Source organism: Anomaloglossus baeobatrachus, chromosome 7, assembly GCF_048569485.1.
Source record: "Anomaloglossus baeobatrachus isolate aAnoBae1 chromosome 7, aAnoBae1.hap1, whole genome shotgun sequence".
Classification (NCBI taxonomy): Eukaryota; Metazoa; Chordata; class Amphibia; order Anura; family Aromobatidae; genus Anomaloglossus; species Anomaloglossus baeobatrachus.
In genome coordinates this window covers 49,183,787-49,327,965 of record NC_134359.1, presented here as the reverse complement: position 1 = coordinate 49,327,965, position 144,179 = coordinate 49,183,787, and the positions used below count along the sequence as shown (strand labels likewise).

The window sequence follows — 144,179 nt, the reverse complement described above, 5'->3', positions numbered from 1 at the left end:
AGCGATAATTTTCGCTACACCAGCTATCACAAGATATCGTACCTGCGACGGGGGCGGGGACTATCGCGTGCGACCGCAGCATCGGCTTGCGATGTCGCAACGTGCAAAGCCCGCCTAAGGCAGGATGTTCCAGGGCCCACAGCCGGAGCTGCTTGCGGTCCTCCACTGACTCTAAGCCTTGCAGGAACTGCTTCATCAGCATCTTGTTGCTCTCTTGTTCTCCAATATCATTGGTCAGTTCCAGGGTCCGCAGCGCCGCTTGTAGCTTTAAGGCGTAATCCTTAATGCTGTCTTGGGGCCGTTGTTTGCAGCTATAGAACCTCATCCTCAGCTCTGCTTCAGTCCGGGTCTCAAAGGCAGCTCCCAGTCTCCGGAAGATTGCGGGTACTGAGACCCAATTCGCCTTAGTCCATGTCTCCACTTCCAATTCGGCAGCGCCGGTTAGCTGCCCGAGCATTACAGACACCCGCTGCCGTCCGTTTATTGGTTGGTGTCCACGTACCCCGTTGTGCCCTGGCCCCTGCCCGGTGATGGCACAAGGCCACCGGCTGTCCTCCTCAACAGTCTGTGCCCCTTGTCACGATCCAATGCGACCGGGGTCCATCTCCTTCCAGGCCCAGACCAACGTCTGCCTCCTAGTAAACGAGGAGCCCAGCTCCTGACCTCTCCACTTGAGAGTCACCACTCAACTACTGTCTCCTAACACTCCTGACCTCCCCTTAACCAACCCCCCAAGTGGCGAGCCCTATTCCCTTCAGGCTGTCCACTGGTGTGTCTGGTGGGTGTGGTGCAGAGTGTTCCTAAGGTTTTGATTAGCTTGTTCTTAGCAACACCAAGGGTCAGGAACCCGTAACCAAGGAGGAGATGGATATCATGCAGAAGGACAGATTGCACAATACCCTGTGACGACCTGATAGGCCACGGCGTCACACATGCGTCCTGCGTCCCCAGCACAATCTATGTAGATTGTGCATGACACGTGCGCACGTTGCTTTATTGAATGCAGCAATTTGTGTACTAAAATTTTGACCCAAATCCATGCATTCATAAAAGCAGCATGTCAATTATTCCATGCGCTTTGGATGCAGCTCCCGCTCTGTCTATGGTGGGGGCAGCATCCCGAGCGCATGAAATCTGCTTTTTTTGTGCAGAAAAACTGCATCCATTATGCAGTCTTTCTGCAGCGATTTGAAGCGCACATGTGATGTCAAATCGCTGCAGAATATTCAGCAGCTATGTGCGCATGAGCCCTAAGGCTGTATGCGCACCGTGCATTTTTTGATGCAGATTTGGTGTAGATTGTGGCATGCCTATCTTTATGCCAGCAAAGTCAATGAGTATTCTGAAGTGCTGTGCGCATGTTGCTTACTTTTTCCTTGCAGATTTGGCGCAGAAAATAATCTGCAGCATGTCAATTGTAAGGCTATGTGCGCACTAGAGATGTGAAGTTTCTCGAGAAAATCTTCTCGAGAAACTTCTGGGAGTGAAGATTTGCTGAACTCTGGAAAAAATCCGCGGCAAAACCGCATGCGGATTTGCCGCGGAATTGCCGCGAAATTGCCGCGAAATTGCCGCGATTTTCCCGCGGGTGGTTCCCTGCGGATTTTTGCAGGCTGTACTGCAGAAATCCGCGGGATACCTGCGGATTTAATGGACATGTTCATTTTCTCAAGAAAGTTTCTCGAGAAATTTCCGCACCGAAACTTTCTTGAGAAAAATCCGCACCAGTGCGCACAGCTTTTTTTTTTTCTCATAGAATTTCATGGGAAATGTCTGCACAAAGATTGCAGACATTTCTCAAGAAATTTCCGCGGCAAATCCGCGGGTAAATCCGCGGGTATTTTGCTCTGGTGCGCACATACCCTAAGTGCACTTTTTCCTGCATTTTTCAGCCCTTCCACCCATTGACTTCATTAAAAAAAAATGCAAGGCACAAAAAAAGCACCAAAATGCATGCGTTTTTGGTGTTTTTTTGCCAGAAGGTGAAGATTTGATGCAGAAACTTTCTGCACCAAATCTGCAATGTGCGCACATAGCCTTAAAAAGTCTGCCACAGTCAGCAGTGGATTGGGCATTAGCTCTCCTTCACACGTTAGTGATTCCTATACGTATGACAACAGTTTTCATATGTACCGGAGACCCGGACATACTCAGACCCATTAAAATCAATGGGTCTGTTTTTTCACAAGGATCGTGTGTCTGTATGGAGCACATGCGTATCCATGTGTTCCGCACGGAGACAAGTCCGTTTTTCTCCGGCAGCAGTGATGTCACACGGACCACACAATGATGTGATCTGTGTGAGATATACAGAAGAAAACACGTGTCTTTGAAATAAAATGAATTTCTATACTCACCTGTCTCCAGCGCTGCTGTCTCCGGCCGCTGCTGTCTCCGGCCGCTGCTGTCTCCGGCCGCTGCTGTCACTTGCTTCCTCTCATTATGCTCATGAATATTCACTGCACCACGGACACTGAAGCAGTAGCACGGAGACAGCAGCGCCGGGAACAGGTGAGTAAAAAGTTCTGATCTCCGTGTGCTATCACAGATAGCACACGGAGAACACACGTGTGCCAAAATCACAACACATGGAGGACCATACGCACCTTCAACACAGCTGTGCAAAACACAAATGTTTTTAACAGACGTGTGAAGGGAGGCCTTAAACTGTATAGGGACACGTCCTCAACTGGTTACACCCAGTTGCCAATTTATTTATTATTTTTCCACGAGGAACTACAGAGGAACGACACAATGTAGAGTTATAGATAAAGTTGCTCCAGAAATGTATCTTTCTGAATAATATTTAATATTTATTGGCATAAACAAGTCAGGAGAGGTGACCAATCCTCCTGAAATGATAATGTGTAATAATGGGGAAAAAGCAAGCGCTGAATTACAGAACATACCAAAGTTTATTATTTTATCTTTCTTCTCTTATGACTGAATATATTTACAGATAATGGAGAGTATTGATTAACAACACATCGCCTGTAATTATAAGTGACTCCATGAATAATGGATAGAATGAAATATTCAGTAACATCTCTATAGCATTAATAGTAATAACAATGACCTAAATTCCCCCAGAACAGGAAGTTCTTAAAGGGGGTGTCTATTTAAAAAACAAACAAACATTTTTTAAAACATCCCGATTTGCTGAATCAATAGAGGACAATCCCTTGTTTTACAAGGTCAATTCCGTTGGCCGCAGGGCAGATACACAGAGCACTTTCTGCATCAAATCTGCATTTCATGGCAGAAAAAACCCACTTGTGTTTGCTGCAATGTTGCTGCGTTTTTTTATACATTTTTTGCATGCATTTTTTTCATGTGTTTTCTATGCATTCTGGGGTGGAAAAATGGTGCAAAAACGATGAAGGAATTGGCATGCTGCAGTATAATTTCTGCACCAAATCTGCAAGGAAACAAAAAGCAATGTGCGCAAAACTTCAGGATTCTCATTGACATTGCTGGCATGGGGATTTGCATGTAGTTTTGTGACAAAACTGAACTAAAAACACGTCTAAAACGTCATAAAAATGCACTGTGTGTGACGCGCCCACGGGGTCCCAAGGGTTACTCGTCACTGGGCCGGTGTCGATTCGGGTTGTCACAGCGGCCTTGCCCGGTTCCGTGACCCCGGTGATGTCAATAAAGATGGGGATGATGGGAGTAATTATTCATGACGCCACCTGTGGTGTGCAGCCAATTATTAGCCGAGGCTGCGGAGGGTCTCTCTTCTGGGGCAGATGGTGACACAGCTCGGGTGCTACAGCTCTCCACAGGTACAGCTAGGCCCCTGGGAGGATGTTGGGAGTAGTAGTCACTTATGGCGCAGGGGCACGATGATGGACGACACAAAGGGTGCAGTTAAAGTCTTTACTCGCTGATGTCACACCGCCTTTAGAGTGCCATGTCCCTTTGTGATGGGCCTCAGCCGATCCCGGATAGTTCAGAGGTCATGGCCGGTGTTTCCTTCTATGTGTCCTTTCCAGTGGTCTTCCCTCCACCCCAGCTCCTGGGCTGTGGAACGGGTCACAGGTGCCGGCTGCACTCCCCGCGAACCCTGGGATCCCCCTTCTTCCTAAGAACCCGGGTCAAGCCTCCGACTCCGGACCACAGGCCCCTTTCTGTGCATTGTCTTGCGATGTCTCTTCCTAAGTGCAACCTGGCACTTGCTGCGCCCGGAGCTAACTGAATGCTGTGTGAGATGGCTCTGTAACGCTCTGGCCTATCAGGTCGTCACAGGGTATTGTGCAATCTGCCCTTCTGCACAGAATCCGCATCCTCCTTGGTTACGGGTGCCTGGCCTTTGGTGTTGCTAACAACAAGCTAATCAAAATCCTAGGAACACGCTGCACCACACCCACCAGACACACCAATGGGTAGCCTGAAGGGAATAGGGCCGCCCACTTGGGGGTTGGTTGGGGAGGGTCAGGAGTGTCAGGAGACAGAGAGTGTCATGTTGGAGGTGGAAGTGAGAGGAGGTCAGGAGCTTGGCTCCTTGTTACTAGGTGACATACGTTGGTCTGGGCCTGGTAGGAGCTGGAACCCCGGTCACAGGGGATCGTGACAAGGGGCACGGAACTGCCAAGGAGGGCAACTGGCGGCATTGTGCCATCTCTGGGCAGGGGCCAGGGCACGATGGGGTACGTGAACTCTAGGCCAGGAAGTAGCTTCAAGCGTCCTGGTAATTCACCCAAGGAGGACGGAGCCTTCAAGATTCGTTCTCCACCTGCTCCAAAATCGGGGTACTAGCGCAACGAGGGGGATAGGAGTTTCCCACTACATAGTCCAGAAAACCCCAAGTGTGAACCCTGAGAGCAAGCTCACCCAGTTAGCCACACTGGTGAGCGGGACCCGACTAGTTTTACACTACAGGGACCAATCAGTAGAAAGGTGCCAAGGAAAAGGTCACAGGCTAACAAGCAATACCAAAGGGCACGGGATCCAGGCGTGCTCCCTCCTTGCTGCAGCGGTGCTCAGAACTTCGGTTTACAAGTTATCGGTGTTAGCGTTATTGGACTGAGTGAGTACGCAGTGACCCTTACCTCCCCAAGGGTATCCCTCCGCCAACATCACCGAGCCCCGGGGCATCCCCCCTACCCACGGAGGGATTAAACACCTGGCTGCCATCCCATCGCCACCGGGTGCTCCCAACAGCAGCGGTGGTATTCCACCTTACCATACACCGTGGGTGGCGTCACGAACTTTAAACATACAGTCCCCTGTAAATACCCCCCTTTTTGTTTTGAGTGGCCGCATGACCCCTGGGTCTAGAGACCTCTCGAGCCACCGTGGATCCGAATCCGAGCAGTTCCGGCTGCTGACACGGGGGTGGTACAGCTCCTCACTTCCCCTGTAGGTGCCCTGCCTCCCGGGATGCTGAACTAGTGGGCAAGAGGTCCCATACCTCATGATGGCCACCTCCGGCACCTACCCTGGCCCAGTCCCAAAGTTAGAGCTCCTGAGTTTTAGTAGTTAGAATCAGATGCCCATCGATCTCCTTGTACACCTGTCTTAAGGATTGGACTCTGATTTTGTAGTTCTGGAGAATGCCAAAGAATCTGGTAAAACTCCTGGGCAAGGAGCTTTTTCAACTGTACTTGTGTCCTCTATACATACAGTACAGACAAAAAGTTTGCTCACAACTTCTGATTCAAAGAGTTTTCTTTATTTCCATGACTGAAAATTGTAGATTCACATTGAAGGCATCAAACTATGAATTATCACATATGGAATGAAATGCTTAACAAAAAACTGTGAAACAAATGAAGATGTGTCTTGTATTATTATTATTATTATTATTATTATGTATTCTAGGCTCTTCAAAGTAGCCACCTTTTGCTTTGATTACTGCTTTGCACACTCTTGGCATTCTCTTGATGAGCTTCAAGAGGTAGTCACCGGAAATGGTTTTCACTTCACAGGTGTGCCCTGTCAGGTTTAATAAGTGGGGTTTCTTTCCTTATAAATGGGGTTGGGACCATCAGTTGTGTTGTGCAGAAGTCTGGTGGATACACAGCTGATAGCCCTACTGAATAGACTGTTAGCATTTGTATTATAGCAAGAAAAAAGCATCTAAGTAAAGAAAAAAGAGTGGCCATCATTACTTTAAGAAATGAAGGTCAGTCAGTCCGAAAAATTGATACAATTTTGAAAGTGTCCCCAAGTGCAGTGGCAAAAACCATCAAACGCTACAAAGAAACTGACTCACATGAGGACCGCTCCAGGAAAGGAAGATCAAGAGTCACCTCTGCTACGGAGGATAAGTTTATCTGAGTCACCAGCCTCAGAAATCTCAGGTTAACAGCAGCTCAGATTGGAGACCATGTCAATGCCACACAGAGTTCTAGCAGCAGACGCATCTCTAGAACAACTGTTAAGAGGAGGCTATGTACAGCAGGCCTTCATGGTAAAATAGCTGATAGGAAACCACTGCTAAGGACAGGCAACAAGCAGAAGAGACTTGTTTGGGCTAAAGAACACAAGGAATGGACAGTAGACCAGTAGAAATCTGTGCTTTGGTCTGATGAGTCCAAATTTGAGATCTTTGGATCCAATCACCGTGTCTTTGTGCGACGCAGGAAAGGTGAACGGATGGACTCTACATGGCTGGTTCCCACTGTGAAGCATGGAGGAGGAGGTGTGATGGTGTGGGGGTGCTTTGCTGGTGACACAGCTGGGGATTTATTCAAAATTGAAGGCATACTGAACCAGCATGCCTACCACAGCATCTTGCAGCGGCGTGCTATTCCATCCGGTTTGCGTTTAGTTGGACCATCATTTATTTTTCAACAGGACAATGACCCCAATCACACCTCCAGGCTGTGTAAGGGCTATTTGACTAAAAAGGAGAGTGATGGGGTGCTACGCCAGATGACCTGGCTTCCACAGTCACCAGACCTGAACCCAATCGAGATGGTTTGGGGTGAGCTGGACCGTAGAGTGAAGGCAAAAGGGCCAACAAGTGCTAAGCATCTCTGGGAACTCCTTCAAGACTGTTGGAAGACCATTTCTGGTGACTACCTCTTGAAGCTCATCAAGAGAATGCCAAGAGTGTGCAAAGCAGTAATCAAAGCAAAAGGTGGCTACTTTGAAGAACCTAGAATATAAGACATATTTTCAGTTGTTTCATACTTTTTTGTTACGTACTTCATTCCACATGTGTTAATTCATAGTTTTGATGCCTTCAATGTGAATCTACAATTTTCAGAGTCATGAAAATAAAGAAAACTCTTTGAATGAGAAGGTGTGTCCAAACTTTTGGTCTGTATTGTAGATAAAGCTGAAAACTATGGAAGAGATGAGAGCCATTGTCTCCCAGCTCCACTACTTAGCCTAAGTTCACATATCCAGTAATCATTCATTAGAGTGGATCCTGCAGAGATCCACTGGCAAAAAAGGTGTGCAATGACAACTTTTTTGTCCGTTATTAAATAACTGCTTTCTACCGGATCTGTTATTTTTTTTTTAACATTGCAGTCTATGGACAACACATCCATTAATGGATCGCTATCTAGTCATCTATTTTTCTTACATTTGTAAAGGATCCATTTATTTTTTCTTACAGCATCTGTTTTAAATGGTAGATAAATAGAAATCCATTAATAGATCCGTTTTCCATAGACTCCAATGTTAAAAAAAAAAACGGATTCTGCAGCAATCAGTTATTTAACAATGGACAAAAAAATTGGGTTTGCAGAACTTTTTTGCCAATGGATTTCTGCATAATTTGTCCTAATGGAAGATTAATGGACATGTGAACTCAGCTTTACGCCGGGTGCTTCGGGCTGAAAACTGAAGGAAGTTGAAAATCCAAGAAGGTGTCCGCAAGTCATAGAAGAGGAGTGAGAGGAGTTTACTTTTGTTTTATTTATTGGCCTAAACAATGCATTAAGAAAAAATTATAGGGGCGAAAATAACGGCACTTTTAGCATGTGGAATCAGAAGGGGGCTCACTATTACCACTTACAGTACAAAGGGGGCATTATACAGCATCACAGCAGAGGAGAACCACAGAGGAGGTATTATCACTATGTGTGGTGCAAAGGGGCTACTATTACTATGAGGAGATATATTCTGGCCACTATTACTTTTTGGGATGTCTAATTTTTTGTAGTCTCAGAAGAGTTGATTCACAGCTTCAGGCCCCCTCCACACATCCATGAAAAACGTTTGTGTTATGCATGGCCGTGTTGAAGGTGCGTATGGCCCATCTGTGTGTTGTGATTTTGGCACACTAGTGTTTACCGTGTGCTATTCATGATAGCTCACGGAGAGCAGGAACTTTTTACTCACCTGTCCCCGGCGCTGCTGTCCCCGTTGCTGATGTGTCCGGCGCTGCTGCTTCCGGGTCTGCAGTGCAGTGAATATTCATGAGCATAATGAGCGGGCCTGGAAGCAAGTGAAAGCAGCGGCTGGAGACAGCAGCGCTGGATCCAGGTGAGTATTGAAAATCATTATATTTCAAAGACACGTGTTTTCTCCGGTACGTGTCACATGGATCACATCAGTGTGCGGTCTGTGTGACATCCATGCTGCCGGACAAAAACAAGCTTGTCTCCGTGTGGAACACAGACACACTTGTGCTCCATATGGACACACGGTCCTTGTGAAAACACTAATGTGTGCGCAGACCCATTGATTTTAATGGGTCTGCTTATGTCCGTGTCTCCACTACGTATGAAAACTGACATCATATGTACCTGTAGCACCCCTGAAGCCATCAGGGAGCTACAAGGTACTGCATCCCCACCAGGATTCAGGGCCTAGCCCCAGTGACCCAAAAAAACAGTTCCGGTAAAAAGAAAAATATTCCAGTTAATCCCTGTTTTTCCCCAAATTCCCCATAGACTGGTGCCAGACTAGGGTTGGACCTAATGTATGGCCACTTGGAGGTGGAGCTGATCCAGTCCACTAGACGACCAGGTGGGAGGGGCAGAGAGTGGCCAGTCAGACAGTTGAGAGAGAGAGTCGTTGCTGACGGATGGACGGAGAGAGTGAGTGGAAGCACTAACAGGAGTGTGACGGTGACCTGAGGGCCAAGGCGTTTGGTTACCGGAGGAGTACAGTGGAGTACTCCCGAACCATAGCACCAACGGGTACAGAATTCTAGGTCAGGCAAACACTCCAGGCAGACCTGATAAAATCTGCACAGTGAGGGGACCATCAAGGACCTCACTGACCTTGAAGTTCGGAACTCAGTAGCAACAAGAGAGCCGGGGAACAGGACCAGAGACTCCGACCCCATAGGGTTCACGCTACCGTCTTACGGACCACCATTGAGAGACTACCAGGAAGGGACCCCCAGCTGCTCCAAGCCACGGGGACCCATCAACCAAAGAAAGGTGCAGGGGCAAGAAGCCACCAGGTCACTAAACCGGCACTGGAACTAAGGGGACTAGCGGTCAAGACCAGCCAGCCTCGGTTGACCAGTTATCAGCTTACCGTGAGTAAAGGAACCAGTTACACCGCAACCCCTTGTGTGGCCTATGGGCCGCTTTACACACTGCGATATCGTTACCGATATCGCTAGCGTGCGTACCCGTCCCCATCTGTTATGCGACACTTGCAAATCGCTGCCCGTGGCGCACAACATCGCTAGTAACAGTCACACTACTTACCTGCCTAGCGACGTCGCTGTGACCGGTGAACCGCCTCCTTTCTATGGGGGCGGTTCGTTCGGCGTCACAGCAACGTCACTAAGCGGGCGCCCAATCAAAGCGGAGGGGCAGAGATGAGCGGGACGAACATCCCGCCCACCTCCTTCCTTCCTCATTGCTGGCGGGACACAGGTAAGGTGAGGTTCCTCGTTCCTGCGGTGTCACACGTAGCGATGTGTGATGCCGCAGGAACAACGAACAACATCATTACTGCAGCAGCAACGATAATTGAGATTAGGGGGGGGATGTCCCCGATTAGCGATTTTGAACGTTTTTGCAACGATTCAAAATCACTAATAGGTGTCACACGCAATGACATCACTAACGAGGCCGGATGTGCGTCAGAAAATCCGTGACCCCAACGAGATCGCTTTAGCAATGTCGTAGCGTGTAAAGCCACTTTACTTCTTTCTGCACCCATCAACATCACCTATCCTCTGGGGCCCGGCCCTGCTTGCGGAGGGCCTAACATCCAGGCTGCCATCAACACCAGCCCCAGTAGTGAGAACTGTGCAGCGGTGGCTCCATCCCCATAGCCACAACCTGCAAGTGGCGTCACGTTCTAAACTTTAATTTAAACTCCCCTGTAAATATACCCCTTTTAAAAAGCGTCCCCAGGGTCACAGAACCGGGCAACGGCCACCAAGTGACATCTCCACAGCAGTACACCGCCCAGGACCGAGTACCCCATATCCCTAGGCGACACATACAGGAATCACTGATAGGTGAAGGGGGCCTCACCCAGAAAACCAGACTGGAAAGGCACAGACCAGCAGAATATGGGCAGCACAGTGGCTCAGTGGTTAGCACTGTTACTTTGCAGTATTGGGCTTCTAAGTTTGAGTTCCAGCCAAAACAGCATCTGCACGGCGTTTTTGTATGTTTTTCTCATATTTGCCTGGTGGGTTTTCTCTGGATTCCTAAAAACACTCCAAAAACATACTGATAGGATATTTAGATTGTGAGTCCCAGTGGGGACTGTTATAATCTCTGTGAAGCGCTGTGGAATTAAATGCACTAGTGATGAGTGAGCACTAAAATGCTCGAGTGCTCGGTACTCAAATTGAGCAGGTTGGACCCTCGGACAGGCTCAACTCGAGTATCAAGCATAATGGAAGTCAATGGGAGCTTGAACATTTTTCCAGAAAATCTCTCACTTGGGCGGGGAATCGAGCACCCACAAGATACTTGATCGAGTACCGAGCGTCTCGAACACCCTGATGCTCCATCGAGTATTGAGCAGTGCTGAGTACGCTCGCTCACCAAGCACTAAAATAATAGATTCAAATTTGGCTTTATTCATTTCTAAACAAAGGTTTCTTCTGCATTTCAAGCTACAACAAGAGTTCTTAATCATAGACATTGGATCAGTACAAATCCTATATTTATATATCATTTCTAGCTCCAATATTTTGCTTTTTGCGTAAATCTAATTGGCACAAACTCACCCAATGTCATCCTCCTAACTATAAGGCTACGTTCCCCTGCTGGTGAGGTTTTGATGTTGTGGAATTTCTGCCCCTACTATGTAAATTAAGTTACTTGTATTTCTTTGTTGCATTTTGCGTGCGTTTTTGACGTTGCTGTTTTTTGTCTCTGTTTGGTCTGTCATGCTTTAAAGGGAACTTGTCACTAGATTTGGCGACTATAAGCTGTGGCCATCACCAGTGAGATCTTATATACAGCATTCCAGAATACTGTATACAAGAGCCCAGGCTGCTGTATAGAACATGAAAAACACTTTATAATACTTACCCAGGAGGTTGCTCCGGAGCACACTGGTCAAATGGGTGTCTCCGTTTATTCCCTTTAAATAAAGCTGTAGAGAAAGAAGATCCAGATTCATGGGGTAAAATCTTTTCGTTATTAGTGAAAGAATATAAATCCAAGGGTGAGGGTAAAAATATAGCAAAGAATAGCTAAAAATCAGATATGAAGTATATAGTTTGGCAGTCAAATGGCCAACCGGGCATTGTAAACTGGCATGGGGCGGTAATCGTGGGCGAGGTGTTGCTTCCTGACATCCCGCCACACCACGTGGAAGACATGGTACTGGCTGAGGTGTGGACTTGTGTAGTGTGGCCTGTATATACAACTAAAAAAGCAACAAAAAGAGGGATAAAAATCTTCTCCAGAAATTCAGCAATTACTTATAGCAAATAGAGGGCAGCAGTTATAACCTGCCCAGGCCAAAGAACTAATACACTAGCAGGATGTAGCAAGACCCCCCAATAAGGTGGAGGCATCACAGGTGGAAGATAAGCAAATCACACACACACTTCCAATCCATGGAGGGGGCGATTGCTGGATGATAAAATTGTACACAAGTGGCTTATATAGGGAGCTGTTCACACATGTAGGTGCACAGTATCTGGTTAGCAGTCTATTAGTTATGCCCATACTATTCGACCAGGTGGGCTGCCCAGTACTATATAAGTGCACCATACAGTGACGGGGATTCTAGTATACAAGACCTACATTAAGGGGCCTGGCTGTATACCGCCCCGGGGCTCGGCCGGCTGCTGTGCCGATCGGATACGTGCTCGTCGGTGGGTGGCTCGAGCTCCTCACGGACCCGGGGGTCACGTCGCTCTGAAAGGGGGTTGTTGGCGCTACACGTAGGGACTTTGGTGGGGAGGTCCACGGCCGGGGGCGCGGTTGTTTGTAGGGTATTTGAGTTTGTGACGCCACCCACAGGTTGTGGTGAATGGATGGACATCACCGCTGCCATTGACTAGGCTCACAGGGACGGTGTTGCGCAGCTTGTTGTTGACCCCTCCGTGTGTAGGGGGGATGATGGTCCCGGGGGCCCGAGGGAGGTGCTGAGGCGGGGGAATGGATGTGTGCTGGGGTGTCGGTGCGGTGCGGCGCGGTGCGCAGCCCGAAGGCACGGTTGTACTCACTATTACAAACACGCTGGAGTCTCTGGTAAACCAAACGAGATGGTGAACGGTGCCCGCAGCCAGCCGCAGTTTTCCCCTTATCAGGTTGGTGGTTTCCGCGTTTCTCCTGCACCTTACTTATGTAGAAAACGTCGATTCCTATGCCTGAGCAACGGTAGTCCGCTCCCCGGCTTGGTATGTGCCAGGAGAGCTCTCTTTGCTCGCAGATGCTGGCCCCTCGGGTCTCTATGCCTGGGCGGTGGCGTTACCCTAATGGTTGGGGTGTTGTCTTCAGTCGGGTCTTAGGTGAGATAGGTCCTTAAGTCCAGTCCTCAATCAGTTGATTTGACTCAGCCCGGTTGTTTCTGGGCCTTGTACTGGGTCTGAGTACCCCTCCTGGTGCTCTGGTTTCCAATCGGTTCCCCGGTTCGGTACCGGCGGGCCACCACCCGTCCACGGTCCCTTCGGTTCCACCGGCTGTAATCCCAGCTCCTCCAGGCGGCCACCACCGTCTGCCTCCTTGCCAGAGGTGACTGGGCTCCAACCCAGACACCTGTGTAGACTATGGCAGGCCTGAGCACAGAACTTCCCTTGAACTTCACTCCACTCCACTATCAAGACTAGACTCTACAAGACTACTGTTTTCCCCGCCTCCGTGCCTGTGAACTCCTCGGTGGGTGGAGCCAACCGCCTGGCTCCACCCCCCTGGTGTGAACATCAAACCTGGAGGGTGGTGATAAGGTTTTGTAGTTTGGCTGCTGTCACCTTTCTAAGGTGGGGGGGGACGTGTGTGTGTATGGGACTACCCGTGACAACCTGGCTAGTCCAGGGCATCACAGCTGCATCCTGTATGAAATGTTATGTGCAAAAAATATATATAACATATATCTGAGGTATTGGTTGGTATTATGGCCAGAATACGATTGCCCACAACCCACGTCAAGGGTCCTCATGCTTCTGGGTCCCTACACTGATATATAAATAAAAAAGCAACAAAAAGAGGGATAAAAATCTCCTCCAAAAATTCAGCAAATACTTACAGCAAATGGAGGGCAACAGTTATAACCTGCCCAGGCCAAAGAACTAATGCACTAGCAGGATGCAGCAAAACCCCCAATAAGGTGGAGGCATCACAGGTGCAAAAGAAGCCCAGTACTATCTATGTGCACCATACACAGGGTCTTGCTGCATCTTGCTAGTGCATTATTTCCATGGCCTGGGCAGGTTATAACTGTATATACAACTGCAAAAAATACCTTATTCACGGAACTGAGCAAACACTCCAACAATAAGATAGCATGGTGCTGTACTTTATGGTTTTGCAGGAAATTGTAGAAAATCAAGTAACACTCACTATCGTAATATTCCTTATACTCGAACTGTTTAAAACATAGTGGAGAGAGTGGGCTGTGTATGGGGGAGGGGGTCCTATGTGACGCCCTGGACTAGCCAAGTAGTCACAGGTAGACCCCCGCACTACACCTGTCCCCTAATAAGGTGTCATCAGCCAACCATTAAAACCTAGTCACCTCTCTCAGTGCTTGATGGAGACACCAGGTGGTGGAGCCAGGCAGTTGGCCATGCCCACCGAGGAGTTCAGAGGGCCTGAGGCAGGAAAACACAGCTTTCTAGTAGGAATCAGTGAGTGGAGGGCAGGCCTGTGCCAGGTCTGTAGCAGTCAGACAGGTGCCGGGGTTGGAGCCCTGGTACCTTGGCTAGGAGGAAAACAGTGACCTTAGCCTGCAGGAGTCGGGAAGATGGCTCAGTGGAACCGTGGTGGACCGGGACAGGGTAGTGGCCCGCCGGTACCGACCCGGGGAACCAACTCGGAAACCGGAGCACAAAGGGGGGTACTCAGACCCTGAAACGAGGTCCAGAATCCACTGGACTGAGTTAATTAACTGATTGCGGTCTGGACTATAGGTTCTTTCCCACCCAAGTCCCGACTGAAGACAACAGCCCACCGAGGGGGATAGAAAGCCACCGCACAGGCAGAGAGATCCCACGGGCCAGCGTCTGCGGGCAAAAGGGCTCTGACGACATCTACCAAGCTGGGGAGCGGACTCCTGATGCTGAAGCGCAGGCAGCCCAAGTACACAACACGGTGCAGGAGTAAGGCCAAGACCACCGAACCGGGTGGGGGACCAGACGCAGCTGGCTGCGGGCACCGATCATCATCAACTTGGTTTACTAGAGACTTGTGTGTGTCAATAACCATGAGTATAACAGTGCCATCCGACCGCGCACCGCCCTGCACCGCCCAGCTATCCCCAACTGGTCCCGGATCCATCACCCCTACCCACGGGGGGGGTTAACATCTTGCTGCACTACCATCTCCCCCGGCTGCCCAGTAATCGCAGCGGTGGTGTCCAACTTCACCACAACCCGTGGGTGGCGTCACGAACTCAAGCACGGCTCCGGCCGTGCACCTACCTAACCCCCCTCCGAAAGCGCCAGCACCCCCTTTCAGAGCGAAGTGATCCCGGGTCCAGAGACGCTCGAGCCACCCACCAACGAGCCCAGATCCGAGCGGCTCGGCTGCAGCAGAGCGCGGGGCGGTACACCTACACGCATCCCGCTCTCTAGCACTATGTTTTAAAAAGTTTGAATTAAAAGGCATTTTATAATGGTGAGTGCTACTTCATTTTCTACAATTTCCTGCACATTGACGATGGCTTTGGCTCGCCAGGACCAGATATTGACTTGTTCAAACTACAAAAATGTACTTAATAGTACTTCATTAACAACTTTATACAGCAGATAGCGGACACATAATTTCCTGCATGTTTCAGTACTACAGAGCATCTTTAAACACACTTCCAGTTCAACCTGGGTCTTTCCTGTTTGTTCCAGCACAACCCAATCTAACGTCCAGTCCACGAACTCTATTCTTTCCTCCCATGCTTCCGTATCTGATTCTCCTCAAAGAAAAGGTGGTACGAGGGCTTTGCAACTGTGGGCAGAGTCAAGCTTTTGCGTACTAGAACTCCGAAAATTGCGCTGTATTACTCTTTTTTTTAGATTTTCATTTTAAGAACCTATTCACTCGTCTAGTTTTGATGACGTTTTATAATGCAGGATAACTCCAACACTGAGGAGTATTAATAAATATTTTTTTCTTTTTTTTTTTTTTTTTTTATGATCCATTCATAATTTTGTCTTTAAAAGTCATATCCATCCAGACATACAAAAGGGACATTTCTGATCTTTGGCAAGAAGTGCAGTGTGCTGCAGGAAATTTTGTGGGTTTTTTCATATTATTAACATCCAGGTTTAATTCAATGTTTATATATAAAGAACACAACTAATATATAAAATCTACAGCTATAATAGTTAAAGAGTAGGGACAAGTTGTAACGCTTCTAATTTTTGGTTTACAGCTTAAAAAGAGATGAAATGTTGCCCTCTTGTGTCCTTTTTGGGTATAATATGTAAAACTTGAAATTCAGCTACTGCACATTAAAGTGAACCTGTCAGGTCCCATTTGTCTTCTAACCTAGCAGCAGGGACATGTGTGGGCTATAGATCCCTACCCAACCATCCCTGTATAATAATATTGTGTAAAAGCAAAGTATAAAAAAAGGCTGTATAGCTTAAGTTTTCGCTATGCTTATAAGTGCTGAGACTATATATAGTGTGTATATATATATATATATATATATATACTATCCCCATTGGGGCTCACAATCTAGGTTCCCTATCAGTATGTTTTTGGAGTGTGGGAGGAAACTGGAGAACCCGGAGGAAACCCACACATAAACAGGGAGAACATACAAACTCATTGCAGATGGTGTCCTTGGTGGGATTTGAATCCAGGACCCCAGTGCTGCAAGACTTCAGTTCTAACCACTGAGCCACCATGCCGCCCAACTAGTCACAAGGTCATTGTTTCGCCCCGACTAGCCTGCCCTTTTTCCGTGATATCACACCTCTTTGGGCGTGATAGCATGATTTCCAAGAGTCAACGCCACCGCCGACTCATGGAAATCTTGCGCCTGCGCGCGTCTCATCCAAGTAGTGTCGCTTGGCCTACTTAGCTGGGTGTATGCTTGTTGGCTTCAGATGAGCTCTGCGCATGGTCGGAGGTGTACCACCTTCGTGCCAGCGGCTGAGCTGCTCGGATCCGGAACCGTGGTAGCTCGAGTGGTCTCCGGACCCGGGGGTCGTGCGGACACTTGAGTTTGAAAAGGGGAGTATGTACAGGGGAGTTAGAAGTTCGTGATGTCACCCATGGTGCGTGGTAAGGTGGAGTACCATCGCTGCTGTTGGGGAAGGGGGAGCCCGGTGGCGATGGAATGGCAGCAAGGTGTTTAACCCCTCCGTGGGTTGGAAGGTTGTGCCCCGGGGCCCGGTGTTGGTGCAGGAGTAGGGTCCGTTGGGAAAAGGAAGGGTTTCTGCGTACTCACTCAGTCCAAGAATACTGACACTGACAGCTTGTAAACCAGAATTCTGAGCACCGCTGCAGCAAGGAGGGAGCACGCCTGGATCCGTGCCCTTGGTGTTGCTTGTTAGCCTGTGGCCTTTTCCATGGCACCTTCTCACTGTTGGACCCTCTAGTATGGAAGTAATCGGATCCCGCTCACCCGTATGGCTAACGGAGTGAGCTTGCTCTCAGGGTTCACGCTTGGGATTTGGTGGACTGTGTTCTTGGAAAAGTCCTATCCCCTCGTTGCGCTAGTATCCCGATTTTGGAGCAGGTGAGGGATGAATCTTGAAGACTTCACCACCGTCCGGTAAATTTCCAGGACGCTTGAAGCTACTTCCCGGCCTAGGGTCTGCATACCCCGCCATGCCCTGGCCCCTGCCAGGAGATGGCTCAACGCTGCCAGCTGCCCTCCTCGGCAATCCGTGCCCCTTGACACGATCCCCTGAGACCGGAGATCCAGCTCCTACCAGACCAACGTCAGCCACCTAGTAGACTCGAGGAGCCCTGCTCCTGACCTCCTCTCTCTTTCACCTCCAACACTCCTCTTTTCACTTTTTCACTTTCCCCTACCAACCCCCCAAGTGGGCGGCCCTATTCCCTTTAGGCCCCCCAATGGTGTGTCTGGTGGGTGTGGTGAAAAGTGTTCCTAGGGTTTCGACTGCCTCTACTCTTAGCAACACCAAAGGACAAGGATCCATAACCAAGGAGGATGCGGATACTGTGCAGAAGGGCAGATTGCACAATACCCTGTGATGACCTGATAGGCCAGGGCGTCACAGAAGCACAGGAGACTTTAGATTGTGCGCAGTGCGCTTGTTGTTGTTGGTGATGTTCTCTGAGGTCTGTGATCAGCCCAGGGAGACCAACAGACCTGTAGTTCATAAGGCAGGCTAGAAGAGTTAATCTATGCTGAACTGCTTTTCTATCTCCTTGGTCACATGCTTTGGGAGAGCCATCCCTCCTATATATGTGTACCGCCCTGGGGCTCGGCCGGCTGCCGAGCCGCTCGGATCCAGGCTCGTCAGTGGGTGGCTTGAGCTCCTCCCGGACCCGGGGGTCACGTCGCTCTGAAGGGAATGCTGGCGCTACATGAGGGGTGGTGTTCGGTGGGGGAAGATCCACGGCCGAGGTCGCAGTTGTGTTGGGAATTAAGTTCGTGACGCCAGCCACGGGTTGTGGTGAATGGATGGACACCACCTCTGCCGTTGACTAGGCTCCTGGGGATGGTGTTGCGCAGTTTGGTGTTGACCCCTCCATGGGTAGGAGTATGATGGTCCCCGGGGCCCGAGGGTACTGAGGAGGGGGGATGGATGCGTGCTGGCGTGTCGGTGCGGTGCGCGGCCCGAGGGCACTGTTGTACTCACTATTACAGACACATGGGAGTCTCTGGTAAACCAAACAAGATGGTGGACGGTGCTCGCAGCCGGCTGCGCTTCTCCCCTTTTTAGGTTGGTGGTTTCCACCTTTCTCCTGCACCTCACTTTTGGTAGAATTGTGACTCCTATGCCTGAGCAACGGTAGTCCGCTCCTCAGCTTTGTTTGTGCCGGTAGAGCCCGTTTGCCCGCAGACGCTGGCCTGTGGGATCTCGATGCCTGGGCGGTGGCTTTCTATCCCTATGGTTGGGCTGTTGTCTTCAGTCGGATCTTGGGTGGGAAAGGACCTAAAGTCCAGACCCCAATTAGTGAATTTGACTCGGTACAGTGGTTTCTGGGCCTCATACTGGGTCTGAGTATCCCTCCTGGTGCTCCAGTTTCCAATAGTTTCCCCGGTTTGCTACCGGCGGGCCACTACCCGGTCCCGGTCCCTAACGGTTCCACCGGCTGTAATCCCAGCTCCTGCAGGTGGCCACCACCGTCTGCCTCCTGGCCACAGGGTATCCGGGCTCCGACCCAGATCCCTGACAGACGTCTTCTCCTAACTCTCTCCCTACTCTTCTCCTTCCTCTCCCTTTCACCTCCAAAACATATCTCTCTGTGTTTTCCCACCTCAGGCCATCCGAACTCCTCTGTGGGCGTGGCCAACCGCCTGTCTCCGCCCCCCGGGTGTGAACGTCAGAACCTGAGAGGGGTGACTCAGGGTTTTAAGGTTGGCTACTGGTACCTTTTTAGGGGCAGGTGTTTGTGCAAGGGACTACCTGTGACTACCTGGCTAGTCCAGGGCGTCACATTCCCCCTTGGTTTAATGCAGACCGTCCGCGGGCTGCCCGTCCACCACCGGTTTATTTTGTTGCTTTTAACTGAAAAAGAATAAAACATATTTACATTTATAACAACTTTTGTACAATTTAAGCGTATTTTTAAATCTTCCCTTATGTGAGATGTTGTGAATGTCAGTTATGCTTTGGCTGCTGGGAGGCTCCCTCCTATGGCCAGGAATGGTTTGGACATAGACCAGGTGTGTTGAGCAATGGGCTTTTCCATTGCTAACTCTCTGCTTATTTAAATCCTGGTCTGATAGCAGGCTATGCCGGATGTCAGTTGTTCTTTGTTCATGAGCCTGCTTCATTCTGCTCCACACCACATCTACCCCAGATAAGTGCTTTGCTCTTTATTTGTTGGGGGTTTTTTTTCCTCTTATCTTAGTTTGTCATTTGCTGTGGTTGTTTTCAGTTTATTTGCATGCAGGGATCTTCCCTATCAGTTGCTCAGCTCGGAAACTCCCTGCAGTTATGTTTGGAGTATTGCTCCTATAAGTCCATGTGTTGTGGCTTTTTGAATTTGTAATGATTCTTGTTTTCTGTTCATTGGTATGACAAGAGTGCCCGGTATAGGACGGAGTGCAGATCGTGCAATCTGAGGGCCTTTTTGTACTATCAGGAATTTGGAATTTTGCAGGGTTTTTCTCTGGCCACCATCAGCTCCTTTTCTGTCCTTTCCTATTTTAGTCAGTGGGGGCCTCACCTTTTGCTAATCCTATCATCTATCTGTGTATTGTGTTTTCCTACATCACCGCAGTCTTTGAATGTGGGGGGCTTGCTATTCGTTATCTATTTTCTGAGGCAGAGAGTTATTCATCTTTCCTTCCTTTAGGATAGCTAGTTCTCCGGCTGGGTTTGCGGTGCATAGGATGTTAGTTCACCCCTCGGCTACTTCTAGTGTTGATGGTTAGTAAGGGGATGGCAGCCAGATTAGTTGCCAATGCTCTTGTCACCTTTTACCAATGAGTTATGGTGGTCTTCCATGGTTCCGGATAATAACAGGGAGGCACATTCTTTAACCGTTGCAAACATCAAACATTTTTATTAATAACGGGACCGGGTCCTTCCGCTTGCCCGCCCAAGCAAACCTAGCCTTGATGCTGCCCCTAAGAAACGGGCAGAACCCCTCTTCCCCAGTCCAGGAATGGGCCCAGGTTTTGCTTTACGGGACGGGTACAGAGCTCCACACCCGGCTGTCTCTCAGGGGCCCCACGTCCAGGGGACCCCCGGACCCAGAGGATCGCCACCGGTTGCATTGGTGACGGGGCCTCGGCCATCAATTTCCCGCAGGCCCATCCTCCAATCCGCCTCTCCGGAGGTTGTGAGGCAGAACAGACCAGTCCAGAATTATTTAAAACAGGGTAAACTCCGCTGCCGACGCAGCCTCCTCCAGCCACTTTCCCCTGTCCACCACAGGGCAGCATGGGTCCCCAATGTCACATTCACTCACGGTGACACTGTTCAGAAAGCCCCCTTCCTCAACTGCCTGCGGTGCGGGTACGGTTGACCGGACTCTACTCACGGGAACTGTCCTCGCTCCTCACAACTCCCTGCCGTCCTCCACCAGGGGCTCCGACCTCTGACGGTGCCCTCCAAGGCTTCGACCCCGGCGGCATTCAACAAGTCGGGTAGGGTCCGGTCCCTCAAATGGCGTACCAGATGGCGTCTCCCGAGAACATGGGGACGTTCAACAAAGGAACACGGGATTTCGTAGCTGTGGGTCCTTAAAACATCCAAAACTTGTAAAACTTGCAACTTCAGGGCGGCTACCACCGCAGGGGACCGTACTGGCCGACGGTTGGACAACCAATCGGGCTTCCCTTCCACGTGCAATAGGTTCCGGGGCTGTAGGCCGCTACCGGGAACGGCGGCGTGGGCACAATAGCCGGTACCTCTTCTTCCAGGAGCTGCACCATATTGGGTTCGGTACAAAACAGCAGGCAAAAGGGTAGTCAACAACAAGCAAGTCAGCGCACAGGAATCACAAAACAAACAGCACATGAGCCAGAATCAGAACTATCTCTGGCAGAGGCCAGCAGACAGGAGGGGGAATAAGAAGGGTGTGGTGTCTTCCCATTAGCTGTAGCTGAATGATGGTACTTCAGCTGGGAGACACCCGCCACCTACAGTCAGCCAGCGATACTGCAGATCCCAAGATCCAGCCCAGTGGATGATCGGAGCCTGCGCCCACCGATGCTGCTGGCATCGACTCCTCTCCCATCACCAGCACCATCCATGGCAGGAACACTGCGTCGCCTGGCGATCGGAGCAGAAGTCGCTGGAGCAGACTCCGGCAGTGACGTAACACTACTCCACCTCTGCTCCTTTTGGGTCCCGCTGCTCCATAGGCGGGCGCCTCTCCGCTCCCGTCCGGGAACGCCGACATTTTTCCATGCGTCCCCCCTGTGGTCTTTTCGGGGCACTCTCCTTTCTTTCTGCACTGCTCTGTTCTCAGGGACTTCACTTTCGCGCTTTTTTCCTTGGAGAAGACGGCTTTGGCGGGAAACTTCAGGACAGTGACAAGATGGCGTATTCTGCAATTTTTCAACGGGACACCGCTGACGATAACTTCAAGGCGCACTTCCACATGTAAGTGGATGAGTTCAATCCTGTTCGTGACGCCAGAAGAGCGGATGTGTACCGCCTCGGGGCTCGGCCGGCTGCCTAAAGTCCAGACCCCAATCAGTGAATTCGACTCAGTCCAGTGGTTTCTGGGCCTCGTACTGGGTCTGAGTACCCCTCCTGGTGCTCCGGTTTCCAATCGGTTCCCCGGTTTGGTACCGGCAGGCCACTACCCGGTCCCGGTCCCTTACGGTTCCACCGGCTGTAATCCCAGCTCCAGCAGGTGGCCACCACCGTCTGCCTCCTGGCCACAGGGTATCCGGGCTCTGACCCAGATCCCTGACAGATGTCTTCTCCTAACTCTTTCCCTACTCCTCTCCTTCCTCTCCCCTTCACCTCCAAAACAGATCTCTCTGTGTTTTCCCACCCTTCAGGCCATCCAAACTACTCGGTGGGCGTGGCCAACCTCCTGGCCCCGCCCCCGGGTGTGAATGTCAGAACCTGAGAGGGGTGACTCAGGGTTTTAAGGTTGGCTGCTGGTACCTTTTTAGGGGCAGGTGTTTGTGCAAGTGTGACGCCCTGGGCAAGCCAGGGATCACAGGTCATAACACCACCACACCCTACACCCCAGTTAGGAACACCTAGGCTAACCAAAAATCCTTGTTGCCTTCCTCCAGGGGCTGGTGTCCACACCAGGGGGTGGGCCAGGCGGTTGGCTCTGCCCACCGAGGAGTTCACAGCCCTGGAGGCAGGAGGAACCAGGCAGTCAAGTGAGGGAAGTGAAAGAGAGAGGAAGCAAGATGAGTTAAGTGAGGGAAGTGGAAGTGGAAGGAAGTGAAGTGGTAGAGGAGCTGGAGAAGAGAGTAAAAGTGTCAGTAAGAAAGCCTGAAGCTGGTCCGGGTGTGTGCCCCGGACTGAGAGACAGCAAGGTCAGCAGTCGGCGGTGATAGTCTGCGGGGGGACTGCTCGGAGGTTGCTGGAAGGACCGCGGACGGGTGGTGACCCGGCGGTCTGGAGCAGTATACGAAGAACAGTCAGCACCAGGGCAGGAGCCTTTCGGATCCCGGCAAGGCTAGGAGTCGCCATAATTTGCCAAATCCGTCAGTGAAGGGGACGTCTGTCTCCTAACAACCAAGTCCTGATTGAAGGCAACAGTCCGACCGTAACGGAGAGACACCGCCACCGCCAGGGCACCAGTTTCTCAGGGCCAGCGCCTGCGGGCAAAGTAGGGCTCCTCCGGCCCATATCCAAGCCGGGGAGCGGGTTACCGGTGGGAACCCATCGCAACCATCATCATCTTAGGTGCAGGAAAAAGGGACCGTCACCTACTGGGGAAAGGAAGTGCAGCCGTCCGTGGGAACCGTCTTTCCAGCCGTGTGTTTTACCGAGAACTGTGTCATCGTCTCAAGCTGAGTGAGTACCACAGTGCCGCAAGGCACAGAGCTGCCCCCGCGTCCCTGCACCCCACCGAGCCCTGCATCACCCACCTTATCACTGGGCCCCGGGACAACAACCCCCCTACCCACGGAGGGGAGAACCAACAACTTTGCTGCTCCCTGTCATCAGTCCCCAGAATCCCCATCAGAGCAGCGGTGGTGGCAACAAATCACCACAACCGTGGGTGGCGTCACGGACAATAAACAATCCCCACACCCAAACCCCTTTCACTCACGGGCGAGGAGCGCCGCTCGAGTCCCCTGGATCCGGCCCATCGCTCGAGCCACCGAGCAGCGGCAGGCCGCAGCAGCCGCGGCAGCCGGACCCGAGCAGTGGGAGAGCGCGGCGTCCCCTCCTCCGCCCGCGACAACTTGGCATCACAAACAGGATCTTACCGCTCTGCCGTTGGGTAGAGGTGCGCCTTGTGACCGCCGTAGGTATCCGGCTGAAAAATTTCGTAAGTCGCCATCTTTGGCGCGAAAAGTTCCCGCTCGAGCGTCTTCTCGAGTAGCAGAGGCGTGAAGGCCAAAACCCCGCCCCAATAGAGGAGGGGCCGGAAAGAAGCTAAGGGGGACGAAAACAAGATGTCTGCGCCCGACGGAGCCGCTGGAGGAGCGGTGGTCGCAGCTGCATGTAACTAGCGCTGTAGCGTGCAGGGACGCCAGGACTCTGCTGAAACACGTTCCTGGATCCAGAAGCAAGATGTGCCAGAAGCTCCAGGCCCAAGTCCACTTCATGCTGGCGAAGTGGACGTCGGAGATGAAGGGCCTGGCCGCAACCGTTTGGGCATCCGAAGTGGAGGTGGTCTCAGAGGAGCGGGTAAGCAACCCACGCCCCTATGTCCCCGAGAGATCGGTCGATACGGCTGAGGGGCCCGGCCTGCTGCCGTCCACCACGCTACCTCCCTCACTGCCCATACCTGCGGCCAACGCCCCGACCGACCCGTTACCCCTGCCACCGGTAGCGGAGCCCGCAGCATCTGTGGGAGAGGGCCCAGACCTGCGGCCCCCGGGCCTTACCTTTACCACCACCCTGGCACCCGTCCCGGCTTCCATCCCAGCCGCGACGGAGATGATGACGGCCCCGGCAGTCCGCCCGGCCGCAGCGGAGGCAATCCTCGATCAAACGCCAACACCGCAAGTCACGTTAACCGCTCCCAGGCACTGGGCCTCGGCTGAGGCACGGCGGGGATGTAGCTGCCAGGAGGCAGAGAAGGCCATGTCACAGCGGGGTCCCTCATTGCTGAAGGTGCCGGTTGTAGCCGACACGGAGGGACTCCAGCTGGGCCCGTCCCCCACACAGGCTGACCCAGAGCAGGCCACTGATTGGTGGGGCCCACGGCAGTATGAGAGGCCGGTTGTAGCCGGCGCCGAGGGCACCCAGGTGGGCCTGGCTCCTGAGCGGGAGTTGCGGATGTGCATGCCCGCATTTATGTGAGAAAGAGTGGCAGCGGGATGCCGTTGCACCGTCCCCGTTGGGACCACCAGTGTGTGTGTTTTGAGTTTGAAAGTTGAAAATGAAAATGATAAGCAAAAATGGAACCGAAGCTTCATCTGATTAACCGTGATTGAGAAAATTGGCCGTTGCCGGCACCGTTGTCCCCGTGGGGACCGTTTAAAAAGTTTTGCATGGAGAACTTTCCATGGACAAGCCCGTGAACTTGCAGGGCAACCACAAAAATTAGTGGCTTGTAAATAAGTTGTTTTACCGTTACCGTTTCCGCAGTTGCCGCCTCCGGAGAGGCAGGTTGGAGGGAGGGCCCTCAGCAGAGCAGGCTGGGGCCCAGCCACCACAGGAACCGGTGGCTACCCTCTGGAGGGGAAGGACAGATCCAGCTCGGGTGACTTGGTGCAGGACTGGGGTCAAGGGGTGCTGCCTGGGCTTTAGGGGCAGCATCAGGGCCAGGTTGCTTGGGTGGGAGAGAGCGGAGACCGTAACCGTAAACCGTTTGCAACGTTTAAGTACCGAACCTCCCTATGTGGGATGATATAATTTGTATTATGTTTACCGTTTTACCTTTTATAATTCCAGAAAATAAAACCGGTGTTGGACGGGCAGCCCGCGGACGGTCTGCATTTTGCTAAGGGGGAATGTGACGCCCTGGGCAAGCCAGGGGTCACATGTCATAACATCACCACACCCTACACCCCAGTTAGGAACACCTAGGCTAACCAAAAATCCTTGTTGCCTTCCTCCAGGGGCTGGTGTCCACACCAGGGGGTGGGCCAGGCGGTTGGCTCCGCCCACCGAGGAGTTCACAGCCCTGGAGGCGGGAGGAACCAGGCAGTCAAGTGAGGGAAGTGAAAGAGAGAGGAAGCAAGATGAGTTAAGTGAGGGAAGTGGAAGGAAGTTAAGTGGTAGAGGAGCTGGAGAAGAGAGTAAAAGTGTCAGTAAGAAAGTCTGAAGCTGGTCCGGGTGTGTGCCCCGGACTGAGAGACAGCAAGGTCAGCAGACGGCGGTGATAGTCTGCAGGGGGACTGCTCGGAGGTTGCTGGAAGGACCGCGGACGGGTGGTGACCCGGCGGTCTGGAGCAGTATACGAAGAACAGTCAGCACCAGGGCAGGGGCCTTTCGGATCCCGGCAAGGCTAGGAGTCGCCATAATTTGCCAAATCCGTCAGTGAAGGGGACGTCTGTCTCCTAACAACCAAGTCCCGATTGAAGGCAACAGTCCGACCGTAACGGAGAGACACCGCCACCGCCAGGGCACCAGTTTCTCAGGGCCAGCGCCTGCGGGCAAAGTAGGGCTCCTCCGGCCCATATCCAAGCCGGGGAGCGGGTTACCGGTGGGAACCCATCGCAACCATCATCATCTTAGGTGCAGGAAAAAGGGACCGTCACCTACTGGGGAAAGCAAGTGCAGCCGTCCGTGGGATCCGTCTTTCCAGCCGTGTGTTTTACCGAGAACTGTGTCATCGTCTCAAGCTGAGTGAGTACCACAGTGCCGCAACGCACAGAGCTGCCCCCCGCGTCCCTGCACCCCACCGAGTCCTGCATCACCCACCTCATCACTGGGCCCCGGGACAACAACCCCCTACCCACGGAGGGGAGAACCAACAACTTTGCTGCTCCCTGTCATCAGTCCCCGGGATCCCCATACAGAGCAGCGGTGGTGGCAACAAATCACCACAACCGTGGGTGGCGTCACGGACAATAAACAATCCCCACACCCAAACCCCTTTCACTCACGGGCGAGGAGCGCCGCTTGAGTCCCCGGGATCCGGCTCATCGCTTGAGCCACCGAGTCACAAGTCCAGGGTGTCACATATGCTGGCTGGATTTTTCTTATAATGCCTGCTACAGCTTCTCTCTACTGGCATGGAGAGTTGGATTTATCCAGGTTTACTGGTGGTTGTGATATTGTTGTGCGGCTGTGGTGTTAACCATTGTTGTCCTTTTGCTGCTGCTTTACTTGTCTTGCTTTCCCATTTAGTTTCTTACTGTTCCTGAGATTGTGCAGTGTGACTGAGTTTCTGCTATCCCTGACTGTCTCATCTGTGCTTCTATTAGGCCTAGGACACACAGCGAGAAAAACGGTGCGAGTGGAATGCGATAAAAATATCGCATTCCACTCGGACCAGTATTACTCTATGGGGCAGTTCCCATGAATGATTATTTTCTCAGCCCTAATCGAACCGAGAAAACAGTTGCAGCATGCTGCGGGTGTAATGCGATCCTGTTCCACTTGCACCCATGCGAGTCTACAGGGCAAGAAAAACATCGCATTGCTCTCGTGTTACATCGATGTAACGGGAGAGCAGTGCGAGATTCGCAATAGCTGGCAATGGAGGCGAGAGGGAGATAAATCCCACTCTTTCCTCCGCAGCACGGCCCTCCCCTCCACAGTGCCAGCCCCCTCTCTGCAGCAGAGGTCTGATCGCATGATCGGACCACAGTCGCATGACCCTTGCATGACATTCGGCTCCTGCTGTTCTGCGAGCGTGAGCCGAGTGTCATGCGAGGACTTGCACGTAACCCCATGTGGCCTCAGCCTTACACTCCTGTGCCTTCCTTTGCTAGCGGGAAGGTGGAGCAGATCAGCTTTACCCAGGTATATAGTAAGGCACGGGACTCTGGCATCTCCACCATCAGGGGTAATCCAGAGGACAGGGATAGTCTAGGATCCCCTAGCATGAGGGGACGCATAGGAGCCCCTTGTCCCTCACTATCCCACAATCACATCGTGACAGTGACAGCTGCTAGCCATTAAGGGCAGTGATGAGAAGAACAGGCAGATAGTTAACAACTACTTGCACATAAGTTCTTAGACTCAAAGCCAAAAATAAAGTCGCAGGTATCCCCTTTGAAGTCATTATTTACTCACCGTGCTCAAGCAACATTTCACATCCACATGTTACCATTCGATCACAACATCATCGAACAATTAGTAAGTGAAAAGGGCATTTTACTACCTATCAGAAGCACATTACTGATGACACATATCAGACTTAACATAAGGTGGTATAGTGCATGGCACATCATGCAAAAGAAAAATAATGGTAATTACACAGTAATAATGTGACGCCCTTGGACTATTCAGGTCGTCACGGTACTGCACAAACTGCCCTTACTGTGCAGTATTCAACCCCCCATGGTTCTGGGTCTCTATTCTACAGTACTGCCTCCACCAGTGTGTCGCCCTGGAAAATCCTGGTAGCCACACAATAGGCCCCCGCATAACACCATCCCTCACCTAGTTTACACACAGCCGACCTGAAACCCTAGTCACCCCCCTCAGGGCAAGACAGGCACACCAGTGGGTGGGACCAGGCGGTTGCTGAACACCCACCTAGGGGTCTAGAAAGCCCAAGGCGGGAAAAACAGTAGTCTAAGTCTGAGTTCAAGTTGAGAGGAGTGTGGGCTGGATCTAGGTGTAGCTCCAGCAGAGGAGTTAGTTCAAGTTGAACGGTGCCAGAGTCAGAGCCCTGGTACCCTGGCTAGGTGGCAGACGGTGGTCTCCGTCTGCAGGAGACGGGAAGACGGCTTGGCAGAACCGAGGTGGACCGGGACAGGGTTGGAGCCCGCCGGTACCTACACCGGAGACCCAACCGGAAACCGTGCACAGAGGGGGTACTCGGACCCTGAAGCCAGGACCAGAACCAACGGCCTAGCTAATCAACCGATTGAAGGCAGGATTATAGGTCCTGTCCCAACCAAAGTCCCAAAAGCAGACAACCACTCACAGAGAGGGATAGGGCAACCGCCATGGCCCATATATCCCATGGGTCAGTGTCAGTGGGCACGGCTCCTCAGGAGCACACAAAAAGCCGGGAAGTCCATACCGGGAAGTCTAAACACAAACACAGTCAATGCAGAGGAGAAGACGGCGAGCATCAGCCCGGGTGGGGGACCAGAGTACAACCGGCCGCGGCGGCCGGCCACCAGCACCTTGGTTTACCAAAAAACTGGTGTGATTCATTTACTCGTGAGTAACCCAGCCTTCCCTGGTCCATCCGGGCGCGCAAGTCCCAGCCATCACCATACCCTGCACAGAGACACTGGGCCCCGGGGCAACCATCCCTACCCACGGAGGGGTTAACATCCGGCTGCCATTACATCTCCCCCGGGGTGTCCCCAACAGCAGCGGTGGTGTCCCACCTCACCACACACCGTGGGTGGCGTCACGGACAATCTCCCTTTTTAAACAACCCCCCTTTTCACTTGTGGGTGATAGACCGCTGCTCGGGCCCGGGTCCGGCTCCTGATCGAGCCACAGCCAAAAGCCCCGGATCCGAGCATCCCCGAGCAGCCCCCCTTAGCTGCGGTCTGGCCCCCACCCGCAACATCAGCATTCACAAATCCTACACCTTGCACCACACCTGTTAGACACCAAGTCAGTTCAGTGGTAGCCTGTGAGGAGCTCTGAGGAAGCTGGGAGTTAGAGCTCCCAGGGGAAAAGTATACTAGGTCGCAGACGGTGGTCTGGACTTAGAGGAGTCGGACCCCCAGTTGCAGGGGATTGAGGCTAGGTGCCTGGAACCTGTCAAGGAGGACGGTCAGCAGCCTGGTCCTATCACCGGTCTGGGACCGAAGGCACGTCGGGGTACACGGACCCTAGGTCGGGGAGAAGCTTCAGGCGACCCGACAATTAACCTGCAGAGGACAGGGCCTTTATGGACTGTTCCGACCAGCTCAGAGATCGGGGGCACTAGTGCAAAGAGAGGGGTAGGGCTTTCCTAGCAAGCAGCCCACTGAAATCCCAAGCGTGAGCTCCTGAGAGCAGGCTCCTTCACTTAGCCATAGTGGGGAGCAGGGACCAGACAGCTCCAAGCTACCGGGCCACAACGGACAATCTAAACCTTTGTGCCAGGAGGCAGGTTACGGACCACCGTCAGTACTGCAAGGGACGGGACCCGGACGAGCTCCCCTCAAGAGGCAACGGCAGTCAGAGACTTGGTTTACCCTGTTGTCAGTGTCTGCTTCATTGCTGAGTGAGTACCCGACTGACCCCTGCACTGCGCCCCCGCATCTCCATCCAGAGACCCGGGGCCTACCCCTACCCATGGAGGGCAACGTCATCTAGCTGCCCCACTCTATGACCCCGGGTACTCCCAACGGCAGCGGCGGTACTCTCAATTACCGTACACCACAGGTGGCGTCACGAACTATACCAAATCCCCTGTAAATACTCCCTTTTCCATTTGAGTGTGGCCCCTAAGCCCCCTGGTCTGGAGACCCTCGAGCCACGAGCAATCACCACCCCCGGATCCGAGTGGTTCGATCCGCTGCAGGGGCGGCACAATAATGTACAATAAATTAGGCATCCTGGTTGTATCTCCAACAGGCTCAGTGATAACCTGTAGCATCCAACAGTACATTTCTGGATAGTACAGAACATAAGAGCAGGATTCAGTTTTATATTTTTGTAACAGGGTGGTGGATTGGTTGTCAGTCCTCTTCCAAAATAAGTTGGCAAGTAAATCAGACCTGCCATCAGCTTCATCCAGTTTCTCAGAGAAGCAAGATGAGACATAATGGTGTGCACGACAACAGACAAATCCACTCATTTCATAATCTAGAAGAAAACCCTTTACAAAGAGCAGAATGTAACTGAATTATGATCTTTTCTGTGGTCATTTTGTTCATGCCTTACATCATCTGTCCATCAACATCCAAATGTTCCAGGAAATCTCTTCCCAGTGCTGGAAACTACGTGTCTGAGCATCCATCGCTCTTAAGGACCCGATCACCCAAGCTGACATGGCTGAGTGCTATCCAGTGTTTTATCGAATAGCAACATTATATTACGTGACAGTGCAGTTCTGCAATTATTTTCTGATGGAGGTTCATGATGAAAAAACAATCACAGCATGCCGCAATTGGCAGCATTTCTCGGACCATAGAAGTCTATGGGTGCTTGTGTAGCGTGGTTCTGGGTGATAATCATGGGCGAGGTGCTATTCTCTTGCACCCAAAAACGCTACATGAAAGATGAGGTCTTGCCTGGGTGGGTGCACTTGTGTCGTCAGGGCAGTTACACCCCTGTGGGCTGCATGGTGTCGATGGCTTTGGCTGGCCATGACCAGATGTCAACTCATTCAAGAAGAGAGACCACCAGTTCTTTACTTGACAGTCATTTGTTGACAACTATATATATGATATAGTGGTTGGGTACACAACTTCTCGTACAATTCAGTAGCACAGACCACCATTAGAAACAACATCTCCACTTTCATCTTGGTTCTTCCTGTTCTTACAGGCACAACCTAGCACCACAGTACAGTTCATGAAAGTCATTCTGTCTTCCTGCAGTTCTATGTTTAATTCTCCTCCTAGCGGAGTGGGTATGCCAGTATAACCGGACTCAACCTTAAAGCTTTATGACGCTTAGGGAACTCTATTCCAAGATGACCACTTCAGCTTCCATTCTATATCATTTTGGCCCGCTACCTTTAAGAAGCAGTAAGCTACTCAGGGCCTTGCTGTTAGGCGTACTCTCACCAGATCCTCCTTTCTGGGTCACTCCGTTTTCTGGTCAGTTGTTGAACCTGACACTGTCATTGACTATGTGTCGCAGTCCGTTCCTTAGGAGCACACTATGTCTGTCCTTTCTCTTGTTACAGGTCACCCACTGCATGTGGCCTTGAGGACCTTTCAAGCCATAGGTCTGTTTCTGTCACAAGCTGGGACCTAATTGACTTAACAGGAAACGATCTATTTCCCTGCATGCTAACCCCTCCCACTATGGACTAGCCTATCTCTTGCCCTACTGTCTGGCAATACACATACAACAAAGAGACACAATACATTGCAATTCACCTGGCACATTACTTCCACAATAACATAAGACATTATTCACAATACACCAACGCTATTGGTGTCTTCAAGGGGAAGAAAATATGACAACCAGTCACTTCCTTACACGTTTGACACATTGAACCGCACTTAGGTATACGATATACGCAGACAGGCAATGGAGAAGATAGAGAGAGAGCTTCGATTCTCGCGTGTGAGAGAATCGGATCATAGTATAATGACACTCAGCTCACGCTCGCAGAAGAGTTTGAGCCAAGTCTCGTTAGTATATCATATCCAATGCTCTCACTTCAGATGCTACAGTATATGCTAGTGTGATCCCGGCCTAATAGTAAGCATCTGTCAGATTGACACAGACCCAATGTAGCAGAGCTGACTTTGTCATTTGGTACGCCTCATTGAAATTGTAGTGTGTTATGTGTAATTTTCCATAGTTCTGCAAGTAATCTACAAAGCTTGTCTTAGGTTATAAGGCGTCTTTTTCAGCATGCCAGGGAAAACTCCAGACGTCTTGAAGCATAAAGGCCAAAACTGTGAATAATGAGGTGTCACAAAAATTTGATGTATTTGTCAATAAAAGTTTAAAAACCTATAAAATGTTGATAATTGCACTTCAGTAACCATAGAAAGATCAGATTTAAAAATCTAAAACCACAGAAACAGTAAATCTAAAAATGTTAACTTTGTGTCAATCTCAAAACTTTTAGTTACGATTGTAGTCAAAATGACTGTCCACTACTTTGACATTGATGGTCCAATGTTAGGATAGGTCATCGATGTCTGATCATAGACAATGGTCAATGGCACTTGCTTTTGGAGATTACTTTAAAGATTGGGGTGCACTTAGTAGGTTCCAAGGCCACAAGCTTCACGATAGAAACAAGGCACTCCCAGATTGACTGTGAAATGAAAGCGTATTATCAACCGCCGCATGGTGACCTCCATGCGGCGGTGGATACCGCGCTTTCATTTCACAGGCATCACCACCTCCTTAATGTGCAACTGAAGAAGGTCCAGTTGGACCAAAAACGATTTTTTAATGCACCTTGTTAGAGACCATTCAAATAAATACATGTTACAGTCAATCTGGGAGTGCCTTGATTCTATCTTGAATCAATGTCTGATCACCCATGGTCCGACACCCTGCAACACCCCCCGCCGCTTAGCTATCCTCAGCCCCGGCGGTGGCAGCAGGCAGGCAGAAATGCTCATTTCCGGCGCTCCTCCGTGTACTGATAGTGGCCGCTGCCGGGTACTGCACATCTGCCGCCTATTGATTAGAATGGGAGGCAGATGTGCAGTACCCAGCCACGGCCGCTATCAGAAGACAGAGCAACATCGGAACTGAGCATGTCTGGTGGCCTGTTGCCGCCGCTGGGTCCGAGAACAGCTAAGCGGCGGAGGTGCGGGGTGTTGGACAGGATAACTGCTCCGTCTTGAATTGAGGATGTATGTGATCATGGCCAACAATCTCCTCCCTTCAGTAAGAGCATTGAAGATGGGTTGTGAATGGGTCTTCCAGCATAACAATGACCCAAAAAACACAGCCATGGCAACTAAGAAGTGGCTCCGTACGAAGCATTTCAAGGTCCTAGAGTGGCCTAGCCATTCTCTAGACCTGAACCAACAGAAAATCTTTGGAGGGAGCTGAAACTTAATGCTGACCAGCAACAGCCCCAAAACCTGAAAAATCTGGAGAGGACCTATATGAAGGAGTCGCCAAAATCCCTGCTGCAGTGTATGAAAACTTGGTCAAGAACTACAGGAAACGTCTGACCTCTGTAAATGCAAACAAAGGTTTCTGTATGAAATATTAAATTCTGTTTTTCTATTGTATCAAATACTTATTTCACGCAATAAAATTCACATGAATTATTTACAAATCATACAATGTGATTTAATGGATTTTTTGGGCGGATTCTGTCACAGCTGAACTTACCTAAGCTAAAAATTACAGACCTCGCCATTCTTTGTAGGTGGGAAAACTTGGAAAATCAGCAGAGTATTAAATACTTATTTTCCTCACTGTAATAACTGCCACCACCCAAATATACAGTAGATGTAGCAGAGCTGAGTTTGCAATGAAATGAAAAATAATACCCTGTCTTTGAAATAATGAAACATCATCAAAAATCCCCAATGTATTGACATACTCCGCTTTGTTGTTCCTGTCCTGTTAATAGAACCTAAATGTTTGCAGGCAGCGGCAGGACATGTTTTATGACCCTAAGTAGCCACTAATGTCTTTAAGTTCCCATGACTGTTTTATTAAATTACGCGTTATCAATAATCTGAGCTCGGTAATATTTTCCTGCTGGATTGTGTGACGGTCAATCATTCTTCTTATTGGACATCATCCTTTTTAGTCATTGCCTTTAAGGCATAGTATATAGGACGGTTCAGTCCCCTGCCATCTCTCCTCTATGCTGAATCTCAAAATATGATCAACTCCAGTAAAATAGGACATGATGCTGAAAACAGAGAAGAATAGCGGAGAAACTGAAGTATCAAGAATGAAGAACAAGCCGATGACACCAAACAGCTGGCCGGAACAGGTATGGATGATGATGATGATGATGATGATGATGACGACTACTGTAGGGACGATGACCACTACAATGAAGTTAGTACTTATATTATTATACTTTTTCTATTATTTTCTGCCGTAGGTTGATGTAGACGATGGAAAGTTACTGATTGAGGAGGATCAGAAGGATAGAAAGTTTTCTAGTAATGTTTTTTGGGCAGGGTTCAACTTAATCAATGCCATCCTGGGTACCGGGATGATAGGTAAGCTCATCTATATATACTTATTATCATTTATTATTATAGCGCCATTAATTCCATGGTGCTTTACGTATGAAAAGGGGTATACCCAATAGAGACAAACTGCAATAATCATGAACAATACAAGGCACAGACAGGTACAGGAGGAGACAAGAAGCTGCCCGAAAGAGCTCAGCGTCTACAGGGGATGGATGCGGATACCGTAGCTGAGGGTGGAGATGGTCTTGCGGTGATGAAAAGGACTGAGGGTTACTTCTGGTTGTAGGCTTGTTGGAAGAGGTAGGTCTTTAAGTTCCTTTTGAAGCTTTCCAAGGTAGGTAAGAGTCTGATGTGTTGGGGCAGCAGGTTCCACAGTATGGGGGAGGCACGGGAGAAATCTTGTACGTGATTGTGGGAAGAGGAGAGGAGAGGGGAGTAGAGAAGGAGATCTTGTGAGGATCGAAGGTTGTGTGCAGGGATGTACCAGGAGACTAGGTCACAGATGTAGGAAGGAGACAGATTCTGGATGGCTTTGTATGTCATGGTTAGTGTTTTGAACTGGAGTTGGTGGGCAATGAGAAGCCAGTGAAGGGATTGGCAGAGAGGAGAGGTCAGGAATAGCGAGGGGAGAGGTGGATTAGTTGGGCAGCAAAGTTCACAATAGATTGTAGGGGTGAAAGAGTGTTCACAGGGAGGCTACAGAACAGTAGATGGCAGTATTCCAGGTGGGAGATACCCTGTTTCCCCGAAAATAAGACACTGTCTTATATTTTTTTTTGCCCTGAAAAAGCGCTAGGTCTTATATTCAGGGGGCGTCTTATTCTCGAGGAGACATGGTTGGGGGTAAGTTTACCCCCCACAAAAAGCAGACCCCCCCCCATCCCAGGATCGTCATACTTACCAGCCCAGGGCGACTGTACAGCTCCCAGATCCTCCTGTGATCTCCCATCAGGTACGCTGCATGCCTCCCCTGCGTCTGGTTGACATCAGATCACACACACACACACACACACACATATATATACACACACACACGGGTGGCATGGTGGCTCAGTGGTTAGCACTGCAGTCTTGCAGCGCTGGGGTCCTGGGTTCAATTCCCACCAAGGACACCATCTGCGAGGAGTTTGTATGTTCTCCCCGTGTTTGCGTGGGTTTCCTCCGGGTACTCCGGTTTCCTCCCACACTCCAAAGACATACAGATAGGGACTCTAGATTGTGAGCCCCAATAGGGACAGTGTTGCCAATGTATGTAAAGCGCTGTGGAATTAATAGCGCTATATAAATTAATAAATATTATTATTATTATATATATATATATATATATACATACATATATACATACACACACACACACCCTACTTCTCCCTGTGCGGTCCGGGCAGCTGTGCTGCACACCGTGCTCCTCTGCCTCCTGCCGACACTCACAGATCCGATCGCATAAATTCACACACAGTCACACATCTGACAGTATACACGCACACATCTGATCACATACACGCACACACACACACCTCACTTCTCCCTGTACCCTCCGCTGGGCACTCCCAGTAGCTGTGCTGCACGCCGTGCTCCTCTGCCTCCTGCCGATACTCACAGGTCCGATCGCATACATTCACACACACACACACACACACACACACACACACACAATATCGCACATACGCGTGCACACACTCACAACATCCGGACATACCACATGATTCCGGCCATGTGATCCTTGGCAGGTCCTGCATGCACAGTATCGCCGCCGAGAAGCAAGCGATATCGCCGGATGTTGTGAGTGTGTGGATGCGATCTGATGTGGTGTGTGTGTGTATGTGTGAGATCTAATGTGTGTGTGTGTGTGTGGATGCGATCTGATGTGTGTGTGTGTGTGTGTGTGTGTGTGTGTGTGTGTTCCACTGCAGGACCTTGATGCGCTCACCTGCTCCCGGTCGGCGTCTGGTGAGTATGATCGGGGGTCTTCTTTCTTCTGTCTTCTCTCTTCTGGGGATGTCCGCTGCCTATAATGAAGTGTACTGCAGTGTCTTTAACTCTTTCACCGCTGCATGACACTTCATTATTGACCACGGCTGGGTCTTATTTTCAGGGGATGTCTTATATTAAAGCTTCCCTGAAAACTCCCGGGAGGTCTTATTTTCGGGGGAGGTGTTATTTTCGGGGAAACACGGTAATGAGGGCATGCGCTAGTGTTTTTACTGCATCTTGGGGAAATATTGTTGAGTTGTAGTCAACAGGAGGCGAAGAGGGCTTGGATATATGGCTTGAAGGAGAGAGCAGAGTTGAGAATTACCCCCAGGCAATGAGCGTGCGGGACTAAGGAGAGTGAGCAGCCATCAACTTTGATGGATAGGTCTGTTGGGGGGGTTGAATGAGGAGGAGGAAAGACAATGAATTCTGTTTTGTCCACGTTAAGTTTTATAAATCGAGCAGAGAAAAAAAATGAAATAGCAGACAGACATTGTGGGATTCTGGTTATTAAGGAGGTGATGTCAGGTCCAGAGACGTAGATCTGCGTATCGTCAGCGTACAGGTGATACTGAAAGCCATGGGACTCTATGAGCTGTCCCAGGCCGAAGGTGTGGGACAGCTCATTGAAATATTATGTATGTATTACATTATGTAATAAATAATATGCCTAGAGATCCAGTAATTCTCATTCATTGGTTCAATATAAACCATTTTTTTAAATAAAAACCCTAATGTATAAAAGCTTAGTACCACAGAGGATGAATAAAGTCATTGTATCTGGAAAAACTCCTGAACTCCCATGCAAAATCAGTCCCAAGTCTTCCCAATACTATTTGTCATTTATCATTCTGAGACCGATCAGGTGATACCTTCACCAAGGTGCGGTGCCAGTTGAAAAATCCTGTTTTTTTGAGAAACCCTATACCTACACTCCTTATATAAGGTATACAGTGTACATTGGGTATATCCATTAACAAAGTCTTCTGCACATTATTTATTATAGATATAACTATATTTATTATAGATGCAAGTATAGATTTCCCCTTCCATTCGAGAAGGATAAAGGGGTCATTTATCATTGAGTTTTGCTACAAACGTTTTGCTCAAATTGCAGCATTTCACTGTCGTCAATGATTCCACCAAATGTATCATTTTTTATTGCATTTCTTGAACCATTCTTCAGCATCTACACCAAAACTAAAAAAAAAAAAGACAAGAAAAGGAGTGTGGTTAACCTTTTGGCACAATGTACAACATATTTCTGACTCAATTTGTCACAAAAGAAAAGTGTCCTATTGTAGAAAGGTTACAGAAGGTGTGGAATGCATACATTAATGAAAAAATGAGCATAAAAAGTCACAATTTGCGCAAAATTCTTCATGAAGATGCAATATTTGACACCTTACTCTCCTGCTCTTTTCTAAAGCCCGCTACACACGCTTCAATATATCTCACAATCCGTCGTTGGGGTCAAGTTGTAAGTGACGCACATCCGGCATCGTTTGTGAGGTATCTGCGTGTGACAGCTACGTGCGATCAGGATTGAACGCAAAACCGTTGATCGCAAACACATCGTATCATTCTCTAGAATTGAGCGTTTTGTTGCACGAACCTAGTCAATTGTAACGTGTGACATCCCTCATACGATTTTGTTGTCTGATGCTATGTGCGCAGGTGTGCGCTCTGCACCACAGCTTAAAAAAGGTCTGCTTCAGAGCGCAGCTAAAAAGCTGCGTTCTGAAGCGCCTCACAATGTCTGTCATGCACTAATCTCTGTCAGTCCGTCACTATCTCTGTCCCTCACTCTCAGTCCATGTCAGTCTATCCCCCTCTCTCATATACTCACCGATCCCCGATCCCTGGCGCTGCACGGCATTCACACTGCTCCGGCGGCTTTTACTGTTTTGAAAAAGCCGGCCGCCCATTAAACAATCTCGTATTCCCTGCTTTCCCCGCCCACCGGCGCCTATGATTGGTTACAGTGAGACACGCCCCCACTCTGAGTGACAGGTGTCACACTGCACCCAATCACAGCAGCCGGTGGGCGTGTCTATACTGTGTAGTGAAATAAATAATTAAATAATTAAAAAAAACGGCGTGCGGTTCCCCCCATTTTTAAAACCAGCCAGATAAAGCCATACGGCTGAAGGCTGGTATTCTCAGGATGGGGAGCTCCACGTTATGGGGAGCCCCCCACCCTAACAATATCAGCCAACAGCCGCCCAGAATTGCCGCATACATTAGATGCGACAGTTCTGGGACTGTACCCGGCTCTTCCCGATTTACCCTGGTGCGTTGGCAAATCGGGGTAATAAGGAGTTATTGGCAGCCCATAGCTGCCAATAAGTCCTAGATTAATCATGTCAGGCGTCTATGAGACACCCTCCATGATTAATCTGTAAGTTACAGTAAATAAACACACACCCGAAAAAATCCTTTATTAGAAATAAAAACACACACATATACCCTGGTTCACCACTTTAATCAGCCCCAAAAAGCCCTCCTTGTCCGGCGTAATCCAGGATGATCCAGCGTCGCATCCAGCGCAGCTGCATGGAGGTGACCGGAGCCGCAGCAGACACAGCCGCTCCGGTCACCTCCATGCAGCAAATGAAGACAGCCGTGCGATCAGCTGCTGTCACTGAGGTTACCCGCGGCCACCGGTGGATGCAGCGGTGGCCGCGGGTAACCTCAGTGACAGCAGCTGATCGCACGGCTGTGTTCATTTGCTGTGTGGAGGTGACCGGAGCGGCTGTGTCTGCTGCGGCTCCGGTCACCTCCATGCAGCTGCGCTGGATGCGACGCTGGATCATCCTGGATTACGCCGGACAAGGAGGGCTTTTTGGGGCTGATTAAAGTGGTGAACCAGGGTATATGTGTGTGTTTTTATTTCTAATAAAGGATTTTTTTCTGGTGTGTGTGTTTATTTACTGTAACTTACAGATTAATCATGGAGGGTGTCTCATAGACGCCTGACATGATTAATCTAGGATTTAGTGGCAGCTATGGGCTGCCAATAACTCCTTATTACCCCGATTTGCCAACGCACCAGGGTAAATCGGGAAGAGCCGGGTACAGTCCCAGAACTGTCGCATCTAATGTATGCGGCAATTCTGGGCGGCTGTTGGCTGATATTGTTAGGGTGGGGGGCTCCCCATAACGTGGAGCTCCCCATCCTTAGAATACCAGCCTTCAGCCGTATGGCTTTATCTGGCTGGTTTTAAAAATGGGGGGAACCGCACGCCGTTTTTTTTAATTATTTAATTATTTATTTCACTACACAGTATAGACACGCCCACCGGCTGCTGTGATTGGGTGCAGTGTGACACCTGTCACTCAGAGTGGGGGCGTGTCTCACTGTAACCAATCATAGGCGCTGGTGGGCGGGGAAAGCAGGGAATACGAAATTGTTTAATGGGCGGCCGGCTTTTTCAAAACAGTAAAAGCCGCCGGAGCAGTGTGAATGCCGTGCAACGCGGCGCCGGGGATCGGTGAGTATATGAGAGAGGGCTGCTAACTTCAGTTACTCAGGAGATTAGCGGTCACCGATGAGTCTTCACTGGTGACCGCTAATCAGGACGCGACACAGACAGAGCCGCAGCATCACAATGAAGTCGGGTGAAGTTCACCCGAGTTCATTCTGACAGTGCGGCTCTGTCTGTGTCTGCTGTCATCTGCCATTCAGCTCTGCTACATGGCTGTCTGTGTCTGCTGTTAGCGGCCATGTAGCAGAGCTGAATGGCAGATGACATAGTAAAAACGCATCCCACATTACACACGCTTGGCAAGTCAATAAATAAAAAAAAAAAAAGGTGCTCAATGCATACGTCACAGAACACATGATCTAAAGGATCGCACACAAAATTGACCAATTTAACATAGACTACTAACGCTCGTGTGACAGCAAATGAACGACCAACGTGAAATCTGATAGATCCCGTATGCAACCTGGGCGTGTCACATCGCAAATGCGATTGTACAACTAATTGCAACGTGTAAAGTGGGCTTAACATTACGGATTGTCCTAATTACAAGATATAAAAAGTTACAATTTTCGTAAAAACGTTTGAAAAGTTGCAATTAGCGCGAACTGTTATCATTCACGTGCTACATTTGATAATTTCATTGCCCACTCTTTTATTCTAAATTTGGGAGTGTAAAAATATGTTGCTTTGGTGTAATTTGTACCAAATTTATCATTAAAGGCCCTGTCACACACAGAGATAAATCTGTGGCAGATCTGTGGCAGATCTGTGGCAGATCTGCGGCAGATCTGTGGTTGCAGTGAAATTGTGGACAATCAGTGCCAGGTTTGTGGCTGTGTTCAAATGGAACAATATGTCCATGATTTCACTGCAACCACAGATCTGCCAAAGATGTATCTGTGTGTGTGACAGGGCCTTAAGGGGTACTTTGCCCGCTGCGACATCGCTAGCCACCCCCGTCGCACATGCGATATCTTGTGATAGCTGACATAGCGAACTTTATCGCTATGGCAGCTTCACACGCACTTACCTGCCCTGCGACGTCGCTCTGGCCGGCGACCCACCTCCTTCCTAAGGGGGCGGATCCTGCGGCGTCACAGTAACGTCACACGGCAGGCGGCCAATAGAAGTGGAGGGGCGGAGGGGTGGCTTCCTTCCGCATAGCCGGTGGAGACAGGTAAGGAGATGTTCCTCACTCCTGCGGCTTCATACACAGCGATGTGTGCTGCCGCAGGAACGAGGAACAACATCGTATCTCCTATTGGCGCGACATTATGAAAATGTCTGACGCTACACAGATCACCGATTTTGCGATCGTTTATCGGCGCATCTAGGCTTTACACGTTGCGACATCGTTACCGGCGCCGGATGTGCGTCACTTTCAATTTGACCCCAACAATATCGCAGTAGCGATGTCGCAACGTGCAAAGTACCCCTAAGACATGACCAAATTTGCCATTTTTTGTAAAAGTGGTACAAATGGGTCAATTTCTCCACAAAAAACTACAATATACAGTCATGCTTTGGATTTGAAATTTCAAGACTCATTCAGAAATCATCACGAGGACATTTTTCTCGGCATGTGATTTTGAAAATCGTATTAATATGTCTAATCTATTTTATGCATTCTATATTACTAGGTTTGCCTTATTCTATGAAACTGGCTGGATTGCCATTGGGAATTTTACTTTTGCTCGGAGTGGCCTATGTTACCGGTAGGTAAAAATGTCATTAGCTTCTTATCCAAAAGTTGTATAAGGGCTGGATTTTTAGTTTTTCAGTATTTCCTGACATGAGTGTTTTTGTAAATGTTGTATTTCTCAAATAAATAAGAACTTAGGACTATCTCTTATTGGGCTAGGTGAGGTGTGAGTGTATTTGGGATCACGTTCTGGAGGAGATGGTGAATACCTATGAGTTGAGATATCCATTGTTGCGGCTGCTGTTTCATATCTTTTCCACAGTCATAGCCAAAAGTTTTAAGACTGGCACAAATTTTGGTTGACGTCTTCATTGTTTTTAGATCTTTCCGTCAGTTGTTTCCAATGGTTATTAATGTAGAATTATAAACATTTCATAAGTTTTTAAACTTTTTTTTGACAAGTTTAGAAAAGACTCAATGTTGACAGTGTTGATCCTGATTTTTCTAGACTTCTGCCCTTCGTCCTGGCAGTTGGATATCAGCAGCCAGACCAAATCCTGACTGATGATGGCCCATTCAAATCTACCTAGTCAGTGCTTGGAGTTTATCACAATTTCTTTGTTTTTATTTGTCCATCCGCTTTTTAAAGGGGTGGTTCACTACTCAGCATTAGTGGCCACATCGATGTAAATTTCATAGGGAAGGCCTTCCTCAAATACCTTGTGTAGTAAATTCTGACTCTGACCAGTGCTATTGCGGTCCACACATTCCCATCAAGTAACCCCCAGGCTCCGTGACCTCTGAGATCCGGTGATGTCATGTCAACTTCCAGTTTAACCGACATCACCGAGATGGGCCCCAGTCTCCTTGAATGACTAGGTTGTGGGTGGAGTTTCACTAGTTGGTACAGCCCAGCATTGCTCCTGCTTGCGGCGCTCTGCAGTGAAGGAGAGAGCATGTGAGATTCTGGACTGTGATGAGCGGTGAAACTCCACCTACAGCCCAGTCACTCATGGAGACTGGTTCCCCACTAGGTGATGTGGGGTCAACTGGAAGTTGACTTGACATCACTGGATCTCAGAGGTCACGGAGCCCCCTGGTCACTTGATGGGGATGAGCAGACTGCAATAGAACCGCTTAGAGTCAGAATTTACTAGACAATGTATTTCAGAAAAGCCTTCCCTATGAGATTTACATTGATGTGGCCACTAATGCTGAGTAGTAAACCACGCCTTTAAGGAATGACCACAGGTTAAATATGGTATTGAGTTCAAGGGAGTTTCTTGGCTAAGGATCCAACATGTCAATGTGTTGTTCAACGAACCAGTTTACTTAGTTATCACTTTTGTCTTGTGACATGGTCTACATTATACTCAAGGAGGCTTCATCAGAGAAAATAACTTTACCTCACTCCTCTGTAGTCAAATCCTTGTTTTCCCTGCAAAGTTATTTTCTCTAATGAAGGTCACTCACAATTTTGCCAAAGAACATGGCCATAAATAAAGAATAGGATCTACACATCCTTCAGGAGTGATCTTCTCCCAACAATCCAGGAGCAATTTGGTGATGAACAATGCTTCTTCTAGCATGATGTAGACCATGTCACAAGGCAAAAGTGATAACTAAGTGACGGGTGAACAAAACATTGACATTTTGGGTCCATGGCCTGGAAACTCATCAGAGTTCAACCTCTCATCAATCCTCAGAAAGTGGGTGGAGAAACATTAACAGAATGAAGAATGGGATCTACACATCCTCCAAGGGCAACTTCTACCAACGATCCAGGAGCAATGTGGTGATAAACAATGCTTCTTCCAGGATGCTGGAGTCCATGTCACAAGGTAAAAGTGATAGCTAAGTGACTTGGTGAACAAAACATTGACATTTTGGGTCTAGGGCCAGGAAACTCTCCAGATCCCAACCAGTGGTCATTTGGTTGGTTGGTTGGTTGGTCACTTGGTTGGAGAAACATGAACATAGAAATAGTGATAAACTCAACCACTGACTATGAAAGAATGGCTCATCAGTCATGATTTGGCCCAGAAGCTGAAATCCAGCTGGGAGAAGAGCACAAGTCTTGAAAAATAAGGGTCAACACTGGAAATATTAAGTCTTTGCTTAAACTTGATGTACAGTATTTGCAAATAAACTCTTAGACACTTCTGAAGTTCTTAGAATTGTATTTCAGTAATCATGGAGACATCCGACTAAAAGATCGAAAAATACTGACTGTGCGAAACCAAAATTTGTGTCGGTCTCAAAACTCTTTGGCCACAACTGTAATGACGCTGCTGAAAAATTGAACCTTTGCAGCCAGGTTTCCCTGCAAATTACAGCTGATATTTGGGGTTCCAGCAGCTTATTTTGTCTTTAGCTCTTGGACAACTGCTCTGGACAAACAAAAAGTAATGAATACATAAAAATACATTGCGCATGCTCTGGTGGGATTCCTTCTGATTGCCGTGCTTGCCGTGCTGTCATTTCCCACATATTAGGATGTACAGATAGATATGGCCTGCTGCTTATCTCGGAGCTGAGTTTTCCTCTGGGGCGATCCCACTCTATAGTGAACTGTACAAACATCTCTCAGAGAAATTACCCTGCCATAAATGAGTTAGAGGACCAGATCCCCACCATCTTTCCATTTCTAGACCCTCAGGGTGCAGGCCAGGGAGACAAGGGGACTGGAACAAAAAATGTAACTCTGTTGAAAGGATTTTAATTAATGGCTGTTCAGTCTCAAAATAAAGAGAAAATAAATAATGTAAAAACGTGTAATCTGCCAAGAAGGAAACATGGCAAAACGCAACATACGGTTAAGTAAAGAATATCGATGTGCCAGGAAGAAAACATGTCAGTAAGAGTCAAATGTTAAAATTAGCAATGTGCCTAGAAGAAAATACAGCAAAATATACAAAATGTAAAAAAATAGTAATGTGCCTAAAAGAAAACATTACAAAATATAGCAGATGTAAAAAATAAATACTAATGTGTCTAGAAGAAAACATTACAAAATATACCAAATGTAAAAAAATACTAATATGCCTAGAAGAAAATACGGCAAAATATAGCAAATGTAAAAAAATACTAATGTGCCTAGAAGAAAATACGGCAAAATATAGCAAATGTAAAAAAATACTAATGTGCCTAGAAGAAAATACGGCAAAATATAGCAAATGTAAAAAAATACTAATGTGCCCAGAAGAAAATACGGCAAAATATACCAAATGTAAAAAAATACTAATATGCCTAGAAGAAAATACGGCAAAATATAGCAAATGTAAAAAAATACTAATGTGCCCAGAAGAAAATTCGGCAAAATATAGCAAATGTAAAAAAATACTAATGTGCCTAGAAGAAAATACGGCAAAATATAGCAAATGTAAAATAATGTGCCACCTAGAAGGAAGCATGGCAAAATATAACAAATGTAAAAAATACTAATGTGCCTAAAAGAAAACATTACAAAATATACCAAATGTAAAAAAATACTAATATGCCTAGAAGAAAATATGGCAAAATATACCAAATGTAAAAAATACTAATGTACCTAGAAGAAAACATTATCAAATATAGCAAATGTAAAAAATACTAATGTGCCTAGAAGAAAACAAGGCAAAGTATACCAAATCTTAAAAATACTAATGTGCCTAGAAGAAAAGACGGCAAAATATACCAAATGTAAAAAATACTAATGTGCCTAGAAGAAAACAAGGCAAAGTATACCAAATCTTAAAAATACTAATGTGCCTAGAAGAAAAGACGGCAAAATATACCAAATGTAAAAAATACTAATGTGCCTAGAAGAAAACAAGGTAAAAGGTATCAGAAGGGAGTGGTCTCTTTGTACCAGATCAGCCATGAACGACCCATCACTGTTTGTTTTCCCATGTGTGACTACCACATCGGACTCAGTATTTTAACCCCACACACAGTGATTGATAGCTTTTCCTATATGAGTTTTGTAGACATTTCCTATATAACTTTGAACAGTTTTTGACCCTGTCTGATTAAAAGCAGGTATCATAAGGTACAAGGAAACTGTCCACTCCTAACCATAGAGGTAACAAGTGCTTTATATTGACAGAATTGCACCATTATCACTACACACATACTGTATATTCTGCACACATAGTATATGCCTGTATATTTTATTGTGAAACTACTGTATAGTTTGCAAATAGATCACTACAATTTTCCTAAGTATTCTCCTGCTGGGAATACTTTTTTTGTTGACGTTTGAACTAAATGGCTTTACAAAAAAAAACACAATTATATACAGTGTGTCCACCCATATCCTGTCCACCGCCATTAACTTGAGAACGGCGGCAGCTATAGGCATAGACGTGGTGTCTAGGTATAGTAAAGTAGCCATGCGCTACGCAATGAAACCAGCTATAGCGCCACCTGGTGGAAAATAACGGAGTTAGCATTTTTTATCTCGAAAATGGAACGAGATAGAGAAAAAATGGGGATTAAAAAAATTATAGGGCATCATGAATTCAATACGAATCGATACCTTGCATACAGAAATGCTATGATATGACACCCATGACCCCCCCCAAAATATTGAATGCTGGTCATGCATATGGCGCTCATTTAACTTTGATGCTCAAAGTGGCCCCCGTCAGCTGCAATGCACATATGGACTCTGCACAGCATACTGTATCTTGCTGCACGTTGTGCAATATGGTAGGTGACATGTTTGCACAAGCATCTGTGATACGTCGTCGTAGGTCCTGCAATGTTGGTGGAGGGGTCGCATACACCTGCTGTTTGATGTGACCTCACAGAAAGAAGTCCAATAGGGTCAGGTGAGCGTGGAGGCCACTCCACACAGCCACCATACTCAATGCTTGTGAGTTTGACATATTCTAATCATAGCATTTCTGTATGCAAGGCGTCGATTCGTATTGAATTGATGATGCCCTACAACTTTGGAATTCATTTTTTTCTATATCACGTTCTGTTTTTGAGATAAAAATGCTAACTCTGTTGTTTTCCACCAGGTGGCGCTATATATGTCATCGCGTAGTGCATGGCTACTTTACTATACCTAGACACCACTTCTATGACTATAGCTGCCGCCTTACTCTAGTTAATGGCGGTGGACAGGATATGGGTGGACACACTGTATAAATATATATATATATATATATATATATACACACACATTATATATATATATATATATATATATATATATATATACTGTATATATATATGCAGTATTTAGTGTGTATATATATATATATATATATATATATATATATGTGTGTGTGTAAAAGTCACACACATATATATATATATATATATATATATATATATATATATACGGTATACTGTCTATAGTGTATATTATATATAATTTGCCAACAATCCACAGTCCTCCAAAGTCTCCAAAAGTGAGTATTACACTATTCTCTTTTCCTTACACACAGATATTTTTCACAGCCGTGCTGTCACACACTATCTGTACATTTGTTTCAGTGCATTATGGCTTTCTCTCCCTAACTCTATGGCTAAGCTTTGAACTCTGATGTCCTCTCACTATCCCTATTCACCCTGAAATGACTGCTGCATTCCCTGCCTAGGCTTTTATATTGGCTATGATGCTTTCCCTTGATTGTCTATGATGTAGAAACCCATCCGAAGTCATACGATAGTTTTCTGGCTGATGTAATCTTCTGCAATGTGTAAAATTGCAGCAGCGACTTTAAGAAATTTGTACAAACGAATTGCAACTTGTTCTAACTTGTATATCAAAGTCTTAACATTTTTATTCACTAAAGCAATGAACTAATCGATTCATGTTGAATTTTTAGGAATTCACTGTTCAAGATATATAGCCATTTATAGATGGATGATAGGGACAAGGTACATGCTGAGCGCAGCATGTCTCATGTCTATAGGTTGATGTCACATGTGAAGAGATAACTTTTTTTTTACAGAAATTTAATTCCAAAAGTCTCAGTTCTTGTAATGTTACGGCCATGACTATGACCCTTTTTTTTTTGTGAACCCCCACTGATCCGAAGAACAAAGGGAATTGAAATGAATGAGGTTGTGCGGCAGTTCCCACCGCAGCAGGAGGTGTCTCTGCGGGAAATACTGTGAAGGATCAGCGCCGCGTAACTACTGCTGTGGCTTCTTCATTCTGAGGTTTAGTGTCAGTGCAGTCAGACCCCCGACTATTTGTAAGTGACTTCTTCTGATCATGGGGATATTGCTTTAAGAAACAACATTTAATGAAAAAAAAATAAGCTAAATGATTTCTGTGGACCCAAAGATGTAGTAAATATTGCTGCGCTGCAATGTTTGTATTTCCTGCAGCTGAACCGCGCAGAATGTCCATGTAACAGATTCCGCTTCTCCGTCTGTTTTGCAGATTATTCTATGATTCTGCTGATTAGGGCAGGTGAGATGTCGGGCACTGGCACATATCAAGCTCTTGTCAGCAGGACATTTGGATTGCCTGGATATCTGCTGGTATCAGCGCTGCAGTTTTTATATCCCTTTGCTGGTACGGTATGATTATTTTATACTGCATTCATTTGAACTAGCGAAAAGAACGTTCGAAGACATAAAAGTAACATCAATCAATAATCATAGCAATAAAAGATATTTTACAACAAATATACCCTTACATTAATTTCCTTTGGGGTTCCTAAAAATAATATATTCATGACGTATCAAAGCTTTTTCATCTTTAAAGGGAACCTGTCACCAGGTTTTTCCCTTATGAGCTGCGGCCACCACTAGTGAGCCCTTATATAAAGCATTCCAGCATACTGCATATAAGAGCCCAGGCCGCGCTGTATAACTAAAAAAGATCTTTATTATACTCACCTGCGGGGCAGTCAGATTCAGTGGGCGTTGCTGATCTCGGTCCGGCGCCTCCTCTATCCTGTGCAGTCACCGTCCTCCTACCCAGCTCCATGTGGATGATGCATCCTACGTCATCCACACAGTGTCCTCCATTGTGTTCCTGCGCATGCGCACTTTGATCTACCATGTAGAGGGGAGATCAAAGTATTGTAGTGCGCATGCGCGGGCGGTCTGTGACTTTTCCCTGCGCCTGTGCATTACAGTACTTTTTGATGCCCTCAGCCGAGCAGATCAAAGTGTGTAGGCGCAGGACCACAATGGAAGACTCTATGTGGATGATATAGGACCCATCATCCACACAAAGCTGGGAAGAAGGTCCGTGTGGATGACGCGTCCTATGTCATCCACACAGAGGCCTCCATTGTGCTCTTGTGCATGCGCTTTTTGATCTTTCCTGCTGAGGGCAGAGCAAAGTACTGTAGTGCGCATGTGCTGGCAGTCTGTGACCTTTCACCGCAACCTGCGCATTACAGTACTTTGCGCTGCCCTCAGCCAGGCAAATCAAAGTGCACATGCTCAGGAGTGCAATGAAAGCCTCTATGTGCATGAAATAGGATGCATCATCCACACGGAGCTGGGAAGGAGGACAATGATGGAAGGAAGAGAGGAGGCACCAGACCGAGAGCAGTGACGCCCATCGGACCTGACCACCCTCACGAGAGTATAATAAAAGCTCTTTTTTAAGTTATACCGATCATCCTCGGCTCTTATATACAGTATTGTAGAATTCTATATATAAGGGCTCACTGGTGGTGGCCACAGCTTATAGGGGACAAATCTGGTGACAGGTTCCCTTTAAAGACTTAATACCAGGTCAAAAGTAGGCAATTATTGCTATTCTTTATTCCCGCATAGAATGCCATATTTATGGGTTTATTTAAGTTCATCATATGGCCTTTTTACTTTGTGCTAATCTTCTTGGTCTTTACCAAGGGGATGTTACTTCGTGGATCATCTGGGGCGTGTTTAGACTGCTCTCCACACATAATTTATGAGTAACACCCCCTTTTGTAAAAACCATAATAATTATCGCTACATAAAAAGGCCCATTTATCTGGAACCGTATGGTGGATAAACAAAAAAAAACAAAAAACTGCATTTTCAAGGAAGTAAAGTAATATTGTGCCAAACTGCTTACTAACTACACAAAATACCTTACCTCTAGACATGGCATATCCCTAGATGAGTTAATATTCAAATTGTCTCTTCAGGGAGGAGGAAGACAAAATCTTGTGCCACCTATTGGCACTAGACAGCCAGATTGGTTTGTCAGTCTCCGCAAAGAGAACATTTTTCCCCTAAGACCCCAGTAGAGCTTCTCATTCAACCAGATCAGATCTCATACTTTGCACTGACGAGGGACAATGATCCCAAAACACTGTGTCTGCAAATTGAGGTTCTGATCTGGCATAAATCCTATGTCTTATTAAAAGGCTCGTTGGAGAGTCACTTTTGACTTTTAGGATTGCTAATTCCAATAGGTAGTGCTAGAGTTTGTCTCCTACCTCCTTGAAGAGACAATTTGAATATTACCCAGAGGAGCATTGCAGCTATAAGTCTCCTCACCACTGACAGCCAGATTGGTTTGTCAGTCTCCGCAAGGAAAAAAGTTTTCCCCTTAGATTAGTTGAGCGAGAGATGGCCAGCATTGGAAAAAAAATATATGATTTTTCGACAATCCTTTTTGTGATGTCTGCGCAATACGTTTCAATGTTTGGCCACCCAGGGACTCGGATGTAAATTGCAGCCTATCAATGTTTTGTTAGAAACTACCTAAATCTTGTACATTTATATAATTCCCATGTAAATGACTGCCAATTTCAACCACCTCTCGACTGACAACGGCATGTATCAAGACCCCTTTAATGGTATATGATATAGTGTTGACCTACCCCTTTAACCAAATCCGAGCAAATGGACTTCTGAAACCTCAGGATTCGCTAAAAGTATCGATGACGTCTTCTCTGTTAATGGTGGGCTTCAATATTTTTCAGCAATGATCAGCTACAATATCATCACGGGAGACATTTTGCCAAAAATATTTCAAAGAATCCCAGGTGGTGAGTTTTCTTCTCCTGTTTGTTGTGAAACCCCATAATAACATCAGGGCTCCTGTATCCTCACTGTCTATTAATACAGTTTTTATGGGTAGATGTCTACCACATTCGGTCATGTGAAGAAACTGTGGAAAATTTGTTCATTTGCAGAATAGTCAAAAATTTGGAAATTTTTCACAAAACGTTTTAACTTTTTTATACCTTTCTATTTGTTTATAGAACATTACATTCGGTTATAATTTATAAAAAAAAATTGTAACAAAACCATCAGAAGATATATAAACTTGACCAAACACTTCCTATGAGACAGTGATTTGAGCTATACACAGCTCTGGCAAAAATTAAGAGACACTGCAACATTTTCAGTTTTTCTGATTTTTCTCTCTATAGGTATATTTTTGAGTAAATATTTTGTGGAATAACCATGATTTTTAATCACAGCTTTCATGCATCTTGGCTGCTTTCCACCAGTCTTTAACACTGCTTTTGGGTGACCTTATCCCACTCCTGGCACAAAAATTTAAGCAGTTTTTCTTTGTTATCCATATTCCTCTTGAGTACATTCCAGAGGTTTTCAATGGGGTTCAGGTCTGGAGATTGGGCTGGCTATGACAGGGATTTGATGTGGTGGTCCTTCATCCACACTTTGGTATTGCCCTGCTAGAAAAAACAGTCCTCAGAGTTGGGGAACATTGCCTGAGAAGAAGGAAGCAACTGTTTTTCCAGGATAACCTTGCATGCGGCTTGATTCATACGTCCTTCACAAAGTTTAATCTGCCCAATTCCAGCCTTGCTGAAGCATCCCTAGATAATCATCGATCCTCCAGCAAATTTCACAGTGGGTGCAAGACACTGGTTTGTACGCCTCTCCAGGTCTCTGTCTAACGATTAGACGACCAGGTATTGTACAAAGCTGAAAATTAGACTCATCAGAGAAGATTACCTTACTCTAGAAATTGGACGGGAATTGGGCAGATTAAACTTTGCGAAGGACGTATGAATCAAGCTGCATACAAGGTTATCCTGGAAAAACAATTGCTTCCTTCTGCTCAGGCAATGTTGCCCAACTCTGAGGACTGGTTTTTCCAGCAGGACAATCAATGTGTGGACAAAGGACCACCACATCAAAACCCTTTTTTTATTTTTCTTTATTCTTTAATATTTATTTTTGCCTTAATTGTTGTATCTTCTATAACTATAACCAGTGCTATACTGGCGCTATCATGCTGATTCTATACATACCTTTATTTGTGAGATTGGATGTATACTTTCTGTAATACAGGCAAGTAAAGTTTGTGAAATGCACTGTTATTTGATTGATAGGTGCAATAGAATATCTAATAGGTGTGTTGGGTTTTGCTAGTTATTCCCGCCCCTGTCTCTGTTATTACAGGGGGAGGAAGGAGGGAGGAAGGGCAGGAGGGAGGAAGGACAGGGGGGAGGAAGGACAGGCAGGCAGACAAGGGCGGGAATAACTAGCAAAACCCGACCCACCTATTAGATACTTTGTAGCTGCTATCAATCAAATAACCATGCATTTCACAAACTTTACTTGCCTGTATTTCAGAAAGTATACATCCGATCTCACAACTAAAGGTATGTATAGAATCAGCATGATAGCCCCAGTATAGCACTGACTTTAGGTTATATAGGAAAATCCTGGTGGTTGGTCCTCTTTAAGGCATACATAAAGTGAAAATTCCACTGTTTCCGGAGGGTCTGGGTTTCACATGCCGGGCAGCAAATGAATCAGCATGCAACAGAAAACAGAGCAGTCTCTCAAGAGCAGAACAGTAACCCTATATCTTGTAACAGAAAGGCAGACAGATTGAGCCAGTGTCTGTGAGAGGGGAAAGGAATTATTGGAAACTGTAATCCTTAAATTCAAGCATCTGGCAGCATCAAAACAAAGGTGTGGCGCAGAGCAGAAAACTGAAAAATAATGACTGTTCTTCTGGATTATTGTTGTATAATTTGCTATGTATTCTGCCACATATGAGCAGTTTTGTTTGCTTCTTCTGCTTCTTTTTTTTTAATATACAATTAATTAACCTACATGTTTCAAATTATGAAACCTGTTCTGAACTCTTTTGCATGCAGTTACTGCAGGAAGCATACTCGCTGACCGCCGCTTCGCTATCCTGACCACTACGGTCGTCATTACTCTTCCTATTGCATTATACCGAAACATGCAACGTCTGGGAAAGGTATTGATGCACTTTCTTTTATAGTAATTAAATAATAGGAGCACAAGCAGTGAAAATGCGAAAACTCATGGTATGCACCTCCAGTATATATACAATATGGTGTTCTTAGTATATCTAACTTTCTTTTATAGGCCTATGATTCTTGCTGAAATTCTTTATGAACAGTTCTTATTTGAGCCACTTGAGATATATCTATATTAATACAGTGGCATTTCGCTATACGAGCAAAGCTTGCTGTAAATTTGTAACTCAGTTTATGAGCAAGCTTTGCTGTACAAGCAAATACCGCACACACTTCCGGTTCCGTACTTTCACCACACTCTGACCCGCTTTTGCAGTCCACACAAACACACATATTATGCTCACCTTACCTTCCGTTCCATCGCCTGCCTCATGGTTCTTGTAGTTCACCGGTACAGGATGTGTATCAGGTAACCATCGCGACGATGGAGGAACTTCCGCTGTCAGCCGCTACTCAAAGGCAGCGCGCAAACCAATCAGAGGCAAGCGGCTCCTGTCTTTGACGTCAGCGCTCTGGCAGCGGAAGTTCCTCCATCGTCGCGATGGTTACCCGATACCCATCCAGTACCAGCAAACTACAAGAACCATGAGGCCGGCGATTGAATGGAAGGTAAGGTGAGCATAATATGTGTGTGTGAGGAATGGCACAATAGGGGACCAGGATGGGACATTGAACAAGTTGTGGAACCAATTGTCTGAGCTTCCATTATTTCCTATTGGAAATTTTGCTTTGCTAGACGAGTAACTTGGTTTACAAGCACACTCCCACAACGGATTATGCTCGTAAACCAAGGCTCCACTCTATAATAATATTCATTTATATAGCACTATTAATGCCATAGAGCTTTATACACATCAGCAACACTTTCCCCATTGGGGCTCACAATCTAAATGCTCTATCAGTATGTCTCTGGAGTACCCAGAGGAAACCAAGACAAACACTGGGAGAACATACAAACTCCTTGCAGATGTTGTCCTTGGTGGGATTTGAACCCAGGACCCCAACGTTGTAAGACTGCGTTGCTAACCTCTTGGCCACTGTGCCGCCCATTTCTCTGTAGTTCTCCCTGCTACCACAATTAGTTATATCTCTTACCCAGATTAGACTAAATATTAGAACAAACTAAAGCAGGCCATTCACATAAGATAAACCATGGCTGAGCGCTCAGCTGTCCATTCTGACTCCAATTAGAATCTATCTCAGGACCATGCACTTTAACCCCATAGATTATAGGTGGTTAATAACAACTGTGGCACCTATGTGGTTAGATAGAGGGTCTCCTTCCCCTGTCACCTCTTTACACCCTTTTACCTTTACTCCAGTGATCCAGAGATGTATCACTTACTAGGTTGCTTGCTGCAGTTTTGATACAATCCCTGTTTTATCCACTGCAGAACAACCAGTTCTTTGAATGCTGAGCTGTGTATAACCCCGCCCACACCACTAATTGGCAGCTTTCTGTGTGCACTGCGCATAGACAGAATGCTGCTAATCAATGGTGGCGGTGGGGTTATACAAAGCTCATGACTATGGATTACTACATTGGCAGCAGGTTTACTAGACATTTAGTGGTAATAAAACAGTGATTTTATCAAAACTACACAAAGCAGACCAGTAAGTGATACATTACAGGAATCGGGGTCTTGGTCTCTATGTTATGCTGTTATCATGTTAGTTTGCAAAAACCTGGTTCAGATTTCCTTTCGTAATAATATATTGAGGATTTTTTTCCATAAAATAAAACCAAAATACAATATATTGGTATCAATCCATAAAATCTGAGTATGAATTTACTAGATTTGTTGTCTTGCTCCCTTGTAGGTATCGCTCATGTCCCTGCTCTTTACAGTAATCGTCCTACTGATAGTTATCACTCGATTGTCATCACTGGCTGTGACAATGTAAGTCTTAACTTAATGTAAATTAATATTTGGAATATTGGCATGTAATCCTGAATAAACAAGACATTATAATTAGGGATGATCGAATATCACAAATATTTGGCAATATTCGGCTTCACGAATATCAGATGAATAGGTCGCCGCTATGCGAATGTTCGATGCGCAATGTAAGTCTATGGGAAGCCCGAATAGTTGCTATTCGGCAACTATTCGGGTTTCCCAAAGACTTATATTGCACATCGAATATTCGCAAATAGTTGAATAGCGGCAACCTATTCGGTGAATATGGGCGTTGCCGAATATTTGAGGTATTCGATCATCCCTAATTATAATCTTTTATATGACAACACAGGGTTCATATGTTCTATGGATTTATAGCCAGAAATGTAGAGATTTATTTGTCTAAATGTCAGGTATGTAGCTGCCAAGAGTCCTGAATCTGCCGTGACTGCCCCAATTTTTTCCGATACAATACTAGGAAATTAAAGAGACTCTGTCACCCTTTTGCATTTCTTTTTTAGTTAGTAATATGGGCATACAGGTGGCAGAAAGGTGAAATTAGCAATACTTGTCCTGGATGATTGGCCGTTTTTGAAAAATCGTCTTTTATATCTTCTGTCTTCCAGGCTATGGGGCGTTCACTGCCCAGAAGATAAGCCTGCTTCTGGTCTTCATTATACAGGATTCTACCTCCCCTTCTCTTTAGAGTTCCTTTGACATTGGGTTGCGCAGCAGGAAATCCCGCACTTGCGCATTCTGCCTGCCGTCTCTCCCTGCTCTGTTCAGCCCTGCACAGGTGCTGGGGAGCCACTGCTGCTTCATAGTGCAGGGGAGAGAAGGGCAGGCAAAATGCGCAGGCACAAGATTTCTGGCACACCTGACATTACAGGCACATACTAAAGAGAAGGGGAGGAGAAATCCTGGAGGCAGGCTTATCTTCTGGGCAGTGCATGCCCCATAGCCTGGAAGATAGAAGATATAAAAGAAGGTTTTTCCAAAACAGACCCTCACCCAGGAGGCATACAGATATGGATAATTTTACCTTTGCCACCTGTATGCCCATATTACCAATACATATTACTGTATGCCCATATTACTAACTAAACTTCCGGGTAGCACATGCCCCATAGCCTGGAAGGCAAGATATAAAAGAGGATTTTTGCCAAACGTCCCCTCATCCAGGAGGCATACAGATATGGATAATTTTACCTTTGCCACCTGTATGCCCATATTACCAATACATATTACTGTATGCTCATATTACTAACTAAACCTCCGGTCAGTACACGCCCCATAGCCTGGAAGACAAGATATAAAAGAGGATTTTTGCCAAACGTCCCCTCATCCAGGAGGCATACAGATATGGATAATTTTACCTTTGCCACCTGTATGCCCATATTACCAATACATATTACTGTATGCCCATATTACTAACTAAACTTCCGGTCAGTACACGCCCCATAGCCTGGAAGACAAGATATAAAAGAGGATTTTTGCCAAACGTCCCCTCCTCCAGGAGGCATACAGATATGGATAATTTTACCTTTGCCACCTGTATGCCCATATTACCAATACATATTACTGTATGCCCATATTACCAATACATATTACTGTATGCCCATATTACCAATACATATTACTGTATGCCCATATTACTAACTAAACTTCCGGGTAGCACACGCCCCATAGCCTGGAAGACAAGATATGAAAGAGGATTTTTGCCAAATGTCCCCTCATCCAGGAGGCACACAGGTATGACTAATATCAGCTCTATGCTATACCCAGGGCTGGCATCAGGTTTTTGTGGGCCCCGGGCGAATAAGCCCCTTTAATAGTATACCCATATTAATAACTAAAACAAAACGCAAAAGGGTGACAAATTCCCTTTAAGGTTCTCCCTGGTCACAGGTTGGGGCGGTTATAGTTCATGTATACTCAGTCTTAAAGTGGTGTGAAAGGTTAGGGGGCCATTACTGAATGGGGACGTCTCTTTTCCACCAAAATCAATGTTGGTAAATTTACAAATGACTTCTTTCTCTCTTGAGTTTCTATCCTTAAACGATCTCTGGTTTTGAGCTTTTCAGCACAATAAAGATGCTCATTTTTGCAAAATGTTCTGAGTTGAAAACATTCATAGAGCTTTAAAGTATCGGTAATGGTGTCCTTGTTGTCATGGAAACATAACATATCGAGCATTATTCTGTCAGATGTAAACAATCATTATTTCTTAAGAAAAGAACCAAACTTTTAATCAGATTCAAGGGCAATCCTAGGACATGTGTTGTGGGGTTGAATAACTCCGGTCTTTGAAAGTTTGGAAAGAGGAGCACATGTTGCAGTTGTCGAAGCCTTTTTCTTACCCTCGTTCCGTCCTTTACATATGTCCACATAGAAATATTCTCCTAGTGAAGCCATTAGTGCTTCCACACAGTACAATACACTTGTCATGGCTGCCACAATGGGCAAATCACATTATGGTGCCCCAACAGTCTCCTACACAGTATAATAGCTCACGGCAGCCCCACAAAATACAATGGCCCCCATAGCTCCCCACATAGTATATTTCCCCTACAGCTTGCCAATATAATGTGATGACCGCAACACAGTGTGATGCTCACATATAATATATTGCCCTGGAAACTCACTCATGCAGTATGATGTCACCCAGAGCCCCCAACACAGTATGATGGCCCACAGCTCCCCACATAGTATGATGCACCCCAAAAGTCCCCAACACAGTATGATGGCCCCACAGCTCCCCACACAGTACGATGTCCCCCAGAGCCCCAACACAGTATGATGGCCCCACATCTCCCCACAAAGTATGATGCCCCCCAGAGTCCCCCACACCGTATGATGTCCCCCAGAGCCCCAACACAGTATGATGGCCCCACATCTCCCCACACAGTATGATGCCCCCCAGAGTCCCCCACACCGTACGATGTCCCCCAGAGCCCCAACACAGTATGATGGCCCCACATCTCCCCACACAGTATGACGCTCCCCAGAGTCCCCAACACAGTATGATGACCCCACAGCTCCCCACACAGTACGATGTCCCCCAGAGTCTCAACACAGTATGATGGCCCCACAGCTCCCCACACAGTATGACGCTCCCCAGAGTCCCCAACACAGTATGATGACCCCACAGCTCCCCACACAGTACGATGTCCCCGAGAGCCTCAACACAGTATGATGGCCCCACAGCTCCCCACACAGTATGACGCTCCCCAGAGTCCCCAACACAGTATTATGCCTTCAGAACAGTATGATGACCTACAGTAAATCCTCCCACACATTAATAATGCTCTCACTGCCTCTCCCACTATGATACCTCTATAGTCCCCGCACACACATTATTCTTTTCTCCCATAGCCCCATTATACAATGATTCTTCCATAATACCACCCACATACAGTATGATACCCCTCACAGTCCACATAATGGACCTCATGCAAGCATCTCACTTACCTGCGTATCTGCTCCTCAGCTTCCGAGATGCTTCTGCTGCCCAAGCCCCAGTCACATGACCTGATAGTCCTTCCGTCTAGTATTGGGCAGTCCGGCTCTGTTTGGTGATCTGGATCATTTGGTTCTGCTCACCAAAGGGAGATGGTCTTTTTTTGGATTCTAAATGGATCCATGTTAAATGTGTTCACTCAAAGTGTACACACATTTAAGGCAAAATTAAAACATTAGAAACCCTGCCCACCCATGGCCGAATCCTTGCCTACCTGCAGCCAATCAATGAAATCGATGAATTGGCAGGCATTGGTTTAGGGGGGGTAGGGTGTCGGCCACTGAACACCTTCAACTGAGAGCCACTCAAAGATTTTACTCGATCTCACTGGAGTGCTCGCTCCCATCATTCATAGATGGCTCTTTGTACTTCAGTCTCCACATGGACTAAAAGGTGTAGCATGGATCTAACGGCTCCCTGCTCCACCGTTGTGTTCAACTCTGTCTGGATTCTAAGGACACAGATGCAGTGGACATCAGGACATAACCCCAACCTCCCGGGACAGTGAGATACCCTCCCCCCCCCTTCAAATTTAGAACTGTCCTGCTAGATCCAGGCCTGTTGGGAGGTATGAGGTTGGCCATTTAAATAATATTGATAACCTATTGTCATGCTAGGTATGGGGAAGTACCACGTGTACGGTCACAGGGCAGGGAAGAGAGGGGAGATAGTGCCCCCTGACCAAATTTTTTGCTGGCCCCTGGTTCCCCTGACCACCCTAGATAGGTTCCACACCTATGCGACAAGCAGGATACCTGGCCTTGGCTGACCCTGATCTAGGCCCTAGGTAAGGAACAAATGGGATGAGAGCTTAGTCAACACCACTAAGCCCTAAAAAAGACACAGGGAGCACAAACAGGGGGCATGAATGAATAACTTATTTCCAAGGCTCCGGGAGAGAAATAGCAACAAACAACAATGTATCTTCAGGTGAATACAAGCTGACTGCTTGCATCCAAGACCTGAATAGCAATATAACTCTATCAGCAGCAAACACCCAGGGAAAATGGTAGTATTTAAGGACACAAGGGGAAGCTATGATGATAAGCAACTGAAAGATGAGGATATCTACAGGGTCCTAAAAGGAAAGGGATTAACCCCAAGCAGAGAGGATACATAGGATTCCATTTACACCACAGCAGGAATAATAGAATGTCAGGGAGCAGTTTGTGTTGCCAAACGCTGTGATCCTCTACAGCCGGACACCACAGGACTGTCTGTCAATCGTGACACATATCCTTATGATAGGTCATCATCATTAAAATCAGTGGAGTCAGACGCCTGGCTCTACTACCAATCAGCTGTTATAAGCACTGACGTCCAGATGGAAAGTAGTTACACTGCAGTGCTTGGCTCCATTCAATATGTAGCAGAGCGGCCGCATCAGGGCACTGTACTACAGCATTTAGGAACAGCTCCTATCCAAGAGGATATAAGCTCTTCTTCAGGACTCAGCAGCGGCTGCTACACATTGAATGGGGCTATGCAGTGCAACTTCATTCAATGCCCTTACATCTGGCCACCACTGGAGCATAAAACAGCTGATGTCATTTTGACGACCCTTCCATTTCACATATTGTTATCAATTAACAATATTTCTTGATCAGACCAACGCTTTAAAGGGAATGTGTCACCAGGTTTTGCCACCTAATCTGAGAGCAGCATAACGTAGGGGCAGAGATCCTGATTCCAGAGGTGTTTTACTTACTGGGCTGCTTAGTGTAGTTTTGATAAAATCAATGTTTAATCAGCTGTAGATTATCATTACAGGACTACTTGGCGTGCTGCAGGTAGTCCAGCATAGCTAGATCTGCAGCAGAGAAAACAGTAATTTTATCAAAATGACAGCAAACAGCTCAGTAAGTGACACATCGCTGGAATCAGGGTCTCCGTCTCTATAATATGCTCTCAGATGGGGGAGCAAAACCTGGTGACAGATTCCGTTTAATTGCTAAATGAAAGATAATGAAAACCTCTAGATGTGTGCTAAGCACAAAACGTTGAGATGTTTCCTTTAAATGGGTTGTACCAATAGGATAGCTCCTTATAGTGTGCCCTATTAGTCTATATGGGCATCATAGATGGGGGTCATTTGGCCAAAACTCCCCTTTATAAGTCAAGGCAGGCAGACAATAAAAATAATCCGTATATTTGAATGTGGACTGAGAATGTTAGGGTGTACTTATTTTACAATGGCTCTGGTTGAAAGAAAAAAAAATAGTTCAATTACAGAAAAAACCCAAAGAATAGAATACAAATATAAATCATTATTAAAATGAAACTTGTAGTTTTACATGTTGTTCCCAACAGTCACCACAAAGGGGCAGCAAACTTACGGCTTTTCTTCTAAGACTTCTCCACCGAAAACAAACCCCACTTGTTTCCACAGATTACTTTGTGCTTTGAAAGTCACGGATGCCGTGAAATGGGCAAAAAAAAAAAAAGGGTTTTTTATTTTTTTATGAGTTTTTGCTTTTTAGCTACAATTATGACTTTTTTTTTCTCAATAGGAACATGTAGAAAATACACGGAAAATGCTTAACTCACTTTATAGTAATTTATCCCCTGGACTAAGAAGGACATACATTTTATATTTGTGTAAATTATACATTTATTTATATAGTATTTTTTTAAGGAACGGCCACGTCTTAGGTGCTAAAGATAGTTATAAAAAGGTAGCACTGGTGACAGCCTGCGCCCAAACCCTAAAAAAGAGTGCGGTGATGTTTTTGGCAGCGATGGTAAGCCCAGCCTAAACACTTTACATGGGTACTGGCAAAACATGAATTACACTTATAACTTTTGTTTCCGACTCCCGCATATACATATAGTGTCGCCTAAGAGTGCATAACACTTCAATAAGGAGAAGAAAATAAAATGCTGCCAGGAGCCGCTAGTGCCGGGGTGGGCAATTAAGTTTCCCGAGGGGCCACATGAGACACCATGATTGGTGTGGAGGCCAAACCAACAGGCTGAAATTGATTCTGCTCAATTTTTTTTATTAATATATTATAATTATTATTTTATAATAACATTAATTGTATCACTTAATATTAAGCAGAATTAAGTATTCTGACATCCCCCTATATATAGCATGAGCCCCCACATTTCCCGTCTATACTGTTGGAGCCCACACACAGCCCCCTGTATACAGTATAAGCCCCCACATAGCTCACATTGTATGTAGAGAGGCTATGTGAGGGCTCACATTGTATACAGAGGGGCTATGTGGGGGCTCACACTGTATAAAGAGAGGGTATGTGGGGGAATATCCTCTCTATATACAGTGTGAGACCCACATAGTTCCTCTATATACAGTGTGAGCTACATTATTTATCCCCTCTATACTGTTTGAGCCCACACACAGCCCCCCTGTATACAGTATGAGCCCCCACATTGCTCACATTGTATGTAGAGGGGCTATGTGGGGGCTTACATTGTATATAGAGGAGTTAAGTGGGGACTCACACTGTATAAAAAGAGTATGTGGGGGTATAGCCTCTCTATATACAGTGTGAGCCCCACATAGCCCTTCTATATACAGTGTGAGCCCCACATAACCCCTCTATACTCTACATACAGTGTGACCCCCACATAGCCCCTCTATATCTCTATATACAGTGTGAGCCCCCACATAGCCCCTCTATATACAGTGTGAGCCCCCACATAGCCCCTCTACATACAGTGTGAGCCCCACATAACCTCTCTATACTCTATATACAGTGTGACCCCCACATAGCCCCTCTATATACAGTGTGAGCCCCCACATAGCCCCTCTACATACAGTGTGAGCCCCACATAACCTCTCTATACTCTATATACAGTGTGACCCCCACATAGCTCCTCTATATCTCTATATACAGTGTGAGCCCCCACATAGCCCCTCTATATACAGTGTGAGCCCCCACATAGCCCCTCTATATCTCTATATACAGTGTGAGCCCCCACATAGCCCCTCTATATACAGTGTGAGCCCCCACATAGCCCCTCTATATACAGTGTGAGCCCCCACATAGCCCCTCTATATACAGTGTGAGCCCTCACATAGCCACTGTGAGGAGCTGGCTGTATACTACAGACTAGTGGACCAATACCTGTAGAGCAAAGTGCACGGCTCTAAGGGGTGCTGACTTTTCCAGTACAGAGCGCAGGTTAAGTTGATCTCATTGTTGTTCTCTTTGTTGTGTTTTACTAGATATTTTCTTGCTTGTCAGTTTAAGGTATTAAAAGGCCAGGCATGAGATTGGTAATTATGTTTATTTATATGCACGATGGATTTATTTAGTTACAGCAGGGTGTACGTCCATATTATTTCATCCTGGGTTTTCTTTATCTTTATGGCTAGTGTGAATATGCGCTCATAAATTGCATGTATACCAACTCATGCTCCGACTCATTTTTTGTTTTGTTTTTTCTGGGGGGGGTTGTCTGTATGAGATTACTAATTAGACTAAAGCAATCATTTCATTGCTCTCTTTAGTATCACAGAGGCCTCAATTAACTCATTGTTCTCCTAGCCTCTAGTCCTATTATGTGGATGGGGACTGTTGACCCAGTGGAGCTGTCACCACAGAGGGTCTCACATGCAGTCGCAGGTGAGGGGCTTGACCTCAGGAAAGTACATCCTCCAATGCATGGTTAGCATTGTGTGGCTCAAATCTGGGGGGGGTTGGGGTACTTAGGACACTGACAAGAGGATGGGGGCTCCATGGACGGAAGAATAAAAATAATTGCATCGTTAACCTGCCTAGGTGATTAGTACAACTCACACCCTTAGATCCTCATAGGCACCTAAATTTCCCAAATAATGTGTTGGTGCTGCAGTCACAGGCTATTCTAAGGCTATGTGTCCACGGTAGAATGTACCTGCGGAATTTTTCTGCATGAAAATCCGTGACTTTCGCGGCAAATCCGCACCTTATTTTTGCTGCGGATTTACCGCGGATTACCGCGATTTTGCCGCGGATTTTGATGCGGATTTTTTTTTTTTCCCCCATTCTATACCCAAAATCCGCACCAAAATCCGCAAGAATAATTGACATGCTGCAGATTTTTACGGATCAAAATCCGCCGCGAAAAAATCCGCAGCATGGACACAGCATTTCCAAAATGCCATTGAAATGGCTTGGAAGTGCCGCTGCTGCAGATTTTCGGAAAATCCGCGGCAAATCCGCGGCAAAATCCGCGCGAAATCCGCAGCGTGGACACATAGCCTTACAGTGTGTCCACCCATATCCTGTCCACCGCCATTAACTTGAGAACGGCGGCAGCTATAGGCATAGAAGTGGTGTCTAGGTATAGTAAAGTAGTCATGCGCTACGCAATGAAACCACCTATAGCGCCACCTGGTGGAAAACAGCGGAGTTAGCATTTTTATCTCGAAAACAGAACGAGATAGAGAAAAAAAGTGAATTACAAAGTTGCAGTGCATCATCAATTCAATACAAATCGACACCTTGCATACAGAAATGCTATGATATGAAACTCCTGATCCCCCAAAACATTGAATGCTGGTCACGCATATGGCGCTCATTTAACTTTGATGCTCAAAGTGGCCATCGTCAGCTGCAATGCAGACAGGGAGGAAAAAAAAAGTGTATAGTCTCGCCACTGTGTAGCAAAATCTAATAGTATAGTATTCATAAATCAATAATTAGAAGTGCAATCATAGAAAAACAAAAGAAAAAACTCCTAAGATTCAATTTTAATATAATCCGATTAAAAGGGAAGGGAATCTTCCAAAACCAAATCAAAAAATCCTTAGAAAATACAATAAGTGTCAATGTTAAAAAAGCCACAAGGGGGGGGGGGAGGGAATCTGACCCTCACAATGCCCTATATTCACCCCTTCCTTGCCGCGGAGGTTGACGCCCTAAGAGCCTGCGCAGTTGGCGCCCCCGCTCTACGTCGACTCTCCCTCCTGGCCCTATACTGGCCCTAGGAGCCGTGAGGTGATGGTACTGTGAAGGATTCACACATTCAAATGAACCAATTTTTAAGATCAAATATAGATAATATCAATAACCTATGTCCAATGTAATTAATTGGAAACATATACGGGCACAATGACCCAGAGCCCACTCAATAAACTCCAGTGGTCCCTAAACGAAACCACCCGACGCGTTTCCCCTCATCAGTCTGAGGTTCTTCAGGAGTGGAAGGAAAAATAGTTCATAGAACAAAGAGGTTAATGAATGTAGGTGGACCCAAAGAAGCAACGATAGAATCAAAGTAATGCTAGAGTCTGTATTAAGAACAAACGGTGGGGCTGTACGTTATAATTCAATAAGCCTCTAACCGTGTAATACAAATAACCTGACTGTTACCAGGTGGCAGGGATTAAGCACACATGCAAATGCATACACTTGTAAATACAGACTCCAACCACACAAGGCCTGGTTAGAACCAAGGCTTTAACCACTTATCTCATAGGCCTCGGTGTCCACCAGAAGAGGGACCTTCCTCAAGGGATTCCCCAAATATAACACGGACCCAGCGTCTCCAGAGTAGCGATAATCAACTCCCTCCGGTCCTCATCCTATAGCCCAGATATGGCCCGCAACAATGAGGATGTAGGTTCAAGGGGCAGAGTGTATAGTCTCGCCCCTGTGTAGCAAAATCTAATAGTAGAAAACTTCAAATACAATGGGCCTACCACTCCCTGTCTTTGATCCCCCCCGCCCCTCCGCTTGCATCAAGTCTTTGAATGACAGGTCACTGCTGATATTTCAAGCAAAGGAGGCAGGTCTTTCACATATCGGAGCTAGACAGAGGGGCTGAGGTATCACAGACAGGGAGGAGAAGACCCAGTGTATAGTCCAGCCCCTGTGCACTGAAATCTAATAAGTAGAAACCTTCAAATGGGGTTTAAAGAAGAAACACAAAGTGGAGTTCTTCACCAAAAGTATCAATTTAATCATTAGTAAAACTCAATTACAGCATTATTTATATAATAAAAGTGGGTGCCTAGTTAAAAAGAACCTGTCAGCACAGAGTTTGCACCCATTCTTGAAGCTTTTGCGACCCAAAGCTAAATCTCTAGCAAGTATAACAGATTTTTAATAGTACTGGCCTTTTTCTATGGATCAAAGGGATCTGCTGGGACACCGTAGGCTCCAAGGTCCGACTGCACCTACAACGCCAGAACTTACTGTAGTTCCACCCTTGCTTGCCTGCCTGACTATATACATGATAATTGGGTTTATTTTTACACAGCCTGTCCTCTTCTCTCAGAACACAATCAGATGGATCACTTATAGCCTCGGCTACCAGGACTGTACATGCAAATAATGACTTTTGTATTGTCTCGCCTGTACATACAAATAGTAATGGGATTCACATAAAATAAAGGTACAATCCGTGTCTTTGTTAGCAGCTATTAAAATAGTGCTAGATTTTACAAATCAATGATATTCCACAAACTGTTGGTGGCAGAGGACTAAATATCTTAAGCACAGTGATAATAGCGCCAAAACACAATGCCTCTCTATAGAAATAGTTACCTAAGACTAGGGGTGGTCGTGGGTTGTTTCTTGGACTGATTTTCTCATATGCTGATGCGGAGAAACTTATCTTTGTTATTCAAAGCTGTAGCCGCCTCCTGGATGGCGCCGCCCTAGGCATTGGACTTCTAGTCCCTAATGATAAAATGCAGCTGTGCGATTCTGCTTCTAGTGGCTTGTGGTCCCATTGCACATTTAGTTGATGATCTTAGGTGTACTTTGCACGCTGCAACATCGCTAGCCGATTGTAGCGATACCGGGCGCAATAGTCCCCGCCCCCGTCGCAGATGCGATCTCTTATGATAGCTGCCGTAGCAAACATTATCACTACGGCAGCTTCACATGCACTTACCTGCCCTGCGACGTCGCTCTGGCCGGCTACCCGCCTCCTTCCTAAGGGGGCAGGTCGTGCGACGTCACAGCGACATCACACGGCAGGCGGCCAATAGAAGCGGAGGGGTGGAGATGAGCGGGACGTAAACATCCTGCCCACCTCCTTCCTTATGAAAATGACTGACATGACACAGATCACCGATTTTTGACTGTTTAACGCTCGTTCATCTACTCTCCTAGGCTTTACACGTTGCGACGTCGTTACCGGCGCCAGATGTACGTCACTTTTGATTTGGCCCTGACGATATCACAGTAGCGATGTCGCAACGTGCAAAGTACCCCTTAGATGCCACCAAGGCATAATGTCTAAAAGTGGTGGTAACTCTGCAGAAACCAAAGACTTTGGGACTAAATTGCTACATTTAGAATGATAGCGATTGTCACATTGGTGGCAAATATAAGGAATCAGGAAGGATCAGCATCTATTGACTCAACCGTAGCAGAACTTCCGGTGAATCACACTGATGGCTGGATTTTTTTCCATCTTTTCAAGATAAGGTCTAATCATAACATCCATTTATTATACAAAATGGTAACAAATAATATAAATAACAGTCGATATCATAAAGCAAAATCAATATTAACAATTACTGCTACTGGCCCTTTAAAAAAACAGTTACTTATTATTTATAAAAAAAAAAGTTCTAAGCTTTTCCATATCCGAGAATTCTCTTTGATTTGTGGGGTTTTGTATCCGATGCAGTCAGCTGATAGAATAGCTCTGTAAACAGTTGTGGTAAAAGCAAATAGCTGCTTACTGTGGGAAAAAACGGCCCTGAAAACTAGAGCTTGGGAATCAAAGCGCAGAATGTTTTGTTTAAGTGGGCTGTGAGTGGGAAATTCTAGGAAATGGATGATAAGGAATGATTTTCTTTTAGGCTCTCTTTTGTTTTTTTATATTTTTATTTTTAGATAAAAGTTTGCAAAAAGTGTGAATATTTATACACTGTATAAATACTGCAAATAATGCATTTCTAGTGTTCACCTAACAGATTCCAAAAATGTGTCCTTTTGGCATCCATCAGGCTGTTATACCTCAATATAGCTATGTTGGGTTTTTTTTTAACCCAACGGAATAGCTGAGTCTTCCGCACTATTCTACAGAATTTCTGCACATGGAAGATCATGGGTGACATAAGTAACGAATACCTGTGCCACGCCATGCTTTCTTATAAAAAAAAAAAGCTGTATATGTATATGATGAAGAAGTGGGGGACAGACAGAAGGGTCTCAAACTCGGCTGGGTATAAGGGCCGCACATAGAAAAAAATAATTTGGAGGGCTGCATTCTTTTCAGGACAATTTGACATTTTTATTATTACCATATTTTTTTTTTCTAAACACCTTCGGATCATTGTTTTTGAACTTTTTGCACTCATTTATTGCATATTATATATATAATATATATATATATATATTACAGTATTTGATGGTAAAAAACATCATGCTTTATTATGAATTATTTGTAGCAATGTGCCCCATCCTGTAATAATGTGCCCATCCTGTAGTAATATACCCCATCTTTGTCTTCTTCTAGTAATGTGCTCATCCTATAGTAATGCACCCTACCCTTGTCTGTCCCTTTTACTAATGTGCCCATGCAGGTCCTCTTCTTGTAGTAATGTCCCCTTTACTGATCCTCTTCTTATAGCAGTGTCCAATCCTGGTCCCCTATTATGCCATTCTACACACACACACACAAACAAACAAACATTCATCTCACCTGTCCTCCTTTCCCTTGGCATTCTCTTCCCTGCTTCTTGCGGCCTGCAGTCCCGTGTACGCGGTAACAATCGCAGGCAAAGCAGGGGCCGCCACAGTCAGGGCTTTAACCAGGGCTGCACAGTTAAGCTCTCTATGCACAACTATTACAATGGCAGCCCCCAGCCAATCAGAGGCAAGTAGAGACGTCATACGAGCTGATTGGCCGGCGGCTATCATTTGAATACTTGTGCCGGAAGAGCTTAACTCTACGCAGCGCCGGCTACACATTCATCTGAAATAAAACTCAAACGGCTGCGGCCTGAGGATCGCGGGCCACGTGTTTAAGACCTCTGAAGTTGACGAAGCAGAAGATGAACTTAGTTAATACCTCACAGTGTCTGCAAGCAAACATCGCTATCTTCTGGTGAGAAATGATAGTGAGTCCATTAACTTAAAGGGAACCTGCCATTATTTTTTTTTTATTTTAAACCGCCCCCAATGTGTTTTAACTTATAGAATGTGAATCACTATTATGGTTTAAAAGAAAAAAAATCCACGTATTTATCTTAAAAAAAAAACTTCATGTGCTTAGGTTAATGCAGTAAATATGTTAGGTTTCAGTCATAGAGGCGGAGCTTTTGCTGGGATCAGTCACTGTCACTCAAGTTCAGGCATGATTCTTTTTTGCACTTAGTCACACCCCCAGTATTGTAATAGATTACACCACAGGTCCTTCACCAGCACTTCTCTGCTGAGCTCCGCCCATTACAGTCACATGATTGTAACATCAGCACAGGTCCTACACAACCACTTCTCTTCTGCGGATTACCACAGGTCCTTCCGCATCATTTCTCTGCTGAGCTCCGCAGCTTGTCTTGAATCTACAAATGGTATTTTAGAATTATATTATAAACAAAAAAATAAATATTCTATCCAAAATAAAAGGTAGTATGGTTTATATTTTATGCCATCACTGTAATAACTTAATGCTTTTGCTTTTATTATAGACCACGTACTGAAGGAGCCTGGGTGTTTGCAAAGTGGAATGCAGTGCAAGCAGTTGGAGTCATGTCTTTTGGTAAATATTCCTAAGGGTTTCTAAGGCCAGATTCACATGACCGTGTTTTTGGTCCAAGTGCTATCTGGGGTAAAAAGGGACAGTACTTGAATCAATGCAGTGGAGATGAACAATTTTTTTCACTGACAGAATCTCTGTGGGAATAAAACACAGTCTATGGTTTGTAAGATGGCAGCCGGACACATCATGGAGGGGAGATATGTGTCACAGAGGTGGTTATCCTCTGTGATGTAAGCATGGAAGAGAGTTAATAAGACTGACAAGGACCAGGTTTATGAGTAGTCAGAGAGATGGTTGGGAATGGCTGCTCAGATATCCCAACACTGGGATATGGTATGGCAGATAAAATGGAGACCAGTTTTCTCATTCGGGCCTGTATATGGAGGTCTGCAGCTTTACAGTGTTTTTCGAACTGGAAATTAACCAAAGAGGGCAAACCTGTACTGTTGTTTGGACAATTTGGTTTGATATTTTCTACCTATGCATCAAAAGAAGGCTGTTTTTCTGTTTGCTGGCTGAAGGTTTATGCACTGTCAGTACCTCAAGATCTGCCATAGTGAGTGAATCCCTACAGTTGGTGGAGAATGCGGGCACAAATACTAAGAGGCACGTGTGATTACCATAGGGAAACTGCATGTCTTGGGTAAAAGTGTCTACAGGACTGAGAACAAACAACTTGGAGGAACTAATAAAGCAGCTGGTCCAGGACAACATACAACAACAGCAATCTCAGCAGCAAATCCAGCAGCAGCAACAGCAAGCCCAGCAGGAAACAAATAAACTGTTGATGCAACAGGTCCAACAACAGCAGATGACGATTTTGGCTGAGACGCTCTGCTGTATTGAAGCCGCACCATCCCGGAGACAAGGAAGCCCTTGTCGACGACCTCATTGAGAGACTAGGGCCAGCTTGCTACATCAGGACCCTGGACCTCACATAAGGTTATTGGCAGATTCCCCTTTATAAATATACCAGGAGGACAGACTATTTAACACCAGATGGGTGTCTCCAGTATGTCTGGATGCCATTTGGGCTGCAATGAGATCCAGCTACCTTCCAGAGAGCCATGGACAAAATCCTAGCTCCCCACAAGTAACATGCAGCGGCCTAATTGGATGACATCATGATCTTCAGCCAGGATTGGGCAAGACATATAGGCAAGGTCCATGCCTTAAGGAAGGCGAGTTTTTTCACCAACCTGAAAAAATGTGCCATCAGGATGGAAGAAACCAAAAACTTAGGCTATGTCTTGGGCAAGGGTGAAATCAAGCCCCAACTTAATAAGGCGGACGCCATCCTGAACTGGCCACAACCACTCCCGATAAAACAAGTTAGGACATTCCTGGGCATTGTAGGCACTATTGTTGTTTCATCCTGAACTTCGCTAAGGTATCCACACCCTTGACCGGCCTCCTTAATTGCACAAAGTTGGCTATGGCCAAGTGGTCTCCAGAAATGGAGATTAGACAGCCTTCCAAGAACTGAACCTAGCCTTATGTAAATAACATATGTTGGTGGCACTAGACTTCAATAAACAGTTTGTGGTCCAAAAGGAGATGTCAAAGGTCAGGTTAGGTGTTGTCTTGTCTCAAGAAGGGTACAAAAAGGAACATCCATTAATGTACCAAAGCAGGAAACTATCTTCCTGCAAGAAGAATTAGTAAATTGTGGCAATACTGACGCTCTGTTGAGGGTTCATTGTTATAGTGGAAGGTGTCAAGCTCCCCAGCTTTGTGCAGGGGGATATATAAGATGGCAGCCAGACACATTATGGAGGGAAGATATGTGCCATAGAGGTGGTTATCTTCTGTGATCTAAGACTGGAAGCTAGCTCCAGTGCATATAATGCTGGGAGGGTTAATAAGGATGACTAGGGCCAGGTTTACAGTAGTCAGAGAGATGGGTTATGCTGGCTGCTCACATATCCCCTGGGGTATGGTACGGCAGGTAAAATGGAGACCAATTGTCTCATTTTGGGTCTGTGTGTGGAAGTCTGCTGATCTCCAGTGTGCTTTTCCTTTTTAAGGAATGAGAGCTGGACATTAACCAGTGTGGCTGAGCCCGCAATATTGTATGGACTGTTTGCTTTGATATTTTCTACCTTTGTGTTATGAGAACGCTGTTTTCCTGTTTGTTTAATGAAGGTTTATGCACCTTATAAACCTTTGTTTTGCACTAAGCAATTGTTTGCTTGTACCTACCCCAAACGCTGCCATGGTGAGGGAGTGCCTACAGGGTGCGAGAAAAAAAAAGTCAAATGCCGCAGTATGGAATCCGATTTTTATGGATACATTGCAATTCTGCAAGATAGAAAACTGTAAATGGACTTGTACATTATTAACTGCTACTGTAAAAAAAAAATAAATGGATTGCATATGGATGACAAGTAAGACAAAATCATTCCATTTTTGTGAATGAAAATTGGACTAATTTTTATAGTCTTTTGACCCCAGCCTAAGTGAGGTTCACTTAAAGTGTTATTTTAGCACTACAAACTGCATATATAATAGAATATATCTAATGGCCCTGTCACACACACAGATAAATCTGTGGCAGATCTGTGGCAGATCTGTGGTTGCAGTGAAATTGTGGACAATCAGTGCCAGGTTTGTGGCTGTGTACAAATGGAACAATATGTCCATGATTTCACTGCAACCACAGATCTGCCAAAGACTTATCTCTGAGTGTGATGGGGCCTTCAGGCCTCTTTCACACGTCCGTGTTTTCGGTACATGTGAAGTCCATTTCCACACATAACAGAGACATGGACACACGTAGACCCATTAAAATCAATGCGTCTGTGCACAAGTCCATGTTTTGACATGGACCCTGTGACCATGTGAAGCACACGTGTGTCTGTGTGCTCCACAAAGCACCATGTCTGGTTGTCTCCGGCAGCGCTGATGTCACATGGACCACACACTGATGTGATCCATGTGAATTGTACTGGAGAAAACACGTGTCTTTGACATAAAATGATTTTCTATACTCACCTGTCTCCGGCGCTGCTGTCTTCGGTGCTGCTGTTGCTTCCAGGCCTGCTCATTATGCTCATGAATATTCACTGCACCACAGACCCGGAAGCAGCAGCAGCGCCGGAGACAGCAGCACCAGTGACAGGTGAGTATAAAAAGTCATGCTGCACATGTGCTTTGCGGATGTCACACGGATAGCACACGCTGAACACAAACGGGGACACACGCAGACATATGCACCTAGACCATGGACCGTGCAAAATGTGTGTGTTTTGCACGGACGTTTGAAAGAGGCCTAATACCTAATGAACCCACAATATATGAATTTAAGTTAAATATAATGAATAAATGAAACAGACCCCTGAAGTTTCAAGAGGACAAAAATCAACATATCCTATTTGATGTTGAGGGAATCTTTTTCCTTGGTGGTCACTCTTAGACAGCAGGTGAAGAAGAAATAATTAATGATGGACATTTAGGGGAATTTTCAAAAACTCGCCAGTGGTACTGTATGTCCTCTACGACATCAGCAACACCATGCCAAAAACATATGTGCCGCCCCCGTGCCAGCAGCAGGCGCTGCTCGGATCCGGGCCTTCAGGGGGGATGGCTTGAGGGTCTCCAGACCCGGGGGTCTCGCGGACACGCCGAATAAATGGGGGGACGTATATGTATGGGCTGGGCCGTATTAAGTTTGTGACGCCACCTACGGTGCGTGGTGAGGTGGGACACCATCGTTGCTGTTACGGGGCACCCGGGGGAGATTTTGTGCAGCAAGTTGTTAACCCCTCTGTGGGCAAGGATGGTGGCCCCGGGACCCGGTTAGTGCGTGCAGGGGATGGCGACCGCAGGGGGGTGCTGGTGAACTCACAGTTAGTAAAACACACAAGTCTCTGGTAAACCAAGGTGATGGTGGCCGGTGCCGCAGCCGGTTGCGTTCTGGTCCCCCACCCGGCTGGTGGTCTCTATCCTTTTCCTGCACTGCTGTTTGTAAGATGGACTTTCCTAGTGTGAAACTCAGGAGTCCGCTCCCGGCTGGATGTGGCCTAAGGAGCCGTGCCCGCAGACGCTGGCCCGTGGGATCTATGGGCCCTGGCGGTGACCTCTTATCCCTAATCGGTGGGCTGTTGTCTTCTATGAGGGACTTTGGGTGGGACAGGACCTCTAGTCCTGGCCTCAATCGGTTAATTAACCAGCCCCAGTTGGTTCTGGTCCTGGCTTCAGGGTCCGAATACCCCCCTTTGTGCTACGGTTTCCGGGTCGGTTCCCCGTGTCGGTACCGGCGTGCTACAACCCTGTCCCGATCCACCTCGGTTCCACCGAGCCGTCTTCCTATCTCCTGCTGATGGAGACCATCGTCTGCCTCCTAGCCTGGTACTGTTCAACTTGGAAGTCACTGCTGGAGCTACCCCTAGCTCCAGCCCACACTCCTCTCCAAACTGAACTACAGACTTAACTGACTTGTTTTCCTGCCCTGGGCTGTCTGGACCCCTGGGTGGGCGTGTTCCAACCGTTTGGTCACGCTCACTGGTGTGCCTGTCTTTCCCTAAGGGGGGGGTGACTAGGGTTTCTGGTTGGCTGTATGTTTCCTAATGAGGGAAGGTGTTATGCGGGGGCCTATCTGTGACTACCTGGTTTTGCCAGGGCGTCACACATACGAACTGAGTGTAAAATACATACAGATTTACTGAGGTTTTCTAAGGGATCTAATCAAATCAGTGATATTCTACAGAATTGGGCACGAGCAATGTAAAGAGAAATTGTAAGTTCTTTGTGCAAATCAATGACAGTCTGAAAGTCCAGATGTGACCAACATCTTCCTCGCACGTAACTATGACATACTGGAAAATATTTTGGATGGCATTTCCCTCTTAAAGTTTTGTAGAAGAAAAATAGAACCACGTGTACCATACCAACGTTTTCGTATTGCACCTCAGCTCTGTTTACTTCAACGGGACTGAGTCACAAAACCAGACATAGCCTAGGGATGAGAATGGTGCTAATCTGGGGGAAAAATGCATACTACTAATAATAATTATTATTGTAGATTTGTTTTATGTTTTAGCCTTGCATATTATACATTCTGCACTCTGACCTGTGGAATGAATCGGTGACTTTCTATCTCATTCTCTTTCAGTGTTCATGTGCCACCATGCTTGTTTTTTAATTTATGGATCACTTGAAAAAGGAACCGTCAGAAATTGGTCCAACATTACCCATGTCTCCATGATCATCTCATTAATCATCAGTATCCAGTACTCAGTTTTTGGATATGTGTCTTTTACAGGATTTACACAAGGTAATGTATAGAAACGGTCTTAACGCAGCTTACAGCTTAGGCCTCCTTCACACATCTGTGTTTCAGGTACGCATGATGTCCGTTTTCACACATACCGGAGACACGGACACATGTAGACCCATTAAAATCAATAGTTCTGCACACACCTCCGTGTTTTCACATGGACGTGTGTCCATGTGGAGTATACGTGTGTCCGTGTGCTCCACACGGCGACATGTCTTATTTTCTCCGGAACCACTAATGTCACATGGCCTGAACACTGATATGTGATCCATGTGACATCAGTGTGACACGTATCGGAGAAAACACGTCTTTGAAATAAAATTCTATACTCACTTGCTTCCGGGCCCGCTCATTATGCACATGCATATTCACTGCACCGTGGACCCAGAAGCAGCAGCTCTGGAGACAGCAGCACCGGGGACAGGTGAATAGAATGTTCCTCTCCTTGTCGTATCAAAATCACACCACACGGATGGCCATACGCACCTTCAACACAGTCAATGCAAAACATCAGTGTTTTGCATGGACGTATGGAGGCCTTAGGCTAAGTGCACATGTCCTATACTCAACCGTTAAAATGGATCCTACAGAGATTCATTGGCAAAATGATTTCTTCCGTATTTGTTTTTGTAACATGGGAATCTATGGAGGATGGATCCGTCAACGGATTGCTATTTATCTTCCATTTGTAACGGACCCTGTAAGAAAAAAGCAAATCCATTACAATTGCAAGTACAACGGACGGGGATAATAGCAATCAGTTAAAGGGTCTGTTTTCCATAGACTCTCATGTTCTAAAAACGGATCCAGCAGAAATCAGTTATTTAACAAAGGGCAGAAAAGTTGTGTTTTCAGAACTTTTTTCCAAGCGTTCTCTGCAGGATCCGTTCTAACGGATGATTAGAGGACATGTGAATCGAGCACCCCACGGGGACTGGTGGGGGGATACTCGTTGATGGGCCGGTGAAGGGTCGGGGGATATCACGGGTGGCCTGCCCAGTTTTGTGACCCCGAGGTGTCCACAGAAGGGAGGGATGAGGGGATGGAGAGGATGAGAGTAGTAGTGGATGTGACGCCACCTGCAGTACGTGGCCAGGGACGGATGGTTTTAGCAGCAAAGAAGGTTCTACTCCCCACAGGTAGAGCGGGCCCCGGTGAGAATGATGAGGGGAGTAATGGCCGTTGGCGCGGAAGCGCAGGCGACAGCGCCCGCAATAAGAGGCTGAGTCAGCTGCTGCAGTTCCAGGTGTCTTAGTCACTGTTCCAGTGCTACCCTCAGAGTACCAGTCACCACCGTGATGGGCCCCAGTCGATCCTGGATCCGTTGGAGGTTGGACCCGGTACGGTGGTCAGTGGTCCCTTCCTGCTTGTGCCTATAGAGATGGATCCCCATGGCCTGAAGCTACTTGGGGACCCCGGTTCTTGAAGTGTTGACTTTCATCCCGTATGCAAGTGACGCAGGTCCGCGGTGGGGCCTGACTTAGATCTCGACTCCGGACCTTATGTGGCACTGTGCTCTAGGAACTTTGGTGACCAGAGGGACATACAATTCCCCTGTCCTGCAGATTCTTGTAATCCAACTTGAAGTTTGTTCCACCCTAAGATTCTGCACCCTGCTCTGCGCCGGTCCTGAGGGAGAAATTAGGCTCTCCCGTTGGTGACTGTATTGACTCCTGCTTCCCACCAGAGCCACCGGTAAACCCATCTGCTCTCGTCCTCTCCTGCTGGAGACCCCCTAAATGTTGTGTCAGCTCCTAACTTCCCCTGATGGCTGCTACTTCCCCGGTTCCTTGTCACTAGTGGGTGGCAGCCCCCCATGTCTGGTGACTACCTTAAGACCCGACCCTAGCCTGGTCCCCAGTGGGGAGGGCAACCTGATTGTGTGTATGAGTTTTTGTGTAGTGGAACCGGTACCAACCTTCTCTGGATCCAGGATAAGTACCGCACCTTAACTGAGATGCAGTACCCTATAGCAGCTGAGGCATCAGGGGTGCCACATGAACTCATCCTTTAAAGGGTTTACCCAATAAAACAACTTACGTCCACTGGCATTAACTGTCCATTACGTAGGTTATAAACTTAGTAAGCTAGGTAGGGCTCTGATCTCTAAGGCACCCACCATGGATGAGAATGAGGATCTCCAATGCAATGTCACTCCTTATGGGAGTGTCGGAAACCACAGACCCATGGGCCAAGTTGATGAAGGGCCCAAAGGCACATGTTCCGTGTAAGACGGGAACAGTATTACTTTTTGACTACGACGGAGCAATTATAGTACAATCTAGTCAACAGAAAGCAAGTGGTTTCTTCTCACCAGCACTAGACACATTAGGTGGACTTTCAGAGAGGGAATTGAAAGGACATCAGGGGACACTATAACAATTATGTAACAGCAAGATCTACACAATAGAAGCTTTTATAAAGACGATTTTTTGCTAGATTTTTTAAATTTATACTGAGTACCTCATCCAATTATCACTTTTCCACTGATTTAGGAAGTTTTTCTTTTTCTTCTGTGCCCCTCTGTTCCAAACTTATGCCTCCGTTAATAATGATGCAAATTTTCCCTGTGGGCATATACCATAGAAGGTCTGTTAGTGTGACCCCTGGCAAAACGAGGTAGTCACAGATAGGCCTCCGCATAGCACCATCCCCCCACTTAGGAAACACACAGCCAACCTAGTCACCCCCCTTAGGGAAAGATAGACACACCAGTGGGCGTGACCAGGCAGTTGGACACGCCCACCCAGGGGTCCAGACAGCCCAGGGCGGGAAAACAAGCAGAAAGAGTTTAGGAGTTCAAGTGGAGAGAAGTGTGGGCTGGAGCTAAGTGTAGCTCCAGCAGTGAAAGTTCAAGTTGAACGGTACCAGGGTTGCAGCCCTGGTGCCTTGGCTAGGAGGCCGACGGTGGTCTCCATCAGCAGGAGACGGGAAGACAGCTCAGCAGAACCGAGGTGGACCGGGACAGGGTTGTAGCCCGCCGGTACCGTCACGGGGAACCGACTCGGAAACCGGAGCACAAAGGGGGTACTCAGACCCTGAAGCCAGGACCAGAAACAAGCGGCCTGGTTAATTAACCGATTGAGGCCAGGACTAGAGGTTCTGTCCCACCCAAAGTCCCTCATAGAGGACAACAGCCCACCGATAGGGATAAGAGGTCCCAGCCAGGGCCCATAGATCCCACGGCCAGCATCTGCGGGCACGGGTCCTTAGGCCACATCCAGCCGGGAGCGGACTCCTGAGTTCCAGACTAGGAAGTCCACCTTACACAAAACAGTCGGGTGGGGGACCCGAATGCAACCGGCCACGGCACCAGCCACCAGCACCTTGGTTTACCAGAGACTTGTGTGATTTATTGACTGAGTAATCAAACCTCCCCCTTGCCGTCGCTATATCCTGCACCAGACACTGAGCCCCGGGGCAACCATCCCTGCCCACGGAGGGGTTAACCTCCAGCTGCCACTACATCTCCCCCGGGTGCCCCATCACAGCAGCGGTGGTGTCCCAACTCACCACACACCGTGGGTGGCATCATGAACTTAACACGGCCTAGCCATTACATCTACGTCCCCCCATTTTATTTGGCGTGTCCGCGAGACCCCCGGCTCCGGGGACCCTCGAGCCATCACGGTGGCGTGACCCAGTCTGTGATCCAGGCTCCACAGTAAAAGGGGATTTGGTAAGGGAAATTGTCTGTGACGCCACCCACGGTTGTGGTGAGGTTGGAACACCACCGCTGCTCTAGACGGGGATCCCGGGAGTGATGGTATGGAGCAGCTAGATGTTATTTCTCCCCTCCGTGGGTAGGGGGTTGGTTGTCCCGGGGCCCGGTGATGGGGTAAGCAGGGAGCAGGGTGCAGTGCTGCGGTGCGGTGCCCGAGGGCACGGGCATACTCACAAGTAATTCACACGGAGTCACTGGTAAACTAGGAATTGCCGATGTCCGCAGCCTTCGGTACGGGGGTGTTAGTGTCCCACACACGGTGCAGCAGCTCCTGTTCTTTCCCTGCAGCCAGGTGCCTTTCTCTCCACTCTCTTCCTCTTTCTCCTCAGCCGGGAACAAGGAATCCACTCCCCTGTAGTGATCCGGGTCACCCTAGGTACCGAGGGGCCACTACCCTGCTCCGGCTACCTCTGGCCCCTTCCTCACTACAGCCTGTCTCGGCCCTCTCGGAGCACACTTCACTTCCAGCCTGGGAGCTACAACTCCAGACTTCTCTTCTGTCTGCCTCTCCAAACACTCTGCTCCAGCCCCTCCCCTCTGCTCTGCTTTTCTCTTACCCTGGGGGATGTGGTTTGTCCTGCTGCACCGGTGTGAGATCAGATTACCAAGGAGGATTAACTCTTTCTGTGACAACCTGGCTTTGCCAGGGCGTCACACACCCCCTTGGTAAAACACGGCCCGTCCTCGGGCCGTCTGGGCACCAACATTTATTAAAACTGGAAAAAGGGAAAATAAACACATTACAATCATACATCTTCCCACATCGGGAGGTACGTTTTCTAAAACTTTAAACTGTTCTGCCACCCCACACCTGTGGAGCAGATGGCCTCCTCCTGAACTTGAGGGCGTTCAACAGGGGTGACAGTCCATAAACAGTCAACTTTTTAACTTGTGGGTAGCCGTCCATGCTCCACTACCACTGCCGCTTCCGCCACTCCCAGTACGGGGCACAGGTTCCGTGCTCTGCCTCCGGCTCAGAAGCCAGGCCCACTTGGATGCCCTCGGCGCCAGCTACAACCGGCCTCGCTAACTGCCGAGGGCTCCATCTCTCACTGGCCTGCTCCTCCTCTTTGCAGGTGCACTCCGGCTGCTCCACAGCCGTGACGGGGTACCTGGGAGCGGCTGGCGCCACATCTGGGGCAGACTTCCAATCGGGTGCCACCTCCGTTGCGGCCGGGTGGACTGCCGGAGCCGACGTCATCACCGTGGCGGCTGGGCGGACTGCCGGAGCCGGGTAAGATGTCACCGGGGTTGCGGCTACTGCTTGTCCAGGAACGGAATTAGGCAAAGTCCTGGCGTCCCTGCCTTTACAGTCCTGGTCACATGAACTGCGGTTCCTTCCTCCTGCTCCCCCTTGGTACTCGGGAGCAGTCCTTCTAGCAACTTTTAAAGTTTTCCTTTCGCTTCCGGTCCTCCGGATCTTCACTTCCGCCCGCGTTCTCAGGGGGCGGAGCCTCTTTTTCGCGCCCACCGCTTGGGGAAGTAGGCGCTGCGCGGGAGATTTTCGCGCCCAAAATGGCGGCAAAGATGGCGACTTTCAAAATTTTTGCAGCGGGGCACCACTGACAGTCCAGAACAAGACGCACTTCCTCCAGGTAACTGGATGGGTTCGCTCCTGTTCGTGACGCCAAATGTGTCGCCCGGGGACCAGGGGTACTCAGATCCGGGCCACGGGGTCACTTCTGTGGGTATCACGGTGGCGTGACCCGGTCTGTGATCCAGGCTCCACAGTAAAAGGGGATTTGGTAAGGGAAATTGTCCGTGACGCCACCCACGGTTGTGGTGAGGTTGGAACACCACCGCTGCTCTGGACGGGGATCCCGGGAGTGATGGTATGGAGCAGCTAGATGTTATTTCTCCCCTCTGTGGGTAGGGGGTTGGTTGTCCCAGGGCCCGGTGATGGGGTAAGCAGGGAGAAGGGCGCAGTGCTGCGATGCGGTGCCCGAGGGCATGGGCGTACTCACAAGTAATTCACACGGAGTCACTGGTAAACTAGGAATTGCCGGTGTCCGCAGCCTTCGGTACGGGGGTGTTAGTGTCCCACACATGGTGCAGCAGCTCCTGTTCTTTCCCTGCAGCCAAGTGCCTCTCTCTCCACTCTCTTCCTCTTTCTCCTCAGCCGGGAACGGGGAATCTACTCCCCTGTAGTAATCCGGGTCACCCTAGGTACCGAGGGGCCACTACCCTGCTCCGGCTACCTCTGGCCCTCACTACAGCCTGTCCCGGCCCTCTCGGAGCACGCTTCACTTCCAGCCTGGGAGCTACAACTCCAGACTCCTCTTCTGTCTGCCTCTCCAAACACTCTGCTCCAGCCCCTCCCCTCTGCTCTGCTTTTCTCTTACCCTGGGGGATGTGGTTTGTCTTGCTGCACCGGTGTGAGATCAGATTACCAAGGAGGATTAACTCTTTCTGTGACAACCTGGCTTTGCCAGGGCGTCACATGCACACACTGCAGATGTTTTCCTTGCAGATTTTTGTTGCAGATCAATTGCAATGAATCAAAAATCTAATCGAAAAACGACATAGTTACTTAGGTTGAAAAAAGACCTAGGTCCATCTAAATCAACCTTCCTCCACCGATTCTGCATTTTGTCATTAAGTCATTTATAACCCACAATGTTATGTACTGAGGAAATCATCCAGCCCTTTTTTGAAAGCTGTTATAGTATCAGCCATTACTACCTCTTGTGGTCGGCATTCCACAGTCTGACTGCTCTAACTGTAAAGAACCCTTTCCTATTTAGCTGCCGGAATCGCTTTTCTTTCACTCGCAGTGACTGCCCCCTGGTCCTTAGTATTGTCTTTGGAAGGAATAAGTCATGTGCCAGTCCTTTATATTGACCACACATGTATTTATACATATAAATGACATCTCCTCTGAGACGTCTTTTTTCTAAGCTAGACAAATCCAACTTTTTCCACCTCTCATCATACGGGCGGCCTCCATTCCTTGTGGTAGTCTAGTTGCCGCCTTTGAACTGACTCTAACTTCTGAATGTCCTTTTTAAAATGTGGAGCCCAAAACTGGATCCCATATTCCAGATGTGGCCTTACAAGTGATTTATAGAGGGATCACAATACGTTGGTGTGACGCCCTGGGTAAGCCAGGGGTCACAAGTCATAACACCACACGCACCCCACATTCTCTGCAGGAACACCAAGGTCAGAACACAAATCCTTGTTGCCTTCCTCCAGGGGCTGGTGCCCACACCAGGGGGGTGGGCCAGGCGGTTGGCACCACCCACCAAGGAGTTCACAGTCCTGGAGGCGGGAAAACCAGGCAGTTTAGCTCAGGCAGGGCTAGAGTGAGGAGTCAAGCTAGGGAAGTGGAGTAAACAGTGGAGAGTTGAGTTTGAGAGTAGAAGGAAGTGGCAGTGGAGCTAGTGACAGGAGTGGAAGTGAGAGAAGAAAAGTGACAGTTGAAAGCCTGAGGTTGGTCCGGGTGTGTACCCCGGACTGAGACAGCAAGGTTGACAGACGGCGGTGACCGTCTGCAGGAGAGGCTAATCGGAGGTTGCCGAAAGGACCGTGGACGGGTGGTGGCCCGGCGGTGTCGGAGCGGTATACAAAGAGAAGTCAGCACCAGTGGCAGGGGCCTTTCGGATCCCGGCAAGGCTAGGAGTCGCCATAATTTGCCAAATCCGTCAGTGAAGGGGACCTTCGGGTCTCCCAGCAGCAAAGGAACAAACGACACGGCAAGAAATGATCTGCCAACTATTTGTGAAGACTTTGAAATTCTGGGGAAGAAAATAAAGGAACAGAACGTACAGGTTGTTTTCTCATCAATCCTCCCAGTCGATGGCCATGGTGTCAGAAGATGGAATAGGATACTAGATTTGAACAACTGGCTACGACGGTGGTGCAGGCAGCAAGGATTTGGATTCTTAGACCATGGAGTGAATTACCTCTACGATGGACTTCTCGCAAGAGACGGGATACACCTCACAAAACCTGGGAAACACACGTTCGCCAGAAGGCTTGCCACACTCATCAGGAGGGCTTTAAACTAGAAGAAGAGGGGATGGGAGAAAAAACAGCAGACAAGAACATGCAGCAGAAGGACAAACTAATCAAGGATACTAGATGCCGTAAAGAGGACCCAAGACAGGGTACTAAGAAGGAAGCTGAGAAAAGGGGAGCAAAACTTCTTTCCTGCATGCTGACCAATGCAAGAAGCCTGACCAATAAGATGGAGGAACTGGAGCTGGTAATGTATGAGGAGAAATACGACATAGTAGGAATAACTGAGACATGGTTAGATGATAGTTATGACTGGGCGGCTAACCTGCAAGGATATGAATTGTTTAGGAGGGATCGTAAAAAAAGGAAAGGGGGTGGAGTCTGTCTATATATAAAGTCCAGTTTAAAGCCCAGACTAAGAGAAGATATTCAAGAGGGAAATGAAGAGGTGGAGTCTCTATGGGTGGAGATACAAGGAGGGAAAACTAATAAAATACTCATAGGGGTTTGTTATAAGCCACCAAATATAACAGAAACCACTGAAAATGTATTATTGAAACAAATAGACAAAGCAGCAAATTACAATGAGGTGATTATTATGGGGGACTTCAATTACCCCGATATAGACTGGGAAACTGAAACCTGTGTATCTCAGAAAGGAAACCGGTTTCTGTCAGTAACTAAGGATAATTATCTGTCCCAACTTGTGCCGGGCCCAACTAGAGGGGCAGCCCTTCTGGACTTAATTTTAAGCAACAGGCCAGATAGAATAACAGACGTACGAGTGGATGGGCACCTAGGGAATAGTGACCACAATATAATACAATTCCACTTGTCCTTTAGTAAGGTGCCTTGGAGGGGGGTTACAAAAACGCTGAATTTCAGGAAAGCAAAGTTTGATCAACTTAGAGAAGACCTTCGCCAAATTGATTGGGACAATGTCCTCAAAAATGGGAGCACAGAAAATAAGTGGGAAATTTTTAAATCGGTATTAAACACCCACTGCGAGCTAGCCATACCATACAGAAATAAAAGGGCTAGGAACAGGAGAAAACCAATGTGGCTTAATAAGGATGTAAAAGGGGCAATGAATAATAAGAAAAAGGCATTTAAAAAGCTAAAACAAGAAGGCAGCGAGGAAGCATTAAAAATATATAGAGAAAAAAATAAAATGTGTAAAAAACAAATATATTTAGCAAAAGTAGAAACTGAGAGACTCATTGCTAAGGAAAGCAAATCCCAAACTATTCTTTAATTATATAAACAGAAAAAAGATTAAAATTGATGGTGTTGGCCCTTTAAAGAATAATGAGGGTAAAATCATAGAAAGCGATGTGGGAAAAGCAAATGTTTTAAATACTTTTTTCTCAACTGTGTTCACACAGGAAAAGCATATGCCAGGGGAAATGCAGAGTGATCATGTAAATGCCCCATTAAGTATGACCTGCCTAACCCAGGAAGAAGTGCAGAACCGACTTAGTAACATTAAAATTGACAAATCACCAGGCCCTGATGGCATTCACCCTCGGGTATTAAGGGAGTTAAGTAATGTGATAGACAGGCCTCTATTCCTTTTATTTAAAGACTCTATAGAAACTGGGTCTGTTCCACTGGATTGGCGGCTAGCAAATGTGGTACCAATATTCAAAAAAGGGTGCAAAAGGGAACCTGGAAACTATAGGCCGGTAAGCTTAACATCTGTTGTGGGTAAAATGTTTGAAGGGTTTTTAAGGGATACTATTATGGAATGTCTCAATGTTAATAACTGTTTAACTCCATATCAACATGGATTTATGAAGGATCGCTCCTGTCAAACTAACCTGATCAGCTTCTATGAGGATGTAAGCTCTCACATGGACCGAGGAGAATCATTGGATGTCATTTATCTCGACTTTGGTAAAGCATTTGACACTGTCCAACATAAAAGACTGCTAAGTAAAATGAGAAAGCTTGGGCTCGGGGAAAATGTGTGTAGATGGGTAGGTAGCTGGCTTAGTGGTAGAAAACAAAGAGTGGTTATTAATGGTGCATACTCAGATTGGGCCAGGGTTACTAGTGGGGTGCCACAGGGGTCTGTATTGTTAGGCTACGGGTTGAACTAGATGGACTTAGAGTCTCCCTTCAACCTTAAAAACTGTGAAACTGTGAAACTGTGAAACTGTGAAAGTCCCGATTGAAGGCAACAGTCCGACCGTGAAGGGGAGACACCGCCACCGCCAAGGCACCAGTTTCCCAGAACCAGCACCTGCGGGCAAGAGAGGGGCTCCTCCGGCTCATATCCAAGCTGGGGAGCGGGTTACCGGTGGGATTCCATCGCTACCAAAGAACCGTACTTAGGTGCAGGGAAGTGACCGTCACCGCTAACTGCAGGGAACATCAGCACCGTAGCCGTCCGAGGGACCCGTCCAACCAGCCGTTTGTTTACCGTGAACTGTGTCATCATCCTTGGGCTGAGTGAGTACCTCCGTGCCGTGCGGCACAGCGCTGCCCCTGCGTCCCTGCACCTCCACAGGCCCCATAACCCGCCTGTCCACCATCCTGACCTCCCCATCATCGGGCCCCGGGACTACCAAAACCCCTACCCACGGAGGGGCAAACCAACATCTAGCTGCTCCATACCACCACTCCCGGGATCCCCAGACAGAGCAGCGGTGGTGTCCACACAATCACCACAACCGTGGGTGGCGTCACGGACATTAATCAAATCCCCCACCAACAAATCACCCCTTTCACTCACGGGCGAGGAGTGCCGCTCGAGTCCCCGGGATCCGGCCTATCGCTCGAGCCACCGAGCAGCAGTAGCCGCAGAGCAGCGGCGGCCGGACCCGAGTAGTGGGAGAGCGCAGCGTTGACACCCTCCTCCCCGCCCGCGACATTGGGATCCCAGGATCTAATCTCTCTTTTTATACACCCTAGAATCTTGTTTGCTTTTGCAGCTGCTGCCTGACATTGAGAGCTGCTGCTCAGCTTATTTGTAATGAGAATACCCAAGTCCTTCTCCTGTTCTGTAGTCCCGAGTTTACTTACATTTAATGTATACGCAGCTATAGGATTATAATAATAGTAGTAATAATAATAATAATAATAATTAATAATATTTATTCATTTATATAGCCCTATTAATTCCACAGTGCTTTACATACAATGGCAACACTGTCCCCATTGGGGCTCACAATCTAAGTTCCCTTTCAGTATGTTTTTGGATTACTCCGTCCTAGGTTATTACTTTACATTTATCAACATAACATCTCAAAAAGACCACAAGTTTTTTTCTCACAGCGTTTTTTCCTACCAAGAGATGCAGTGTTAGGTGCAGAAATTCTGCGCCCAAATCTGCAATGTGTGAACATGCCTTTACTAGGAGGCAAAGCTTTGGAACAGAGGGGCAGAGAAAAAAAATAACTGTTCCAGAATCAGTGAATGAATAATTTATCATAAATTAAAAAAAATCCAAAGAAAGGTCTTCCTTCAAAGGGAACATGTCAATAAAAAAGAAACCTCTTGACTGACAGCCTGCTCTGCAGAGTGTGTGCAGGCTGTCAGTCCCTGAAGCCCAACTTCCAGTTAGAAAGCCACATATAGTTAGAACAGTATTTATCTGCAGATTACCACTATGGCTGCAATTAAATACATCTTTTTTTTGTTTCTTTTCTGACTTGTTCTCTTTAAATGATTCTTACTGAAAATAAAGTTATGTTTTATGAGATGTAACATTTAAAGTTCAAAAGTTTTAAAATCTGGATACAATGGCATTTGAAATATTACTTTTTTAGGACTAAAATATTGTGTGGTGCAAAAATCGTGAAATACATAGACTTTTTCACTTTAGGTGAACTAAATCATTAACAAATGTCATGTTTTAGGGGTTTTTTTAAGTAGGATGCACTTACTGGATATCTACTTAATTAGCTGGAAACTTTCTTATTCTAGCACAAAGATTCCTTTACAGGCTCTTAATCCTTCATGCAGAAAAATGAGAACACTTTCATGGAAAACATGAAAATATTTTTCCATATAATGTTGGATTCGGACTTGCTGATGTGCGGTTTCCAATGCAAATTTTCTATGTAAAAAAAAGAGACCATTATATTATTAACTCAAACTTTCTATGTTCCGGCCTGAACTTTCCACACTTTCCTATAAACGGGAAGAGAGGAAAGCAGGGACGCTAGAAATGACTGTTCTGTAAGCGTGTTCAGGGCACGGCTGCAAAATGCATTTTCTTCATTAATTTTCCGAATTTGGAGAGGAACAAAATGTTGCCGGTGCGAGACCTTAGAGCGAGAATATCACCTATCTACAGGGTAATAACTCCTAGATAGGTGGGTGTATGACCCCAGGTATCCCACTAATGGCAGAAATGGGGAATTTTTGTCCCCTGTCTGAATGGAGCGCCAGTGCACATCCATGAGTCTGACTGCTTCATTGGAGAAGGTGACTAGTCCAAGAGGCCGGACCTCGGTGGCTTTTCCCCACCCCACTACTTTATAATAACTGTTTTTTTTATATATACACCCATAAGGAGAGGCCTGTCAGTCTAGAGAAAAGGGGCAGAAAGAAGCCACAAGGATCTACCTCTTGGACTAACCACTTAAGATTTTCGGGCAGGTCTTGTTGAGTTGGTCGGGTGGTGTCAGATGCTCCTGATTCATGAAGCATTGCTCTTTTTGAATTTGGAGCGTCTGACAAGTGATATGCAACTCTGTGCGCCACACCAGAAATCTTACTCCAGTCTCTGACTGGAGTGAGACATCTGTGGAGTAAGATTTCTGTGAGTAGGAAACGCCACAGCTTAGATTCAGACTTGCTGATGTGCGATTTCCAATGCAAATTTTCTATGTAAAAAAAAGAGGCCATTATATTATTAACTCAAGCGTTCTATGTTCCAGCCTGAACTTTCAACATTTTCCAATAAATGGGAAGAGAGGCAAGCAGGGACGCTAAAAATGAATGTTCTGTCCCAGCTCCACCCAGTTTGATGAAGACGGTAGAAACTGGCATGAAAACACTAGAAGTCACAAAATATTTACACAACTCAAAATGTTGTGCCTTTTAACACCAACGAATGTCAGAATTCTGTTGAAATAATTGCTTTAGTGAGTGAGGCCCATGGTCCCCAAACGGCTTTTTACAGTATATTTTCTCTAAAAACACCGCAGCGTTACAGAATAAAACATAAATGGCTGCAATAACACATGTAGCACCCGACAACTTGACACGTGCGGTGCTACAGCGATACTCACACCTACATAATGTGCGCACCATTACACTCATACAAAGGCTGCGCTAAGCAAATAGTGTGGAGCTGGGCTTTACTATTAACGTGGCTCCGCAGCTGTAAGATTGCTATGTTACTAATTTACTAATATATGTCTAAAAAATTATTAGATATGAAATGTTGCAGTAATCATTATTAAGAATGGCCAAAGAGATAGATGGATAGATAGATGGATAGATAGATAGATAGAGGGATAGATAGAGGGATAGATAGATAGATAGATAGATAGATAGATAGATAGATAGATAAATAGAGGGATAGATAGAGGGATAGATAGATAGATAGAGGGATAGATAGATAGAGGGATAGATAGATAGATAGAGGGATAGATAGATAGATAGATAGATAGATAGATAGATAGATAGATAGAGGGATAGATAGAGGGATAGATAGAGGGATAGATAGAGGGATAGATAGATAGAGGGATAGATAGAGGGATAGATAGATAGATAGATAGATAGATAGAGGGATAGATAGAGGGATAGATAGAGGGATAGATAGATGGATAGATAGATAGATGGATATATAAATAGATAGATAGATATGATAGATATGATAGATAGATAGATAGATAGATAGATGGATAGATAAATAGATAGATAGGAAGATAGATAGTATATAAAGGGATAGATAGATAAATAGATGGATAGATGGATAGATAGATAGATAGAGGGATTGATTGATAGATAGATAGATAGATAGAGGGATTGATAGATAGATAGAGGGATTGATAGATAGATAGATAGATGGATGGATAGATAGAGGGATAGATAGATAGATAGATAGATAGATAGATAGAGGGATAGATAGATAGATAGATAGAGGGATAGATAGATAGATGGATAGATAGATAGATAGATAGATAGATAGATAGATAGATAGATAGATGGATAGAGGGATAGATAGATAGATAGATAGATAGATAGATAGATAGATAGAGGGATAGATAGAGGGATAGATAGATAGAGGGATAGATAGAGGGATAGATAGATAGAGGGATAGATAGAGGGATAGATAGATAGATAGATAGAGGGATAGATAGAGGGATAGATAGATAGATGGATAGATAGATAGATAGATAGAGGGATAGATAGATAGATAGATAGATAGAGGGATAGATAGATAGAGGGATAGATAGAGGGATAGATAGAGGGATAGATAGAGGGATAGATAGAGGGATAGATAGATAGATATGATAGATATGATAGATAGATAGATAGATAGATAGATAGATGGATAGATAAATAGATAGATAGATTGGAAGATAGATAGTATATAAAGGGATAGATAGATAAATAGATGGATAGATGGATAGATAGATAGATAGATAGATAGATAGATAGAGGGATTGATAGATAGATAGATAGATAGATAGATAGATAGATAGAGGGATTGATAGATAGATAGAGGGATTGATAGATAGATAGAGGGATTGATAGATAGATAGATAGATAGATAGATGGATAGATAGAGGGATAGATAGATAGATAGAGGGATAGATAGAGGGATAGATAGATAGATAGATAGATAGAGGGATAGATAGATAGATAGATAGAGGGATAGATAGATAGATGGATAGATAGATAGATAGATAGATAGATAGATAGATAGAGGGATAGATAGATAGAGGGATAGATAGATAGATAGATAGATAGATAGAGGGATAGATAGAGGGATAGATAGATAGATAGATAGATAGATAGATAGATAGATAGATAGATAGATAGATAGATAGATAGATAGAGGGATATATAAATAGATAGATAGATATGATAGATATGATAGATAGATAGATAGATGGATAGATAAATAGATAGATAGGAAGATAGATAGTATATAAAGGGATAGATAGATAAATAGATGGATAGATGGATAGATAGATAGATAGATAGAGGGATTGATAGATAGATAGATAGAGGGATTGATAGATAGATAGATAGATAGATAGATAGATAGAGGGATAGATAGATTGATTGCGGGCGGCACGGTGGCTCAGTGGTTAGCACTGCAGTCTTGTGGTGGCTCAGTGGTTAGCACTGCAGTCTTGTGGTGGCTCAGTGGTTAGCACTGCAGTCTTGTGGTGGCTCAGTGGTTAGCACTGCAGTCTTGCAGCGCTGGGATCCTGGGTTCAAATCCCACCAAGGACACCATCTGCAAGGAGTTTGTATGTTCTCCCCGTGTTTGCGTGGGTTTCCTCCGGGTACTCCGATTTCCTCCCACACTCCAAAGACATACAGATAGGGACTCTAGATTGTGAGCCCCGATGGGGACAGTGTTGCCAATGTATGTAAAGCGCTGTGGAATTAATAGCGCTATATAAATGAATAAAATTATTATTATTAATTATAGATAGATAAGTAGATACCGTAGATAGAGGGATTGATAGATAGATTGATTATAGAGACATTTCTCAACCCTAACCTTTGCACCCTGTGGACCACAGTAGAATCTATAGAATCTATACTATTATTTATTATATATAAGCTACGATATAGACATGTTCTTAAAACAATCTTTCCTTCTTTCCTTTCAGGAGACTTGTTTGAAAACTATTGTAAGGATGATAATCTGGCCACCGCTGGAAGGTTTTTCTACGCACTGACGATAATCCTCACATACCCCATGGAATGTTTTGTTGCTAGAGAGGTAAGGTTAAAAATAAGAGTGTAAAGTGTAATAGGAATAACGACAGACAGACTGACTGTACTCTCCTCTCCTCTCCTCTCCTATGGGGGTCAATAGGGAAAATTTGTACACGGTCTTTGCTCTATATGCATTCCAAATTTAAATGCTGCAGATTAAAAAAAAAATCAACCCCAGGTACACAGACAGGGCTGATTTCTGTTACAGAGCAGATTTTCAAAATACATTTCTTGTGTAGCATTAGTGCAATATTAAAAAAAAACCAACTGATTTTGTGAACGGTGCTGGCAAATCAACAGCAGATGGCGCTGCTCTTCTGAATCTTTTTTTTCCACAACGTAGAAAAGCTTCACATTCGGGAACTTACAGCAAATTCACAAGATTCTTGTCCACATTTGTGATGGAGGCAAACTGTCAGATTTGATGTGAAGAATAGCATCGCTGCATGTAACACTATGTTTCCAAACAAAGGGAGGAACACAGAACAAAGCAGACATTAAAAAACTGAATTCCCTAAAGACTGGGGTATACCCATAAATAATGGGACCCCGAAGAAAAAATCCTAATGGACCCCCCTCCTTAGAAAAAGAAATATTTTGCAATGTAGACTGGGTTGACAGCATATACACTCAGCCAGAGAAGGACAAACCTCCCAAATTGTAAAGACAGGGAAGAGAACATTTATTGCGGTACTTATTGTAACACTCACAGCCAGTGTAGGGGCAGCAAGCGGCAATAGTAGACCCACTGGACCACAGGGGGGACCCGGGCTTACCCCTTAGTAGAAAGGGTTTAACTAAGCACCAACCACAAGGCAAATGCCTGGTACCACTTGGGTATGGATACAGATTCAGGAAGGCAAAGATGAGAGGACCGTGAACGATAAGCAGGTGGGTACGGACAGGTATGGTGGGCATGGCAGGGACAGATAGGTATGGGAAGTCAGGTACAGGGTGACGGACACAGGAATAATGGGACAGGAGCACAGGAACCTGACGACTATCTAAACAGACAGGACACTGCTAATTCAAGGTGTTGCACAGGCACCTCCTCTAATGGGAGGGTGCCTTAAATACATAGTGCCTCTCATAGTGCCTCTCAGCCTTAGGTTGAGAGGCATTTCCTGATAATAGCGTGCCGGCCATTTAAGAGGAGAGCCAGTGTGCGCACGCACACCTTAGGTGCACTCCCGGTAACCCTATACGGCATGTACAGGGCCCAGAAGGGGAGGAAGGTAGAAAAGCACGTTGAAGGCTGCGTATCAGCAGAAGAGAATGGAACCTGGCCGGGGCAGTAAGTAAGTCAGCATTCCCAGAGGAAAACCGGTACTACGCTTGTACTATATTGTGCTCCTACAGAAGAAGTGTTTTAACTCCCTACAGTACCCTTTCATAGCTCCCATAAAGTACAATGCCTCAACCCCCCCCACATATAGTATGATAAACAACAGTCATTTCAGCACAGTGCTCATCACGAACAAAGTATTATGCCGTCATAAGGCTCCTAACACAGTATGAATGCCCCCACAGTCCCCTCCCCACACAGCTCCCTACAAACAGGATGATGTCTCAACAGCCTCCCCCCCACACACTATGTCCTTCGCACATTATGATGCCCCGCACTCTCCACACTTACTGTATAATAGCCCCCATAGCCACCCAAAGATAGTATGAAGATCATTCAGCCCCCCACCTAGCCTGATCCTTCACACACAGTATGCCACCACAGCCCGCATACACACAGGATGATTTGATGGACCTCAAACACAGTATGATTCCCCCACAATTTGGACTTTTCCACAGCACTCCACATGTCTACATGGTGGCCATTTTGGAAAAAAGTAGAATGGGCTGCCAAACTGCAGAATTTACGACACTAGGTACCATAACTATATGTGGTAAATGTATGGTCATGTTTAGGTTTAGGGGTGTAGGGTCACTTTCCTGAAAGATGGAAAAAGATTGGTGAACACACGGCACTGTGGTTAAGTTGTGACAGGGGGTGGACACATGATTGGTGTAACCTGAGCAGTCACACAGGGGCCTAATCGATAATGGGGCCCATTTCCACTTCCAAAACAGGTGTTATTGTGCATTATGATGAATTTTTGGACTGTCATGCTGATGGGTGTGCACCCACTGCACCATAGGTTAGGCGAACCCTGAAGGGGCTTGACTAACTGTCCACCATGTCTATAGTAGAGCCTCTGATGGTGAGGATAGGGTGGGCTACCGGTAGACACCAGTTAGCACTGCAGGGCTGTCCCTGCGACTGGAGTAGCTGACCAGAGGGTCAGAGGTGCACGTAAGAGGTACAGGTGGGCGAGAGAGAGGCGAAGTCAGATGATCCAGGGTCAGGGCAGGCAGCACAGGGTCAGGGTACAAGGCTGAGGTCAGGAATGGATAGGTCAGGCAGGACAGGTAAGCAAGTCGGGATGACAATGTAGACAGAATATGACATAAAGCATAAATTAGGTATTAGCAGGCTAGGAACCACGTTCGGGCAAAGAGTGGTGGAAGGAACTGTCTAAAACAGATCCTGCTTGCCTGGAATAGGACAGGGAACCTAATCTCTGCTCTCCACTCCCTTATCTTGGTGTTAGAGAAATAAAGATAGGGGAGAAAGTATCTAAAGTCTTATGGAGAGCAGAGAAATAAAAGATTATAGATAAGATGGAAAGCACATGAAGAGGAAATAGGTGCAGGATAGAAGCTGTGCTATTAGAGTTAATGAAGACAACAGCACTCTGGATACACACAGACCTCACATCCAGCCTATATGACTGTGAGAGAAACTCCCATAAGAGGAAAATCAGAAACTTGGATCAGACTGCAAACTGCATGCCACGGGACTGGACATGAATGAAGTTAGAGGGCGCTTTACACACAGCGACATCGCTAGCAATGTTGCTCGTGAAAGCACCCTCCCCCGTTGTTTGTGTGTCACGGGCAAATCGCTGCCCGTGGTGCACAATATTGCTAACACCCATCACACAGACTTACCTTCCTAGCGATGTCGCTGTGGCCGGCAAACAGCTTATTTTCTAAGGGGGCGGTTCGTGCGGCGTCACAGCGATGTCACACGACAGGCGTCCAATAGAAGCGGAGGGGCGGAGAGCAGCCGCATGAAAGTCACGCCCACCTTGTTGCCGGAGGCCGCAGGTCCGGTGTTGTTCGTCGTTCCCGGGGTGTCACACGTAGAGATGTGTGCTGCCTCAGGAACGACGAAGAACATGCGTCCAGAACAAGGAACGATATGGAAATTTGGAAATGGACGATGTGTCAACGATCAACGATTTGGTAAGCATTTTGCATCGTTAGCGATCGATCGTAGGTGTCACACGCAACAACGTCGCTAACGAGGCCAGATGTGCGTCACGAATTCCGTGACCCCCAACGACATCTCGTTAGAGATGTCGTTGTGTGTAACGGGGCCTTAGGGCAATGTTGTTAACTAAAGGGACCCCCACCATATGCAAAAATCATCTTTGTCATGTCACAGGTGTCCATAGCATTTAAACAACCGCCCCTTCTAAATGGAACGCTTATGCCGGCGTCACACTGTATGATATATCGGGCGATATGTCATCGTATTCACGTCGGTAGTGACACACATCCAGCATCATCTGATATATCGTGTGACAGCTACGAGCAACTGTTAACGAGCAAAAATACTCACCTTATCGTTGCTCGTTGACACGTCACTCATTTTCAAAAACTCGTTCCTTCTTCTGTGCTCCAGTTGTTCATCGTTCCCGAGGCAGCACACATCGCTCCGTGTGACACCCCGGGAACGATGAACACAGCTTACCTGTGTCCCGCCGGCAATGCAGAAGGAAGGAGGTGGGCGGGATGTAACGTCCGCTCATCTCTGCCCCTCCGCTTCTATTGGGCGGCCGCTGTGTGACGTCGCTGTGACGCCGAACGTCCCTCCCCCTTCAGGAAGAGGATGTTCGCCGCCCACAGTGACGTCATCCGGGAGGTGGGTACATGTGACAGGGGGTTAATGACTTTGTGCGCCACGGGCAATTAATTGTCCGTGATGCACAAACAACGGGGGCGGGTACGATCGCTCGTGCGATCGCACGATATATCGTCTCGTGTGAAGCCCGCATTAGGCTATATGGTTTAGTAAATGTCTTTACATAAGAGATGGCTGACTAATGCCGATTGCCGACCCTTCATGACACATTGCAATTCACAGGTGTTTTTGCTTTCCGCAGGTAATTTCCAATGTATTCTTCGGCGGGACCCTTTCGACCGTCGATCATTTTGCAGTGACGCTGCTGGTTGTATCTGTTACCACTATCGTCTCCTTATTTTCTGACTGCCTAGGGATGGTCCTAGAGCTTAATGTAAGTGTGCGAACTGTCATATTGTATAGTCGGAGTTTATGTGTTTAGAAATGTGATCACAGCAGAGAAGCCGCCCCCCCCCCCCAGCTCCGGACCCCGACGGTTGAGCAGCACATCTAAACGTTCTTGCATAGGAAGTGTAATTCTGTACTTGCAGTGCCGCTGCAGACAGGAAATTTATACTCCCTCCTAATTTCACCCTTGGGATCTGCACATAAATATGGCATTTGTCTAAATATAACAGGCAGTGTTAATGCAGGAATTTTTGGCCGTTCGGCAGGTTTAATAGGGACATGCGGGGAACTAAAATGAAGTGGATTTAAATTATAATGTATGAGGTCTGGTATGAAAAGAAGCATTTATACCGGTGTAGCCTGCAGCTGCTGGGTCCTAGTGCTAATACACGCGGCATCATGTATACACTGTAATAGTGACATCATTGCTTCTAAATATATTGTCATTATCTCCTAAACGATTTATATACACTTTAAAGATCATTTATATATTTATATAATTATTTACTTGTAACACTAACGTGTGTATAGTGCTGCATTTACAATCAGGGCTGCCACCAGGAATTTCATGGCCCCATACTGGTAAAATTCTTGGGTCCCCTTGAGACTTCACCGCACCCCGCGAAAAGTTCCACTCCCCACTCTTGGAAAAATTACACTTCTGCACCATGTTCTCACCAATCGAACATTAACAGTTCCCATCGAACACCATCTGTTTGTAGATATGGACTCTGGACATATGTGTATATATATATATATATATATATCACAAGACATTATAGGGGACTCTATTTCCTTGGGAGAGTTTTCTATCCATGTTCTCATGTTTAGTAACATGCAGATGTCATTATGCAGGAAGGGGGAAGAAGTTAGCTGTGACACTACCTAGTGTGAGTGGGCAGGCGAACTTTATCACTTTCGGGCCCTAAACTTCATATAATGTGCTGACAGGGCCCAGGGCAGCATTTGACATCGCCAATGTCAGACACAGCTGGCTCCCTCTAATGCGGCCATACAATGTAAGTGGCTGTGACTGGGGCCAGTGGTGTCACTAGAGTCCGATAGGCCCTAGTGTTAAATTTGGACCTAAAGCATTCTAAACCTTGTAAAGACATATGAGTTGTCCCCACTTTCTCTTCATTATATAATAATGTCCCCCATTCTATACCAATGTCCCCCATGCTGCGCCACGTCCTGGTAAATATATCCCCATTATGGTATTTATCTCTCCCATCCTGCTATATATGTCCCCATCCTAATATATATATGTCCCCATCCTGGTATATATTCCTCATTCTAGGCCCCATCCTAGAATATCAGGTCCTCATTCTGGCCCCAACCTGGTATATATGTCCCCATTCTGGGCTCACACTTGCACATATGTCCCCATCCTGGTATATCTGTCCCCCATCCAGATATATATGGTCCTCATCCTGGTCCCCATCCTTGTATATATGGTCCTCATCCTGGGCCCATTCTAGAATATAAGGTCTTCATCCTGGGCCCATCCAGGTCTGAATGTCCCCCATACTGGTATATATGTCCCAATCCTGGTATATATAGCCCCACCCTGGTATATATATCCCCATCCTGGGCCCATTATGGTATATATGTCCCCATCCCGTTATATATCTCTTCATTCTGGGCCCATCCTGATGTAAATGTTCCCCATCCTGGTATATCTGTCTTCCATCCCAGTATATATGTCCCCATCTTGGTCTGTATGTCCCCCATACTGGTATATATGTCCTGATCCTGGTATATACATCCCCATCTTGGTATATATGTCCCCATCCTGGGCCCATTCTGGTATATACTGTATGTCCCCATCCTGTTATATATCTCCTCATTCTGGGCCCATCCTGATGTAAATGTTCCCCATCCTGGTATATATGTCTTTATCTCAGTATATATATCCACAACCTGGTATATATGTCCTTATCATGGGCCCTTTCCTGCTATATTTGTCCCTAATGCATAAAAAACAAACATTTTTCTCACCATCCCAAGTCGCTTGGTGTCCTTCTCAGAAGCCAGTTGACATCGAAGTGGGCACCATGGCACATGACATCACTTTCATGCACCGCCCCCAGTCAAGGTACTGCCAATGTCAGCTGCCAGCTACTGTTTGGCAGGCAGCATGTATCGCAGTGCAGGGACCTGATAGGTCACACATCCAGCTGAATTAGGTGCTGGGGTCGGCAAGCCCCCTGGTGTATGGGACAGCCCTATTTAGACTGGACAACTGCAACCAGAGACCTCAGGAAAGAGAGTGCATAGAACTCAGCAGACCCTAAACCAGTGGTCCTCAACCTTTCTGACCTTTAAGGGACCACATTCATCTCTGAGAGAGGGTGACGAGCTACATTTAGCTCCTGCCCTTTACACTAGTGACACCTAGCGCCCCCATTACTAGTATGAGAGCCAAAGCTGTTCCACAGAAATCACCACACCGAGGCAGCATTCCAATATCCAGGGGTTCAACAAAGCAAAAGATTCCAGTGTTGGAAGGAGCGAACTGACTAGACCACATTCAGGGGATCCTACCTCCATTCAGATCTGCTCTTTTGGTGTGGGGCTACTCACAAATGTCACCATCTGGAGGCCTGCTCTTCATAGCTGTTTTGCAAGACCTGGTGCAAATGCACCAAGCTGGAAGACAGCTCGCAAGCCACATGTGGCTCCTGAGTTACAGGCTGAGGACCCCTGCCCTAGATGGTGGCCACGGCCATTCACTGGCACTTCGCAAAACAATCTGTCAAGCTAGAGAGTCTGTGATATGAGCTGCTACTGTATACTGTATATCCTACCATAATATTGAATTGGAAGAAAGAAATCTGTAGTGTTTGCAATCAGAGGAGGCACCCATGAGGGAGAATATACCACCCCACTTAGAGTCCTAAAGGTCTACCCATTGTCCAAGACTCTCCCAGAGATACCGGAAGAGTGGGTATCATTGATTATGTTTTTGTATGCAAAATGTAAGTGAAAACTATCAAATAATTACATTTTTATTTACGATATTGCAATTCCATTTAATTCGTATACGTTATTTTTCAGGGCATTCTCAGTGCTACTCCTCTCGTCTTCATCATTCCCACCGCCTGCTATCTGAAGCTCTCCGCAAATCACTGGTACCACATCAACAATGCCATGCCCTGCTTCATCCTTCTGTTTGGTTTAATAGTAATGCCCGTAGGTTTTTTTATGGCCATTTTTTATCCTCAAGAATGTAGTCATGGAAAAGAAATGTTTTATTGTTCCTCAAACTTCACATTCATGGATGATTCTGATGCACATTTATACCAAAGGAATACGTCTAGAATAAAATAATTCTTCATTATCACGTCATTTTGGTGCATTTTAATTTTGGAGTCAGTGAATCTGTAAATCGGATGTATTATATATGAAAGCATATCTCAAGAGAAGAATAAATCACTAAGCTCATCATGCACAGGAAGTTGTCTACCATTAAAGAACCTCCTTTTATACAGTCCCAGGGCAGATTCCAAGGGACCACAGTGCTCGTTCCGGCAGCCACATTTTGCCGGCCCTTTAGTTGCGCCTTACACTGCAAGCACGCACACACAGCATTCACTACTGAACACTGCAGAGCATGCAATGAAGAATTACCCAATGCTGCCAGTGCTATCATCAGGACGTACTTTGTGGGCAGAGTCAGCGTGCTCTGCACTTCAGTCCAATCGACAATGACAAAAGCAGCGGCCCCGATGTCTCCTGTGATGTATATGCTGCAGCCGCAGCATCTCCTGTGATGTATATGCCCCAGCGTCTCCTGTGATGTATATGCCCCAGCATCTTCTGTGTTGTATATGTCCCAGCATCTCCTGTGATGTATATGCCCCAGCGTCTCCTGTGATGTATATGCCCCAGCATCTTCTGTGATGTATATGCCCCAGCGTCTCCTGTGATGCATATGCCCCAGCGACTTCTGTGATATATATGCCCTAGCATCTCCTATGATGTATATGCCCCAACCCCATTATAAGAGATGTATATATATATATACGGTATATATATACAGTGCCTACAAGTAGTATTCAACCCCCTGCAGATTTAGCAGGTTCACACATTCGGAATTAACTTGGCATTGTGACATTTGGACTGTAGATCAGCCTGGAAGTGTGAAATGCACTGCAGCAAAAAAGAATGTTATCTCTTTTTTTATTTTTTTTTTAAATTGTGAAAAGTTTATTCAGAGGGTCATTTATTATTCAACCCCTCAAACCACAAGAATTCTGTTTGGTTCCCCTAAAGTATTAAGAAGTATTTCAGGCACAAAGAACAATGAGCTTCACATGTTTGGATTAATTATCTCTTTTTCCAGCCTTTTCTGACTAATTAAGACCCTCCCCAAACTTGTGAACAGCACTCATACTTGGTCAACATGGGAAAGACAAAGGAGCATTCCAAGGCCATCAGAGACAAGATCGTGGAGGGTCACAAGGCTGGCAAGGGGTACAAAACCCTTTCCAAGGAGTTGGGCCTACCTGTCTCCACTGTTGGGAGCATCATCCGGAAGTGGAAGGCTTATGGAACTACTGTTAGCCTTCCACGGCCTGGACAGCCTTGAAAGTTTCCACCCGTGCCGAGGCCAGGCTTGTCCGAAGAGTTAAGGCTAACCCAAGGACAACAAGGAAGGAGCTCCGGGAAGATCTCATGGCAGTGGGGACATTGGTTTCAGTCAATACCATAAGTAACGTACTCCACCGCAATGGTCTCCGTTCCAGACGAGCCCGTAAGGTACCTTTACTTTCAAAGCGTCATGTCAAGGCTCGTCTACAGTTTGCTCATGATCACTTGGAGGACTCTGAGACAGACTGGTTCAAGGTTCTCTGGTCTGATGAGACCAAGATCGAGATCTTTGGTGCCAACCACACACGTGACGTTTGGAGACTGGATATCACTGCATACGACCCCAAGAATACCATTCCTACAGTCAAGCATGGTGGTGGCAGCATCATGCTGTGGGGCTGTTTCTCAGCCAAGGGGCCTGGCCTGGCGGAGGTCCGCATCCATGGGAAGATGGATAGCATGGCCTACCTGGAGATTTTGGCCAAGGACCTCCGCTCCTCCATCAAGGATCTTAAGATGGGTCGTCATTTCATCTTCCAACAAGACAACGACCCAAAGCACACAGCCAAGAAAACCAAGGCCTGGTTCAAGAGGGAAAAAATCAAGATGTTGCAGTGGCCTAGTCAGTCTCCTGACCTTAACCCAATTGAAAACTTGTGGAAGGAGCTCAAGATTAAAGTCCACAAGAGACACCCATAGAACCTAGATAACTTGGAGAAGATCTGCATGGAGGAGTGGGCCAAGATAACTCCAGAGACCTATGCCGGCCTGATCAGGTCTTACAAAAGACGATTATTAGCTGTAACTGCAAACAAGGGTTATTCCACAAAATATTAAACCTAGGGGTTGAATAATAATTGACCCACACTTTTATGTTGAAAATTTATTAAAATTTAAGTGAGCAACATAACTTGTTGGTTTGTAAGATTTATGCATCTGTTAATAAATCCTGCTCTTGTTTGAAGTTTGCAGGCTCTAACTTATTACCATATCATACCTGCTAAATCTGTAGGGGGTTGAATACTACTTGTAGGCACTGTATGTATATATATATATATATATATATATATATATATATATATATATATATATATATATATATATATATATATATATATATATATGTATATATCTATATATATACATATTTCTTTTTTTATATATATATATATATAAAATGATTTATATGTTCAAGCCCCCTAATTTGCCTAATCTGTGCCCAGCTGGAAAGTTTTCTCTCCCAGGTCTCAGTGATTCATTAGTGTTACAAGGTCTCAGGTGTGAATGGGGAGCAGGGGTGTTACATTTGGTGTTGTCGCTCACACACTCTCATACTGGTCACTGGAAGCTCAACATGGCTCCTCATGGGAAAGAATTCTCTGAAGATCTGAAAAAAAGAATTGTTGCTCTACATAAAGATGACTGAGGCTATAAGAGGATTGCCAACACCCCGACACTGAGCTGCAGCATGGTGGCCAAAACCATAAAGCGGTTTAACAAGATAGATTCCACTCAGAACAGGCATAGCCATGGTCAATCAAACAAGTTGAATGCACGTGTTCAGCGTCATATCCTGTTCAAAATAGACGTATGAGTGCTGCCAGTATTGCTGCAGACGTTGCAGGATTGGGGGGTTAGCCTGTCAGTGCTCAGACCATAAGCCGCACACTGAATCAAATTTGTTTGCATGACTGTTATCTCAGAAGGAAGACTCTTCCAAAGATGCTGTACAAGTAAATCTGCAAACAGTTTCCTGAAGGCAAGCTAACTATGGACATGGATTACTAAAGCCATGTTCTGTGGTCTGATGACACCAAGATAAACTTATTTGGTTCAGATGGTGTCAAGCATGTGTGACGGCAACCAGGTGAGGAGGACAAAGACAAGTGTGTCTTGCCTACAGTCAGGCATGGTGGTGGGAGTGTCATGGTTTGGGGCTGCATGAGTGCTGCCAGCTGTGGGAAGCAACAGTTCATTGAGGGAACCATAAATTCCAGCAGGTACAGTACTGTGACATATTGAAGAAGAACATGATCCCCCTTCTTTGTATTCCAACATGATAACAACCCCAAACACATCTCCAAGACAACCACTTCTAAAGAATTTGAGGGTAAAGGTGCTGGACTGGCAAGCATGTCTCCAGATCTCAACCCTATTGAGCATCTGTGGGGAATCTTCAAATGGACGTCTTGTGGTTTCTTATGTGATGTATATGCTCCAGCCCCAGTGTCTCCTATGTGATGTATATGCTCCAACCACAGCATCAGGTATGTGATTTATATGCTACAGCCCATAACGTTTTCTGTGAAGCATATGCCCCAGCATATCCTGTGATGTATATGCCCCAGTGTCTCCTGTGATCCCTTATCTAAACAATCCCTATAAACAGGATATACACCTGGAGAATAGATACATACTACAGGCAATGCATATAAAGGAGTTAAGGGATTTGTTAAGAATATCATGTACCCATGGATTGTGTCTGGTTTTCTAGTCCTGTTCCATCTAAGTGAATAGGCCTGAAGTGTAATACAATTCGCAATATACAGATAACTATGGTACCATTTTTGGAAGAAGGCAGCCATTTGTTTCTTTTTTAATTCTGGATAACCCATTTCATAAAACCCATTTTTTCTTGATTACTATTCTGCAGTACAATACTATTCTAATGTCATGGACTTCTAGGGAGCTATTTTTTGAAGAAAGTCTTGTGTTTTATTTTTCATTGTGGACAAACGTTTAGGAATTTGTGCCTTCTTCCTCGATTTAAAAGTATTTTGAAACCAAAAAAATTCAAGAACAATTTGAAGAAATACTGTACTCTGGGCAAAAATTAAAAAACTATCATTGCCTAGGGAAGAACTTCCACCACCGCAACGCATCATACTGGGGGTTACATTGTGGAGATATAAAGTCCTACACAGCGGTGAAAAAAGATGAGTGACAGTCGAAGCTGTATGAAAACAAGGAATGTCCTATTTCTTCACGAGTCTCTTTCTAGTAGAATGCAAGAAGCCGAAGCAATGGTTATCACCTGACCATCATGTCACCGTGGATGGACAATCCCTTTAAAAGCAGCTTGTATACAAGGAGAATAACGATAATGAGGATCTCTCACATTAGTAGTAATCTAAATAAAAAAAGTCAATGGAGCCTCTGTTAGGAGTCTTAACACGGAAACTATCCAGATATCCCTCCGGGAAGGACCTAGCCAAGGAGTAGCTCCTTTTTGGAGACCACCATAACCACCACATTAAGTGGCTCTTTTAGTCAATATCCAACTCTTGACGGGTTTAAAGATATGACAAGGAAATTAACAAGGCCAGGTATCCATCCACAGACAGCTGTTTCGGGGTATTGACGCTCATCAGTGTGGAGTAGGATTCTGGCCAGGTGGGAGCAATGCCTAGTAGACCAACAAGACAAAACAATCACTGATCTCGGGGAGACCAGCCAGAGAAAACACTGCCGGCAGCCAGCGAGGGCGCTCAACACAGTGAAATCCTAGGTGCATTGCCCCCTGGGAAGTATGCAAATCAAACAAGTCCATGGAGCCTCTGTTAGGAGTCTCAACAGGGAAACCAGCCAGATATCCCTCCGGGAAGGACCTAGCCAAGGAGTGGCTCTTTTTAGGAGACCACCACAACCACCATATTAAGTGGCCCTTTTAGTCAATATCCAGCTCTTGATGAGTTTAAATATATGACAAGGGAAATACCAAGGCCAGGTATCCATCCACAGACAGCTGTTTCAGGGTATTAGTAGTAATCTGTTACTGGCCATTGATCAGCCTGTTAGATAGATTACAACACAATATTTAACATATGAGTTGGATACAAGGAAATTCCAGAAAACAACAACCAGTAATATTTAGGAAGTGCAACAGGAAGCGGAAGGGAACACCGCTCTGTGAATAGACCTGTAATAATAAGCAAAGGTTTGGCTGGGCATCATATTTATCAAATCCTTTGTTATATAAACACAATAATGGAGTTCTTTCATTTTCCTGAATTGTAAAGATAATATTCAATTAACAAAAAAAATAGTAGTAAATAAAAATTGATAATTTTATTTTGCATCATTATTTATATACAGTAATTTTAGGTCAAAGGTTGCTGATTTTTCTTCTGTAGAGTACAGTCAGTCCTTGTGTCACAGTAGTAATGCACATGCATTCTCCGAACTGTGCTACTTACTGCGTTTGTCGGTCTACTCCTTCTCCATGCAGCTTTCTCAACTTTGCTGTAAATCCCTGCTGTCTCCACCTGGCTATAGGGAAACAAAGGCAGTTCTTGCAGAAACGTAGCCTTGCTGTGTCCTGCAGGGTTTGACTTCCCAGCCTATCCCTGGGCAGCAGAGGTTTATCAGAGAGTTCCTCCCACCAATTTTCGTCTGAACAGCTCGTCTCGTTCTTGTTTGAGCATGTTCATTCAGTATCCTGTTTATTCTGATCTCTCCACTCCTGATCTCGGCTATATATAGGGACTCCCTACAAATCGACAGATCCCTAACTCCTTTTATGTGTCGCTCCTAAAACTGGTGATCCTGAGTCACTTCTTGAAGCCCCATACTACATTAAAGGGTACTTTACACGCTGCGATATTGCTTTCGATATCGCTAGCAAGCGTACCCGCCCCGTCGGTTGTGCGTCATGGGCAAATCGCTGCCCGTGGCGCACAACATCGCTTACACCCGTCAAACGGACTTACCTTGCCTGCGACGTCGCTGTGGCCGGCAAACCGCCTCCATTGTAAGGGGGCGGTACGTGCGACGTCACAGCGACGTCACACGGCAGCCATCCAATAGAAGCGGAGGGGCGGAGAGACATAACATCCCGCCTACCCCCTTACTTCCTCATTGCGGCCGGCTGCAGGTACGAGGTTGTTCCCCCGTTCCTGCGGTGTCTCACCCATAGCGATTTGTGCTGCCGCAGGAACGACAAACAACCTCGCTACTGACCAGACAACAATTTTTGGTAAGTGAACGACATATCACAGACCAACGATTTTTGCCTCTTTTGCGATCGTTTAAGGTCGCTCATATGTGTTGCACGCTGCGCGTCGCTAACGACGCCGGATGTGGGTCACAAACACCATGACCCCGACGATATATCGTTAGCGATGTCGCAGTGTGTAAATGGCCCTTAAGTGTCCTGTGTAAGAAACAGGTCCAGAATGCAACACACAGAGAGGGATGACACAGTGGTAACGTTTTACTGTATTTATTATTTACATAGGTTGATATCGTGGAGGTTGGGAACTCAACGTAATCTCCCGGGGATACAGTATATTAGCTTTTCTTTTATTTTACACTTGGATATTGTGTCGATCCCATTGCTCAGTGTGTCTTGGACGCAGTGAGTGACAGTTTTGCTTCACCATGGAATCAGGGACGTCCTCAGCTGTCAGTTTGGTGAGTTATAGTTCAGTCGTCCAATTTAGTGCAGGGGTTTGTTCAGCTGTCGATATGTTGATTGACAGCTCAGCCGTCCAATCTGAGAATGGGAGGTGCTGGGCTTTTTCAGGTGTTCCCTGTTCTTAGTGATTACCCAGCTACTTAGCTGAGCAGTCAGTCTCAGATCACTGCCAGTCGTAGCTTTATCTCATTGGAGCATGTTTGCCTTGTTTATCTGTGCTCTGTGTTTTGATCTATTCCTGCCGGACTTCTTCTGACCATCCATTTGCTTTGCCCCTTTGCTTTGATCTGCTATCCTCGTGGTATTGTGATCCTAGACCATGACCTGACTACGCCTTTGTCTTTCAAAGTACAGTAGTCAGTGTATAGCTTGTATAACAGGGTATATTTGGTGCCCTCTAACTTACTCAACACAGTCATTAATGTCTAAACTGTTGCCAACAAATGTGAGTACAAGTCTATGAGAGCATCAATCTAGTCTCTGTCATGATTCACTCCTGGCTCAGCTGCAGCTGAGCCTTTTTTTTTTAGTTTCACTTCTGATACAGGTCACGTTAGGGGTTAATCCTTCCTGCCTCATTCTGGAGGTCAGGCTACTTTATTAGGGCACTGTTTCTCTGGGACTACGCCAGTGATATTTCTGGGTCTGCTGTGTTCTGCTCGTGAGTGACCTGTTGTCTGCCTTGCCCCCCGCCTAACCTCCGTGTTCACCTGACCTGTTGTTAACCTCCTCTGTTCTCTGTTTCCATCTTGTCAGTGCCTCTCCCTCTGTCTCCCTGTTCGTTCCTTATCTGTTTACCTTGATTATGTCTTGTCTTCCCATTCTCCCTCGCTTCTGAGTTCTGATTTCCCGGCTACTGACTGTTTGCTTCCCTCTGACTACGTTTAGACTTTGCCCCTGTGTATTTACAAGACCTCATGTTGTAACACGGCTTTCTGACAATTCTACTGCCATCTAGTGGGCTTGAATAGTATTACCTCTGCTAGGGAATTCTCTGCTCATACGTTTTCTCCACTCTAATGCCCCCTAGTGGTGTACCAGCTAACTACCTTCGCAGGTAGTTCCAGGAATCCTCTCTGTCCCACATTACTACGCTGTACTGCTATTGTACATCTTAGAGTACAGTGTGACAGTCTCATTGTTGCTCTCATAGACTTTCTTTGAGCGCCTGCTATGTAACTTCTGAATTCCAGACAGTCAGACGTTCCAGACACAAGATGGTGCCACGAGATTGGAGTGGCACTGAAAAACGATGAAGCCACTGGAGGGTAAGTATAAAAGGGACTTACATTAAAACTCCAGCTCTGATTTAAAAAGAATACACTGGAGTGGGGATTTAAATATGGAAAAATCCTTTAAAGGATATGTTTGGAATATTATACCAGAATATACAATTCAGTATTGTATTACTTACCAGATTTATTATAATGTGTTTTTATTTTTTTATTTGATTTTTCAAAATTGCTGCAAATATTTCTGGAATGCCTCAATGTGGAATGTGTCCTTACACAGGTCAGGCACTTGCAGGAGTTGGAATGCAATAATGGTTACTTAGAGGACAGCTGGGAAATGATTACCTCTAACAGTTATATTAAACACTTGGCAGAAGTAGAATTTTCCTTTGTACCTCTTTATATATATTATTTTATTTTTTTTTTAGAATCCAGGAGCCATAACGAAATTCATGTTTTTTTCTAGTATAATGGAAAAAGCTTTTCACTTTCAAGAATGTATGAGTACAATGAATACGTCATTCTATACTTGTTTAAAAATTAGACCAGGATGAAAACTTTGACTTCCTGGTTCTGTGTCTGTGTAGGGATGAGAGCAATCCTATGGGTGTCACATTATTCTTTCCATGTCTTAACCCAATAAAAATCAAATAAGATATGTGATCACTAATTTGTACAAAAGTGGTATATTGTCTTGCTAGGCAATTGAGACAGTCAGCAGGATGAAACCTTTTACTTTCCTAGTTCTGAGTCTGTGTAGGGAGATGGTGGGATGGAGGCGCTGCAAGTGAGAGCAAAACCCCCCCAAAAATGACATGTTTCTGTCATATCAGAGGGATGAAAAGATGAATAGTCTTTTACTAAGAGGTTGTGGGGATCAGACCTGGCTACCAACAAGTATACCTCCGAGATAAGGGGCAGCACAGGGTCTCAGATCTGAGAGACAGTTTAGGAGTCCCTGTTCCAACAGTACGTACCCTGTAACAGGTTGTCTTGGACTGACACATCAATGACCTATCCTTAGTATAGGTTATTATTCTCATATTAATCACTTCCCTCCAAACCTCACTATCAGTTGTTATAAGGTCTTGCAGACACTGGATGTAAGTCACGTACAAAGCCAGAACAGCAGAGATCATACAATGATTTAAAGGGTATATCTGGGAATTAACAAAAAAAATATGCCAAAGAACTAACAGGCAGGTAGTTGCTTCTTAGATGTTTGTTGTGCCCGACGCTGTTCTTTGCCGGCACGGAGTGGTGGCTTCAACAAAGCAGCAGCTTATTTGTCGCTCTTCTCTGTTGATGGGTGGGACAGCCAACATCATTCTGATTGACAGCTGGCTCCCCACTTCCTAATTGGGGGAGCCGGCTGTCAATTAGAGTGATGTCAGCTGTCCCACCCCATCTACAGAGCAGAGTGGATGCAGGTAAATCGCTGGCAGGAACGGTCTGTGATCGCTCTGTGTCGGTGAAAAATGGCACCAAGCACAACAGGCAACTAGGTACCCTGCCTGTTAGTGCTTAGACACATTTTAAAAAAGTTCCAGATATAACCTTTGAAGGGTTGTCCAAGATTGATATATTGATGATCTATTGTTTGGATAGGTAGTCTATGTCAGTTCAGTGAAGGTCTGGCACCCTGTACCCCCTGTTATCAGCTCTGATGTAAAGAGTATATAGCTTCATATACTTTGTAGACCCTTACCGATCTGATACACTTTATAGGCCCTCACCGATCTGATACACTTTGCAGATCCTCACTGATCTGATATACTTTGTAGACCCTCACCGATCTGATACACTTTGTAGACCCTCACCGATCTGATACACTTTGTAGACCCTCACTGATCTGATACACTTTGTAAACCCTCACCAATCTGATATACTTTGTAGACTCTCACCAATCTGATACACTTTGTAGATCTCACTGATGTAATATACTTTGTAGGCCCTCACTGATCTGATACACTTTGTAGACCCTCACCAATCTGATATACTTTGTAGACCCTCATCGATCTGATACACTTTGTAGACCCTCACCGATCTGATACACTTTGTAGACCCTCACCGATCTGATACACTTTGTAGCCCCTCACCAATCTGATATACTTTGTAGACCCTCACCGATCTGATACACTTTGTAGACCCTCACCGATCTGATACACTTTGTAGACCCTCACCAATCTGATACACTTTGTAGACCCTCACCGATCTGATATACTTTGTAGACCCTCACCAATCTGATATACTTTGTAGACCCTCACCAATCTGATACACTTTGTAGACCTTCACCGACCTGATACACTTTGTAGACCCTCACCGATCTGATGCACTTTGTAGACCCTCACCGATCTGATACACTTTGTAGACCCTCACCGATCTGATATACTTTGTAGACCCTCACCAATCTGATATACTTTGTAGACCCTCACCAATCTGATACACTTTGTAGACCTTCACCGACCTGATACACTTTGTAGACCCTCACCGATCTGATGCACTTTGTAGACCCTCACCGATCTGATACACTTTGTAGACCCTCACCGATCTGATGCACTTTGTAGACCCTCACCGATCTGATGCACTTTGTAGACCCTCACCGATCTGATGTACTTTGTAGACCCTCACCGATCTGATGTACTTTGTAGACCCTCACCGATCTGATACACTTTGTAGACCCTCACCGATCTGATACACTTTGTAGATCCTCACCGATCTGATATACTTTGTAGATCCTCACCGATCTGTTACACTTTGTAGACACTCACTGATATAAACTACCTAGCCAATGGATAAATCATCAATATATCAGTCTTGGACAACCCTTTAAGTCATTTGTATCCCCAGTTACTAGAATGCAAAGATTAATGATTTTCTGTAGAAATTTTGATTCTACAGTTATGCTTGTCTTGCCGTCACCTCCCTCCACCTTACATTCTCCATATTCTACGACCTCACGCTGTGCAGTACTATGTATGTGGTTTTACCATTGTGCAGATATATGTTATAGTATCGCAGGATCACCCTGGTAACCTTATTTGCTTGGTATGAAGTGAACTATTTTGCTATGGGGAATATTTTTCAGTTTAATTAATGGCTTGGGAAATCAATGGACTGACAAAGACAATGCAAAATCTTCTGCGTCTGTATTCAGACATACTTTGCCTACAGCAAGAGGTTCAAAACCTGTGTTGTTGATCTAAAAAGCCAATGTCGGACGGTAATACATGAAGGGGCCACAATGAAGAGTCTCAGATCATTGATATTACAACCATAAAGTACATTCAGTTCTTAGATACTGAGATGAAGATGATATCCAAATTATAAAAAAAAAAACATTTTAATAAGGCTTATTAGCAAAATCAAAGTCATTGTAATCCCCCCTGTTCAGGACCCACATCTCTTGGCAATAGTGGAGAAAATTTACAAATGTTTAACTATAAAACCTGCCCAGCATTACACAGACAGCTCATTTATTTGATTGCACACTGTGCAATTCTTCATTTCACCTTTGGTGGCGCTGCAAATAAATGGAGCCTATAATGCCAGGCTTAACCAGATGACTATAGCTGATTGCTGAGGGCCTGCAATACATGGACATTTGGTGATCAACTAATTTCCAAAAGACCCTTCTTACAAATAGTTATTGTAGAGAAGTCCTTTAAAAAACATATTTAGGCCTCTTTCACACGTCCGTGTCTCCGGTACGTGTTTGGTCCTTTTCCTCACGTACCGGAGACACGGGCACACGTAGACCCATTAAAATGTGCTCCACACGTCAACATGTCCGTTTTTCTCCGGCATCACGGGTGTTACACGGAACGCAAACGGACCACACGGAGGTGTTCCATGTGACACGCGCCGGAAAAAACACATGAGTTTGAGAAAATAAAAAAAAAAACTTTACTCACCTTCTCCAGCCCTGCTGTCTCTGCCGCTGCTGTCACTTTCTTCCGACCGCTGCTCATTATGCTCATTGCATATTCACTGCACTGCGGCCAGAAGCAGCAGCAGCAGCAGCTGGGAGTCGGCAGGACCGGAAACCAAAGATCAGCACCACGGACAGCGACGCCAGGGACAGGTGAGGAGAAAGCTCCCGTTCTCTGTGTGTTATCACGGATAACACACGGAGAACACACATAGGCCATAAACACGGCTCATGGAGGCCACAACGCACCTCTGACACGTCCGTGAAAAACGTGCGTGGTTTTTCACGAACTTGTGAAAGAGGCATTTCATAGTTAGTACTGCTAAAATTAATCCCTTACGTCCCCCCCGGCCATTTTCTATTTTTCTTTTTTTTTCTTTTTTTGTGCTCCCTTTCTTCCAAAAACCGTAACTTTTTTATTTTTCCGTCAATCTTGCCATATGAGGACTTGTTTTTTGCGGGATGAGTTGAACTTTTAAATGAAATACATACATTTTACTATACAGTATACTGGAAAATAGCAAAAAAATTCCAAGTATGCAAAAAAAGTGCAATTGCGCAATAGTTTTTGGGGTATTTTATTCACTTTGTTCACTATATAGTAGAACTGATGTGTCGGTGTGATGCCTCAGGTCAGTACAAATTCGTAGACACCAAATATGTAAAGGTTTTCTTTTATCTAAGGGTTAAGAAATGAGAAGTTTTTCCCAAAAAGGTGCACTTTTTGCGCCATTTACCACGACCTGTAGCGTTCTTATTTTTCGGGATCTGAGGCTCAGTGATGGGTTGTGTTTTGCATCTTGAGCTGATGCTTTTAATGAAGACATTTTTGCACAGATGCTACGTTTTTATTGCCTGTTATTTCATTTTGCGCAAAATTTGCAACGGTCAAATAACATAATTTCGGTGTTTAATTTTTTTTGACGCTACGCTGTTTACAAATCAGGTTACCATAATTAATTTTATATTTTCATAGATTGGGCATTTCTGAACGCAGCGATACCAACTATGTGTATATATTTTATTTCTTTAACCCTTTAATTTTCAATGGGGCGAATGGGGGTGATTTGAACTTTCTCAGATCACCAAAAATGCTCATCTTTTGTAACAGCGGCTGCTCTGCCGGCTCTTACATTAAGTGAGTCATGATAGTTACAGGAGTTATCACATGACTCTGTGCTACCATGGCAACCATCGGCTCCCTGTGATCATGTCACAGTGCCTCCGACGGCAACAGAGAAAGACGCATTCCCCGCTGCGAGCATTTAAATTGCAATGTTACATTTTGACAGCACAATCTAAGGCTGCTTTCACACATCAGTTTTTTGGCATCAGGCACAATCCGGCGAAAAAACTGATGCGACGGATCCGGCGGAAAAACGGATCAGTTGCATCAGTTTTTTTCCATCAGTTCCTTCAGTTTTTGTCAGATCCAGTGTGATACTGAGCATTCTCAGTTCAAAAAAACAGTTCAGGCGTCCATATCCGTTTTTTGACGCATTACACCGGATCCAGCGTCCATAGGCTTCCATTATAAAACATGCCGTACAATGCTGGATCCGGCGCGATCCGTTTTTTTGCCGGACACAAAAACGTTCACTTCAACGTTTCATCCGGCTGCCAGCCAAGTAAATTTTGACAGATCCCCCAAAAAAGGGATGAAACGCAAGACCAGCCCGCACAATCCGGCGCTAATGAAAGTCTATGGGGGAAAAACAAATCCGGCGGCAATAGACGCCGGATCCATTTTTTCATGTTTTTGCCGGATTGTGCCTGATGGCAAAAAACTGATGTGTGAAAACAGCCTAAGGGATTAACAGGCCTGGGTGGATCACAGATGCACTTGCACCTGCGAGGCACACAGGTCTGCTGTACAAATCAGCTGACATGTGCAGAGATCAGTGCCGGCTCACCACAGCAGCCGGCCGTGATTGACCCTTCATGATTTAGGATGTACCAGTATGCCCATGGTCGTGAAGGGGATAAAAAAGGCACAAGAGTATAAAAGAGTGAGTGTATGGAATTGGTAGAAAAATAATGTGTGAACCAGTCTGCCCCAAGAGAGCAAATCTTTCCTTCATGATTCTAAGTGTTGAACCACCGGATCAAGATTCAGAACAAGATTTTTATTCTGACTACCCTTTAATCTATACTGCTTGTAGTGGTGTCTAGCATCACAATTTCTAGACGGGTCCTTCCTCCCATGGGCTGTCATGTGCCTATGCCCTTGCTGGCCCTGATCTAAGCCTGACCAATGACAGCAAGACTCTAGTCTCACCACTACTATAAAACAACATGAGGAAGGTTAGACAAACAGGGGAAAGACATGACAAAGAGTTCTCCACAACTACTCCAGCAGGAAGCTTCTCAGGTGCAACAGAAACAACACCTCAGCTTCTCCAGAGCTAGGCTCCTTCAAAGTGGTCAGTAATAATATGAACTATAGCGAGCATAGGAGAGATTGAGAAGTAAGTTTATATAGCAGAAGAGAGTGGCTGCAGCTGAGATTAACAGCTACAAGTCAATCTCCGCAGGATAGAAAAGAGGCCCTTCACCACCGAATGGAATTAAATATGCTTCTAATTCTATTTAGGATAAGTAATGAGCGGATTCTAAAATAGATCTGCGATCAACCAAACGCTCCAACATTCTGATTCCCGATGTCCTTGAGGTGACACACTCGTGACAGTGTGTGATTCATGACTGAAATTGGTATCACATCACACCACCCCTCAGGTTTTGTACAAAATTATCAGTTATTACTTAAAGGGTTATTATTATCAACATTTAAAGGGGTTGCCCACTACCAGGACAACCTCTTTAGAAATTAAATTGTTCCTCTTGTAAAATAATAATAACATATTTTCCCCTCCGACATTGGATCCAATGGTGGCATTGGGTATCCTGTGGCTCACATAACATTGCTAAGTCACATGAGCCTTGCAGCCAATCAGCATCCCCTACTTTGCTGCTGTGCTCCGACAAGGGGATGAAGTCAGAGTGCAGCAGCCCAATTGTCTGATTGGCTGCAGGGCTTGTGTAGCACAAAAAGATCACGTGAGTCTTGGGAGACCAACATTGCTAATGCGAGAGGGGAGTATCTTTTATTTATATTTTACTAGGGGGGCTACTTTATTTAGAAAGGGGATTTTAAAGTTATCTATACAAATACTGTAATAAATAAAATGCAGAAATTGCCCCAACCCCGTGTTTCCTTTGCATGGAGACTAGGGATGATCGAATAACACAAATATTCGGCAATATTCGACTTCGCGAATATCCGACGAATAGGTTGCCGCTGAGCGAATATTCGATGGGCAATGTAAGTCTATGGGAAGCTCGAATAGTTACTGTTCGGCAACTATTCGGGTTTCCCATAGACTTACATTGTGCATCGAATATTTGCAAATAGTCGAATGGAGGTGACCTATTCGGCGAATATGGGCGTTGCCGAATATTTGCGGTATTCGATCATCCCTAATGAAGACTCATTGTTCTGTACGATCTTGTAATAAGAATAACGCATTATATGATCTGATACTTGTAATAGAGTTTTGCTGAACTCTGTCGAGGCGCGGCAGGGAAAACAATTACATTAGTAACAAAAACATCTGTAATATACGAAGCCCGATCTGTGCTGGAAATGAGACAGGTACTTATTTATAACTTTCCATTGTTGAAGATTTTTTTTATGTTTTTGATGAGGGAGATTAAATATCACTCGTGACTCATGTTTATACAATTCAAAGCCTTTTTTAAAATATTTAACAGATTTCCATCTATTTTTACATGATTAATGATAGGGAGAGACAGAAATAAAGATATTTTGAGCACTGACAGGCCTCCTTCCCAAATGTGCACCCACGGCTTTGTGCCCATGCAGATTTGGATGGATGACCCGAAAAACAATGATTGCTGGAGAGGCCATGATTGATAATACTATATAAGGGCCCCCTTTACACGTCAGTGATTCCGGTACGTATGACGTCTGTTTTGATACGTACCGGAGAAACGGACACACGTAGACCCATTAAAATCACTGGGTCTGCGCACACATCAGTGTTTTCACAAGGACCGTGTGTCCGTATGGAGATACACCACAGTTCAAAAGTTTGGGGTCACCGAGACAATTTTGTCTTTTCCATGAAAAATCCTACTTTTATTTATCAGATGAGTTGCAGAATGAATAGAGAATATCGTCCAGACATTGACGAGGTTAGAGATAATGATTTTTACTTGAAATAATAATTTTCTCTTCACACTTTGCTTTCGGCACAGAATGCTCCTTCTCAGCAATTCCAGCTTTGCAGACCGTTGGCATTCTAGCTGTTAATTTGTGGAGGTAATCTGGAGATATTTCACCCCATGCTTCCCCCCCCCCACAAGTTGCATTGGCTTGATGGGCACTTTTTGGCACCATACAGTCAAGCTGCTCCCACAACAGCTCAATAGGGTTGAGGTCTGGTGACTGGGCTGGCCACTCCATTACAGATAGAAAACCAGCTGTCTGCTTCTTCCCTAAATAGTTCATGCATAATTTGGAAGTGTGCTTTGGGTCATTGTCCTGTTGTAGGATGAAATTGGCTCCAATGAACCACTGTCCACAGGGTATGGCATGGCATTGCAAAATGGAGTGATAGCCTTCCTTATTCAAAATCCCTTTTACCTTGTACAAATCTCCTACTTTACCAGCAGCAAAGCAACCCCAGACCATCACATTACCTCCACCATGTTTGACAGATGGCGTCAGGCAGTCTTCCAGCATCTTTTCAGTTGTTCTGTGTTTCACAAATTTTCTTCTGTGTGATCCAAACACCTCAAACTTCGACTCTTCTGTCCATAACACTTTTTTCCAATCTTCCTCAGTCCAATGTCTGTGTTCTTTTGCCCATATTAATCTTTTCCTTTTATTAGCCAGTCTCAGATATGGCTTTTTATTTGCCACTCTACCCTGAAGGCCAGCATCCTGGAGTCGCCTCTTCACTGCAGACATTGACACTGGCGTTTTGCGGGTACTATTTAATGAAGCTGCCAGTTGAGGACCTGTGAGGCATCGATTTCTCAAACTAGAGACTGTAATGTACTTGTGTTGTTGCTCAGTTGTGCAGCGCGGCCTCCCACTTCTGTTTATACTCTGGTTACAGCCTGTTTGTGCTCTCCTCTGAAGGGAGTAGTACACACCGTTGTAGGAAATCTTCAGTTTCTTGGCAATTTCTTGCATGGAATATCCTTCATTTCTAAGAAAAAGAATAGACTGTCGAGTTTCACATGAAAGTTCTCTTTTTCTGGAGATTTTGAGAGTTTAATGAAACCAACAAATGTAATGCTCCAGATTCTCAACTAGCTCAAAAGAAGAACAGTTTTATAGCTTCTCTAATCAGCAAAACTGTTTTCAGCTGTGCTAACATACTTGCACAAGAGTTTTCAAGGGATTTCTAAACATCCATTAGCCTTCTAACACAGTTAACAAACACAATGTACCATTAGAACACAGTGGTGCTTGTTGAAAATGGGCCTCTATACAGCTATGTAGATATTGCATTAAAAACCAGACGTTTGCAGCTAGAATAGTCATTTACCGCATTAACAATGTATAGAGTGTATTTCTGTTTAATTTAATGTTAGCTTCATTGAAAAAATGTGCTTTTCTTTCAAAAATAAGGAAATATCTAAGTGACCCTAAACTTTTGAACTGTAGTGTCAATTAGACACATAGGCTTTCATATGATGTAACATTAATTACCATAGAAACAAAAAAAAGATCACAAAGCCAAAGACTTATCAGCAGCCCTTCGTATATTTGGCTCCCTAGCAGATGCAGCTTTAGTCCAGTGGACGTTTCTTTTTCTCTTTGGTCCCTGAAGAAACAACACCTGGAATTTACAGCATCACTCGAACATCCATTTTGGAGGGGGGGTGAGAGTGAGGCTCAGCAGGTCTTTGGGAGGGTGAATTGTTGGGGTCTCAAACCTTTAATGGAAAGATTAGGTACATTACATCCATCCCATGATTCTACCCCCTAGTTTTTGGAAATATTAATAAAGATGTCTTTTTGTGCAGATTAGTCAGTCAGGGGTTCCCTCATCTAAAGAAAATGGAACATTAGGCACAATGCTTACATAGACATATAATCCCTAGTATCAGTGAAGCAGCCTTCAGTTCATGGGAACAGGAGAGTTAATAGTTCCCATGAGGGAAAGCCAAATATAGCAAAAACCATTGGAAATTGCCTGCAAGCTTTTGCAATCCTAGGCCGTGTAATGGGTGAAAGTATCCTCAGAGAAGTTCAGAGCTGTTTGTGTAGATGGATGTCATTAACAATGCTGTCATCACATGTGGTGGTTCAACCTTACGGAACTACACTGAAGAATTTTGGTAGATCATGTCCTTGCAGCCATCATGTAACGCCTGCCTGGATCCACAGACTCAGACGGGCTGTAATGGACAGACTAGAGGGAAGCCACTCACCAAGCAGGAACCCTAGAACCCTGAAACCCTTTAACCCCTATACAGGGATTTGGAATTACACAGGGCCCTGGAGATCACTATGTGTGGAGGGTAGCAGTCCGATGAGAGTAGTCGCCAGGTAGGGTCAAACTGGGAAATGCAAAACAGGGACAGAATCAGGCAGGCAAGGACGTAATCAGAAAACAAAGCAGAGGTCAAATCCGGATTGGGTAGTGAGGTACATAAACAGCAGGCAGGAGACGTAGTCAGGAAACAAGCAGAAGTCAGAACACCAGAACTACTAAACAAAATAGGGCAGAACAGGAACCAGAATATCAGAACTATCTCTGGCAGTGGTCAGCAGACAGGAGGGGAATTAAGAAGGGTTTGGTGTCTTCCCATAGCTGAATGATAGTAATTTCAGCTGGAAGACACACGCCACCTATGTCAGCCAGTGGTACTGCAGATCCCAAGGAAAGCCAGCCCAGTGGATGAGCGGAGCCTGCGCCCACCGGCATCGACTCCTCTCCCATCACCAGCACATCCACGGCAGGAACACCGCATCGCCTGGCGATCGGAGTAGAAGTCACTGCAGCGGACTCTGGTGGTGACGTAACACATCTATAGAAAGGAGAGTAAAAACTACTGCTACTGTATATGGCTCGTGCTCATGGTAGTGTAATGTCCTTTCGGGTTAGCGACACTTGAGCGGCATTGGCAGCAAAATGACCAGGTACTTGTTGGCTCTTCAATATGGACCCACTGCTGGCTCTATGGACTCTACCATCTTAAGGGTTTCTGGATCACATGACATTGATGACATATCCAAACAACAGGTCATCAATATCAGATATTGGGGGGTGCCAGTGTTAGACCTTATTAGCTGATCAGAGGGGATGTAAACAACTTCATTTATTGTGCAGCTGCCACTGCCAGCTACTGCCGATCAGCTCCTATTCTCTGCAATGAGTTTCACACCACTGTGCCACAATATATCCACAAGATTACTGCAAAGCAAATCAATGCACTGTTGTTACCAGAGTAAAGAGCAGCTTAGGAACGAAGCCTGCCTCCATAATCATTTATAAAAAAAATGTAAAAAAAAAATCATCAATTTGAACAAAAATAAAAATATAACAATTAAAAATGGAGAAAAATTAATATTTTTAAGTATTTGGTTTTAATTACTAATAAAACAAATTTACTAATACTCACCCTTTAAATAATGCAATTCTAGTTGAATGCAGTTACCACTAGGTGGAGATAACAACATGGGGATTCATATTGAACTCAGTGGGTGTTGTATAAATGTGTATGAAGTGAGCTGACAGCCAGCAATAGTAATGACAGTCTGATATGAGCATATGTCTCTACCATACAGTACATAGCAGTTGCATGGGCTTCCTCTATGGGTAAGTGTGTGCTCAAAATATGATAAAATATTGGCATGGTCTGTATTTCCAACTTAGAGGGAACTTGTCAGCAGGATTTTGCACTATAAAGTAAAGCCATGGGCATAATGGTGTTGTGGTGCTGATTAAATTGATACCTTCGGTGAAGGAATACGACTTGTGGTTGTTTAATAATCTTCCTCTAAAGTTTTCATTGAATGACGTCTTCAGTGCATTGGTGTGCATCGGGGCGGGACTTGGGTCTTCTGCTTCTCCGCCCCTCCGCTGCCTCCTCTGTTTTTTTTATAGGTCACTGACTATTCGGTGACCTGCCTCCTTTTAAAAACTCCGCACTGCCACCATCATCAGTAGGGTGGGTGGTGCATGCGCAGTGTGATTACATGATGTTCTTTAATGAAATGGCGCCGCCCGAGACAGTGCATGCAAAGGTTGAAATTTCATCTTAATGAAGAGGCCATTGAGCTGATATCTCGATCTGCGCTTGCGCCGCCTCTGGTGCCATTTCATTGAACACCTACAGACACACTGCGCACCCACCCCATTGATGGCGGGGGAATTTAAAAAGGAGACAGGTTACTGAATAATCAACAATCTGTAAAAGAAATAGAGGAGGCAGGCGGAAAGGCGGTTAACTAGAAAAAGACCCTTATAGTGCCACGGCTTTACTTTAAAGTACCTTAAAGGCATCAGGGCAGCTATGAATTAACCTACCTCTGTGACCTAAAGAATGGTCTATATATTGTAACCGACAGACAGGAGTAATACCGAACAAAGTATACAGTTAGGTCCAGAAATATTTGGACAGTGACACAAGTTTTGTTATTTTAGCTGTTTACAAAAACATGTTCAGAAATACAATTATATATATAATATGGGCTGAAAGTGCACACTCCCAGCTGCAATATGAGAGTTTTCACATCCAAATCGGAGAAAGGGTTTAGGAATCATAGCTCTGTAATGCATAGCCTCCTCTTTTTCAAGGGACCAAAAGTAATTGGACAAGGGACTCTAAGGGCTGCAATTAACTCTGAAGGCGTCTCCCTCGTTAACCTGTAATCAATGAAGTAGTTAAAAGGTCTGGGGTTGATTACAGGTGTGTGGTTTTGCATTTGGAAACTGTTGCTGTGACCAGACAACATGTGGTCTAAGGAACTCTCAATTGAGGTGAAGCAGAACATCCTGAGGCTGAAAAAAAAAGAAAAAATCCATCAGAGAGATAGCAGACATGCTTGGAGTAGCAAAATCAACAGTCGGGTACATTCTGAGAAAAAAGGAATTGACTGGTGAGCTTGGGAACTCAAAAAGGCCTGGGCGTCCACGGATGACAACAGTGGTGGATGATCGCCGCATACTTTCTTTGGTGAAGAAGAACCCGTTCACAACATCAACTGAAGTCCAGAACACTCTCAGTGAAGTAGGTGTATCTGTCTCTAAGTCAACAGTAAAGAGAAGACTCCATGAAAGTAAATACAAAGGGTTCACATCTAGATGCAAACCATTCATCAATTCCAAAAAAAGACAGGCCAGAGTTAAATTTGCTGAAAAACACCTCATGAAGCCAGCTCAGTTCTGGAAAAGTATTCTATGGACAGATGAGACAAAGATCAACCTGTACCAGAATGATGGGAAGAAAAAAGTTTGGAGAAGAAAGGGAACGGCACATGATCCAAGGCACACCACATCCTCTGTAAAACATGGTGGAGGCAACGTGATGGCATGGGCATGCATGGCTTTCAATGGCACTGGGTCACTTGTGTTTATTGATGACATAACAGCAGACAAGAGTAGCCGGATGAATTCTGAAGTGTACCGGGATATATTTTCAGCCCAGATTCAGCCAAATGCCGCAAAGTTGATCGGTCGGTGCTTCATAGTACAGATGGACAATGACCCCAAGCATACAGCCAAAGCTACCCAGGAGTTCATGAGTGCAAAAAAGTGGAACATTCTGCAATGGCCAAGTCAATCACCAGATCTTAACCCAATTGAGCATGCATTTCACTTGCTCAAATCCAGACTTAAGACGGAAAGACCCACAAATAAGCAAGACCTGAAGGCTGCGGCTGTAAAGGCCTGGCAAAGCATTAAGAAGGAGGAAACCCAGCGTTTGGTGATGTCCATGGGTTCCGGACTTAAGGCAGTGATTGCCTCCAAAGGATTCGCAACAAAATATTGAAAATAAAAATATTTTGTTTGGGTTTGGTTTATTTGTCCAATTACTTTTGACCTCCTAAAATGTGGAGTGCTTGTAAAGAAATGTGCACAATTCCTACAATTTCTATCAGATATTTTTGTTCAAGCCTTCAAATTAAACGTTACAATCTGCACTTGAATTCTGTTGTAGAGGTTTCATTTCAAATCCAATGTGGTGGCATGCAGAGCCCAACTCGCGAAAATTGTGTCATTGTCCAAATATTTCTGGACCTAACTGTATATCTCACCCAGAAAGTTAACCTGGGTGCGATATTGCTGCAGCAGCCTAGCTGGGAGTTTGCCTAATCAAAGCCACATGAAAGGCTGAAAAAATCCTTCAGTAGGGGGAGACAGCCTGAGGAATAACATGCTGAGTTGTGAGTTGATAAAAAGAACCTGCAGACAAAAAAGCGCAATAGGGTCTTACCCTGACAGACAGGGGGTGATAAAGGGGGTGATAAAGGTCCTACTCACTGATGAAATCTTGGATTAATGTAAACTTTTTATTCTTGCACAGGTCTACGCGTTTCAGGAGACTCTGCTCCCTTCCTCAGGACCAAACAGGCATAAGTTACATCAAATCTGTAGAAATTTATGTCTGCCAGACATATATACACAATGAAATGACAAAGAACCTCCCACAAAAAGAAAAAAATTGGCGGGAAAAAGTCTGAAAGAGAGAAAAAAAAAAAAGGAAAAAAAAAAGGAAAAAAGAGGTGTGGTGCAGTGAAAAAAAAGGGAAGGAAGAACAAAAAGTGTTCATGAAACCAGTGATGCGATCATGTGAAAATAGCAATAAAAATGATAAAAATCTTAAAATAAAAAATGTGTCATTATTGGGTATAAAATAATATGAATATATGTATATATACTTAAAAAAGGTGTATGTTTAGGACAGTAAGACTGAGGTGAGAAGGTATAGAACTAACAAACTCTAACAAGAACTGTACCTGTGTTCTTCCATTTCCTTACTACGTTCCTCACAGTGGAAACTAACAGTTTAAATCTCTGAGACAACTTTTTATATCCTTCCCCTGAACAACTATGTTGAATAATCTTTGTTTTCAGATCATTTGAGAGTTGTTTTGAGGAGCCCATGATGCCACTCTTCATAGGAGATTCAAATAGGAGAACAACTTGCAAGTGGCCACCTTAAATACCTTTCCTCATGATTGGATACACCTGCCTATGAAGTTCAAAGCTCAATGAGGTTGCAAAACCAATTTAGTGCTTTAGTAAGTCAGTAAAAAGGAGTTAAAGGGGTTATCCGGCTTCTTTTGACTTTTTTTCATTATTACACTATTGGGCTACATTGGGGCAGGTAAGTAGATAGAGACCACTTACCTGCCCCGCTGTCAGCCCCTCTCCCCCGGCTCAGAGCGGTCATGTGACCCCTCCTGCCGCAATTTTGCTGCTTCCGGCCTTTGCACGTCTACATGGGCAGAGCCATGTTGACATGCAAATCTGGAACAGCATGTGTCACGGCCGGGCGGTCGGGCAGACCCAGGAGGTGGATCCACTGGACCGAACTCTCTGAGATGGTGGTAGGGAGTCCGGCAGCTGAAGCACTGATGGGCAGTAGAACAGTCCGTGCAAGTGAAGGCAGCGGAGGAGTCCCAGGGACCACGGAGTCACAGAAGGTGGTCTTGGTGACGTAGCTCAGGTTCGGAGGCCGAGGTGATATCAGGCGGGGTCCGGAACCTCTGGAGCAAGATGACGGGTCACCGCAGGGATCCGGGATGGTACGGACTGTCAGATGGCAGACGGACAGCGTGCGGGGATCAGGACACGGCAGACTGGATGGCGAGGCAGGTACGGCTCTACAAAGACAGATAGGTGAGTACAGGCACATAAACACCAAGAGACCTGACTCCTAGCTCAGGGAACACGAAGATCAGGCCCCGCCCCCTTGGACAATGACCCCCTATATACCCTGTACCTGTGCAACCTCATTTCCTGTTAATGGACGCTGGCCCTTTAAGAAAGGGTCAGTGACCGCGCGCGCGCCCTAATGCGCATGCGCGCCGCCCGGGTGCCAGAAGCCAGGGAAGGAGGCTGCGAGGAGGACGCAGGGGAGCCGGCCAGGTCCAGGGAAGCTGTCGGGCGCCGGGATCGGGGGCCCGGGGCCCTGGGACGGACGGAATCCGGTGACTGGGGAGCGGAGAGCGTGGCAGGTGAGCCGGGGAACGGGGGTGAGGACCCGGGGAGCGTGACAGTACCCCCCCCCCCCACGCCCCCCTCCCCGCAACCGGGACATGAAGGCACGGATAAGAGGAGTGCCCACGTTCTCCCTGGGCTCCCAAGACCTATCCTCAGGACCATACCCTTCCCAGTCCACCAGGAAGAACTGTCGACCTCGTACGGTCTTCATGGCCACGATATCCCTTACCGCATAGATGTCATCATCGGCAATAGGAGGAGGGGCCGGACTGGCAGCAGCGGAGAAGGGACCAAGGACAACCGGCTTGAGCAGAGAGACGTGGAAGGAGTTGGGTATCCTCATCGTGGCCGGGAGCTGTAGCTTGTAGGATACCTCATTGATCTTGCTGAGGACCTTAAACGGCCCGATGTAGCGAGGACCCAGCTTGTAGGAAGGTATCTTCAATCGGATGTACTGGGAAGCAAGCCAGACCAGGTCACCAGGAGAGAAACACGGAGGATCCAGACGTCTCTTGTCAGCGTGTTTCTTCATCCGCTGGGAAGCGCGCCCAAGGGACGCCTTGACAGAGTCCCAAATGGTAGCAAAGTCACGAACTGCAGTATCAGCAGCCGGGACATCCGATGAAGGGGATATAGGCAATGGGACGGCGGGCTGGAGTCCGTAAACAACATGGAAGGGAGATTCGGAGGATGACTCACTGACGTGGTGGTTATGGGAGAATTCAGCCCAAGGCAGAAGCGAGGACCAGTCGTCGTGATGGGCGTTGACATAGTGACGTAGGTATGAGGTCACGATTTGATTGACCCTCTCCACTTGGCCGTTAGACTGAGGATGGTAAGAAGAAGAAAAGTCCAGAGTCACTCCCAGATGTTTGCATAGAGCCCTCCAGAAGCGGGAGGTGAACTGAGTTCCTCTGTCGGACACTATGTGGGATGGAAAGCCATGCAAGCGGAAGATGTGATGTATATAGGCTTCCGCGAGTTCCTGAGCAGAGGGCAGTCCGGCCATAGGAACGAAGTGGGCCATTTTGGAGAATCGATCAACCACGACCCATATGACTGTGTGCCCGGAGGATAACGGCAAGTCCGTAATAAAGTCCATTGCTATGTGTTGCCACGGGACTGAGGGTATCGGTAAAGGCAGAAGACGGCCATGGGGCAAGTGTTTGGGCGTCTTGTTCCTGGCACAGGAGGAGCAGGCAGAGACAAAAGCAGCGACGTCCGTGCGAAGGGATGGCCACCAGTAATGGCGTACAATCGCACCCCATGTTCTCTTCTGACCAGCATGCCCGGCTGTTTTTGAGGCATGACCCCAGTGTAACACTTTTTGCCTGTCGGTATCGGAGACATAGGTCTTCCCGGGCGGTATCTGGGCTAGGGTGACAGGGGCCACCGGAATGATGTTGCTAGGACAGATGATGGGTTGGGTAGTCTCTTCCTCCTGCTCCATGGGCATGAAAGACCTGGACAAGGCATCAGCGCGTACATTCTTGTCCGCGGGTCGGAAGTGAAGCTGAAAGTCGAACCTGGCAAAGAATAAGGACCACCTGGCTTGCCGTGGGTTCAGTCGCTGAGCGGACCGCAGGTATTCTAGGTTCTTGTGGTCCGTGTAGATGATTACGGGATACACTGCACCTTCCAGGAGGTAGCGCCATTCCTCCAGTGCCAGTTTGACTGCCAAGAGCTCTCGGTCCCCGATGGTATAGTTGCGTTCAGGCGCTGAGAAGCCCTTGGAGTAGAAACCGCAAGTCACCATCTTCCCGGAGGAGGACTTCTGCATGAGCACTGCTCCGGCTCCTGAGGAGGAGGCATCCACCTCCAAGGTGAACTGGCGGTTTAACTCCGGACGGTGAAGTACAGGCGAGGAAGCAAAAGCCCGCTTCAAAGAGCCAAACGCGGCGTCGGCCGCAGGCGACCAGTCCTTTGGATTTGCCTCTTTCTTAGTCAAAGCGGAAAGTGGAGCAGTCAGAGCAGAGAAGTGAGGGACGAATTGGCGGTAGTAGTTGGCGAATCCCAGGAAGCGTTGGATTGCCTTCAGTCCAGAAGGGGGAGGCCAGTTGAGAATGGCGGAGACCTTCTTGGGATCCATCTGCAGTCCAGTCTCAGAGATGATGTACCCCAGAAAGGGGAGAGAAGACTGCTCAAAGACACACTTCTCATACTTTGCGTACAGACGGTTCTCTCTTAGTCGTCGTAGAACCAGCTGTACGTGCTCTCTGTGGGTTGGGAGGTCCGGAGAGAAGACAAGGATGTCATCTAGATATACTACCACACAGGTGTAGAGGAGGTCTCGGAACACGTCGTTCACCAGTTCTTGGAAGACGGCAGGAGCGTTACACAGGCCGAAGGGCATCACGCAGTACTCATAATGTCCATCGCGCGTATTAAACGCGGTCTTCCATTCGTCACCAGAGCGGATGCGCACCAGATTGTAAGCACCCCGAAGATCCAGCTTGGTGAACAGACGAGCTCCTCTAAGCCGGTCAAACAATTCGGGGATGAGCGGCAGAGGGTACTTGTTCTTAACAGTGATCTGATTCAGACCCCGGTAGTCGATGCAGGGACGTAAATCGCCCTCTTTTTTCTTGACAAAGAAGAAACCTGCTCCAGCAGGAGAGGAGGATCTCCGAATGAATCCCCTAGCCAGGCTCTCTGAGATGTAAGTAGACATAGCCCTTGTTTCGGCTGGAGATAAAGGATATATCCGTCCTCGTGGTGGCGTTGTTCCAGGGAGCAGGTCGATGGCACAATCGTAGGGGCGATGTGGCGGCAGTACCTCGGATTCTTTTTTATCAAAGACATCAGCAAAGGACCAATAAGCCGAGGGCAGCCCCGGTAGGTTCTCAGGAACCGGAGGTCGTCGGATGGGTTGTGTGGATTTTAGGCATCTCTCATGACACGAAGCACCCCAGCGGGTGATTTCGCCAGTGCCCCAGCTGACTGATGGTTCGTGAGTCCGTAACCATGGAAGGCCCAGCAGGATCTGATGGGACATGTGCGGAAGGACGTAGAAGGCGATGGTCTCGGTGTGAAGAGCACCGATGCGCAGTTCAACCGGCCTGGTGGTCCAGGAGATGGTGTCAGAAAGGGGTCTCCCATCCACAGAGGCAATCACCAGGGGCTTGTTGAGTGGGATAACAGGCACCTGGTATTTGTCCACGGTGGCTTGCTGGATGAAATTGCCTGCTGCCCCGGAATCAAGATAGGCCTCAGCCGTGAACCGCGTCTCTCCCGTTGTCACTTGCACGGTCCATGTGACCGGATCAGAGAGAGTCCCAGCACCTAGGGTGGCCTCTCCTACCAACCCTAGGCTTTGGAGTTTCCCGGCCTTTCCGGACAGGAACGGAGGAGGTGTGTGCCCTCACCGCAGTAAAAGCAGAGACCCTTGGCAAGCCGCTCTGCTCTACGTTGTGCAGACTGACGCACTCGGTCAATCTGCATGGGCTCGTGGACGGGACTCCCAGCTGTTGATGACTGAGGTACGGAGGGCTTCTGAGGAGGAGATGAATGCCGTAACGGGCGTCTCTCACGAGATAGCTCTTTGGAGCGCTCCTGAAAACGTATGTCCACACGAGTTGCTAGGGCAATCAGGGCATCTAGGGTGGAGGGCACGTCCCGACCCGCCAACTCATCCTTGATGCGACTCGAGAGTCCCTCCCAGAAGGCGGCTGTTAGGGCCTCATTATTCCACCCGAGTTCTGAAGCCAAAGTGCGAAAACGGATGGCGTATTGGCCCACCGTCAGTGTTCCTTGACGTAGGCGGAGGAGTGATGAAGCAGAGGCAGAAGCGCGTCCCGGCTCGTCAAAGGTGCTGCGGAATGCCTGCAGGAACTGTTGAAGATCCTTGGTCATGGGGTCCTCCTTCTCCCACAAGGGGTTCATCCACGCCAGCGCCTCGCCCTCTAGGTGGGACATTATAAAGGCGACCTTGGCTTGGTCGGAGGCGAACAGATGTGGCAGCTGCGTGAAATGAAGGGAACATTGATTTATGAAGCCCCTGCAGGTCTTGGGATCTCCAGCATAACGAGGAGGTGACGCCAAACGGAGTCGGGAAGCATCTGACGAGGTTGCCACTGGTGCGGGGGCCATGGCTTGCCTGGCGGGGGACCTGGGTGCCGCAGGCGTCATTGATGCTTGTAATGTGTACAGGCGGGTGTCCACGGAGGTCATGAATTGCAGCATGCGGGTCTGGACTTCATGCTGACGCTGGAGTTCCTCTTGCAGGACCGATAGTGCTGCAGCGGGATCCATGGCCTGATCTTACTGTCACGGCCGGGCGGTCGGGCAGACCCAGGAGGTGGATCCACTGGACCGAACTCTCTGAGATGGTGGTAGGGAGTCCGGCAGCTGAAGCACTGATGGGCAGTAGAACAGTCCGTGCAAGTGAAGGCAGCGGAGGAGTCCCAGGGACCACGGAGTCACAGAAGGTGGTCTTGGTGACGTAGCTCAGGTTCGGAGGCCGAGGTGATATCAGGCGGGGTCCGGAACCTCTGGAGCAAGATGACGGGTCACCGCAGGGATCCGGGATGGTACGGACTGTCAGATGGCAGACGGACAGCGTGCGGGGATCAGGACACGGCAGACTGGATGGCGAGGCAGGTACGGCTCTACAAAGACAGATAGGTGAGTACAGGCACATAAACACCAAGAGACCTGACTCCTAGCTCAGGGAACACGAAGATCAGGCCCCGCCCCCTTGGACAATGACCCCCTATATACCCTGTACCTGTGCAACCTCATTTCCTGTTAATGGACGCTGGCCCTTTAAGAAAGGGTCAGTGACCGCGCGCGCGCCCTAATGCGCATGCGCGCCGCCCGGGTGCCAGAAGCCAGGGAAGGAGGCTGCGAGGAGGACGCAGGGGAGCCGGCCAGGTCCAGGGAAGCTGTCGGGCGCCGGGATCGGGGGCCCGGGGCCCTGGGACGGACGGAATCCGGTGACTGGGGAGCGGAGAGCGTGGCAGGTGAGCCGGGGAACGGGGGTGAGGACCCGGGGAGCGTGACAGCATGTCACCTCCCTGCTGGGCTGTACAGTGTTTGGAGTAAACGCCCCCGTTCCCTGCCCCCTCCCACACATTCCCCCCGCACCCCGTACTCTGCCCACAACCTCCCACACACTCCGTAGTCTCCCTCCTCCGCCTCCTGTGCCCAGCTACGTGCGCCCTGAATTGCAGCCGAGTCAGTGTCCAGTTCAATAAGGCAAGGAACACTTGTTGTCCGATACACTGCCAGCGCTGTGTCCCCAGCGCTTTATTATGTTTACTGCCTGACGCCCTGGGAACTGTTCCCCCCCCCCCCCCCCGCCGGTTCAGAGCAGAGTCCAGGGAGCTCCGAGGAGAGCTGACCCCTTCCCCTGGGCTGCTGGAGTCTGACAGCGTCCGCGCAGTGGCTACCGACGGGGGAGAACGGTCACCTAGGAGGGCTACCCGAAACCCATCTCCAGCTAGAGAGAGAGCACAGAGTGGGAAGTAAGGAGACTGCTAGGGAGAACCAGGCCCAAACGGGCGGCAGATCCCGGAGCGGGGATAGATCCACCTTTCCTCGCTAAACCTGCCGGTGTGGGGCCCTCAAAGCCCACACCACAACACCACAAAAGCCGCAGCCACGTAGCCACAGTTAGGGCCCATAGCTCACAGGAGGCAAGCAGCTGGAGTGAGCTGGTCCAGGCCACAAGCAAACGGCAAACGAAGGGGAGTGAGGCTTCAGCAACTTCCCTGGGTGACCCCCATAGGGACTAAAAGTCGGGGTCACCCCAAACCACCAAGGGCTAAGGAAGGCGAGTTGGTAGTCACCATCAGAAGTCAGCCTGAAGGATACCTGGTTCCCGCCTGGTTCATCCCAGCTACGCCCGGGTTACTCACCCTGCCACCTGAAGTGAGTAAAAACCCTGAAAGACATTCTGCCTGTGTGGAGTTATTCTGCGCCTTGTGGTTCTACACCCCTACACAGGGCCCTGGGGCTTGCCTCACTCTCAGGAGGCTATTCCAACTAACTGCACTCACCATCAGCCCCAGGCGTCCCTCAACCTGCAGTGGCGGTCCCCACTGACCGCAATTCTGAGAGTGGCGTCACGACAAGAAGAAGATCTCCTACCTGTGACCAGATCCAGCTAAGTGGAGTCCCTGAAGGTAATGCACCGACACTGCACTTGTGGGGCTTCACATCCCCAACAGCGAGTTGGCCTCAGTTTGTACAGGACCCTGGCACTTGCCCAAGTGCACCGGTGTGGTGACGCCATCTCTGCCCAACACTATGTGAACACACATATTTCTCCCCATTTATGTATAAAATTTGACAAATAATAATTTACTCACCTTTCCTCATTTCCCTGCTGCTCCATTTTCTGCAGCGTGTGTCCTGAAGCTCAGTACAGAGGGTGCGATATAGGGACATCATGCACACAGTGCTGACTCTCAGAGCTCACATTAACAGGGTGAAAGATGGAGCAGGGAGCTTATGATTCCTTCTTGTTTTCAACTGTATGTGCATCCACAATGTTGATGCCATTGAAAGAGTGATGCTGTGAGGGACGGGTGGCTATTACCAGTGCGGAAATGAAAGCCACCTCACAGACCTGCATCATGCTAGTAGTGACATAGGCATGCTGTGATGTATGACAGCATGACCAAAATACCATGTAGCCCAAGGAAAAAATAGTGGTCGAGATTTTTCACAAAAATCTGCAGTAACTATATTTTATTGTAGATGATGATGATTATTATTATTATCGCACTATATCTTGCTTGCTGCTACACAGTGTAGATATGTGAATCCTCACATCACATGCAGCAGACACAGTTGTCGACAGTCAGAATGAATGGTCATGTGACCACTCGTATGCAAGCTGCACACTCCACATTCTGAGCCCAATGTGTCAATTCATATAGTGACACAGAGGGATAAGCCTGGAGAATCTATGTGTGTGTGTGTGTATATATATATAATGTATATGTATACACATAACTATATGACACAAACCACGCACACACATGTACCATACATACATGGCGTATATATCTACTATAGACTCACATTGGGTGCTATATATAGTCTGCCTTACACAGTATTCATTTATCTATAAGGGGTGAGGAACATGTAACACCTCTTTCTGTTACCATTGTGGATGGGATGTGAGGTGATTGCTGTGTCACAGATGAGAGAAGCTGGATCTCTGCTCTGTCACATGCTGAGAGGTCAGGTGCTGGGCAGAATACTGACAGCCATTGAATGTGCAGAGGGAGGGCAGGGGGCGTTCCTGTACACTGAGGCCGGGCAGGGGGCGTTCCTGTACACTGAGGCCGGGCAGGGGGCGTTTCTGGACACTGAGGCCGGGCAGGGGGCGTTCCTGGACACTGAGGCCGGGCAGGGGGCGTTCCTGTACACTGAGGCCGGGCAGGGGGCGTTTCTGGACACTGAGGCCGGGCAGGGGGCGTTCCTGGACACTGAGGCCGGGCAGGGGGCGTTCCTGTACACTGAGGCCGGGCAGGGGGCGTTTCTGGACACTGAGGCCGGGCAGGGGGCGTTCCTGGACACTGAGGCCGGGCAGGGGGCGTTCCTGTACACTGAGGCCGGGCAGGGGGCGTTTCTGGACACTGAGGCCGGGCAGGGGGCGTTCCTGGACACTGAGGCCGGGCGGTGACAGCTCTGACTGAGGTTTGGCAACCAAGAATACAGGAAATTGTCATGTTTGTTGGAGCTGAATGTAAACAAGAGCTGCAGGGAAAAAAGTGTGAATTCAAGAGAAACAAAAGTTAGAAAACAGAAAATAACAATGTAGGGGTGATTTATATGACAATACAGCACAGATTAGCTTACAATTTTTTTTGGAGTGTATGTCGGATAACTCCTTTAAGAGTGTTCAAATCAAGAAATTGATAAGAGTTCCCATGTCGCGGGTGGAGGAGGGGACGCCGCGCTCTCCCTCTGCTCGGGTCCGGCTGCCGCAGCTGCTGCGGCCTGCTGCTGCTCGGTGGCTCGAGCGATGGGCCGGATCCCGGGGACTCGAGCGGCGCTCCTCGCCCGTGAGTGAAAGGGGGTTGGTTGTTGGGATAGTTTATTGTCCGTGACGCCACCCACGGTTGTGGTGATTAAGTGGACACCACCGCTGCTCTGTTTAGGGAGCCCGGGAGTGATGGTATGGAGCAGCCAGTTGTTGATTTGCCCCTCCGTGGGTAGGGGGTTTGGTGGTCCCGGGGCCCAGTGATGGGGTTGGTATGGTGGACAGGCGGGTATGGGGCCTGTGGAGGTGCAGGGGCGCAGGGGCAGCGCTGTGCCGCACGGCACGGAGGTACTCACTCAGCCAGTAAACACGACACAGTCCTCGGTAAACAAACGGCTGGTTGGACGGGTCCCTCGGACGGTTACGGTGCTGCGGTTCCCTGAAGTTAGCGGTGACGGTCTCTTCCCTGCATCTATGTAAAGTCTCTTGGTAGCGATGGGTCCCCACCGGTTACCCACTCCTGGGCTTCAATCTGGGCCGAAGGAGCCCTACTTTGCCCGCAGGCGCTGGCCCTGGGAAACTGGTGCCCTGGCGGTGGCGGTGTCTCCCCTTCACGGTCGGGCTGTTGCCTTCAATCGGGACTTGGTTGTTAGGAGACAGAAGTCCCCTTCACTGACAGATTTGGCAAATTATGGCGACTCCTAGCCTTGCCGGGATCCGAAAGGCCCCTGCCCTGGTGCTGACTGTTCTTCGTATACTGCTCCGGTACCGCCGGGTCACCACCCGTCCGCGGTCCTTCCAGCAACCTCCAAGCAGTCCCCCTGCAGACTATCACCGCCGTCTGCTGACCTTGCTGTCTCAGTCCGGGGCACACACCCGGACCAACTTCAGGCTTTACTACTGTCACTTTTTACTCTTTCTCTCCAGCTCCTCTACCACTTCACTTCCTTCTACTTTCACTTCCTAAACTTTTCTGCCTGGTTCTCCCGCCTCCAGGGCTGTGAACTCCTCGGTGGGCGGAGCCAACCACCTGGCCCACCCCTTGGTGTGGACATCAGCCCCTGGAGGAAGGCAACAAGGATTTTAGGTTAGCTTGGATGTTCCTGCAGGGAATGTGGGGTGCGTGTGATGTTGTGACCTGTGACCCCTGGCTTGCCCAGGGCGTCACACCCATACTTTTGCAATACTTTTGAAATATTACTCAGTCCATCAGTTATTAGATATATGAAACTGAAATAGCTGCTGCAAAAACCCAAATTGTTATAAAGAAAAAAGGTTAACATTAATAGGGGTGCCCAAACTTTTTCATATGACTGTATATACAGTGCTGGCCAAAAGTATTGGCACCCCTGCAATTCTGTCAGATACTACTCAGTTTCTTCTGAAAAATGATTGCAATCACAAATTCTTTAGTATTATTATTGTCATTTAATTTGTCTTCAATGGAAAAAAAAAAAGATGTGGAAGGAAAAGAAAAATTGCCGAGAGATTTTAATGCAAGATTGTGCGGATGGTGGATAAAGAACTGCGACTAACATCCAAACAAGTTCAAGCTGCCCTGCAGTCCGAGGGTACAACAGTGTCAACCCATACTATCCGTCGGCGTCTGAATGAAAAGCGACTGTATGGTAGGATACCCAGGAAGACCCCACTTCTTACCCCGAGACATAAAAAAGCCAGGCTGGAATTTGCCAAAACTTACCTGAGAAAGCCTAAAACGTTTTGGAAGAATGTTCTCTGGTCAGATGAGACAAAAGTAGAGCTTTTTGGGAAAAGTCATCAACATAGAGTTTACAGGAAAAAAAAGAGGCATTCACAGAAAAGAACACGGTCCCTACAGTCAAAGATGGTGGAGGTTCCCTGATGTTTTGGGGTTGCTTTGATGGCTCTGGCACTGGACTGCTTGACCGTGTGCATGGCATTATGAAGTCTGAAGACTAGCAACAAATTTTGCAGCATAATGTAGGGTCCAGTGTGAGAAAGCTGGGTCTTCCTCAGAGGTCATGGGTCTTCCAGCAGGACAATGACTCAATACACACTTCAAAAAGCACTAGAAAATGGTTTGATAGAAAGCACTGGAGACTACTAAAGTGGCCAGCAATGAGTCCAGACCTGAATCCCATAGAACACCTGTGGAGAGATTTCAAAATGGCAGTTTGGAGAAGGCGCCCTTCAAATCTCAGGGACCTGGAGCAGTTTGCCAAAGAAGAATGGTCTAAAATTCCAGCAGAGCATTGTAAGAAACTCATTGATGGTTACCGGAAGCGGTTGTTCGCAGTTATTTTGGCTAAGGGTGGCTTTACACGCTTCGATATTTGTCCCAATATCGCTAGCATGCGACCCGCCCCCATTGTTTCTGCGAAACGGGCAAATCGCTGCCCGTCGCGCACAAAATCGCGCACCCGCGTCACACATACTTACCTGCATAGCGAAGTCGCTGTGACCGGCGTACCGCCTCCTTTCTAAGGGGGCGGTCCGCTCGGCGTCACAGCGACGTCACTGAGCGGCTGCCCAATGAAAGCGGAGGGGCGGAGATGAGCGGGACAAACATCCCGCCCACCTCCTTCCTTCCGCATTATGGCCGGCGGCAGGTAGGAGATGTTCCTCATTCCTACGGGGGTCACACACAGCGATGTGCACTGCCGCAGGAACGAGGAACAACAACGGGAAAGCGATAGTATCGATAATTGGGAGCGGACCCCCATGTCAACGAGGAGCTATTTTGGATGTTTTTGCAACGATCCAAAATCGCTCCTAGGAGTCACACACTACGAGATTGCTACAGCGGCCGGATGTGCGTCACAAAATCCGTGACCCCAACGAGATCGCTGTAGCAAAATCATAGCGTGTAAAGCCCGCTTAAAGGTTGTGCAACCAAGTATTAGGCTAAGGGTGCTAATACTTTTGTCTGGCCCATTTTTGGAGTTTTGTGTGAAATGATCAATGATTTGATTTTTGTTTCATTCTCTTTTGTGTTTTTTCATTGCAAGCAAAATAAATGAAGATAATAATACCAAAGAATTTGTGATTGCAATCATTTTCAAGAAGAAACTGGGTATTATCTGACAGAATTGCAGGGGTGCCAATACTTTTGGCCAGCACTGTAGATACATACCGTACAGACCAACCGTTTGGACACACCTTATCATTCAATGAGTTTTCTTTATTTTCATGACTGAAAATTGTAGATTCACAGTGAAGGCATCAGAACTATGAATTAACACATGTGGAATGAAATACTTAAAAAAGTGTGCAACAACTGAAAATATGTCTTATATTCGAGGTTTTTCAAAGTAGCCACCTTTTGCTTTGATTACTACTTTGCACACTCTTGGCATTCTCTTGATGAGCTTCAAGAGGTAGTCACCGGAAATGGTCTTCCAATTGTCTTGAAGGAGTTCCCAGAGATGCTTAGCACTTCTTGGCCCTTTTATTGGCCTACCTACAATCAAATATGGTGGAAGTTCAAAGATGTTTTGGGGTTGTCTTGCTGTCTTTTGGTAATGGGTGCCTTGGCTATGTGCAAGGCATCATGAAATCTGAAGACTACCAAAGGATTTTGGGTAGCACCCAGTGTCAGCTTGGTTTGTGAACTAGGTCATCATGGGTCTTCCAGCAGAACAATGACCCCAAACAAACTTCAAGAAGCCCCCAGAGTTTAATGGAAAAAAGTGCTGGAGAGTTCTTAAGTGGCAGCAATGAATCCAAATCTAAATCCCATTGAACACAAAAGAAGAGTGGTCCAAAATTCCACTTGAGAGATGCAAGAAGCTTGTTGATGGTTATAGGAAGCGCTTATTGCAGTAATTTACTCCAAAAGGTGTGCAAACAAATATTAAGTTGAGGGTGCCAACTATTTTGTCTATTTTTGGGGTTTTACACTCAATGGAAATAAACACGTGTATGAAAAAACGTGTGTAATTGCAATAATTTTCTGTCAAATTTTTCCTCCCAGTAGGGACATCGCCGCTGTCACCTTCCTGGCCATCCTGGACTGTCTGCGTCACCTTTTCCCACCATGTCTCCTGTCTCCACCGCTGCCTTCTGCTCCTGGGGCACATGTAGGCTGCACTGATCTCCTAGGAGCACGCTTAGGTCAGCACGCTGAGTTAGATGAGGCCTCTAGCCTATCTCTGGGAGTCATTAGGTATTTAGGGCACTCTCCCCCTTACGGAAGTGCCTTTGCAACAAGGATCCTGACCCTGTGATACTGTGCGTGTATCCTGTTCTGTTTCCTCTACCCATGTCCTGTATCCCGCATCTGTGTCCCGTGTCTTGTGCCGTTCTTGTCCAGTATCGGTTTCTAGCATCCTATGTTTGTGTTCTGTGGCTGTATCCTGTGCCAAGCTGTTCCACCTATGCCTGCACCTGTCCCTGAACCAGTTCTGTCAATGACCCAGAACCAGAACCTGACTAGCCTGCGCCATCTGTCCTATCGGTACCAGCACCCAGATCCTCTACAGCCTGTGGTCCTGCTCTATCCATGTCTTAAATCTGTACCAGTGTCCCTGACCCTTTCAGATTAGCTGCTACAGTACCGATAATTCCCCTGGAGTAGTACCTTGCAGCTACCCGCAGTAGCAAGCCTATCCTCACTATCAGAGGTTCTAGTGAAGAACCAGATAGTCGCTTAGCTATGCCCCTCCAGGATGAGCCCAGTCCGTGGCACATTGGGTCCACACCTGCGTACATGACATTCATTTCCGGAACAATTTCAAGGGTTCCAACACTTTTGATTGTATGTATATATATGAAACTACATTTTGTGCACATTGAAAAACATTTTTTGTACTGTAATTGCATGTCTTAGTTCTAAGATCCCTAATAATTACCTGATAATCTGATTGACAGCTTTTAAACAAAGCCTTGGTAAATGGCGTCTGGTCTTTAATGCCGAAAATAGTCTGCTCATTAAGGAGTTAAAGCTAAATCCATTAGACTTTGAGGTTTGTGTTTTGGTTCCCTTATCTCTGGTTGACAGGGTGACAAGAAGCAGTAATTGCGGCAGTAGTGATGTGTATGACATCAGCGAGTGGAAGGAAGCCGGAGCTGATCTCTGTTGATACATGATAAGGACACGCGGTGTTACGCCTCATTCACACAACGCTCATTCTTTTGCAGAGAATATTAGGAGAAATGCACCGTAATAAAAACTATGTTTTCAGTATTCGCATTACTGGCTGACTCATGTCATATCTAATATATAAAGCTGAGTATGTGTGTGTGTGTGTGTATGTATGTGTGTGTGTCCGCTAAAGGAATCCGCACCGCCGCATGTACAATCACGAAATTTTGCACAGACACTCCATTTGACTCAGGGAACGTCATAGACTATGTTTTGAGGGGAAATAATAACCCCATGCTTTACAGTTATTTGGCAAAAAACCTGCCTCCATTAAAGTCAATAGGCTGGGAGCCACAATACAGCCAGGGAAAGAGACAGACAGACACAGACCTACAAAGAGACAGGGAAAGAGACAGACAGGTAAAGATACAGACAGACAGAGACAAGCAGAGACAGACAGACAAAGAGACAGACAGACAAAGAAACAGAAAGACACAGACAAAGAGACATACAGGGAAAGTGACAGACAGGGAAAGAGACAGACGGAAAAAGATAGAGAGACAAAGAGACAGACAGACAAAGAAACAGAAAGACACAAAGAGACATACAGAGAAAGTGACAGACAGGGAAAGAGACAGACAGGGAAAAAGATAGAGAGACAAAGAGACAGACATAGACAAACAGGGAAAGAGATAGAGACAGATAGGGAAAGAGACAGATAGAGACAGACAGGGAAAGAGACAGACAAAGAGATAGAGACACACAAATAGAGATAGATAGAGAGATAGACAAAGAGACAGATACTGGGAGACAAACAGAGAGACAGTTACTATCCCGGGCAACGCCGGGTGCTACATCTAGTAAAGTGTAAAAGAAAGACTTTGGCCTATCTATTATCTATCTACCTATCCTTCTATTATCTATCTATAGATCTATCTATATAACTTTCTATCTTTTGTATCTATGTTTTTAGCAGTACGGTCAAAGGTTTGGACACATCTGTTCATGCAGTGGTTTTCCTTGTTGTTACTGGAATGTGCATATTCTTCCGTAGCTGCTATCCCATCTGGTTTGCACATAGTGGGACCATCATTTGTGTTGCAAAACCACAATGACCCAAAGCTCACCTCCAGGCTATGGAAGAGCTGTGACGGAGAAGGAGAGGGATGGAGGCTGCATCAGATAACATTGTCTCCATAATCACCCGATCTATACCAAACAGTGTTTTTTCCAAAAATAAGCCCTCTGCACAAAATAAGCCCTTGCAGGAATTTTCAGCATTTTTGGTGTAAGGCTTAAATATAAGCCCTGCCCCAAAAATAAGCCTGAATCGCGGTTCAATAATGAAGTGTCCATGCAACAAAAAAAGTTAAGGAATACTGCAGGACTCTTCATTAGTGAGAGCAGACACCCCCAAAAGAAAGAAGACCCCATAATCATACCCACCAGATGCCGAAGGGAGGACCTGCAGTGGAATGCACACCCATACAAATCAGATCGCACACCCACACACATCAGATCGTGCGCACAATCAGATTGCACACCCACACACATCAGATCGCACAACCACACAAACATCAGCTCGCATACACAATCACACACCAGATCACACACACAATCACACATCAGACTGCACACACACACTCCCGCCATCCGGTGATACTGATTGCGTCTGGCCGGCAGAGAATCCTGGGATGCAGTGTGGTGGAACACATAGAGGACCCGCAGTGGGACGCATCGATGCGTTTCCCCCCCCCGAGTCCTCCATGCGTTCCACCGCAGGTCCTCGCACTCCACTGCATTGCATCCCATCTTCCCCTGCTGGACGGATGCAATCCATGTTGCCGGATGTGGTGAGTTGTGTGCACGATCTGATGTATGTGAGTGTGTTGGCCAGAAGCAGGGGAGGACCGTGTGGAGCTTACAGGTTGGGAGCGCCTGCCGAAGATCGCAGGAGAATCTGGGAGCCATGCAGATGTTCAGGGTCTGGCAAGTATGATTCTCCTGGCAAGGAGGGGTCTGCTTTTTTGGGGGGGTAATCTTACCCAAAACTGTGTTTCCCTAAAATTAAGACCTAAGCAAAAATAAGTCCTAGCACTTTTTCTGGGAAAAAAAAAAAGTAGAAGACTGTCTTTTTTTTGGAAAAACACGGGTGTTTAGGATGAGTTTGACCACAGAGTGAGGGTAAAGCAGCTAACAAGTGCTCAGCATCTCTGGTAATGTGGCGCCCCTGAATACATCATGGTGCCACAGGGAACTGCATCCTTACCTAGGGTGCAGGGCCTACCTCCCATGGTTCCAGGTGCCCAAGAAACCGGTGTCACTCCCATCTGCACCTCAAAACCCAATCACCTCACATCAGACACTGTCAGAAATACCAGTGGGTTGATCTAAGTGGAAAAAGGTCCACCCACCTAGGGGTCAAGCAGACTGTAGGAGGGAGACAGAGAGAGGAAGAAGTAAGCTCCAGAGAGTGAGGAGCTAGGACAGTAAGTGCCTGGGGAGCCAGGGAAACTGATTGGGTCGCAAGCAGGGACTCGGGTCCAGAGGAGTCGGGGACCGGTTGCAGGGACGTTGGACAGGGGTGTGATGGACGTAGTCTTGGAAGGACTGTCTGCACCAGAAGGGCCCAACAGAACTGACCGGTACCGAGCATGACGGGGTACAGGACCCTAGGTCAGGAGCCGATTGAACGTCCTGACAATTCACCTGAGAGGGAGAGGATCTTAAAGGACTTCCCTACATGCTCAGAGATTGAGGGCATCAGCACAACGAGGGGGACAAGGTTTTTCCAGACACAGCGACCCACTGAAGTCCCAAGTGCCAGCCCTTAAGAGCACGGCTACATTACACATAGTGAGCAAGGTCCCCAACAGCTTCAAGCCACGGGGACCATCAACGGACAACAAATTGTGCATGCAGGCAGGCTCCGAATCACTAAGTGACACCGGTGGGACCGGGTACTTGGACGGGCTCCCGGCAGCGGCAGCTGTACTCAGAGACTTTGGTTTACCTACAGCGTGTGTGTGTCCTTCCTCCACCTCATCCAACACCACGACTACCCGCAGTGAGTACACTGGTCCCTGCACCCTGTCCTCCCAAATCTACCAACCCCCTGAGCCCGGGGCCTTCCCTACCTGTCGAGGGACTGACACCTTGCTGCTTTACACCATCTGCCCCGGTCCTCCCTCCAGCAGCGGCAGTACTCCCATTACCGCAACCCGCAGGTGGCGTCACAAACTTTTCCCCTGTAAATAACCCCTTTTACGGATGAGAGTGTCCGACAAGCCGGGTCTGGACCCCTCGAGCCTTGACGATCCCGCATCCAAGCAGCCCGATTAACACCGGGGCGGCACAGTAACTCTTTCACAACTGTTGCAAAGCCATTCCAGGTGACGACCTGGTGAAGCTGCTTGAGACATTGCAAAGGTGGTATACAGCTGTCGTTAGAGTAAAAAAAAGGTATAGTTTTAGGAATCACAAATTATAGTTTGTCTCACACATTTCTCCTCTCCTTGTTTCCATTTGTGTTACCATGTGGTTTTACTGCCTTCAGTCTGAATCAAGAATGTGCACATTCCAATAAGAGCAAAGAAAACCATTGCATGGACAGGGGTGTCCAAACTGTTGATTGGAACCATACAATGATATCTCTTAACTAAAGGCTACTTTACACGCTGCGATACCAGTACCGATATCACTAGCGTGTGTACCCGCCCCCATCTGTTGTGCGACACGGGCAAATCATTGCCCGTGCCGCACAACATCGCGCAGACCCGTCACACATACTTACCTGTCCGGTGATGTCGCTGTGACCGGTGAACCGACTCCTTTCTAAGGTGGCGGTCCGTGCGGCGTCACAGCGACGTCACTGAGCGGCCGCCCAATAGAAGCGGAGGGGTGGAGATGAGCGGCCGGAACATCCCGCCCACCTCCTTCCTTCCTTATGGCGGCCGGGAGGCAGGTAAGGAGAGCTTCCTCGTTCCTGCGGCGTCACACATAGCGATGTGTGCTGCCGCAGGAGCGACGAACTACATCGTTACTGCTGCAGTAACGATAATCGAGAATGGACCCCCATGTCACCGATGAGCGATTTTGCAACGATGCAAAATCGCTCATCGGTGTCACATGCAGCAACATCGCTAATGCGGCCGGATGTGCGTCACTAATTCCGTGACCCCAACGACTCCGCATTAGCGATGTCGCAGCGTGTAAAGCCCCCTTAAGTTTTTGTCCAGTTCAGGTTCAGCAGTATTTGGAGAGTGTCAGAATTTCAGAAACCTTTAAACCCCAGTAATATAAATCCATAAAAGCCATGAAGATTTGTTTGAAGTTCAGACTTTTAACTTTACGTTAAAGAGTTTTACAAAAACATTGCCTTTACCATTTAGGAATTAAAACCATTTATTGCCGTCTATTTTCTCAGACTCTAAAGTAATTGGCCAATTGTATGATAAGCCGGTTATTGGTGTAGTGCAGCCTGTCACCTGAGTCAACATCTCATGACAAATTAAAGGGGTTTTCCAATACATATAATGGCCTTCATACTGATCTATTTTTAATCTCTAACCACTTTTGTAATTTGCTTTATTGTAATATTCACTATTATCCTCCCTATACAGCTATTCAAATCAAATCAAATCAAATCAAATCAAATAGGCTTTATTGGCAGGACCAAAAAACTATTAGCATTGCCAAAGCAAAAAAAGAAGTGTGAAAGGGGAGTGGGTTAGGGTTGTGCGGATGGGGTGTTGGGGCCACAATTTAGGGAGTGATGGCCCATTTGGAGGTCTTTAGTACCCCTCATCTTATGACAAGTGGAAACATATTGGGCGGCGATCTCCACCATTGATTCCTCTTCCCCCAGTAGGATGCGGAGTTTCCTCTCCTCGTCCATGGATGGAAAGTCCGGGTATGAGCGGTAAGTTTCTGGAAGTGGGAGGCCCTCACTGCTGAGTATTTGTCACAGTGCAGCAGGAAGTGCGCCTCGTCCTCCAGAGCCCCCTGCTGGCAGTGCTGGCACAGTCTGTTCTCCCGCGGCTTGTATGTCTGTCGGTGCCGCCCTGTTTCCACCTCTAGGCTGTGGGCACTCAGTCTGTACAGGCTAAGTGTCTGCCTGTCTTTGGGGTGGCATAACTTTTCCAGATATGGGGCCAGAGTGTAGTCCCTCCGCAGTGACCGGTAGATGGTGAGTTTCTGGGCGTTCTCTAATTCACTCTTCCAGACCTCTATGTATTGCATCTTCTCTATGTGAGTCTTTTTTTCTCATTACTTCTTGTCACGTTTCATTAGAGAGGAATCTCAAATGGGAATGTTCCAGGAGGACGGCCCTGCAATCACCATCTGTCACTGGGGTGTCACGGGTGACAGATAGTAATGTAGTTTTTGGCCAAAGAAGGTCACAGTGTCTGGCTGTGCAGAATACTCCTTGACTTTCCATTGTTCCTGCTGTCAGTATTCATTGGTATAGGTAGCTTTCCTGCTAGATTCATCTCTTCCCCTTTTGGGCCCAGCAGGAGCTCGCCTTCCACCCAGCTACTGATTATCAGCATTCTCTTAGTGCTAAAATACCCCTTCCTACCTTGGACTGTTGCTGGTGATATTTTTCAATTCATTGAAGCCTTGGTTGCAAGCAGGTGGCTTGTATTCCTCTGTGGTATCATTGCTGAAAACTCTGCTGAACTTCTACCTGTGTCATCTGTAGATAAGTAGTTCATGCATTTTTCCTCTGTGTGTCCTCCTTGTGTTATCTATAGTGTTTAGTGCGGTGGATGAAGAACTCATCCCATCCGTTCCCTATTTAGGGCCCAGCAATAGAGATACCTAGGGTCAGGTATCCGGCTCGTCGCATAGGTGCGGAACCTATCTAAGATGATGAGGGACCCAGGGGCCAGCAGTATCTTTCGTCAGGGATCACCATCTTCCCTTTCCCTAGATACAGAGGTTCCCTTCCCTTTCACCGTTTGCTTGGTACTTCCCCGTAACTAGCATGACACCTCCCCACAGCTTCTATCACCTCCCCTGAAAGAGGACATCATCAGCGGTTGGCGCTGCAATCACTTACCACAGCAATGTCACCCCTGTCCCCTGATGACATCCGGAATCAATCGTGGTAATAGAGAAGTTCCGCAGTGCCACAACTTCTATCACCACTGTCCCACTTCTTCGATCACCATTGCACTGAATTTTCTGTCTCCTCCGTCACACAGCTTCTTTCCCAGCCGCCTCGTTCACTGAAATGAGAATTCATCAGGGGGCGGTGATAGAAGCAGGGTAAGTGATAATAGCACTGTCGGATTAAATTATTTTTTGGTTTGCACAATAGATTATAGAGGAGAAAAGGATGTACTGTACAACCAGCTGCTGCTATATATAAAAAAAAACCCCTAAAACTTTACATTTATTAGGATTGTGAGGCAAATCCCGGGATATGAAGATGAATTATGACTTCCAGTCATAATCGCTCATCACTCCCTGGCAGTGCCCCCCTCCCTTCTTGTTCTCAATGTCCAGCATCTGTGAAGGTGTTACACCTCCATGGCCATCTCCTGTGATATGGAGATGAGATGATGTGGGAACAATGGACACAGGATGACTCCCTGCCGTGACCCTGTGGTAGGAGCTGCTATCTCATTAGCAAGCTTGGAAGTATCCAGACAGAACGACTCCAGTAAAAAATGGTTCATATCTCGCAAGCCATATTTCCGATAAATATGGCAACCATAAAAATGGTGTCTCCGCATGCGGACGATGCTGGCACACCCTTTTTTATGGGAGCGGGAGCTTGGGAAATACCCCAGGCGTGATATCAGCCAATGTGGAACTAGTAGACAAGTCACGAGTCCTCTCATTCTGTAGCTAAATTCATAGCTGTCACAATGAGAGCGTTGGCGTCCGCCTACGACGCTCCCAGGCCAAGTTATGGCCATATTCCATGTTGTGGATTTTGTCCATAACTCCAGCCAGGGGTGGAGCAGTGCTCCCTCTGAGGTCACTAAGGTAGGAGGGGACCTGGATTTGCCCAGGTTGATAACCCTACTTCGGCCATTTTCCAGGGTTCTTTCGCTGGGGGTCACGTGCAGGAAACATCTGTGGGAGTTCCTAGAAACCTGGTCTACAGCGCCCCCCTGTGGCCAGACGCACAAGGTAACTGATTGAATTGCATACCTGTTTGTAAACCATGCTTTATCTGTAACTGTACTCTGACATATGTATATTCTGTAGATTCCCTATTGTATATATTGTAGTTCTAGTGTGCTTTAGGCTGATTAAATTATATAATTAATCTTGGGCTGTTCTGTTATCTCGATCTTGAATCCCACGTCTGTGTGTTCGGCTAATAGTTACCGTGAAGCGGTTGGTGGCAGCGAGTTGTGCCAAGGATTATTGTGGGGAGGCCAGTGAGATTCGGGGAGGTTTTATATATTCCGCCCGCGGAGGTCGGGGGAATATATACCCTACTCTCACCGGGGACCCTTCAATAATCGGCATAAGTAGTATAGCGGCCTCCTTGCTTATTGTCGGGCAATTCCATAATTGGCCTGACTATAAGAGGGGCGCTAGAGAGCGCGTCACGTGCTCTGTCTGTCGGTCGGGAGGTATAAAGGAGGGGTGACCCCCACTTGTTACCCCCCGATTGTGACGTACTGGTAGCCAGCGCGGGGGATTTCTGAGTGACCCCCCCCCGGTGGTTCGTGACATATTGGTGGCATAGCGGTGGGATCGAGATAATAGTGTGTGTGAGTGTGAGACCCATACTCCCAGACACTAAAGACTGCCTGCAGCAGCTGTGGCTGCTGGGGTCTTCAGACTAGCTCAACACTAGAGTGTCAGAGTGCAGATACTGTAAGGTGTGTGGAGGCATCAGGTGTCAGTTCTGTGTCAGTGACCAAAAGTCTGCAAGAATGGCTGATGGCACCAGGAGCAGAGCTAGGCAACTGGCCAATGCTAAAGCAGGAGCCGAAGAGAGGGAGGACGGTGCTGTGGACAGTAATGAGGAGGTTGCCCACGAGTCCTCCAAGAGCTCGACGCCAGAAAACCGTTCTGCAGAGGACAGCGCACAACCTGGCAATTATGGACAAGATGAGGAGCAGCTCACCCAAGGGTCCTCAACGAGCCAGATGCCAGCCCTCCGCTCTGCAATGGACAGTGAATCACCTGGCTCTGCAGCGTGCCGCAGATCACCACTTGCCAATCCCTCCGGCCTGAGAGGTGCAGAGGCTCTCCTTCAAGCTGCCTTGGCCAGGCTTATGGCTGGAGACCGGGATACCTACGAGATACTCATGGCCGAGCGTGAGTGGCAAGCAGCGCGTGACGCTGAGGCTGCGGAACGGCAAGCAGCGCGTGAGGCTGCGGAGCGGCAGGCAGCGCGTGAAGAGCGAGAGCGACAGGCAGACCGTGACTACCAGCTGCAGCTAGCTCAGCTCCGGCCCTCATCAGCCACATGTGACCTTCAAAACACCAAACTTCCAAAGGTCCGTGTTGAGGACTTCCCAGTGCTGGAGAAGGATGGAGACTTGGACTCTTTCCTGACTGCTTTTGAACGGACTTGCTTGCAGCACCATCTGGACAAGGATCAGTGGGCCAAATACCTGACCCCCCGTCTAAGGGGTAAGGCCCTGGAAATCCTTGGGGACTTGCCTACTGAGGCAGATCAGGGCTACGACACAATCAAGCGGGCCCTGATCCAACAGTACAACCTCACTCCGGAGTCCTACCGCAAGAAGTTCCGGACCCTGCAGAAGGGACCAAAGGACTCCTGGGCTGACCACCGGCGGGCACTTGCCCGAGCTGCCGACCACTGGACCCAAGGCCTGCAGCTTTCCACCGGACCGGAGATCCTGGACTTGTTCATCACGGAGCAACTCTTGTGGAACTGCCCTGAGGATCTCCGCCAGTTCATCCGAGACCAGAAGCCAAAGGGGTCCACGGCTACAGCTGCCCTGGCCGATGACTACACCAACAATCGGGCTCCTGAGGCCAGGAGAGCAGCCACCAGCAGCACCTGGAGAGGGGGTAAGATGAATTCTGCGACTGCCCCACCTGCCCCTAGACTGCAGGGGGTGTCCCCCTCAACTCCCCTCTCCAGGCCCGTGGCAGAGCCAAGACGGTGCCACCAGTGCAACCTACCTGGACACTTCAAGGCCATGTGCCCTCAGCGTCCCAAGGCCCCGGCTCCGTCCCCGTCCCAAGGGCCGCCCAAGGTGTATTGTGTGGGTGGGGGTGGTGGTAGGTCCCTGGACAGCTTCCAACCTGTCACCGTCGGCCGGTCTGTGACCATAGGACTGCGAGACAGCGCCTCGGAGGTGACTCTGGTGCGGCCTGAGATGGTGTCCCCCCAAGACTTGATCCCTGGAAAAACCCTCGCTGTCTCCGGGATTGGAGGCATTGACCCGGCGCTGCCTGTTGCTGACATTTATGTGGACTGGGGCGCAGGGCGAGGGGTGAGGGAGGTGGGGGTAACTGATCGGATCCCCGCAAACGTGCTACTTGGGACAGATTTGGGGCAGATAACCTCCCAGTTTGGGCCCCCACCAAGGGCTGAACCTTCAGCCAGTACGGACATGACTCCTGACAATGTTAATGTGTTATCTATGAATGATGTGAGAGAGGGGGGAGTGAACTCTGATATTTCTGCTTGCACAGACACCATAGACACACACACAGCTGCAGCTGTGACAGGGGAGGGGGTCAGAGAAAGGTGTGACAATGCCTCTACAAGTAATCAGCCTGTGAGCTGGGATCTGCTGCCCTCTGCAGGGATAAGCAGAGAGCAGGGTGCTGCAGGGGGAGGACCAGTGTGTGGGGTGGGGGCTACCACAGCAAATGTGGGGTCCCCAGAGATTTCACAGCGGGGTTCTGTTGCTGCAGGAGGGGAACAGGCAGGTGAGATTGGGGCCGGTCCAGGAGCGGAAGTGCTCCCAGGTAAGATCTCGGTGTATGGTTCCCCCACAACCGGGGTGTCAGGAAGCCA

General features: G+C 46.9%; 1 protein-coding gene across 1 annotated transcript; it reads left to right on the top strand.

Moving 5' to 3' along the window:
* Positions 1 to 33,786: 33,786 nt before the first annotated feature.
* On the top strand, positions 33,787 to 98,140 carry SLC38A11 (solute carrier family 38 member 11). Its single transcript, XM_075318845.1, has 12 exons — positions 33,787 to 33,983; positions 34,098 to 34,218; positions 41,294 to 41,368; positions 47,684 to 47,818; positions 50,178 to 50,243; positions 52,341 to 52,447; positions 54,291 to 54,370; positions 68,497 to 68,567; positions 73,681 to 73,842; positions 89,341 to 89,453; positions 93,673 to 93,804; positions 96,879 to 98,140. The coding sequence occupies exons 1-12, from the start codon at positions 33,894 to 33,896 to the stop codon at positions 97,149 to 97,151; spliced, it is 1,425 nt and encodes a 474-aa protein (XP_075174960.1). The 5' UTR covers positions 33,787 to 33,893; the 3' UTR covers positions 97,152 to 98,140.
* The last annotated feature ends 46,039 nt before the right edge of the window (positions 98,141 to 144,179 follow it).

Bases quoted from the DNA above. Each gene is read 5' to 3' on its own strand.
- SLC38A11 (XM_075318845.1), top strand. From the start codon at position 33,894: ATGATGCTGAAAACAGAGAAGAATAGCGGAGAAACTGAAGTATCAAGA. The intron at 34,219-41,293 runs GTAAGCTCATCT...CTATATTACTAG, and splicing joins CCTGGGTACCGGGATGATAG to GTTTGCCTTATTCTATGAAA. The intron at 93,805-96,878 runs GTAAGTGTGCGA...GTTATTTTTCAG, and splicing joins GGATGGTCCTAGAGCTTAAT to GGCATTCTCAGTGCTACTCC.